Here is a 144,179-nt window from a genome sequence, read left to right on the forward strand (position 1 = left end):
TACCTCTACACTATCATGCCTTGTTATTAGGAAAATTTGAAATAATCTTGTAACTTGTAGAATATGCTACAGAAACTAAGTACAGTATTGGGGGAAAAGGTATGGGTTTTGGAACTGATTAAAAAACCTGGATCCAAATACCAGTTTTATTCCATAGTAGCTGTGTGATCTTGAGCAATCTCTTAACCTCAGTTTGGGAGATGGGGAAGCAAAGGCTGAGGATAGTAGTCTAGTAATATTGTCCCCAAGATGTGAAAGTTGTAAATGAAATATTTTATTTGAAATATCTTCACCCACTAATGGCAGGTAATGTTAAATATTCTATTAATATCAATTATTTCTTTCCCTTTCCTCTCTTCCTTCTCTTTCTTCCCTTCCTTCCCTTCTCTCTTCTCCTTTATTATTTTTCTTCATTTTTAATCTTCTAGATTTTTTTCTTTTTTATTATTTTTAAGTAGTATTGGAGAAAAGCAAAAACTTTGGGATAATTTCTCTTTACCTCAATCCTCAACCAGCAAATATTTATAGGTTTTGTGTTTCATTCATGACTTTTTCTTTTATAGCTAGGTTATTAGACACTATCGTTAAAAAGTTATTAAAACAGTTGCAAGGTTAATTCTAGCACAAGTGAAGGCAAATAAAATTTTTCAAGTAGAAAAGATAGAAAGAGATCTCTGGGTAGCATTACAGTGGCATGACAGTCTTTTCTGCCTTCTTTCTCAGAAATAAGAATTGATAAATAAAAGTGAATATGCAAGGGAAAGTTACATAATTGGAGGACTTAAAGTCATTCTTCACTCATCTCTCCATTTAAGTAATTTTCCAAGAAAAGGGAAATCACCAGCTTTTCACATTTGAAGTTTTTTCTCATTTGAATTCTTGTGGAGAAACTTTATTAAAAGGGGAGAGGCCACAGCTGAGCTGTTAGAGAGAGGAGACCAAGTACTTCCAAGTCAACTACCTCTTCCACAAAGGATCCTGCATTCCAAACTTTTCCCCCAATGTCACACTGCACACCGACCCTAGTTAATTTTCACTATATAATGAGGACTGTAAAAACAGTTTAGCAGACTCAGGCATGTGAAGACTGATCAGGTTCACTTTGATTCTGAGCAAAGGGAAACCCTCTGTATATTAGTCAGGGTTCTCTACAGAAGTAGAACCAACAGGAGTGTGCTGGTTTGAAAGGATATATGCCCCCTAAGAAAGCCATGTTTTAATATAAATCCCATTTCGTAAAGGTAGAATAATCTCTATTCAATACTGTATGTTTGACACTGTAATGAGATCATCTCCCTGGCTGATGTGATTTAGTTAAGAATGGTTGTTAAACTGGATTAGGGGATGACATGTCTCCACCCATTTGAGTGGGTCTTGATTAGTTTCTGAAGTCCTATAAAAGAGGAAATATTTTGGAGAATGAGAGATTCAAAGAGATTCAGAGAGAGCAGAGAATGCTGCAGCACCATGAAGCAGAGAGTCTACCAGCCAGTGACCTTTGGAGATGAAGAAGGAAGGTGCCTCCCGGGGAGCTTCATGAAACCGGAAGCCAGGAGAGGAAGCTAGCAGATGACGCCATATTCGCCATGGGCCCTTCCAGTCGAGAGAGGAGCCCTGACTGTGTTCACCATGTGCCCTTCCACTTGAGAGAGAAACCCTGAACTTCATCGGCCTTCTTGAACCAAGGTATCTTTCCCTGGATGCTTTAAATTGGACATTTCTATAGACTTGTTTTGATTGGGACACTTTCTCGGCCTTAGAACTGTAAACTAGCAACTCATTAAATTCCCCTTTTTAAAAGCCATTCCATTTCTGGTATGTTGCATTCCTGCAGCTAGCAAACTGGAACAGATTTTGGTACCGGGAGTGGGGTGTTGCTACTGCGGTTTGCAGATACCAAACATGTTGGAATGGCTTTTTAAATGGATAAAGGGAAGATTCTGGAAGAGTTGTGAAAAGCTTGATAGAGAAGGCCTAGAATGTTTTGAAGAGACTGTTGGTAGAAATGTGGACTCTAAAGATACCTCTGATGAGGCCTTAGACAGAAATGAGGCACGTGTTATTGCAAACTGGAAGGAAGGTGATCCTTGTTTTAAAACGGCAAATAATCTGGCAAAATTCACTAGTGGCTTTGGCTGCAAGGCAGATTCTAAAAGTCATGAACTTGGATATTTAGCAGAAGAGATCTCCAAATTAAATGTCGAAGGTGTGGCCTGGTTTCTCCTTGCAGCTTATAGTGAAATCTGACAGGAGAGAGATAAGCTGAAAACTGAACTCTTGAGTAAAAAGATACCAGAAATTGAGGTCCCAGAAAATTCTGGGCCTAGAGAAAGGGAGACCCCAGAGAATAGAGCCCTGTGTGAGAATTTAACCAAATGTGGAACCAGCACAGGAGAGATCTGTAAATATGAGATTTATAAAAATGTCTCATGCAACCATGGGAACGGAAGAGTAAAAAAATCCATAGGGCAGGCGGTGAAGCTGGCAGCTCTGTTGAAGGGTCTGGACAAACTCCACAGGAGATGCTAGCTGGCTGAAGAAGTGAAAGTTTCTCTTCTTCCTTAAATCCCTCACTGATTGGATTATCCCATTGTGAGAGACATAACTTAGATGATCGCAGATGTAATCAGCCTTCCAGATGACTGATGATTTAATACACCAGCCACAAAATATTATGGCTGTTATCAACCAGCCACAAAATATCCTTGCAGCAATGGTCAGTTGCTTGCCTAACCAGACAAGTGGGCATAATCATTTGGCCAAGTTGACATGAGAACCTAACCATCACACATGATAGATGAAAGAAAACTCTTGTAATAAATCTCATGGGCTTGGAACTGTGCAGGACTCAAAGAAAGCATGTTATAGTTCAGAAGTATAAGAGGAAGTGTACCAGGTAACTGCTTGTGGCTAAAATAGACTCACAAAGTTTCTTAGTGAGAAGGTAAATGGCCTTTATTCCAGTTAATATTGATGTAACCAGAGCAAGACTTACCCACCCACCTTAAATAGCTAAAAGAAAAGAAAAAAAAAAAAAACAGACAAAATTTATAAAATAATGGTTGTCTGACATTGGACAACAAGCATTGCAGGAATATGACCCCAAAGAGAGGGAAAGCAAGCAAAGTAAGCCCATAATTGCCCAACTTTATTGTTTGGAGAGTTTCTAGGCCACAGGGCAAAGCCAAAAGTCTTCCTAAGCATTAAAGAGACAGAGCTATGAATAGAGGTCAAATTAACTAGAAAGGTCAAATTAACTAGAAATCACTGGAAAAAAGTATCTGAGAGGAAAGGGTGCAAAGGAGAAAGGTGAAGAGAGAGAGTTCCATAGATTTGCAGAAGGTCCCCCACAATCTTCAGCTCAGTATTGACCACCATCCATGTAAGAGAATTCTCTGAGTCCAGGGAAAGAACCATGGAAAAGGAGCAGAAGGAATAACCCCTGAAACTCACATAGGGCCAGCAACATTTCAGGTTCTTCATGAAAGATAATGACTATATATGAATCAAAACATGTAAAACTCAGAGGAGAATGATACAAATTCAAGATAGCAAAAACCCATAGCCTGAAAGGGAAGCTCATTTGTCCATATGTCTCTGCAAACCTGAAGCCACCTATCATGTAATTTGGGATCTTGTATTTCCTTTTCAGGAGAACAAAGATTATTACCTGTGCCCATGAAACACGTTCTATTACTAGTACTGAGAATTTCAGGAAATTATTTATAAATGAGATCCATCAGTGGGCAATCACCAAAATTTGAGAAGTAAAAAACCAAAAAATTAGAACCATGGGAGAAAAAGCTCAAAAGACATTAAATCAATAAAGGAAACAAATGAAAACATAACTTTTTATTATGCAGCTGAGAAGAGCTTTAAAAGGAAAGTGTATCAATAAAACAAGAAAAGATTACTACAAATAGTTTCTGAAAATTAAAAGCATGATTGTTGTATTATTAGTAAGCTTCCAGAACGTGATATACCAGAAGTTGAATGGCTTTTAAAAAGGGGAATTTAATGTTATGAGTTCACAGTTCTAAGTCTAGAAAAATGTCCAAGATAAGGCATCCAGGAAAAGATACCTTAATTCAAGGAAGGCCGAAGGGTTAGGAACACCTCTGTCAGCTGGGTAGTCATGTGGCTGGTATCTGCTGGTCGTTTACTCCTCAGTCCATTGCCTTCAGCCTCTGTTCCTGTGGGGCTCGTCACTTTGCTTCTCTGGGGCTCACTTTCATTTCTTGGCTTCCCTTGGCTCTCTGCAGGTTCTGGCTTGCCATATCTCATGGCCATGTCTGTTGGGCTCCAAGCATCTCCAAACATCCATGTCTCTGTTCTCTGAAGCAAATATTCTCCAAGCATCTACATCTGCTCTGTCAGCTCTGAGGCTTCTGTTGTTTCTCCAAAATGTTTTCCCTTTTAAAGACTCTAGTAAACAAATCAAGACCCATCTGAAATGGATGGAGTCACATTTCCATCTAATCAAAATGTTATACCCGGACATCCAGGTCAAGATGGCAGCTTAACAATGTGCACATTTTAGTTCATCCTCCAGAACAAGTATTAAAAAACCAGAAACAGTACAGAACAGCTCCTGGGGCCACGTCAGTGACCAGACATACAGCGTACCCCAGTCTGGACCAGTTGGACTGGCTGTGAGCCCCCCCAGAACCATGAGTTCCCCAAGACGCAGTGGCTGGTGCTTCTCCCCCACAGGCTGCTTCCAAGAGGGGAAAGGAAAGGGACTTTACCAGCAGCAGGGACTGAGTCCAACCAAATACCAATTGTGGCATTAATTAACAAATTCTGACTACTAAAAATAGGCCCCAGCTCAGGGGAACCTGGTCAAAGCAGAGGTCGCTCATTTTTGCCCTGGTGCCAAGGGGGCAGGGCTGATGGAAAAAGTGGGGGTGGGGGGAGAAGGAAACAGAGGTTTTTGTGGCTGTGTTTCTACAAAGGCTCGACTGCCTTTGGATATAGCAGAGGACTTCTCAGGCTGCAACTGCCCCAGGCATAGGCAGAAGTGAGCTCTTTTGGGGGCTTGTCTGGAGCCATTGCCTACCCCAGGGGAGGGGTGAAGACCAACTCAGGTGGAATCCCTCCCTCAAGGAATTCAGAAACCAGGGCTTGGTAATTTGAAGCCATTAAAACCAGCCTACAACCTCTCCTGTGTCTCCGCCATGCCCCCAGCAGGGAGAGTCTGCCAAAGTTAAAGGTACCACATCATCTTATGCTGGTGGGACCTGCAGGCAGACAAGCACCACATACTGGACAGGATAAGAAAAATAGAGTCTAGAGACTTCACAAGAAAGTCTTTCAACCTGCTGGGCCTCACCCTCAGGGCAAACTAATGCTGGTGACTCTTTCCTCCTGATAGGAGGCCAGTTTGGTCTGGGAAAATCCAGCTGGGGTCTATAATATCTAAGTAGACCCTCCTTAGGGTGGTGGGGGAAAGGCACCATACAAGCAGGGCAAGAAACAAGAAAATGAGAACTGAAACATTCTCCTCTGTCAGACAAAACTTAAGCTAGAGGTTCATATAAAGCTGAACTGAATGTCAAAGAACAGATAGACAACAAATTCATCCAACAAGAAAACCCTAGGTAAAAGAAGTGAAACAATCTCCAGAATAAACTAATTAAGGTAATCAAATGCCTAGATGCCAGCAAAAAATAACAAATCACACTAGGAAAATTGAAGAGATGGCCCAGTCAAAGGAACAAACCAACAATTCAAATGACATACAGGATCTGAAACAATTAATTCAGAATATACGAACAGACATGGAAAACCTCATCAAAAAACAAATAAATGAATTGAGGGAGGATATAAAGAAGGCAAGGAATGAACAAAAAGAAGAAATTGAAAGTCTGAAAAAACAAATCACAGAACTTATGGGAATGAAAGGCAAGGTAGAAGAGATTAAAAAAGCAATGGAAACCAACAATGGTAGATTTTGAGAGACAGAACGTAGGATTAGTGAACTGGAGGACAGAACATCTGAAATCTGGCAAGAAAAAGAAAATATAGGGAAAAAATAGAAAAATATGAGCAGGGACTCAGGGAATTGGAAGACAATATGTAGCACATGAATCTATGTGTTGTGGGTATGCCAGAAGGAGAAGAGAAGGGAAAAGGAGGAGAAAAACTAATGGAGGAAATTATCACTGAAAATTTCCCAACTCTTATGAAAGACTTAAAATTACAGATCCAAGAAATGCAACATACCCCAAACAGAACAGATCCAAATAGACATACTCCAAGACATTTACTAATCAGAATGTTAGAGGTCAAAGAGAAAGAGAGAATCTTGAAAGCAGCAAGAGAAAAGCAATCCATTACATACAAGGGAAGCCAAATAAGACTATGTGCAGATCTCTCAGCAGAAACCACGGAGGCAAGAAGACAGTGGGATGATATATTTAAATTATTAAAAGAGAAAAACTGCCAACCAAGAATTCTATATCCAGCAAAATTGTCCTTCAAAAATGAGGGAGAAATTAAAACATTTTCAGACAAAAAATCACTGAGAGAATTTGTGACCAAGAGACCAGCTCTGCAAGAAATACTAAAGGGAGCACTAGAGACAGATATGAAGAAAGAAGAGAGAGGTGTGGAAAAGAGTGTAGAAAGGAAGACTATGAGTAAAGGTAAAAAGAAGGAAAATTAGATATGACATATAAAATCCAGAAGGCAAAATAGTAGAAGAAAGTACTACCCATGCAGTAATAACACTGAATGTTAATGGATTAAACTCTCCAATCAAAAGACATAGTCTGGCAGAATGGATTAGAAGACATGACCCATCTATATGCTGTCTCTACTCAAAGGACATGAGGGCAAGGACACAAATGGACATTTACACACCAATGTTTATAGCAGCATTATTTACAATTACCAAGAGATGGAAGCAGCCAAAATGTCCATCAACAGATGGTTGGCTAAGCAAACTGTGGCATTTACATAGGATGTAATGTTATGCAGCTGTAAGACAGAGTAAAGTTATGAAGTATGTAGCAACATGAATGGACCTTAAGGACATTATGCTGAGTGTGATTAGTCAGAAACAAAGGGATAAATACTGTATGGTCTCACTGACATGAACTGACATTAGTGAATAAATTTGGAATATCTCCTTGGTAACAGTGACCATCAGGAGATAGAAATAGGGTAAGATATTGGGTAATTGGAGCTGAAAGGATACAGACTGTGCAACAGGACTGAATATAAAAACTCAGAAATGGACAGCACAATATTACCTAACTGTAATAGAATTATGTTAAAACACTGAATGAAGCTGCATATGAGAATGATAGAGGGAGGATGATGGGGCATAAGTGAAATCACAAAGAAAGATAGACAATAAAGATTTAGATGGTATAATCTAGGAATGCCTAGAGTGTATAATGATAGTGACTAAATGTACAAATTTAAAAAAATGTTTTTGCATGAGGAAGAACAAAAGAATGTCATTACTGCAGTGTGCTGAAAATAGATGGTAATTAATATTTTAAAATTTCAACTTATGTGTGAGACTAAAGCAAAAAAAATGTTTATTTGGTACAAATTCATACTTTTACTAGTGCATCTCCTAATATAACTTATGTAGATAGTTGGTTGAACACCTTAAGTACATGGAACTTTGTATAGGACATGAGATTTTGTTGGTTTGTCTAGGTGATGCCCTGATGAATCCCAGAGTGATTTGATCAGTGAGTGGAAAAGTATTTGCAAAGTCCCCTTCGGGGAATGATGAGAATGGGGGAAAACTCAACTTCCTCAAGTTGAATTCTTGATATTCTCACAAGCAGTGTGGGCAACCAAAGCTATAGGCTGAGCCCCCAGTCTTGGGGTTTGTTCATAAGAAACTTAACCCCACAGGGGATAGGTCAAGCCCATTTAAAATTAGGCCTAAGAGTCACCCCCAAGAGAACCTCTTTTGTTGCTCAGATGTGGCCTCTCTCTCCAGCCAACACAGCAAGCAAACTCACCACCCTCCCCCTGTCTACCTGGGACATGACTCCCAGGGGTGTGGACCTTCCTGGCAACGTGGGATAGAAATTCCAGAATGAGCTGAGATTCAGCATCAAGGGATTGAGAAAAACTCTAGAATGAGCTGAAACCCAGCATCAAGGGATTGAGAAAACCTTTTCAACCAAAAGGGGGAAGAGTGAAGTGAGACAAAGTGTCAATGGCTGAGAGATTCCAAACAGAGTCGAGAGGTTATCCTGGAGGTTATTCTTATGCATTAAGTAGATATCACCTTGTTAACCAAGATGTAATGGAGAGGCTGGAGGGAACTGCCTGAAAATGTAGAGCTGTGTTCCAGTAGCCATGTTTCTTGATGATGATTGTATAATGATATAGCTTTCACAATGTGACTGTGTGATTGTGAAACCTTTGTGTCTGATGCTCCTTTTATCCACCTAGTCAACAGATGAGTGGAACTTATGGAATAAAAGTAAATAATAGGGGGAACAAATGTTAAAATAAATTTAGTTTGAAATGCTAGTGATCAATGAAAGAGAGGGGTAAGGGGTATGGTATGTAAAATTTTTTTCCTGTTTTTGTTTTATTTTTCTGTTGTCTTTTTATTTCTTTTTCTGAATTGATGCAAATGTTCCAAGAAATGATCATGATGATGAATATGCAACTATGTGATGATATTGCGAATTGCTGAGTGTATGTGTTGGGAGTGTTTGTGTTTCTTTCTTGTAATTTTTTTTCTAACTAATAAATTTTTTTTTAAAAAGTTATACCCACATTGAGTATTTCACATCTTCATGGAGATAATCTAATGAAAAGTTTCTGTGCTACAGTATTGGATTAGGATTAAAAGAAATGGCTTTTCCCACAAGATTGGATCAGGATTAAAACATGGCTTTTCTGGAGTACATAATACCTTTACACAGGCACAATTGTCAAATAGAATGGAGTAGCATAATGCCTGGTGTACATTAGTGAACCAAACTCAAAAGAGGAGCTATTTTCCAAGCACGGTACAAACCTAGAAAACCTGAGACTAAATAGCAAAGGAATTTATACAGTAGCATTTCTAGATGGGCCAGACAGGAATTAAATCTCTCTGAACAAAGACATATAAAAGAAACAAAAACCAAACATGAAAACAGCAACAACAACAACAACAACAACAAAATAGTCACTCTATACTTAAGAAGAATTATGGGGATTGAGTGTGGTGTCTCTTCCAAAATACACTTTGATGAAAGTTTAGAATGCCAAAAACTTAAAAAGAAAAATTCTATACACTTCCAGAAAATAAAAAGAAAGACAACCTACAAAATAAACCGGTTCAGATTTCCATTCGTCTGCACATCTGAATCAATAGAATAATGGCCAGGAACTTCTGAAAGAAAGATTTTAAAACCATATTTTAATAATCAATAGGTCTATCTTCAAATGTGAGTACAAACTTTTCAGATATTCAGGCCAGAAAATATATCATCCACATATACTCAGAAAGCAATTCTGAACAAAATAATGATACCAGTGGATGCCAACAAAGAAAAAGAAATATCAAAGCAATGAGCTGTAGAATACAAGGAAAATTGATGAACACTTATTAATAAAATTTATTGTTAATATGATGGCTGCATAATTTTAAGTGGAGATTTCTAAAATAGAAGCAGTATAAGGTAAAATATTTATCAACAATGTGTAAATAAAATTGCATAAGATGTGATATAGGTTTAATTTTTGATATAACCATTTTAAGTAAAAGAACAACCATTTTAAAATAGCCAGGCAGGAAAACAGGAGAATATAGGGGAATAAAAATAAAACAATAAGAAAATAAAAATAAGAACATGTAATATAATAGCAGAAATAAAACTAAGGATATCAGTGACCAAGCATAGTGGCAGATACTGGGCAAAACCTATCAATGAATATAATAAAAGAGGATGTTTTAAATTTCTCCCCCTAACTCCAAGACATTCCAAATGGATTTTGTTTAAAATAACAATATTTGTCTTATGTGTGGCTGGCTTTATTCATTTATGTGAAAGTTATCTCTTGGCTCTTGTAGGTCCTGCTCTTTTTAAGCACTTATGTGTGGAGGGTAACCAAAGTGCTACTAAGAAAAATATGTATATCCTTAAATTATTTAATAACTCAGAAGCATGATTTTTTTCGGGGGGTGGGCATGGGCAGGTTCTGAGAATCAAATCTGGGTCTCTGACGTGGCAGGCAAGAGTTCTGCCATTGAGCCACCATTGTACCACCTGAAGCACGATCTTTTTAAAATGAAAATTAAGAAACAAGGGAAAAATAATTAATTATTAAGCTTAAGAAGTTTGAAAAAGCAGGGGAAAACAACATGAATGAATAAGTTAAGATACGAACAGAGATTATGCAAATAAAATTTTAAAAAAAGAAAAGCTATACATAAAACCAACAGATTAGAAAAAGAAAATCTAGAGAAATTCTTTCAGAACAACAATTATTTATTGTTGATCTGGCAAGTCTGATGAAGAACATAAAGGAGAGAAAGAAATGCATTTAGAATTAAATGAAGTGTATACGGCCTTTGATATAGAGTGATTAAAATATTCTTGAAAACCACAGTAATTAATAGCATTTGGTATTGGTATCAGTGTCAAGAAAATCATCAGTGTAACAGAACAGTGTCCAGAAATGGATCCAAATATTGGAAAATTAATTTATGACAGAAATGTTATGCAAGAATGGTCTTTTCAATAAATGGTGCAGGATTAGTTGGATATCCATGTGATAAACAATGAATCTTGTCCCACAAAATTAAATACAGGAAGTATGTAAAGCTAAATATAAAAGGCAATATAGGGTGTGCAAGGGTAGTTCAGTAGTAGAATTCTTGCCTGCCATGCGGGAGACCTGGTTTGAATTCCTGGTCCATGCACTTCCCCCAAAAAACAAACAAACAAAAGTCAACAAATGGTGCTGCAATAAAGGTATACTCACATGGAAAAATAATGAAATGTGACCCCTCCATACAACATATGACAACAGCAAAAAAAAGGTAATATAATAAAGCCTCTATAAATATTAAAAGAATGTATTTACCAGTGTAAGGTAGGCAAAGATACTTCAGCCACAAATAGCCCAAACCCTGAACCAAAAGATGGATAGGTTGGACAACACCAAAATTAAAATTTCCACTTATCAAAAGACTCTATTAAGGCAGTGAAAGGAAAGCCACAGAATGGGAGAGAATATTTGTAATAAGTTTATCCAACAAAGGTCTTATATCCAAAATGTATAAAGGCATTGACTAATATTATAATTAATGAACAATTAATTAATATAATTAATGGTTGTATATGATTTTATGATTTTCATATACTGATGATTAATATAATTAATGGTTATAATACAATAACTGGTTTGGAAATACCTGGCATGAGGCGTAGCTAAAAGGTGACCATGATGGGTTCAGGGTAGGTGGATAGAACTTAGACTTCCAGCTTGAGGTGGTTTCATTCACACTAGAATGATAGAGTCTGGTACCTTTTTCAAGGGAGGAGGTTAAGTTAGATTTTACTTAACAGCTTGTTTCCCTAATATATATTTACAAATATTTAGACATATGGTGTCTAGGTCTCTATTTGTATTTCTACTCTATGCTTTGATAAAACACAGGTGGGGCTGTGTTTAAATTTGCAAAATTTTTTGACTATTTTTTGTACATCATTTCTTGTTTCATACCACTCCCTTTTTCTGGGATTGTTTCCTGTTTTGATGATACATTTAGTTAGTATTTACTTTTTGAGGGTATGCGAATCACACTTTCTCCATCTTATTCTGAGAAGGCCTTTGTTTTTTCCTCATCCATGAAACATAAGTAGAGAATTCTGGATTGAGATGTTTGCTATCAGCATTCTCAAGATATAATGATAGTATTTCTACGACTTATTTTTGTTGGTAGGAAATTTGTCAATAGTCAATCTCTCTATACAGGCTATCTTGTTTCTATTTCTTTTATGATTACTTCCTTATCTTTGATGTTTTGCAGTTCAGTGTGATGTGACTGAAATAGGTGTTATTTATTTTTATTTATTCTTCTCAGAACAAAGTACATTTCTTGAACCTGAGGATTCATGTTTTATTCTGATTCCTGATATCGAGCTTTATTCAAGCAACTCAGTTTAGCTCCCCACAAATACACCGAACCAGGGGAATTGGATCCCTCCCCCAGGGAGGCATTATAGCCCAGGCTCCCAAACACATCCAGAAGCAAGATCCCCCCAAGAGCTTTCCAGCTTTAACATTGCTCAGCTTTTCCTTCAAGGTCCCTCTTCTCTTTAGTCACCCTAGGATTTTCCTTCCTTGGATTCAAGCTCAAGTATTTGTGTGTATTTTATCCTACTTGTCCATGTATCTGAGTGGAAGGGTTTTCAGATCCATCCTTCTTAGTTTGAAACCTTTATTACTACTTTAAAAACCTTTAATCTTCTTTTTGAAATTTTCTCGCCAGAGTAATGTTTCGGAATAAAATATTTGCTGACGTAAAGAGAAACTCTGGAAATTTGTTTGCATTTCTTTACTACTTTTCAGCAAGGATTAAATGGGGGAAAGAAGTTTATTTACATCATCACCTCAAACTCCTTCCCCATTTATAATAGAAAACTAAAGAAATTTATATACTCTCCTATGAGTCACTGTAGGTACTATTACCCATTTATAGTTCCATCTAATAACATGCCCTTCTACTTTTTATAGCGCCAAAGGTACTTACCAATATCTTTGACCACAAAGGTTTTTGATGATTATCCTTAGCAATAACAACCACCATCAAAATTGATACCATTTCTCATATGAGACAGCAATGGTGAGGGAAGGGAGAGATACCCTGTACAGGAATAGGATTAGTTTGCTCCTGGACTGGGGCAGGTGTATGCTTATTTCCAGGGACAACTGATACTTGACACTGACCCTTGGCCAAATTATAAGATTGAGATGTGCTAGCTAGAGAGTTAAAATATAAAATTTAAAGTCTGAAATGCTTATGGGAGGTACTCTGTACTAGCCTTTCTATGTTCTTCAGAGATATATAGATGGTTAGGTTGCATCTGGTTAAATTGGTTACCCAGCCTGGATTTAGCTGTGTGATCAGTGGGGCATAAAAGATCCCTCTGTAATCTTGTGCTTGGGTTCTCTTGAAACTCACACTTCACAGATCTTGGTAATTCATGATCCAAATATAAAGCATGTCCTGTGTGACTGAAAAGGACCCTGAAAGGCTGCCCCTGGAAATTTGAGGACCTCTCTCTGATTGCCTGCTCTTTCTTTCTACTGTTGGGCTGCATGCTTTATTTTTATTGAAGCCTTATATGAGTACCCTGTAGAGCCATGTACGTCCTTTCAATTAACTTATGCAGTAAAATTGATGCAGAGCTAACTAAAATATGACTCCAACTCTGACTCATTTTACAGATAAGGAAACTAAACCAGAGAAGTTATATGTTTTTTTTCATTATCACACAGAAAATTATGAACAATTATATTATGAAAAATATAGAGAGGAATGGTTCTTGAGTTAAGAGTCCTAAGATATGAGTTTTCATTTTAGCTCTGCCATAAATAAACTATGGCCCCAGGGAAAAAAATGCGTAATCAAACATTCTTCACATGGTAAGCTGAAATCATTACATTGAATTTATCTACCTGGGTGCAATTATGCAGAAATAAAAACATATTCACAATAGACAGTGGTGGAGAGGTGGAAGCTGTTCAGAATTAGGTAATGAAAACTGCTTAAGACTTTACAAAATAAAGGAAATAAGTCCTTGTTCTAGTTTGCTAGCTGCTCGAATGCAATATACCAAAAACAGAATGTCTTTTAAAAAGAGGAATTTATTGTGTTGCTAGTTTAAAGTTCTAAGACTGTGAAAATGTCCAAATTAAAGCAAGGGATATAGAAATTCCAAATTAAGGCACCAACAAGAGGTCATCTTTACTGCAGAAAGGCCAGTGAAGTTTAGGGCTTATCTCTCAACTGAAAAGGCACATAGTGAACAGGGCAATGACTGCTAGCTTTCTCTCCAGGCTTCTAGTTTCATGAAACTTCCCCAGGGTGTTTTCCTTCTTCATCTCCAGAGGTCTCAGGCTGCGTGGGCTCTCGGCCTCAAGTCTCTGCTGTTCTCTCGGCTCTCTCCAAAATATTTCCTCTTTGAAAGTATTCCAGTAACGAATGAAGACCCACTTGAAATAGGCGGAGTCACACCTCTGTGGAGATAATCTAATCAAGCTTCCAACCTATAATACCGAATAGGGATTAAAAGAAACTGCTGCCTCCACTAGGAGACATAATCCTTTCAAACTAGCACACTCCTTATGAGAAGTATAGATGTGTTTGTGCGTGTATGAGAGAGACTGCAAACATATTGTGACTACCAAGGAGGAAATGAGAAAAATTTATGAATGGAATAAAAAAGAGTAAAAGGTATTTCATCTCAAAATCAAGGAAATATTTATTGATTTCTTCAATTATTACAAATAAAAAGAGAGGAGAAGGATATAATAGGCTAAAGAATTGGAGTGAAGAAATTAAGCAGATCAAATTAAGAAGTTACAAATAAACTTAAGTGTTTCCTTTTTGGGAATTTTTAACTCAAAAATCTAATTTAAAGATCATGTAAGAATGTGTCCATACAAGCAATCTAATTTAAGAACAAAGGATGTGTTGGAAACAGATATTATCACAGATTTGAGTATGATTAAGCTGTTGAAGAAAGAAATTTAGTCATTCTGAGCTAATTTGATAGTTTTCAAGAACATGAAAGAGAAGTCTGAAGTTGAACAATGTAATTGCAAGATAGAAATGAAAACACAAAACGCATTTTATTCTTGACAGGGAAAGAAAGAATTCATCATTCTCGTGAATGGACTCCTGAGACAATAAAATTCTTCTGCAGACTTTTGCTATAAACACTAGTAAGTAAGAAGCATGAACATTGCGCTGAAAACTCATTTTTAAAAGGCAACTATTTGTTACAAAAAAAGACTTAGGAAATAAATTTTCTAGTGTAAGTTATAAAAATGCTTGTAATCAAACAAATCATGGTTTTCTTTTCAAAAGTATTTAATAGGCACTTAAGTGCAAATAGATGACAGATACTAGTTTTATTCCTACATTCACTGTAACAGAGGAGGTAAGAAATAAGAGGTTACTTAGTGTTTGAAGAAGAATATCATGCCACAACTAAAACATCAGCAAAGACCTAGAACTGGAATCATCACTGCGTTGTATGAACTATTTACAATTTGAGGAACAAATAAACAGTGCATAGAATTATTTCACCCTATGCAGATAAATGCAGGTGAGGTTTATAGAAAACTATTGGAAAAGATGAACTATCATCTATCATGCATTTATGATATTTTCTATTTGTTTTTTCATAACGAATGTGACAAACAACATCTGCAAAATCATATTTGCCTACATGTCTATTATCTTAAATGAAATATGAGGAATTGCATAGCTTGGTTAAAGTATAAGCAAATTAATTTTAATACATTTTTAATCATTTAATATGTGCTACAAAAAACTTGGCAAAATATTTGTTCAAAAACATTATTTTATCTTGTTTAAAATAGAAGCGTGGTATAGAAGTATAAATCAAACACAGTTGATTTTACATTTTCTCCAAAGAAGAATTATGCTCATGTAGGTGTCAACAAGGTCAAAGAAGCTCAGCTTTTTGGGGGAGAGGTGGGGAGAAGGGGTGCAGATTCCCCACCACTATCACCATGGTCCCTGGCATGATTGGGGGTGATGACAAGTTTTTCTTGGGAAGAAGGGGGTGGGGGACAGGGAGGTTTTCATGTGTCTGAATCTCTCCAATTGGTTTGTCTCTGTGTGCCCCTTGCCTACCTTTATACCTTTGCCAAGTGCATCACTTGGCAGCAGTGATGATGCTGGTGATGGCAGCAATGAGAGGGGCTGGGCCAGCAAGAGGGAAGTGGGGAGGAAAGAAAAGAGAGGAGAGAGGGAAGAAAAGAAAAAGGCAAGAGGGAAGAAAGTCAAAGATGGGCTTACACCAGAGTGCAGGAATGGTGGAAGGCAGGGGCATGGCTCCAGTCCCTGGGTTTCCATCAAGCTATGGGGTTTTGATGACTGCAAAATGTCATGAATTCACCATTACAGTATCATACCGAGCAAGGAAACTTAGCTTTTTGAACTTAATTTGCTTTTATATGGGAAGCCCAAATTTGAAAATATTCACTAGATTTTATGACATTCTGGTCCACTGTTTCTAATTTGGTCATTTTGCCTTACATCAGCTACTACCTCCCTTGGGGAATTGTAAAATTTAAAGAGACATTAAACTCAAATAATTTCATTGCCTATCAGAGAAAATGACAGGGAAATATTGTTACACATCATGTCATTTTATGACACTTGTGATTAAGAGCACATATATACTGAATGCTAAAGAACTGGAGAAGTATACATATTCTCAAATTATTAGAGGGAGAAAGGACATTTAAAATCAATTGTATGGTAAGAGTAAAGTTATAGGTGGTATCAACTTTAAAACTTGGCTGTGCTTCAAATGTTGATGAGAACTCTACAAAACTTTAGAAAGTACTTTACATAGAATAATTGTATAATTATGGGTAAGATACAGGATATCCATAGTAAGTCATTTCAAGCAAAATGGGACTAAACCATAAATCATAACCGGTTTGGAATCTGGATATTACAAACAACATTAGACAAAAGGGGAATAAAAGAACTTTAATTGCCTGGATGCCATTATAAGAAAAAGTTTTAAATGTGTGAAACAATTTTTTGGTACATATAAATTGCCTATTCTGCACATTTTTCATTTCAAAATGTCATTGCTTTATGTTCTCGAGTATAGAGTATATTCAAGTTGCCTTAAATTGCTTTCCAACTCTGCACTCCTGTCCCATGTGACATAAAATTACCTACCTCATTCTTCCTCCAGTTCTGGAAACTTATTCTCTCCGAATAAATGGTCTCTGTTATATGTAAGAGGTAAGTTAATTTTGTCAAACTAATGAATGCTTTCCAAAATTGACTGATTTTAGGAATTACCTGGGTTGCATGTTAAATATAGAAAGTTTAGAAGGTCCCAGGCTCCATCCCAGACCATTTAATGGATCTATTTGAAATAAAACATGCCAATCAGTGTGTGCATGTGTATACATACACATGGCATATATAGATATATATGCATATATCTATATATGCAGACAGACAGAAACATATGCATGCATATAATGCATTATACATCTAATAGTAACATACATTTTATTGTACACTAGTATATTATCTAATTATATAACAATGTATTATAATATGTCATGTAAATATATATATTTTAAGACAAGGCATAAAAATGTACTTATTATTCAATGCAGGGAATTTATACTACTGCTTAATTTCTAAAAAATATAACAACACAATGATGAATGTCTGAGGGTCGCTTTGCATTTCTGACTTTTACTTTAGTATAGTTTTCTGTGTAAAACAATAAGAAAAGTATACTATTAAATACAAAAAACCTGACACTGTACCTGCTTTTCATCCTTGTAATTTATATCAAATATGTTTGGGTTTAGAGTTGGCTTTTGAGAACAAAATTGCCTAGCAGATTGTATGTTAAAAGATAGAGCTCTTGAAGGAGAAGGAAGAAAAGAAAAAAAGGAAGGCTGAATTGTTCTGCATTAAATACCGAAGGAATTAAGAGTTTGTATCCAGTAGCTTGGATATAAATGATGAAGGGAAAGTGGGAGAAAGAATGGAGGGAGAAAGAGGAAGGCAAGAGCAAAGCAACATGGTAAGGAAGAGAAGAACAATAAGAAATCCTTCAAAATGTAATTAGCAAAGGACATTTTCTATGCAGAAGTTTGTGTGTATGTAGACAATGCATGCAAATCTTCTTGATTCTTATTAACTCAAGGATGTAGTCTGGATTATTTTTCTGGGTCTGGTAGCAATATATTGTGGACATTTCCCAAGGTTTAAAAAAAATTTTTCTTAGATTACATTCAATTTTTGCATTATTTCCCATTATATAGACTTTTCATAATATATTTAACTGATATATTTTTTTGATCATAGAAATATATTTTTAACCATCATAGATTATGCTGTGGTGAGCATTTTCATACATGAATGCTTTCACACATCTTGCTCATTTCCTTAAGGATAAATTCTTACAATTGAAATTATTGTAGCATATGTTGCATTTTTTCTTCATTAAGATTGGTCAGTGAGTTAAGGGGTACTTTAAGGACTGAAGTATATACTGCTAAATTTTCTACTGCCATAGTAATGCTGTATTATTTTACACTCCATCCAGAGTGCATGGGTTGCCTAATTTACTCGACCTTCCTTGGCTGTTAGAAGCTTTTGTTTTTCTTAAACTTAGGTAATTTAAAGTGAAAAAGCACATTTAAATGTAAATTTGGGATGTATTCCTTTGAATACATTTTGTATGTTTATAATTCATCTGTATCTCTGTATTCATTCATTTATGAATTGTCTGCAAATAGAAAAACTTTTCTTTATTGGTGGCCGTATAAAAACTTTATGAACTATTAAGATTATTAATAGTTTATGTGTAAGATATGCTGCAATGCCCCCTAACATTATTGGTGTTCCATTAATTTAGGTTTGAACACATGCCCCTTTTTATGTTTATGCTATCAAATCTGTTAATATTTTTGCTTCTGCTTTCTGTCTCTGCTTACATATTTAAACACATTGTTTGTACCACTACATAGCAGTCATTTTGATCCATAATTCTTCAGAATAATGCTATGATTTAATTTTTATTTTATTAATGTATTTCAATATATCTTAGATTTATTTTAATAAAAAGTGTGGGATGAAAGCTTAATTATATGATTTTCCTAATTACTAAAGGAATTCTTCCAATAATGTCTGCTAGGAAAGCTCTTCTCACTGATTTTAAACACCTCTGGTCATACATAAAAATTTAATACATAATACCAGTATTTTGCCTATTCTTACATCAATATTAAATTGTTTAAATTGTTTTAACTCCCCTTTATACAAAGTTACAAGAGAAGATAAACCCTGTTGTCAAAATTCAGAGAATATCCAATAGCAGAGAAACCAGTGTTCTAACAAATATTAGCATATGATTAGAGATGGGAGAAGTTTCCATGATAACATGAGTTTTGTTTTGTTTTATTTAGGAATACGTAGTAAACAAACCCAAAATGCCACTTTGACACCTCTGGGGAGAATAATATGGTTTATCACCTGTAAGTAATTCATATAGCAAATTGTAACATTCTTCATGGTCCTGAAATGAACGTATTTGATCAGTTTGGATTATTTTATATAATCTGTCATACTAAATTGGCCAGTATTCTATTTAGGATTTTATATCTATTTCATAAGTGAAATTGGCATGTCGTTTTCTGAATCATCTATCTTTTAGTAGGGGAGTCCTTCCATCTGAATACAGGAAATTTGAGATTTTGTTTGTTTTGTTTACCTACCATAAGTATAAATAGCATAGAATTTAATGTATTGATATTTCAAATTTACTATATATTTGGAAATCTTTTAAAATATTCTTATTTATCTTAATGGGCTTCCTTTGAAACATCTACAATTGTATAGGTAGATAAATATATGTTCATCTTTTTGAAAATTCATCATGCTGGGGTGCAAGGGTAGTTCAGTGGAATAATTCTCACCTGCCATGCAGGAGACCTGGGTTCAATTTCTGGCCCATGAATTTTCCGAAAAAACAACCAAACAAAAATTCAAGAAATGGTGCTGCAATAACAGGATCCTCACACAGAAAAAGAGTGTGTCATACAGCATTCAAAAAAAAATTCATCATGCTTTAGAAAAATAAACAGTTCAGAAGAGTTTAAGTTAAAACAAATGTAGGTTTTCCCTCTTTAGTATATGATTTTAACAGCAATGCTTCATAATTCCATTATTAGCATAATATTAATGACTCAGTGTTCTAGTTTGCTAGCTGCCATAATGCAATGTATCAGAAACAGAATGGCTTTTAAAAGGGGGAATTTATGAGTTGCAAGTTTGTGAAAATGTGCCAATTAAAGTAAGTCTGTAAAAATGTCCAAATTAAGGCACCAACAAGAGGTTACCTTCACTCAAGAAAGGCTGATGAAGTTCAGAGTTTCTCTCTCTGCTGGAAAGGCACGTGGTGAACATGGCAACGTCTGGTAGCTTTCTCTACAGGCTTCTTGTTTCATGAAGCTCCCCCAGGGGCATTTTCCTTCTTCATCTCCAAAGGTCTCTGGCTGCGTGAGCTCTTGTGGTTCTCGTGGCTCTCCTGGCTCTTTAACATTCTCCAAAATGTCTCCTCTTTTAAAAGATTCCAGTAAACTAATCAAGAACCTGGAATGGGTGGAGTCACATCTAAACAAAGGTTAATACCCACAATTGGGGGAGTCATATCTCTGTGGAGATAATCTAATCAAGTTATCAACCTGCAGTACTGAATAGGGATTAAAAGAAATGGCTGCCTCCACAAAATGGAAAAATATTAAAACATGGCTTTTCTAGGGTGTGTAACCCTTTCAAATTGGCACACTCATGTAATATTTTATTTGCAGATTATATAATAAAACACAATAATGCATTGGATATATTTATGGATGAAAAGCTGTCATTTTAACTGTGGTTTACCAAGGTTATTTAAAGGGATTAAAACACATCAGTATCTATTAATGTTTCAATTTCTTTAACATACACTTTATGTGCATCTTCTCTGGAGCTAGAGTACCTGAGCTTAAATTTCAGCTCCATCAATTGCCAGGTATATGATCTTGAATGGGTTGCTTTACCTCTTTTAGTCTTTGTTCATTTATTTGCAAAATAAATCATAGAACCTACCCACTTCACAGGATCGTTAAGAGAAATAGATTTCTTAATAAATGTAAAGTACTCGTTACATAAAGCACATAGAAAGTGTTTAAGCCACTAAGTTTGTGGTAATTGTATGCAGTGAAAGAAATGAGAAGTGAGATGTATTAAAATGATTGATTACATTTTCTAATCCTCCTTTAATCCACTTGGTAGTGTTTGCATGTGTTTATACATCTGGATACTGTGAATTATCAGCTCCCTTACTTTGTGCAACATCAAGTTTTGACATGTTTACTACATTTGTGTATCTGTATTTCACTTCCCTGATCAAGAATTGTAGAATTGAGGTGTATTAGTTTTCTTTCACTGCATACAATTACCACAAACTTAGTGGCTTAAAAAAAACAAATGTATCATACTATTATTTTGTAGAGCAGAAGGTTCCAATGGGCTATAATCAAGGCATCAGCAGGGATGATTTCTTTATGGAGGCTCTAGGAAAGAAGGTTTCCTGGACTTTTCCAGCTTCTAGGGCCCACCCCCATTCCTTGACTTTGAACTTCCTGCTCCATCTTCAATGCTACCAATGTCATATTCTCTGACTGTTCTTTCATCACATCTCTTTCTGTGACTACAGTTGGGAAGATTCTCTGCTTGTAAGCACTCATGTGACTCGATGGGGCCCACCCAGATAAACCAGAATAATCTCCTCATTTCTCAGAGTCCATTACATTAATCATACATGCAAAGTATCTTTTGCCATGTAAACCAACAGATTGCAAGGATTAGAAGTGGGACACCTTTGGGTAAGGGGGAGAGGGGGAGTCATTGTTCTGCCTATCTTATGAAGGTGTCTGCTCCTTCATATTTTTTTTACTTTCCTCAAACATATATGGATCTGGAACAATATGTGTATATAAATCCTTCATAACTTGTGCATTCAGATTTCTTAAGCCTTCTTGCAGTAATCACAATTATTGTTTTACCATGAAATTAGCCTTTCATTATTCTTTAATTCAGAGATTTCTGTGGTACTGTCCATATTTTAAATCTCATTCTTCATAAAATTTCTTTCATAAAATTTTGTGTCTTGTTCATCAGAATACCTTTTTTTCAGGGCTGTTAATTACACTCACAATATTGTGCTGCCATCACCATCGTCCATCACCAAAACATTTCCATCATTCTAAATAGAATCTCTATACCTATTAAGCCTTAACTCTATTCGTTATCTCCACCCCATCCCCTGGTAAACTATATTCTAAATTATGACTCTTTGCATTTGCTTATTCTAATTATTTTCTATCAGTGAGATCACATAATATTTGTCTTTTTGTGTCTGGCTTATTTCAATGTGATATTTTTGAGGTTCATCCATATTGTCTCACGTATCAGAGTGTTATTCATTTTTACAGCTGAATTTCAGTTCATTGTGGGTATCTACCACATATTGGTTACCCATTCTTCTATTGATGGGCACATGGGTTACTTCTACCTTCTGGCAGTTGTGAATAATGCTGCTATAAACATCAGTGTGCAAATATGTGTTTGTATTCCTTCTTTAAATTCTATTGGTATATACCTAGATGTGGGATTGCTGGGTGATATGGTAGCTCTATACTAAATCTTTTGAGGAACTGTCAAACTGTTTTCTAACAGTGACTGCATCATTTTAGATTCCCATCAGCAATGAATGGGTGTTCCTATTTCTCCAGATCCTCCCTAAAAATTGTAGTTTTCCATATTTTTAAATAATGATAGCCACTCTAATGGGTGTAAAATGGCATCTCATTGTTTTCATTTGCATTTGCTTCACTCATTTTTATTTTCTTATGTTTGCTTTTTTCATCCTAACATCTTTAGCAGAATGTTTAGCTCTGATTATTGGTTAGAATAACCTCATTGTCATTGCTTTCTAAATAACTCATAGTTGTAGTTTAGGTTTCATTGTTAATCCTGTAGATATTTATGAGATTTTTAAAAATTCTGATTGCTTGTGTATTCATTTAAAAATGTATAATGTATAAACTCCTAAAAATATAATGAGAACAAAAATCCTTCATCTGTATTACCTTAGTATGTGTGGATGTTTTCTTGGTAGACAATCTGCAATAGATTTTTGTGCAGATGATTTTTGGAGCATCAGTAAGAGTGCATCAACTATTGTTTGTTTGTGTGTGCATTTTAGCTTTTTGGAAACAGGTACTAATGCTTAGCCAATCTTCCTTCTTCTCTACCTCAAAAGTCCTAACAAAGTTTTGTCACCAACTTCTGTAATTTTCCAGTTATCCTGTATAGATCTCCTCACATAGTTTTACCATGGCCTCTCTGTCTATAAGTGTCATGCAAATATTAAACAACTCTATATAGGTTTTTCTGGGACATGGTATGAGATGGAACGGGGGCCAGAGATAATATCTAATATGAACTCATGACTAATTTTTTAAATCATGGTTACAAAACATAAAAAAGGAAACATTTCAGTATAAGAGTGAGTAAATACAAAGAACAATAAGCACAGATTGTCCACAAGAATGTATCCAAACATATTAAAATAAAGATTAAGGATTATTTTAAGTTTTAAAATTTTATAACTTTATATTGTAATAATACATATATAAAACTCAAAATTTCCTTTGTATTACATCACCCTCTCCTCACAATTTTAGAAAACAGGGAAACAATAAATAATTTAAATATAACAAATAGTATGCTGAAATGAATAATCCATAAGAACAGGACTCTGTTTGACTCATTGCTCTGATCCATAGTTTGCACAGATTGTGAAATTAATAAAGTTTATTTAAAATGATTAAACAGCTAAACAAAGGTATAGAACTTGTGTGGAAATAAGAAGACCCCATTAATATAAGAGTGGAAAAGTTGTTTGGTAAGCATTGCATAGAATTTCTAGAAATAAAAATGTAAGGATAGGGCAGTGCAACGGTGGCTCAGTGGCAGTGTTTCCACTTGCTGTGCCAGAGACCTGGGTTCAATTTGCAGTCTGCCCATGCCAAAAAAAAAAAAAAAAAATTAAGGAGAGAAAATTAAAAATTCATTATATGAGTTAGAATCTGACACTGCTGAGGAGAGAATTTATTAGCTGGAAGATATATCTGAGTAAATTACCCAGCATAAAGAAAAAGAAATAAAGCAATTAAAATATGGATGAAAAGTGGTCAAAGAATCAGAAAAAGAAGTTCTAAAGTATGTACAACAGATATCCAATATGTTTTCAGTAATAGAGAAAATACAAAGAAAGTTGGAGAGGAACAAAGTTTAAGATAACATCTAAAATTTTCCAAAACATTTGAAAGAGTCGAATCCTTAGATTCAATGTGTTGTGAGTCCCTCTATTTCTTCTTTGCTTCCCATTGTTTATAAAGTTCAACTGAATCATGATTTTTAATTTATTTAAAATCTCCTGAGTCACTCAGAGGAGTAAGTGTAATACTTAATTTGCACTTTACTTTGTAAGTAGCAACTGAATTGTAAATCCAGTACATTCCAAACACTGACTTTTCTTAGTTAATATAGGAGCTTCTTTTCTGGCTTCCTTCAATTTTGCTTACATTTTGGTCCTAAATAAAGCTGTTTTCCCTCTTGGTGATGAGCCTGTACCATCTTTATCTGTGGTTAATAATTTGTTTTCATATTTTAATGTTTTTTATTGTGAAATATAACATTTATAAAAAAAGGAAAAAGCAATAATTTTCAAGGTAAATTTTAACAAGCAGTTACAGAAGAGATTTCAAGGTCTGGTATGGGTTACCATTAAACAATTTTAGGTTTTTCCTTCTAGCTGCTCCAAAACACTGGAGGCTAAAAGAAATATCAATATAATGGATCAGCAGCCATATTCATTTGTTAAATCTCTGTTATAACTCCTCCTTCTCCTTTGATCTTGCTCCCACTCTACAGGCCTCTTTGGGCTATTCCCATTCTAACTTTTTCATGGTGAAAAGGGGTGTCGACAATATAAGGGGATGGAATTAGTTGATATTCTTAGAGAAGCTGGCTCCTCTGGGTTTCAGGACTTATCTGGTCTAGGAAACTCTGAGGTTATAGATTTCAGGAAAGTAAATTTAGTCCATGAAACTTTTGTAATGTCCCAGAGCTGTAGGTATCCTTTAGAGTCAAAAGGGGTGATGTTGGTTGGGGACTGGCAAACTAAGAGATGGAAACAATCCAAGTGCCCATCAACAGATGAATGAATACACAAAATGTGGTATATACATACAATGGAATCTCATGTAGCAGTAAGAAGAAATGAGGTACTGAAACATATGACCGCAAGAATGAACCTTAAGGACATAATGCTGAATGAGATAAGCCAGACGCAAAGGGACAGATATTGTATGATTTCACTGTAATGACTCTGTCAAAGGTAAACTCAGAGGCTTACAAAGTAAAATACAGGGGACCTAGAGGTACACAGAAGCTAGATATTGGTGAACAGTTACCCACTGAGGTTGAATTTAAATGTAAGGGAACGAATGGAAGTGATGGTTAATAAAATTTTATTCCACAGTCTTTGTTCTCAAATCAGAAATCTTGTTTAATATGTATCTAATAACCCAGAGTGAAATTGAAAACATAGATTGGGGCCTAAGAAAGACTGAAGACTAACCGGACAGAAACGCTGAAGAAAAACTTTGACTCCTGGTGTAGCTCAAAATAAGATAAAGTGAAATAGAATTTAAAGTTGTCCATCTAGTACTCAAGACAGAATCCCACGATCATCAGGTCAAATTCCACACTTTCAGCAGTGGTAATTTAAGGTGTGCTCCCCTAGAAAGTAAAGAAAAGACTTTGGCTTCTAAGACTTTATTTAGTTTATAATATCTTTCCATATTTTTACACATGATGATTAACTTAATTAGATGCAAGAATCCTATACATTTCCCCACAAGTAGGGCATTTATATTATTGTTTAAATAAATTTAGTTACCAAGGAAAAAATTGATGGAATCCTAATTTTTTAAGGTTCCCCTTTTTCTCCTTTCAAAATAAACACATGGAAAAATTATATAAATATAAAATTTAAATATAAATATAAATATAATTTATATAAATTAATTTTCCATTTAAATATACAATATTAAAAGGATATGTCTTTGTAGAGTATGTTTATATTGATTTTCATGGAATCATATCAGCTTTTCCCATCTTCAGATTAAAGTCTTTATTCACACTCATAAGTGTTTTTTGGTTATTTTGTTTTTAAAAATACTTGCTCTGCATAAATCACGCATAACAACATGTACACAGTGTTTATATGAAATGTAGGAAGGTTATTTAACGGAAAGTTCACGTAACAACCACCTGGTTTGGGAAGTATAACATTAACAGTATATTGGAAGACCACTGTATATACTTCATCAAGTGCATTCTCCTGCTACCTCTCACTAAGATAATCACTAGTCTGAATTTAGTGTTTACAATTCACTTGCTTTCTTTATATTTTAACCACATATGCATGCATCCACAAATAAAAATGGTTTATTTTTGCATAGCTTTGAACTTTATACAAGCGGAATCATTATGAATACAATCTGCTGAGTTCTGCTGTTTTTACCAAATCTTATCTTTGCAGAAGCCATCCATAAAGAGGCACATGATTCTACCAGTATGGTATCCTTCTACTATATGAATATATTTCAATTTATTTCTGCATTCTAGTGTTGATGGACATTTGTATTTTGCAGTTGTAAACAATACTGCTATGAACATTCTTCTCTTTATATGTCCTAGTGCACTGTACAAGAATTCTCTAGGATATGTGCCTAGAATGTGAGTATTTTTCATACATTTATAAGCTTTTCATGCTTCATCTTTTGTGAAATGCCTGTTCATGTCTTTTCCCTCTATAATTGGTTGTTTTCTTTTCCTGATTCTTAAAGATACTGCCTGATACTTTCGCCTGAGTCTATTTGGACTAATATCAATACAAAACTACAAAGTAGTTTTATTTTATGTGTTGTGGTGATATCTACTTAGCTCCATATTTTTACGTATGATGTGTATATCAATATACACTTATGAAACTCTTATGTATTTTTAGTTATTCTATTGTTTTCAGTGGTCTATATAGATAATACTATCTACAAATATTGACAACTTTATATTTTTCAATATAAAATTATACCATTTATTTTTTCCTGATTTACTCTGCTGATGTTGAAATGCAAAAAATAGAGAGAGACTAGATATGGGTGAAAAAAATCCTTTTTGTCTCATTCCTGATTTTAAAGGGAATGAGTTTAACATTTCACTTTTTGTATGCCAATCGATACAGGATATTGGTAGATGCACTTATTAGATCAAGGAATTTCTCTACTTTGCCTAGTTTCCTAAATAGGTGATTTGTTTTGTTTTTTTTTTCATTTATTTATCATACACTTATGCTCATTATTGCAAATATTGTTCCTGCATCTTTTCTAGTGGTTTTCTATTTTATTTCCTTTAAATGGTTAAAATGCAGAAGGTGGTGCAAGGGGAGCTCAATGGTAGAATTCTAGCCCACAATGCAGGAGACTTGAGTTGGATCCCCGGACCCTGCACTTCCCAAAAAAAAAAAGCAGCATTAAATAAATAATTTTTCTAACGTTGTATCCAACTTGCATTCCAAGGCTAAACCCAGCTTAGTTTATATATACTCAGTTATATTTTATATGTTGATGGCTTTCATTTTACTTTATGATTTCTGCATCTATGATTATGATGTAATTTCCTTTATAATGCTCCTTGTTTGATTTTGGTTTCAACACTAAACTAGATGCAAACATTTTTATTTGCTTATTTGTCTTCTCTTTTATTGTCCTTGGAAAACATTGTTTAAATTTGCATTGCTTGCTTACTTAGTATTTGGAGGACTCATCCTTTCATGTATTCCGGTTTTGTTATTCCTTTATGAGTTGATTTTAGTAATGAGGGAACTATTCCAATTTTCTATTCATTCTTGAGTTTTTCAGCAGGTGACATTTTGTTGGGATTTTGACAACTTAGCCTGAATTTTCAAATTTCTAACATTGGTATAAATAGTGTTCTTAATATTTTCTAATTATTTTCTTACTCTTTATTTGTTCCTACTTTCTTATTCTGAATTTTGTTTACTTGGGTCTTCTTTCTGTTTATTTCTATCAGTCTTGCTGGAGATTTGATGATTTTATTAGTCTATCACAATAACACATTTCTGGCTTCTTTGATGATCCTGGTTGTGATTTTCTTTTGTACAGAATTTCTATTTTATTATTTTTGATTTTCATTTCTTTCATCCTTCTAGTTACTGGGGATATTCATCTATTTCTTTTCTATTATCTGAATGCAATTGCTGAACTCACTTTGTTTATTCTTCTAGAGGCTGAAAATTTTCTTTCCACTGTGAACAACTTTAGCCAAGTCCTGTAAGTGTTGATATATAGCTTTTTTTATTCATTGTAATTATTGTGTAATTTCTTTTTAGACATTATGTATTTTAGATACTTATTTTGAGATCATTTTTAGTTTTTCTGAATTATGTTTTAGATTGTTTAACTGGGTTTGAAAACCATTAGAATATGTTTTAGACAGGAAGAAGAGGGAATGCACAATCCTGGCAGAGATTAAGAGCAGTATACTTGGAAGGGATAGCACACTTGGAAGAGCACAAGTTTTCATAATCAGATATGGTTACTTTGAATGATCTACAAGTGGAAATGTAAAGTAAGCAGATGGAACTCTGAGGGAACTACAGACCAGAGATGTAAATGTAAGAGCTGCTGGCATAAAGATGTACTTGAAAGTCATTGGACTCAAAGTGATTCCCAGGGACAGGGTGAAGAATTAGACCATAAGAGGTTCTACGACCAAGAGCTAAGGAACCCCAACATCTAAAAATCAGTAAATTGGAAGTAATAAAGGGGAGGAAGCTTAGTTAGTAAAGTGGATAAACAGTTGTTAAGGACAGCAGAGAAATCGTTTGGTAGCTGAAGGGGGACATTTGCTCAAACACCTCATTTTGTTTCACTTTGTTTCACAAGGAGCAACTCACTAGAGCATGTTTGAAAGCTGATAAAAAAGGTTCCTGGAGAAAGAAATGATTGATGACCCCAGAGAGATAAGGAAGAGAAAAATCAAAAAGTAAAAAATGCAAAACTGGCTAAAATAAAAAGACTGACAACACCAGATGTTGTCAAGGACATGAAACAACCAGAATTTTTATTTGTCGGTGGTGAGAATATAAAACGGCACAATGATTCTTTTAAAGTTCAGTTTCTAACAGCCACCATACACCCACCTACTCTATGGCACAGCAGTTCTACTCATAGGTATTTATCCTAAGACATAAAAACATATGACCATAAAAAGAATGTTCTTAGCAGCTTTATTCATAATACCTAGAAATAGTCCAACCGTCCTTCAATTGGAGAATGTACACACAAAGTGCAGTGTGTTCAAACAATGCGATACTACTCAGCAATGGAAAGAAACAAACCACTGATACATATAACAACATGGATGAATCTCAAAATATGTTTTGCTGAGTGAAAGAAGCCAGACACAAAATAGAACTTACCATATGATATCATTTTATATGAAATTCTAAAACAGCCAAAACTAATCTATGTTAGAGAAAAAAAATTAGAAATGTTTTCCTGCATCGGGCATAGAGGTAGGATATCAATTAAGAAGGGGATGAGTGAATTTTCTGGGGAGATGGTAATGTTCTAATAGCTCTTGATAGGAGTCTAGGTTATGCAGATATATGCATTTATCAAAAAAGCAAATATATATTTCTTTGTATAAAAAATTTACTGGAAGAGGAAAAAAATATTAACCTCCAGTTAATGATAGGCAGATTGATGTTATTGAGGGAAAGTACATTGATGTCTGCAATTTACTTGGAAACACATTAAAAGTTATAAGATGGATGAAGGTTAGTTTTCTGATAAAATTAGGGTATTATAAAATATTAATGGTGTGATCTAGGTAATGTCTGCTTGGGTGTTCACTAGCTATGTGTTTGGAATTTTTCACAATAAAATATTGAGAAAATAGGCAGTGGGGTGATAATGTTCGGGGCTACATGGCCAGATTGACTTTTTTTTTTTCATGGGCAAGCACCAGGAATCGAACCCAGGTCTCCGGCATGGCAGGTAAGAACTCTGCCTGCTGAGCCACCGTGGCCCACCCCAGATTGACTTTTAATGGGAGGAATATCACTGTAAGGATTTGGAAGGAAAAAGTGCTGCTCCTGGAATGAACCAACCCTGATATAACGAGAAGAAACGTATAAACGATACATAAATAGAAAAAACTTAAGTCATTACAGTCTGATAAAATTCTTCATAAATCTCATTTTGGAGAAATATAAGACATGCCTGTACATTTTATGTGGCACAACTTCTCATCAACATGGTTTTTTACCTCAATATGCTTGGCATATAGTGACACCCATGGATACTGCAGGTAATCACCTGTTCCTCCTCTTCCTCCACTGTATACCTGAATCACACAAAGGGCCCCAAAAATACCATCTTGTAAATGCTTAGAGCATCTTCTTTCCCATGCTTGTATGTAAATTTAATATCTATTCTCCTTAGGAATCTTTTCTCTCGCTCTCTCAATGCTTTGGAGTTAAATGCATCTTCATTTCATTTTTGCAACTCCATCTGACAGCTGGTACAAACCTGACGGGAATGAAAAGTATTTAAAGTGTGGCAGCAGGACTCAGTCCACATAGAGCCGTCATTTTCTCTTCTGATATGCTCTTGATCACTCTGAACTGCGCTGGGTTAAACAAGTCCAATCTTTCCATCACACCTCATGCACGACTTGAATTTTCCGTGGAGGGCATGCCCTCATTCGTTTGTATGTTTGTATTTTCTGTGGCAAGCAAGAATAAGAAAAGTGAAAGGTGAGGGTCGACTCTAATGGAGAAATGCTGGAGTGGAATGACCTGAAAGCGCTGTGATGGGCACTAGGGAAAACCTAAGTGTCCTTCATGAAAAAGGACAGCACACCTGAAGACGCAGCGCCGTTTCAACGTCTCCTAAACTCAGCATGCCGTAGGGAGTCTAGACCCTGAAATAAAAGCCAAAGTAATTTAAAAGCCAAAGTAATCATTTTTCTTCTTCTTTCTTTGATGACTGAAAGATCAGTAAAGTTTTATCACCCAGGTGGAGGTAAAAAAATTTTTTAAAAAGTAGTGAAAAAGTAGTATATACATTCAAAATTCAAATTTCTTGCCAGTTCAGCAATGTAAGATGCCACGGGTAACACAGGGAATACTTATTTAAATTTTTCATGTACTCTCAGCATGAATCAAGATGAAAATGATATAACAGTGAAAAACGAACAAGATCCCAAGCTTTCTCTTCTAGGCAATAGATCAGTCATCTCGGGCTTTCCTGTCTAAAAAAGCAAACAGCAATTGGTATTTGCTTGCTTTGGAAACAAGCTGGTTAAAAATAGTTCTCTGGACATTTCTACTTTGTTAATATCTAGCATATACTACTTTAAAAACAAACCCTGGTTCTAATTCTTATTCTTTCCTTAAAAGTGGGGGGGGGGGGGACTTTGTAATAGCAAGTACGTTTGATCTAGGTGGTTTCTACCTGATCAAACAAGATTAGACATAAAAACTCGGGATTAAGTAGCCTGACACATACAGACATTTAAAAATATGTTTAGATTTTTCAGGGCACCTCGTGTTGTGTTGTGTTTTGTTTTGTTTCTCTTCAGCATTGTTAGTGTTGTGCTTTAATTATCAAAATGTAAAAATAAATTTGAGAAAACGTCTGTATTTCAAATTCTGACTTTTCTTTCACAATCCAGTTGCTGGTATTAGACTCGGTGACATATAAACAGAGAAGGGATGTGACATAGATAGAGCAGACAAAAATTGAACAAAACACAGGAAGACGACATTTGCTATCCAGCTGACAAAGCCAGTCACTTCACTTTAAATAATGTGGCAGACTGCAAAACTATAGTAATTACTAGAATTTCATTTTCATTAACTAATAAACCAAGGAAAACAATTTAAGTATCTGAATGTCATTTTTCAAATGAAAATAAACTGTAAACATTTGAATAACATCACAGCAGGGATAATATACCTAAGGAAATCTATTGAAACATGCCAGTGGATTCAACCTCTTCTATCACATTAAAACTGCAATTGGCTGTAAACCTCCTACCACTCTCCGCTGAGACCGTAATTGTAAAGATTCCTGTTACATATCATATTAGAATTTAGTTAAAATTGTAGAACACATTATTTCCAATCAGACAGCCAACCATCACTCACAAAGATTTTTAAAAAGGTGATTAATAATTCATCTCAGATAAGGAAAAGATCTATATTTATACCATCTTCTCAGCCACCATAAACTACCTGACAATTGTTCAGTAATGATGCCCAGTAAATTCTTTAAAATGGTAATTTGTCATTCTGTCACTTCATTTGTGACCTAAAATTCCTCACTTGAGGCATCATCAAATAAATTAATCACTTTCCAGGATCCATTTCTCTGTTCTGCACGTTATTATGCCCGGGCTCTCTTGTGTTTCTCTTCATTTACATATATTTAATGGCTGAGCCGTGGTTCACGATGGCACATAACGCACACATCTCATTACAGGTGAAATATTCTAACTGCCACTATCTCTGGGAAAGAAAATAACTCTCCCAATTTAATTTTCCTGATGTAACAAAACCATGATTCTTCACTATGAAATGTTGATGCTATCCATCAGTCACAATCAATAAAATCATCATAGAAGTACGCCTTCTTCAGCAGCTTTCCTTCATACCGGTGTTATTTGAGGAAGGTAATTAAACTCATAATATGTAATGAATGTAAATGAAGTAAAAATCCTCATGTTAGCTCTCTAACTATGCTTACTTTGTGGCTTGGATTTAAAATATTTTCCCCACAACTTGCAACTATGTAAGGCCTGAATAGAGAGATATCAGCTAAAAACACGATTTTGGGTGATATTGATCAAGAAATATAACTAACTGTTTAAATAGCACTTTTAAATGTAAAAGTGTCAAATGTTATTATTTATAGGTTTTTCACTTAGAAAGTTATAGTCCCTTTGAATTCATATATTTTCAGGCTTTCTGAAAATATAGCTAATTTGGGGATGGAGATGTTCACAAATAAAGTGAATTCTTCACCAACCTGGTCTCCTTGGTTTGTGCCATTTAAGGACTGCACAAATAAGAAATTGCTCTCAAATAAAAAATTGTCTTGTGGAACTTGCAATCTTGCCCACGTCTGCCTGAAGATGTCTATGAAAATGTAGATCAAAGAAGCAGAGACATTTTGCAAACAGTGGTTTGGGAATTAGCACTTCAGAACTATTTCCACCTACTGTAAATATTCACCTCAAATTGCTATCATATTATTTTTGTAAAGGTCAATAGGGAGTGTTTTAAAGTAAACTAGTGTCACATAAACATCACCCGTGTCTCTAAGTATGTTACAACTTAATTTAACATTCATTAGCTGGTTCTCCCCACATACTTAGGAACATTAGTTTCAGGGGAATGATGCCTTACAGAAGTTCATTTGGAATGAGGATTCCCTTCATTATGAATTCATCAGCAAAGAATGGTGACTTCTTTTTTTAATCTTGGAAGTGGTCCCTGTGTTGCCTGTTTAAAATAATGCTTGAGAGAGTGTCTAAAATAAGAAGTGAAATATTAACTCTACTGCTTTGAAACAAAGGAGAAAGTAGGTGAATATCACTGCTCCACAGATGAATGACCTAACTACAATATTGACAAACCATCTACACTGCACTACCTTCCTTCCTCATTAATTATCATATAGTTATTTTTAATGGGCAGTTATTTAAGAGAAAAAAAGACTGTGTGTGCAATTTTGCATGTGTTTTCATTAGCACTGAAGCAGTCTGTTAACCTAAAGTAAATCCTCCAGTACACAAACCTCAGTAGACTGAGCTGCAAAATAATGACTGACTGCTTTTTGGAGCTCACTGGAGATGGCTTGAGGTGCATTTGGATTTTCAGAGTGTCATCAGCTCAAACAGAAGCAAGGATTTGGACCCATGATGGGTCTTCCAGTGTCAGACTAAATTGGAACCTAAAAAATGTTCTGATATGGGATACAGCTTATTGCATCTTCAAGCAGGCACTGAGGTGATTTGGACTGGCTCATTGTGGTGATCATGGCAGGGAAGAATAAAGGAACATTCACCACAATTAAACAAAACAGGCACAATTCAGGTCCTATAGAAAATAAAGGTGGGATTCACCTATGTGGATTTTCGATGAGTTAGTGCTGGAAGGCAACCAGAAAATCTCACAAAGACCAGAGTCAAGTAGCACTAAATATTTTTATCAAAACAAAAACATTAAGGTAAAATAAATTAAACTGTTTTGTATAAAAGGATAAAGAAATAGAGAAAAATTATTTTTTCTGATGTATGAATGAGCTCCACATATTTTAGCAAATTCTATGTTTTGAATATTCAATGAGCTAAAGTGTATTGTGGGGTAGATGCTTTTCTTTTCAGGAGCACAGAGGTTTGAAGGTAAGTAAGGTTCCTGGCATGAACAAAGAGGAAAGAGAAAAGAACTTTGCAAATACAAATGCTTATATTAATTACGTTAAATTTACTGCAGAAACGAATGATTGTCAACATTGTGAAGACTGCACTTAACAAGAACAAGCCTTTCACTGGGGAAGGGAGGATTTCTTTATTATGGAAACTATCTCCTCTTTTGCAATAAAAGATCCATCCCTCCAGTCGTATTTACAATTCTTCTAACTAAACCTACCCAGACTGAGATCCATGGATATTCTGCTCTGGTCATTAAGATGTGTAACAGACTATCACTAGAAAATATCATTGCTATAAGAGGTTGTCTCTAGTTTTATTTTCCAAGACCTCAGGAATTTTGTTGCCGATATATATGCTGAATGGAAATCTCCAAATAAATTCAAGTTTCCATGGGGTAAGTCATAGTAAACCCAAGGCAGAAAGTCAAGTTCAAAGACATCCTTTGATTACCAAATGCCAATGTTTAGGGGCATCTTCCCTGAGACAACTTCCGGATTACCCTAGAAGTCAAAGTAAACACTATACTAAATCTCAGGTAGACTGGGTTTGATCCACTAGTTAATTAGATAACTTTGCCTCAGTTATTTTTCCTCTTGAGAGTCTCCTTCTGATCTGTAGAATTAAAAAACAAAAATGAAAAAAATAATTTACAGTGTGGCTTTCAAAACCAATAATGGTGGAATTTGTTAAACTTTAAATATTAGGCTAATTACATTTATTTTTTCTAGTGTGCAAATAATTCATCAAGAAACTTAAGGAACGTTTCTTAGGATAGCTGTTGAGAGGTGAAGACAGCTCACTCATGTCTAGTTCTCTTTCCTTTCAAGTATTTGAGATAATTAGCTTTGCCCCATCCCCTTTCAGTTGAAGGGGGAGGGGGACTTGTGACTGGTAGGAGCCAATTGGGTGTGAATGAGTGGCAATTTTAATTGTTGATGGTAAACACTGCTCTCCCTTGCCACAATGATCATGATCTGTGGTTGAGATGAAAATATTACAAGACTTAGGCAGCCTGGATGGCTGAGTCTCCACGTGGGAGGAAAGCTGCCATGCAAAGTTACCCTCAACTGCAGCAGACTTTATATGCCTAAGAAATAAATTCTTATTTTGTTAAACAGCTGTAGCAGATATATCCTAAAGTGACCCTCAATGGATCACACCCTTGTATCATCCTTCCCTCTTGAGTTTGGGCAGAACCTGTGGCTTGCTTTTTACCAATACATTATGGCAAAGGTGATAGAATACTCAATCCTTTGAACAGATTATGTTATATGGGGAAGGCAATGGAATGTCAACCCATGGCAACATTACATTATATAATAATACTATCTTAGACATAAAGGAACAGATTCTCTTGCTGGCCTTGAAGAAGCAAGCTGCTATGATATGAACCGTCTATGGGAAGGACCATGTGATAAGAAAATGTACATGGTTTCTCAAACCTGAGTGCAGCCCCTAGTCAACAATCAGGAAAAAAGCTAGTCTTCAGTCCTACAAGCTCAAGGAATTGAATTGTGCCAACAACCACGTGGGCTTGAAAGAGGACCCGAAGCTCCCGAAAGGAACACAGCCTGGTAAAACCCTTGTTTGCAGCTTTATAAGACCCAGAACAGGGGCCCTTGTTAAAATGTGCCCAGATTTCTGATTCATAGAAACTGTGAAATAAGGAATGCATGTTGCTTTAAGCCACTAAATTGGTAATAAGTTGTTAGGCTGCAGTAGAAAATGATACAACCACTAAGGTTTTGGAATTTATTATCATAGCATAAACCTAGCTATCCTCATTGATAGTATGGCTATTGCCCAAGATGAAAAAAAGGGGCTGATTGTCAAACCAAGTTGGTGGATAATTAGTTGAATAATCATAACGAATGTGAGAACAGAAGAATGGATAGATATCACTCAGAGGGGTGCTGAAAATATCTGGAGGAGGGTGTGATACTGTACTGATCTCTCACTCACACTTTTCTGTCCAGTGGGTCATGAGAAGGAGACATCTTCATTTTAAGATTTCACAAAATTTAGTGTTGTTAATACTACATTTCAGAAATAAGATCTCAGGTTACCTGGAAAGGGTGAATCTAACACACGTTTATTAATCAGAAATAAAATGTAGAATATTTTTTACTATTGCAGTCCTAACCTATACCAACTATAGCTACTTCTATGCCATGATAACAACTATTACTTCCCTCACCTGACATAAGAGGAGTGTTAGTTGATGCAAGCATTTTTAATTCTGAAAATATTTGATGTCACTTAATCTGATATCCCCTCCTTCTTCAGCAGCAGTATAGAAAACTATTTATGAGACTGTGGTGATTTCCATACAGAATAAATAACAGATAATCCCTACATTTGGGAAGCTTCACATCAAAGATACTTACGTGTACTCATTAAAAATTATGACATAGACACAGTTGAAATAGTTAAATATCCAATGCTTATACATGCAAAGTGCTCTATCATTTCGAAAAGGTTTGGTTAATGAACCACAGAATGGAATCTTAAAGCTTGGGAAATTCAAAAGGTAATTCTCCAGTAAGAGTTTTTGTTTGAATACTGAATAACATATCAAAGATATTCCTGGTTATTTATAAAAGGCATCACCCCACCAGAAATTATAAAAGTAACATACCCTCTCTACAGTTTGTGGAACTCTAGAAACACCAAGAAATACATTAAGTAAATAATATCCCTCTTATAGTTTGCCATTGGAATTCATGATAATAAGGCTTATAGGATCTTGTGGGGATATAGGTCCAATAATTGGGCATTTTGTTTCTTGTCTAGTGGAATATAAACACAGACCTGACAGAAAACATGTGAATATCTCTTGCCTTTGTTTCTATTGGAGAAATTTTATTTCGCTTTCTGAGAGATCTTTTTTTAGTGCCTGGAGTGTCTTTTTTAAATGTTATTTTATTAAGATATCTTCACATACCATATAATCCATCCAAATTATACAATCAGTGGTTCACTATATCATCACACAGTTGTGTATTCATCACCATGATCATTTTTAGAACATTTGCATCAGTCCAGAAAGAAATAAAAACAAAGCCCCCCATATATCTCATACCCCTTACCCATCCCTCTTACTGATCACAGGTATTACAATCTACCCAATTTTAAGACTTACAATAGAGGTCAGTTAATTAAGACAGCATAGTATGGACAGATCTATATCTATATCTATATTTATATGTCTATATCATATCTATATCTATATCTGTCTATATATCAATGGAAACAAATCAAAACATCCAGATCTAGATCCATACAAACATGGGCAACTGATTCTTTTTGTTGTTGTTGTTGCAATGTAATTATACAATCAAAGATCAGGGCTACTCGATTACAGGTCAACAACTTCAGGAATTTCTTTCTGGCTACTCTAAAACACTGGACTCTAAAAAGAAATATCTATATAATGAGTCAGTAGTTACAGTCATTTGTTAAATCTGAATTTCTCAGTTATACCTCCTTCCTCTCATTTTATCTTTCTCAATCTTCAGGGATATCTGGGCAATGACAATTCTAACTTCTTCATGCTGGAAAAGGGTGTTGACCTTCTATGGTAGAGGAATGAACCTGGTGGTTGTTCTTGGAGAGACTAGTCCTTCCAGGTTTCAAGACTTATCTGGCCCAGGATTTATCTGGAGGCTTTAAGAGTCTGAAAAAAATTAACTTACTAAAAAAGCCTTTTATAGAGACTTAGACAAAGGCACTCCCTAGGGTTTTCAGCAATACCGTTGGGTGGGGCATGGCATATTATGGTAGTTTGAAATATCTAGTTAAAAATTGTATGAGAGTAACCTCCAGAATGACTTCTCGACTCTATCTAAAATCTCTTAGCCACTGAAACTTTATTTCATTCCATATCCTTTCCCTCTTTTGGTTATTCTCAATCTCATGATATGAGGGCCAGGCTCATCCCTGGGAGTCACGTCCCTTATTTCCAGAAAGACTTACGTCCCTGGGAGTCATGTCCGCATAAGAGGCCATATCTGATCTCTTTCATCAAGCCAAATCTGCAAACAAATCAAAGAGGGACTCTTTTAGGCGTAATTATAGGCAGGCCTAGATTTGGCATTGAAGAAATGTTTCGTAAGGGCAAGCCTCAAGTTTGAGTGCTTGTCTTAATAAATTGGGAATCCCCAGTGTTTGAGAGAATATCAGGAATTCTCCAGGTGGGTTCAATAGTTCCACTTTTTTCCCTAGACCCTCAAGGTGACTTTGCAAATATATTTTTATTTGCTGCCCAAAATACTCTGGAATGTATCTGGGTATTACATTAACCGCTACAGAATAATACAATCTCATTCTCTATTCTAAATCCCATGTAATTAAGTTGTTTAAGTAAATTGATCCTACAGGTTAAATTAGATAGTGTGCTACAGAAAATTTAAATTTTGGACCAAATATATATCTCTTCCTTTGGTTTCCCATAGAAGTTGAAGTTTTAAAATATAGACAATATCACCTATAACCCTGTATTCTGATTTAACATAGTCCTAAACAGGTCCATTTCATTCATATCTGATGGATTTTTTAACACCTTATAAGTGGCCTTCTTTTTTTCTCCTTTGATATCTGGCTTCAATGGGTACACTGAATTCTATATTACAGGTTGTGTTATGCAGTATGAAAATGTTCAAAAAGGAGGAGTTATCTATTGAGAATAATGCTGTGCAATTCAGATGAACGTTTAGTATGTGAACTTCAGCATTTTCAGTAAAACATGTCCAGTAAATATATGAACCTTGCACCACTTCTGAAATTGAATGGAACTGGTGAGAGTAACTAACTCATTCCAAAGTTTCTCCTCATTTAGTAGTCCCAGTTTGGGGGGAGAAAACTTAAACTCTAAAACATGTTCCCTCTGTTTTTCTCTGTGCACACAAGTGAGGTTTGTTTTGTTTGTTTTTTAATTTTTTAAATTATTATTTGCTTTTCCATGGTACTCAGTTTCGATAACAACATTTAATAATAGATTTGCATTTGCTCCTCAACGCTGTGGATTAGATTTTTTTTTTTCCTTAGCCACATCCTGTTTTCAGTAATTGGATGTACCACCAAGGAGTAAAACAAAAGATGACTCATCCTTCAAAGGAAGACAAGTTAAATTAATATTCCAATTGGGTAATTGCCATCCACAAGCCTAAAAATGCTCTTCTTCTTTCCTTTTCCGTCTTAGATTATTATATAACATGTTTCTGTTAAGCTTAAAGCCTATTTTCTTACATCACAAACAAGACTGCTTTTCAAGTTTAGGTTAAAATAATTTCTTCAAGTGCTCGCTTTGGCAGCACATATGCTAAAATTGGAACAATACAGAGAAGATTAGCATGGCCCCTGCGCAAGGATGACACGCAAATGCGTGAAGCGTTCCATATTTTTTGATTCTTGTATAAAGAGTGTCTAAGTCCAGGGTACAAGGGGAAAACTGGTTTAGCATGCTATGAACTTTGTTCAAAAGGAAGCCATAAGCACTACCACAGCAACAAGCAGAGGTAAATAATAGGGTGAGGGACAAGAGTTAAGAGGAGGCTTAGATTTCCTATTTGGTGAGGGTGTGTTTATTGGTTTTCTGTCTCTTGGGAACAATGAAATTGTCTGAAATTGAGAATGTTGATGGACTGTGGACTTTGGGCTCTCTACATGATGTCCGATGAATGCAGGTGGTTGGAGGATGCACTGACAGAGAAGTAGAATGGCCAACAATGGTGTATACTTATGAATGAAGGCTGTGCAGCTACAAAAAAAAGAGCAATGTCATGAGGCATGCAACGATGTGAATGAACATGTGGGACATTTGGAGAGAAAAATAAGCCAAAAATAAAAAAAACAACAAAGGTATGGTCACCTTTAGAAAATGCTTATAAGAAAACAGGGGCCTAGATTGTAAGCTTTTAGAGCAGACACATTAAGTCTGGAGTGGTCATTATTATTTCTGAATTCTGAGGAGCTGTTTTATATATATAATCTGATATTTAGAGATAAGAATGAAGCCGAACAGCTGAATTATGCAAGTAATTCAGAACATAGAGGTAAGGAAGACAGTGTCTATACACATACTCTTTGAGGTCAATGGAAGAAAAGTTTATTTGATCTGGAACTGAAATTTTCTGTAGCACATAAACTAATTCAATCTATTTATATAGCTCAATTGAACAACTGAAACACAGAAAGCACAGAATGGGAAAGAGGTCCTTTAATCCTGTATAGATTATTGTAATGCCTAGAAACATCCCAGAGTATATTAACAAGATAATCAAAAAGCATTAGCAAAGTCTCCTGAGGGAGGGGAGAAAGACTATGGAACTATTATACCTTATGATCAGGGAATCCCCTGATACTGTGTCAAACTTAAGGGACACCCGAATCAATAGGCCATGCCCTTGATCATGAGGCTTACTCTTGTGAATCTTATGTAGGTAGCATAGAAGCTTAGACTACCTATAGGCATGCCTAAGAGTTACTTCTGGAGGACCTCTGTTGCGGCCTTAGTCTCTCTAAGCCCAACTCTGCAAGTGAAATCATTGCCCTCCCCCCTACATGGGACATGACATCCAGAGGTGAAAGTCTCCCTGGCAACATGGGAGAGGACTCCCAGGGATGAATCCAGACCTGGCACTGTGGGATCAACGATTCCATCCTGACCAAAAAGGGGAAAAGAAGTGTAATTAATAAAGTATCAGTGGCAGAGTGAGTTCTAATGGAGTTGAGAGGCTATTCTGGAGGTTGCTCTTACACAAGCTTAAGGTAGACCTTGCTATCTATCATAACCTGCCAACCCCCAACCAGGACCATTCCAGCCAATCCTAAAGTACATCTAGGGCAATATATAAGACTCCACAAGGGTTCCATGCACTAGAGTAACTTTCCAGAAACCTACAACCTCCAGATGGGTCCTTGGTCTTGGTAAGTCCTAACACCTAGTCCAGCCTCTCCAGAATATCAGAGAGTTCCATCTCCCTACCCCATATCAGTGACAGACCCAATATCAAAAATTTAGAAATGCCATAGTCCAAACAATCCCAATGAGTGGTATGGAAAAAATCAAAGGTGATGATGAAATTATACACATATATAGGACTTAACAAATGAATATGAATGCTGGATCATCAAATTGATATCTCTTTCAGTCTCCAGTATTTTAGAGCAGTTAGAAGTTAAAAACCTAAAATTGTGAAATTGTAACCCACGTCAAAGTCTGAAATATGTTCTACAACTAATTGTGGTGCTGTGCTTGGAAATTTATAGCTTTTTTTTTTGTATACATGTTCTTGTTCACAAAAAAGAAAGGAAAAAAAAGTCGATTTCAATGATAAAAAAAGTATTTAAGCCCCCTAGCCTCCTATATTCTGGAACAGCTAGAAGGAAAAATACAAGAGGATCGTATGGTAGCCCATGACAAACTCTGGGATCTAACCTGTAACTACTTTTTGAAGAGTGCTTTGAAAACTATTGCTTTTTTATTTCTTTGCTTTGTATATATGTTATATTATACAATAAAAAAGTTTAATAAATAAATAAATAAATGAAAATGCTGAGTGAAAAAAATAATAATTTCTTCTAATGTTTAGAGTGGATAGTTGTGTGACTTCTTTGGAATTTCATGACACAATAGAGCAATTAAACTGATTTTTCTCTGCTTTTTCTTCCCTTATTCAATTAAAGTTCCAGATAATAGGAGCCATTTGCAATACACCAGTACTAGAAGTTGGATTTCTTTTACTGAAAAAAATGTATAGAATTAATGTTGAGAATATGGACTCAGGAGTAAGACCACCTTATACAAATCTTGGAAAGGCCATTTATTGCTTGCATGTCCTTGAGAAAGTTTACTTAAACTTTCAAAGCCTCAATTTACTCCTCTGTACAATAGAAATAGCATCGATCTTATTGTACATAGTAACAGTAGTTGATATGAGCATTTAGTATGGTTCAAGCACACTTCTAAATACTTTACCCATATATAGAATGAACATAAGTCTGAGGCATGTGGAATGATTTCTGGCATAAACTGAACACTCAGTGCTAGCAATATTAGTGATAGTAGTAATAGCAAAAATGGAAACAGAGGTTCTAGTATTTTTACCCACTTATTTATTCAAAACTCCATTTCTTCTTATCTATCTCAAATTAAGCTCTTCACATAAAGTGCATTTCAAAAGTCCTGTTTCAATTAAAATAAGAAATTATAAGATTAAGGAAGAAATTGTAAGAGAAATCAGTAAATATCTCAAGGCAAATTAAAATGGAACACAACATACCAAAACTTATGGGATGCAGCAAAGGCAGTGCTGAGAGGGAAATTTATTGCTCAACACACCTATATTAAAAAAGAATGAAAGCATAAAAATTGAGGAATTAACTTCACCTGAAGGAACTAGAGAAAGGACAGAAAACTAACCCCAAAGAAAACGGAAGGAAAATATATTAGTTGGGTTCTCTAGAGAAACAGAATCAATTAGAGATATATGTAAATATGAGATTTATAAACTCTCTCATCCAACCATGGGGACACAAGAGTCCAAAATCTGTGGGGCAGGCTGCAAGTTGGCAGCGCCAAAGAAGGTCATCAACAAACTCCCCAGGAGAGGTCTGGTGGCTGAAGTGGAAAGAGAAGATACTCTCTTCTCAATTGTCCTAAAAGCCTTTGGGTGATTAGATTAAACATCACTCATTGCAGAAGACACACCCCTTAGCTGACTATAGATGTAATCAGCCATGGATACAACCAATGTTCTTATGATTTAAGTCCATGAAATGTCCTCAAAGTAACAGAGAGTGCAGTGCTTGCTTGATCAAATAACTGGGACCATCAAATGGCCAAGCTGATACATGAACAATCACAATCACAATCATGGAAAGAAATAACAAAAATTAGAGCAGAAACAGATGAAATTGAGAATACAAAAACAATGGAGAGAAGAAATGAAACCAGAAGTTGGTTCTTTGAGAAAATTAATAAAATCAATGGACATGACACCTAGCTAGGATAACAAAGAAAAAAGAAAGAGAGTGCAAATAATAAAATCAGAAATGGGAGTGGGGAGAACTTAACTACAGTCCCTGAAGAAATAAATAAGATAATTAGAGGATACTATGAACAACCATAAGCTAATAAACTAGACAAGGTAGACGAAATGGGCATTTCCTAGAAAAGCATAAACAATCAGCACTGAATCAAGAAGTAGAAGACCCCAACAAACCTATCACAAGAGATTGAATCAGTTATCAAAAACATCCCAAAAAAGAAAAGTTCAGGACCAGATGGCTTCATGTGTGAATTCTACCAAATATCAAAAAAAAAAAAAAAAAGAAAATTAGTACCAATCCTGGTAAAACTCTTAAAAGAAAAAAAAAATGAAGAGGAGGGAAAGCTGCCCAACTCATTCTATGAAGCCACCATCATCCTAATACCAAAGTCAAGTAAAGATACTATAAGAAAAGAGAACTACATACAAATCCCTTAAATGAATATAGATGCAAAAATGTTCAACAAAATATTTGGAAATCAAACCCAGCAGCACATAAAAGTCTTGTATATTATGACCAAGTGGATTTTATCCCTGGTATGCAAAGGTGGTTCTACCCAAGAAAATCAATTAATGTAATACATCACATTAATAAATTAGAGGAAAAACAACATAATCATCTTGATTGATGCAGAAAAGGCATTTGACAAAATTCAACATCCTTTCTTGATAAAAACACTTCAAAAGATAGAAATAGAAGGCATTTCATCAACTGGATAAAGGAAATATACGAAAAACCCACAGCTAACATTATTCTCAATGGGGAAAGACTGAAAGCTCTCCCATCAAGGTCAGGAACAAGACAAGGATGCCCACTGCCACCATTGTTATTCAACATTGTGCTAGAAGTTTAAGCCAAAGTACTTAGCTAAGAAAAAGAAATAAAAGGCATCCAAATTGAAAAGAAAAGTAAATGTTCACCATTTGCAGATGATATGATACTATATGTTGAAAATTCTGAAAAATCTACAGTAAAGCTACTAGAGTTAATAAACAAGCACAGCAAAATTGCAGGATACAAATTCAATATACAAAAATAGGTTGCATTTCTTTTTTTCCCAATTTTTTTCAAGTTAGCTTCAGTCTCTTTCTAATATGTCCCCAAACTTCTGCTTTTTGATCACCCACTTAATTCTACCTCTGTAAGATCCTCCAGGCTTGTCTAACACTTTCCCTGACCCTGCATTAGACTCAGCCAGTTCTCCAAGGGGGCTTTCATTAGAGAATGGTATTAGCAAACAAGATCTGAGTACTGGGTGTGTCCTGTGCTGCTGGCATGGTGCTGTTCTTAGGCCTCTAAGCACACAGAATTAGTAAATTATGTTTACACATATCTTTAGTTATTTTTCTACATCGACATAGGCAAATAGGATTTCATACTGATGTCTTTACCCGTATGACAAGATTTATCCAAGGCTTCTCCCTTGCTTATGTTTAGTCCTCTGTCTTTATCCATTTTTTATGATTTTGCAGGTCTTTGGAGGATCCTACATTTGGTTAATGGCTTGTTTTGTTTTTCTCATCAAGTTTTAGAAAGATTGTCAAATATTGCACTTTCTTAATTACTAAACACCAGTGTCGTTTATGCTGGACAAGGAGAATTTTTCGGTACTTTGAGAAGACATTAATTTTCTCATTTTCCCTTTTGATTCTACTTTCTGGAATAAAAATCCGCAAATGGCATCATCAATTCCCTGGTTTCTTTGACAATTCAAGCCGTGACTGATATGAGCATGCCATATTTGCATTACCCTCATCACCAATCTGAGAATTACCTCTGCAGCTCACAAGGGCCATTCTCTATTCTTCTTCTTTTTAATCCAAAATTTCTATCCTTGCCCAGATCACTGTCCCAGGAGTGAGGACAGGAAAGGGGTCCAGAAAGTTCATAAGGAACTACTTCAATATTGTCACTAGTGCCTAGTCATGGGAGAGGTTTAAAGGTTTAAAGTTCTCTCGAGAGAATTATTGGGTATTGGGTGGCATATCAGTGGCCACCTAATGCCTTATTTTATATACCTTTTAAAGAGTTTTGTAAAACTCTGTGACCTCATTTTAGATGGTATCTAAAATTTAAAAATTTAATTATTTCAAAACAACAATTTTCAGAATATCTCAAATACATAAAACATTAAAATAAGTACTTTACATCAAAGTAAGAACTGTATGGATTTTTGAAGGGCATTACACTACAATCTCCAAAACTAAATAATACAAATGTCTAACAGCTAATGGATGGTTAAACAAACTATGCTACAACATTCGATGGTTACCACTAAGTGTTAAAAAATGAACCAGTGATGTACCAAACAGCATGAATACATATCAGAGGCATTATTTTGAGTGAAAGAAGTCACGTTCAGTAGTTCTGTGCTGTACAATTCCACTTTATGACATTCTGCTCTTATACAGAATCTTTATTATGAATGGTCAATGTTAAAAATGTGAGACATATGGAAGCCATTGCTTGTTAAATCATTTGCTTACTCTAGCTGCAGAGATGCAACATCTAATTCATTGCTATATATGAATATAGATTTTCTTCCTGGGCTGTACAATTTGGTGTTTGGCCTCTTTATCAAAGTCATAATTGTGAAATCATACTATATCTGTCCTTTTCTGTCTGACCTATTTCACTCAGCCTAGAGTCCTCTAGGTTCATCCATGTTGTATTATGCTTCAGGACCTCATTTTGTCTTACTGCTGCATAATATTCCATCATGTGTAAATACCACATTTTGCTTATCCACTCATTGGTTAATGGGCACTTGGATTATTTACATGTTATGCCAATTATAAATAGTGTTGCTGCAAAAATCAGTGTACAAATATCTCCTATGTAAGATAGGAGTCCTCTTTCATTCTTTTGGCTATTGATATTCAGTTTTCCCAAATCCATTATTGAAAAAACTACTCTGTCACAATTCAGTGGATTTGGGGGCCTTTTTGAAAATTAATTGATCATGGATTTGAGGGCCAGTCTCCATGCTCTTGTCCTCATTCCATTGGTCAATACTTCTATCTTTGTACCAGGACCATGCTGTTTTGACTACTGTGGTTTTATAGTAAGTTTTAAAGTAAGGAAGTGTTAGTTCTCCCATTTCACTCTTCTTTTTAAAGATATCTTTAGCTATTTGAGGTTTCTTTCCCTTCCGAATAAATTTGATAACTAGCTTTTCCAAGTCTTCAAAATAGGTAGTTAGAATTTAATTGTTACTGTGCTGAATCTCTAATTCAATTTCAGTAGATTTACATCTTTTCAACATTCAACCTTCCTATCCAGGAGCATGGGATATCTTTCCATCTATTGTGATCTTCTTAGATTTCTTTAAGCAATATTTTGCAGCAAGATTTTACAAGAGACTTATCTTAGACCCAAGCATGCACATAGATTGACAGTGAAAAAATGGAAAAAGATGGTCTATGAAAGTTATAACCAAAAGAAAGCAGAAGTAGCCACTCAACTAGCAGATAAAGTAGACTTTAAATGTAAAGCTGCCATAAGAGACAAAGAAGGACATTATATATTAATAAAAGGGACAATTCATCAAGAAGAAATACCAATTATAATTATTTATACTCCCAGTCAAGGACCTCCAAAGTACGTGAGGCAAACCATGGCAAAACTGAAGGGGGGTGGGGGGGGAGAAATAAAAAAAGAAAGAAAGAAAAGTGAAGGGAGTAAGAATGCTTCAATAATAATAGTGGGAGACTTCAATACACCCCTCTCCTCTATGCATAGAACTAGAGAGGATAATAAGGATATATAGCTTAAATAATGTGAAAAGTGAATTAGACATAACTGATACATATATTATTGCACTCCAAAATATCAGGATATACATTCTTCTTAGTGCTCATGGAACTTTCTCCGGGTTAATTTGCTGGGAAATAAATCAGATGTTTATAAATTTGACAATATTGAAATTATTCAAAGCACTTTCTCTGATCGATGGAATCAAGCAGGAAATTAGTAATTACCAGAACTTTCACAAATACATGGAGATTAAAGAATACATTCTTAAACAATCAGTGGGTCAAAGAAGAAATTGTTAGAGAAACTGGTAAATAGCTGGAGATGAATGAAAATGAAAATGCAACATATCAGAACTTATGAGATGCAGCAAAGGCAGTGCTGAGAGGGAAATTTATCACCCTAAATGCCTATATTAAAAAAGAATGTGGGCGGGCCACAGTGGCTCAGTGGTAACATTCTCGCCTGCCGTGCTGAAAATCCAGGTTCATTTGCAGGTGCCTGCCCATGTAATAATAAAAAAAATTTAAAAAAAAGAAAAAAATGTGCAAAAATTGATTACCTTAATGCTCACCTGGAGGAACTAAAGAAAGAACAGCAACCTCACCACAAAGCAAATAATAGAAGAGAAATAGCTAAGGTTAAACAGAAATAAATGAACATTGGAGAACAACAACAACAAATAATAGAAAGAATCAACAAAACTAAAAGTTGGTTCTTTGAGAAAATCAATCAAATTGATGGACCTTTAGCTAGACTAACAAAGTAAAAAAAAAAGAGAGAAGAAAGTTGCAAATAAACAAAATCAGAAATGAGAGGAGGGTCAGTACCATGGGTCCTGAAGCAATTTTAAAAATCTTAAGAGGATGTTATGGACAACTATATGCTAATAAACTAGATAACTTAGATGAAATGGAGAAATTTCTGACACTAACTCAAGAAGAAATAGAAAATCTTAAACCAATCACAAGTAAAGAGATTCAATTATTTATCAAAAATCTTTCTACAAAAAAAGCCCAGGGCCAGATGGCTTCACAGGAGAATTTTAGCAAACATTTCAAAAAGAATTAACACTAGTTCTGTTCAAACTCTTCAAAAAAATTGAGGAAATAGGAATGTTACCTAACTCATTTTATGAAGCTAACATCACTCTAAAACCAAAATCAGGTAAAGATAGTACAAGAAAGGAAAATTACACCACTACCCCTAATGAACATAGACGCAAAAATTTGCAACAAAATCTTAGTAAATCAAATCCAGTGATACATAAAAAGAAGTATACATCATGACCAAGTGGGGTTTATACCAGGAATGCAAGAGTGCTTCAACATAAGAAAATCAAACAATGAAATACAGCACATTAACAAACTGAAAGAGAAAAATCATGTGATTACCTCGATTGATGCTGAAAAAGCATTGAATGAAATTCAGCATCCTCTTCCGATAAAATGAAGGAATGATTCCTCAATATCATAAAAGACATATGAAAAATCCACAGCCAGCATTATTCTTAATGGTGAGAAATTGAAAGCACTCCTCCTAGGATGGGGAATGAGACAAGGATACCATTGTCAACACTACTATTTAACACTGAATTAGAAATTCTAGCTAGAGCAATAAGGCAGTTTGGTGGTTCCTCAGAAAGCTTAGTATAGAATTGCCATATGATCCAGCAATCCCATTACAAGGAACAGAAGAACTGAAAGAATGGACATACAGGGACATTTGTACACAAATGTTTATAGCGGCATTATTCACAATCGCCAAGAGATGGAAACAGCCTAAATGTCCATCAACCGAGGAGTGGATAAACAAACTGTGGTATATACATGCAATGAATTTTTTTGCAGATCTAAGACAATAAACTTACGATGCATGTAACAATGTGGACGAACATCAAGGACATTACGCTGAATGATATTAGTCAGAAACAAAAGGACAAATGATGTATGGTCTCACTCCAACGAGCAAACTCGGAGAGTTAAAGTTAAACACACAGGTTATCAGGATATTAAAGTATGGTCATTTGATGCTGAAGGAACACAGAATGTTCAACAGGATTGATTGCAAGAATCCAGAAATGGATAGCACGATACTATCTGATGGTAGCACAAGATTGTAAGTATAATGAACAATGGTGAGTGCAATTATGTTTGAAAGAGGAAGGCTAGAGTCATGTATGATACTAGAAAAATAGAGGATAAAAACTGGAATGGGTAACATAGCAAAAGATTAGTGGACAATGATATTGATTAAATGTACAAATACAAGAATTTTTTTATGAGGGAGATCAAGTGAATGTCACTATTGCAAGGTATTGAAAATGGGATGGCATATGGAAAATAATACAATCAATGCAAACTAGGGTCTATATTTAATAAGATTGTAATATTCGTCTATTAATTGTAATAAAGGTAATATACTACAGCTAAATGTCAATAAGAGGGAGAGATAAAGGAGGGGTATGGATTCTTGCTGCTGTTGTTGCTTCTCCCATTTATTCATTATTTATTTATTTTGTGTTTATTGTTTTCTTTTTGCTTTTAATTTTTTTAATTATTTTTTATTTTTTCCTCTTCTTTCTCTGTGGAAGAAATAGAAATGTTCTCTCACAGATTGTGGTGATGAATGCATAACTATGTGATTATACTGAGAGCCATTTATTGTTTAAGTGGATTGTATAGTGTGTGAATAAAACTGAGTAAGTCTAAACAGAAAGATACAAGTGCTGGAGAAGAAGTGGAGAGAGAGAGAGATATAGCTTTTCACTGTTGGGAGAGAAGTAGAATGGCACAGTCTGTCTGGAGGGCAGTGTGCTTGCTTCACAAGAAGCTAAGTATAGGGTTGCCAAATAATCCTGCAACCCCATTATTTGGTATATACTTGGAAGACCTGAAAGCAGGGACATCTAGACGTTTGCACACTGGTGTTTAGGATGACATTATTCACAATTTGCAATGGATATAGGTGGCCTAGCAGTGGATGAATGGAAGGACAAACTGGTGTACACATGCAATGGAATGCTGAGCAGCTGCAAGAAGGAATACAGTTTTGAGGCATGCAACTAGGTAAATGAACTTTGAGGATATTACGTTGAATGAAATAAGCCAGAAACAAAAGGACAAATATTGTAAGGTCTCACTAATACGAACTAACTGTAAGTGAGCAAGCACTGAGAATATTTTTTTTTAACACTGAGAATTTAATTCAAGAACGTAGGTTATTAGGGGCTAGAACATTGGCAGAGATTGGGCAATAGATGTTTAAGTAGTAAAGAATGATCATTAAGCCTTATTGTAAAGGTTCTTAGATTGTAAGCTCTTACAGCAGTCACATCTACTCCTGAGTTTTAAATGTTATGTCTTAATTCTGAGATGCTGAGCTCTTGCTGTATAACCTGGTAAGTTCTTTTGGAGTTTTGGGAATCTGTGTGACACCTGAGACTCAGAGTTAGAGTTCCACAGCCCTGAAAGTCAGCATTAACCCATACAGCAAATGTTAAAGAAGCTGAGAAAGAGTTCAGACTTTAGAGATATGAACGAAATGGACATAATTAGGACTAAGGTAAATCAGAATACAGGGTAATGGATGATAGTGACTGTAGTTTAAAATTTCAACTTCTGTGGGAGACAAAAGGAAGAGAGGTGTAATTGGTACAAAATTTAAATTCTCTGTAGCACACCATTTAATTTAACCTGTATGGTCAGTTTATTTAAACAACATAATCATATGGAGTCTAGAATGGGGAATGAGATCTTGTCATCTGTGGGTTAATGTAATACCCCAATACAACCCAGAGTATTTTGAACAGAAAATAAAAATGTATTTGCAAATTCCCTTTGAGGGATTGGGAAAATGTGGAAATATTAAGCCTCCCCACCTTGGGAATCCATGATATTCTCTCTAACATTAGAGACTTCCAACAACAAGTCACACCCTTGATCTTTGGGCCTATTCTTATAAAATTTATTCCTGAGAAAGGAGAAGCTAAGCCTACTTACAATTATGCCGAAAACTACTCACATGTGACCTCTCTCTTTAAGTCAATTCTGCAAAAAAAACTCATGACTCTCCCCCCTATGTGGGACATAATGTCCAGGGGTGTAAGGTCTCCCTGCCAACAGGGACTCCCAGAGATGAACCTGGCCCAGCATTATGGGTTTGAGAGTGACAAAAAGGGGGAAAAGAAATGGAACCAAATAAAGTTTCAGTGGCTAAGAGATTTCAAATACAGTTGAGAGGTAATTCTGGAGGTAACTCTTATGCAAGCTTTAACCAGATATTTCAAAATACCACAGTATGCCATGCCCCAACCAACAGTATTCCTGAAAACCCTAGGGAGTGCTTCTATCTAAGTCTCTATAAAGGTTTTCGTTAGCTAATTTATTTTTTCAGAAACTTAAGGCCTCCAGATTGATCCTAGGCCAGAGAAGTCCTGCAAGCCAGAGGTACCCCTCTCTCCAAGAACAACCGGGTTCATTCCTCTACTCCAGAATGTCAACACTCCTTTTCAGTGCAAAGAAATTTAAACGGCCATTACACAGATGTCCCTGAAGAGTGAGAGAAAGATTAAATGAGAAGAAAGAGATGTAACTGTGAAATTAGTATTTAACTAATGACTCTGTCTACTGACTCATTATATAGACATTTTATTTTTAGGGTCTAGTGTTTTCGAATAGCCAGAAGGAATTACCTGAAGTTGTTGAAATGCAATTGAGAACTCCTGATCTTTAATTGTATAACTATTTTGCAAAAAAAAGAAAAAATCAGTTGCTCATGTTTGTATGGATCTACATTGGGATGTTTTGGGGTTTTTTTTTTTTTATCATATCTATAGCTGTATCTACATCATTTATAGGTGTATCTATGTACATATTCTACATCATTTATAGATGTATCTAAGTACATATCCATATACATGAATACCACACTATCTTGGTTAACCTACCTCTGCTGTCAGTCCTAAAATTGGGTCAACTGTAATACTAGTGGTCAGTAAGAGGGAGGGGTAAGGGGGGATGGGATGTATGGGGTTTTTCTTTTTATTTCTTTTTCTGGAGTGATGAAAATATTCTAAAAATGATCATGGTGATACACACACAACTAAGTGATGATAATATGAACCACTTATTGTATACTTTGGATGAATTTTATGGTGTGTGAAGATACCTAAATTAAAATACATTAAAAAAGAAGTTACAAGAATCTAATGTATTCTGAGCATCGATCAACATCAACAAAAAGTTCATATTAAATTAGTACTGTTTTAAAACCATCTTAAAAAACACTAGGTATTGGCATATAATAAGTTCATTTGAATAATAATAATAAAATAATAATATGGAAAAAATTGATTATAACCCAGTTCCCTATATTATGTAAAGCCTTCCTAAAATAATGAAGATCACTTTCTCAATTTAAAATACTGTCATTGGTGTCATGGGAGAGTTATTTTAGGAGTTAAAAATAAGTATTTTAGGTGCTCCTTTCCCCTATGTATAGCAACACTTCTCTATCTTTGTCTACAAAATGTCCAACACTTCTCCAGCGACAAAAGAGTGAGAAGTTCCTACACATATACAGCCTTGTGCATGCACACATGTGCCCTCACTGCACCACATGTTTGTGTTCTCTCTCCTTCACTTATTCTCTGGAGTGGGATTTTAGTGGGATAAAATTATCATCCTGCAGAAGAATTTATAACAAATCCAATTTGAAATTATTAAAGTAAGTCACTAATTAAAGTTTTGCCATCTATTTTAATGTATTTCAACTCATTGTTGCCCTTGGATTTTTTTGTGTGTCAAATAAACGCATGGTCCTTGTTAAAAGAAAAAACATGCAGACAGTTCAGTGTGATAATAAGTAAAAGGGCTAAAGTCCCCCGTTCCACTCCTCTGAATGAACCATTATTAATAGATTGGTTTATATTCCTGAAGTTATCTTCTGCACAAAACCAAAAATAACTTGCTCTATTGCAGTGGTCTGGAACTGAACCTGAAATATCTCCGTGTATGCCTGTACGCTTGTGTGAGATTTTCACTTGCAGAGATTTCTAAAATTACAACAGACACACATTTAAAATGTTGATAAACGTTTTCAAATTATCCTCCAATCTAGTTTTATCAGTTTACTCAGACATCAAGAAAGTATGAGTGTCCCTATTCTCCCAACCATGCCCACCAACGACTATCAAACATTTTTTTTAATGTTTCCTAATCTCACTGAGTAAGAAATGACATTTCTTTCTACTTCAGTCTCTATCTCTGATTACCTGTGTGTAAATACATATGTATATTTAACTACTATCATTGCCTTTTCTCTAGCTACCCATTTATATATATATATATTATTGATCTTCTCCTAAGGGATGTATGGGAGCACTTGGTGTAGTAAATTACCTTTTACTGCCATGGAAATTGAAGAAATTCTCCCAGTTTAATGTTGGTCTTTTGACTTCAATTGTGTAGCTTTGCTTAAATTTCTAAAAACTGTATATAGACAAAAATTAGCATTTTCTATTATTTATTCATCACTGAGTACTCATCATTGTGCATCTTAGTTACCCAGCTGCTATAACAAATACCACCCAAAGGGTTGGCTTAAACAGTAGAAAATGATTATCTCATGGTTTCAAAAGCTAGAAGGCTTATCCACTTGTGTATCTTCTTTGAAGAAATGTGCATTAACTTTTTGCCCATTTTTTAACTGGGTTATTTGTCTTTTTATTTTGAGTTGTAAGAGTTCTTTACAGATTATAGATAGAAGTCCTTTAGAAGATACATGATTTGCAGGTTTTCTCTTTCTTGATAGTATCCTTTGAAGTTGTTACTTTCAATGAAGTCCAATTTATCTATTTTTGCTGTTGCTGTTGTTGCTGGTGTTTGTGTGTGTGTGTATCATAGCTAAGAATCTGTGGCCAAATTCACGGTCATGATTATTTAACCCTTGTTTTCTTCTGTGGGACTTGTAGTGTTTGAGTTAATTTTGTATATGGTATATGGTGATTCAATCTCACTCTTTCACATGTAGCTATCCATTTGTTCCACCACCATCTGTGCAAACATCTATTCTTTCCCCCTCACCGAATGTCTCACGTCCTTCTCAGAATCAGTCGACCATAGACACATGGGTTTATTTCTTTACTCTTAATTCTATCCCATTGATCTATATGTCTACCCTTTGTCACTATCTTACTTTATTGGTCATGATTATTTTAAAGGAGGCTTGAAATTGTGAAGTGTGAGTCCACCAATTTCATTCTTCTTTTTCAACACTGTTTTGGCTATTCTAAGTCCATTGAACTCCATATGAATTTTAAGATCTGTTTGTAAATTTCTAAAGAGCAACTAGCTGGGGTTCTGATAGAGATTACATTTATTTGTAGCTCTATTTTGGAAGTATTGTCATCTTAATAATAGTAGATATTCTGATCCATGAACATGAGGTGTTTTCCATTTATTTAGATTTCTTTTGTTTCTTTCAACAATATTTTGTATATTGATCTTGCATCTTGCAAATTTGCTGAACTTGTTTATTAGTTCTATTAATTTCTTAGGGTTTTCTATATGCAAGATCAGGTAATCGTTGGATAGAGATAATTTTACCTCTTCTTTTCCAATCTTGATATCTTTTATCTCTTTTTCTTGCTTATTTGCCCTGACTAGCACCCATAGTACAATGTTGAATAGAAGTCCCCAGTGGGGGCTTCTGATCTTAGAGGCAAAAGATCTAGTCTTTCATTATGAAGTATAATATTAACTGTGGGTTTTTTTATTCATCATATATCTTATTAGGATGAGGAAGTTCCCTTCTTTGCTAGTTTGTTGAGTGTATTCATCATAAAAATTTGTTGGATATTATCAAACACATTTTCTTTATCTAGTGAGATGATCATGGCTTTTTTTAATTCTCTTGATATGGTGTTTTACATTAGATGATTTTCAGACATTTATCCTTGAGATCAATCCTAATTAGTAATAATGTATAATTTTTTTATGTGTTTTCAGATTTGGTTTGTTAAGGAATTTTATGGCCATAATCATGAGAATTAATTGGCTGTAATTTTCTTTATATGTATTTGTCTTGTTTTGGTAATAAGATTCTACTGGCCACATGGAATGAGTGGGGAATGAATGCTCTTACTTCTAATTTGAAAAGAGTTTGTGAAAAAAAAATGGTATTAATTTTTATTTAAATGTTTGGTAGAATTCTCCAGTGAGGCCGTTTCTTAAATTTAACCTAGGTGTGGAAACCCATTGTAAATAAGACTTTTTGGTGAACCTTCTTCAGTTAAGCCATGACCCATCTTTTCAGGATAGGTCCTAGTCCTCTTACTGAAGTCCTTGTAAATGGAATGAACGCAGAAAGAGAGAGAGGCATGGAAGCAAGAAGATGAAATTAATTAAACCTAGGAGAGACCAGCAGATGCTGGTCTTGTGACAGAGGCTTGCCATGTGTCAGAGGACCCAAGGATCACTGGCAGCCAGTATTCAGGAAGAAAAGATTGCTTTGATGAAGCCTTAATTTGGACAGTTTCATGGCCTCAAACTGTAAACTGGTAAATTCCCACTGTTTAAATCAACACATTAATAGTATTTGCTTTGAGCAGCCAAGGAAACTAAACCAGATTTTCTTACCAGAGGAATGGTGTTCTGCTATTGCAGATAACAAAAATGTGGAAATAGCTTTGTAATTGGGTAATTGATAGAGGCTAAAAACAATGTGAGTTGGTTGATAGAAAAGGCCTAAATTGCTCTGAAGAGACTATTGGTAGAAATATGGATACTAAAGTTAAATCCTATGAAGCCTTAGACAGAAATGATGAGGGTATCATTGAAAACTGGAAGAAAGGCGATCTTTGTTTTAAAGCGGCAGAGAATTTGGCAAAATTGAGTTCTGACATCAGATGGAAGGCAGAATTTGAGAGTGATGAAGCTATGTATTTAGCCGAGAAGATTTTGAAGCTAAATGTGGGACATGAAGCCTGGTTTCTCCTTGGAGCTTATAGCAAAATGAGAGAAGGAAATGGATAAGTTGAGAATTGAACTCCTGGGCACAAAGAAAGCAGACATTGATGGTTTGTAAAATTCTCAATTTCTGGAAAGCGAGTCCCCAGAGAATAATGCTCCATGTGAAGGTTTAATGGACATGGACCCAGACAGCCATTTCAGCGTGAGTCAGGATTGGAGATACAGTTATCCAGAAAGGATCTGAGGAAAGTTCTTTTGTCTGATTGTTTGAACCCCTGTATACTAATGCTTAACTGACAGATTTTTTTGTTGGATCTATATGAAGAGAACCACTGTCAGCCTGGACTAAAAGGGGCAGAAAGGGGACAGATTGGAGGAAAAATATTCCAAGGGCAGAACTATGTTTACTAAAGCCTGGACTGAAGACATCTTCCTGGGCCAAGAGAATGGGCCTACCCTGTGTATGGAAAGAGGGAGTCTGCCCTGGTGCTTGGAGAAGGTGGGCCTTCTATCCCATTGTTAGGAAAAGTGCTACCACCCCAGTGTTCTCAGAAGTTGGAGCCTATTCCCTGAGGATTGCAGAAAGACTTGCTGTCACGCCAATGCTTGAAGAATGTGGAGACTCTACTGTAGTGTTTGGGGAGAGCATGGGAAAGGGTGGGACTGCAGAACCATTTGGAAAGGGTGGGGTTGCTGTTCCATGAGGCCCAGAGAACAAACCATCATTCCATAGATGAGTCACAGATATTGAAATCTAAGGGATTATGGCCTGCAGGTTTCAGAGATGTTTGGTACCCATGACCCCTGTTTTCCTTCTTATTTTTCCCTATGGGAATGGAAATGTTTATTATGTACCTGTCCCTCCTTTGTATATTGGAAGCAGATAATGTGATCTCTACGTTTCACAGGTCTATAGATAGCTAGGAATTGTGCCCAAGGGAAGACCACATCCATAACTGATTTTACTGAGACTTTATACCTAGCATTGTTGCTGAAATGATGTAAGGCTTCTTGGATATTGTGATGGAATGAATGTGTTTTACAAGTAGAAAGAACATGTCTTTTGGCATCCAGAGGGTGGAGTGTGGTGGTTTGAAGCTGTATGTACCCCATAAAGACATGTTTTTAAATATAATTCATTCCTGTGGGTGGGGACCCATTGTAAATAGGACTTTTTGATGAGGTTACTTCAGTTGTGAGTGTAACTCTTGAATGAGGTATAACCCACCACATTTAGGATGGGTCTTAATCATTTTACTGGAGTCTTTTATAAATGGAATGAAGAGAGAGAATGAGTGAGAGAGAGAGACAGAGAGACAGAGAGAAAAAAAGCTCAGAAACAGGAAGCCGAAATCGACAAATTCTGGAAGAGAAAGGAAGACCAGCAGACACCACCATGTGCCTTACCATGTGGCAGAGGAACCAAGGATTGCCAGAAGCCAATCTCTGGGCAGAAAACATCACTTTGATGATGTCTTGATTTGGACATTTCACAGCCTCAAACAGTAGCCTAATAAATTCCCATTTATTTAAGCAACCACATTTCATGGTATCTGCTTTGAGCAGCCTAGGAAACTGAAACAGTATGGTAGAAGATAGAGATCAAAGTTCATTTTATTTATAAGTATGTGCAATTGATCCAGTATCTACTTAAAAGACCATCTTGTCCTCACCAAGTTAATATGGCATAAGTGGATCTTCTTCATTCTTTACTTAGTATCTTGATTTATTTATCTGATACTTATGTCAATACCTCACTCTCTTCATTGCTGAAGCTTTAAAATACCTCTTGATATCTGGTAGTATAAGTCCCTCAGTTTTGTTCCTACTTAAGATTGCCTTAGCTGTTCTTTTCTGTTTCCATCTAAATTTTAAATCTGTTCTCAATTTTCACAAATACACATACAATCACAGATACACACATGCATGCACACACAACTAGGACCCATAGCCCAATTATTGGCACAAAATTATTAAATCTGATATTAACTGTTGACCTATAAGTAAAGTGACCCAAGGAATTCTATAGATGACTTATACGGTGATAGGAATATGCTAAAGGAAAAGAAGAGATATTTTAATATGCTATTCTTATCTGTAGAATAATGTAGATTTTTGGAAACGCTAATCAAGCAACTTCTGCTTAATACCTATATAGTCAAACCATATTACAGGGGTAAACAACTCCAGTTCAACTCTAAACTCTATCACCAATCATCCCCTACAATATTTTTAATGAAAGCCTAAAAACCAGTATATGTTATTGACTTTAGCATGTATCTGTTCCACAATGATGTTGTATTTGTGAGTCTTATTTTTCCAATAGGAACATAAGTTCCTTAAGATCAAAGGTTTTCAAGATTTCTTTCTGCCCATTATAGGTAGGAGCAACCTAGCCCCTAGTGCTTGGTAAAATCTTCAGCCTATTCAAATATTATATGCCACCTATTTGAGTGACAATTGACTGAGGGTGTATCTGTTATTTTCTGCTTAGGATTTTCTACATATTTCCCAGCTTAGCTTTGGTGTTAGCACTCCAGAGAGAAAGTTTCTTTACAAGTAACTGTAGATTTCTTTCTGAAGTGACAGCGGTCATTTGTGTCAGGCACCTAGCATTAACCCAAGAACAATGGGTTGCATTAAAAAAAGTTTCCTAAAGGTAAAATACATTCTTGAAAGGCAGAGCAGTAAAATAAGAATGAAGAAAGCAGTTCACAAGCAAGGACACCTTTGGATCTCCTCATACCTATTCAATCTTCTATTCATACGCTGTGGAATGCTTACCACAAAATAGACATATTGTGATTATCTGTAAACATTAGAGGATATAGCATCGAGCTGTATTGCCTCCACCAGGACCCTAAGCAGTAAACTTGTAAGTACATTAGAAGCCGACACTCTTAGCAGACTTTGCTGAATTGCTGGCAGCAGCAACATCTGATCGATATGCATGTTCACCAGCCAAGCTGACTAGTACATCTGTTCTGTGAAGAAACATACATTCTGCCTCTAGTACAATCAGTGTAATTAAAAATTAACATGCATTAATTGTTAGAGCTGATGTAAACAGCTGATGTTCCACTTAGCACTGTCTTCTGTACATATCATTAGGCAAAGCCAAATATTGTTGAGTAAACAGGCAGCGCTTACAAAAAGGAGAGAAATAGAAAACTAATTCCAACTAAATAAACTGACACTGTATTATAAGTCAAATTAAAACGATTAACCAGAGACAGATTAAGCTCCAGATCTTGAGAGGAAAACAATTATAAAAGACACATTTAATTATTTGAACATTATTTTGGTAAATGTATTGAGGCTCAGTCTGAAATAGAAGTGGTGTTTGTGTGTGTTACACTAGGATTCAGAAGGGTAGAAAAAGAACTGTAGAAGTATGATTTGGGACTGATTTATGGCTGCCACATTTTGCCAGGATCATCATTCATAGCCACTCCAGTAGCCGCCTTCTCTGGGGAGACCCAAATCTGATGTTCAATGTTAAAAAGGGTCTATTTCCCTTGACATACATCTGCATAGCTACCATCAGTGTCAGTGGAGTTACAGGCACATACTGAGATGAAAATATACACCTCATGACTTAAGTCTTCCAGGATTTTTTTTTTCATAATGTCATAGCAAAATGGTTTCTCTATCTTGATTCAAAACCAGAAGAAGGAAAAAAACCTCTAACAAGTAAATCTGTCCAACAAGATGCATTCCCATCACCAGTTCAGAGAACAATTCCGGAGGCACAGATCGCCTGAGGCGCGTCAGCTGCTTAGGGCCCCAGGCGCTTCCTCGGCTGAGGTAGTCCCTAGGAGTGACTCGCCTGTCACTCTCAAGTCCCATTTAAGCATAGTGGAAATCTGAACTTTGAGAATGACTTCTAAGGCGATTTCGTCATGAAGTCTGCCTGAGTTTCAGAAAACAAAAATCCCAGTGAGTGGCGTTCCAAAGGAAATAAAAATCACAGGGCACTAGAGTCGAAGGAAGAAACGAACATATCTGGAAATCACAGCAAGAAACATTGCTATACACTCAGGGCCAACCCCTTTTAATTTTTGCCATAGCGGCAAAATCATTATAAAGAGCATGAAGGTAGAAAAGTACCACAGCATGTAGGAAAGAAATGATGAGACCTCCATTGTAACTACATAGCAATGTGTTTGAGAGAGTTGCCTACCACATTTATTCATAACTGTCAAATTTGGCTGCAAACTGAACTAGTTGATATGGTAAAGGAAGAAATACAAACGTTAAATCCACTCATAACAAAAAGCATTATAAGTGTCAAGGGTCACAGGACTCAAAATGAAGCCTATACAACCATGAATAAATGTAGGGCATGAATATAAAAGCTATTTTTTGAGCATCTAAAATTTCTGTTTATCATTCAATACCATCAAGTTTTGCATGCTCTAAATGTAAAATTTACAAACTGATAGTTACAAATGATTTTGAGAATGTAAACTAAATACCGAAAAGACATTATGATGATGATGATGATGGTATGATGAAATGTCTTATATTTACAAAATATTAATGCTTTGACCTTATCTATTTACATCTGAAAATGCAGCTTGCAAAAATATTTTTTCTCATTAGCAGAATAAAATAAAAATCCGTAATGGGAAACTGCCACTTCAGCAAAAAAAAATTTAAATGATAGTCTAGTTAATTAAAAGTTAACATATATCAAATACACGGACTGTTGATTAACATAAAAGCAAAATATTTTTCCTACATAACCTATACTGAACATTAAGCATTTCTCTGATCTTTCCAAATCACTTAGAAAATCCTGATGATCTTTCAGTACCACAAATTCATGATTATATCTAGTTCTTGATTATTTATATAGTTAGAATGAACTTGTTCTTTGCTGTGAGAATTGTTTTTAAAATAACTCTAAATTTATTTTCTTGATGTTAAAACATATATAACTACACATATTTCTAGGAAATTCTAATTGTTGCTCCATGTGTTTGTCAATGATTAGAATAGATTTTGCTAGTTTAAAAATATGAAAAATGTGTACCTCATTTGTTAAAAATAGAAGATTATAAAGGTGTCTTCACTTCCAAGGAAAGGCAGGCTGAAAATAAATATGTTGCTCATGAAAAGAATGATAATATATTTTTCTATAGCACTTTTCTGAAGCTCTCAAAACATAAATAGTAATCCTTAAATCATCACTGTACTCATAAAATAGATTTTCCCAAAAAAGAAAGGTAGAATTTGAGTTATCTTAATTCCCCTAGTTTGTAGGAGACTTTCTTAAATGTAGTAGCAACCAAATAAATATTTGTCATGTAAAAAAAGAAAGGATGGAAAAAATATAAAGATATTTTTGTTTGAGGTTATTAAAGCTTCATTAATACAGGAGAGTTATCTAACTAGTGCCTCTTAGAATGTAATAAATATGTTTAGGCTATATTTATCTCTTAATCAGTATCATTCATTAGGAATACCTTTTATTCTTCTGTTTTCTATTTCATTGCAAGAATGGTCTTTGTTTTCCATATTTGATTGTGCTTCCAGGTGACAGGATTTTCATCAATGTGCATGTATAATTAACAATAAGAAATATAACTGTACTCCTAAATTCTGCTTATATCCCAATTTTGCCAATGGGATTTGAAAAATACAATGAAGAAATTGGTATTCATCTTTTTGTGTGTGTGCAATATCCAATGTCAATATCACAGCCAATCGTACCGTATTTTACTTACTTCCCAAGAAATAAAACTCGCGTTTATATTTGATTCTTGTCATCATCAGTTCATTGCCAATGATTGCTTTTCTTTCCTATAGGATACTTCAGACATTCACTTCTCTTCTCCATCCCTTTGACCAAAACCGAATTGTAGCTTACTACAAAACTATAATTAAAAGCATGACAATATATTTTCAGGCTACCAGTATGGTGGAATACCATCTCTCATGGGTTCTTTTTGAATTTTTTATCATTTGTGAGTGGTGGGTCGACATGATGGGTGCAATATGAGGAATGGGTTCATAAGGAGGATATGGTGCCTCAGGAAAGATATATAAGGGAGAGGTGAGAAGAGATCAAGGACATTTTTGTAGCATTTTTTAAATTTAGAATTTTTACTTATATTAGTCAAAAACTAGAATCCAAGCAGCACTGTTCATATTAAATGCAGAACGTCTCTAGTATAAAGGGAGGGACTCTTTCTCAGGGTTCTTAGAGGAACCAGGGATCTTGAAATGCCTGCCACTCTAGCTCAAAATCACAGAGAAATACTTTCACTCCAGTTGTGCAACTAGCAGAGAAGAGTGATAGGAATGTGGCCAGAAACCTGTCTGAAAATAAGGAGATTAAAATAAAGCAATCAACTCTCAGCCTTCTCTCATCCTGTAACAAAATTTCTGAGCTCATCTAAAAAGATAGAAGCAATCAACCAAATTTACCTTTCCCTTTTCCTGCTGAGTTTCTTTAGTGTGTTCTCTCTCTAATGCTCTAAATTGTAGGGACCCTGGTGTCTATTTCAGACTTCCTAGCTCCAACCCATAATCTTCCCCTTCACTCTCAAGGAATAGCTCACCTCCTAATTCACCAAATAAAAAGAAGCCATTAGGTGGAAATTGCCTTAAGGTCTTGCCACTAAACCTACAGCTCTGTGATTTTAGTTATCCAGCTTTCTTTGCCCCTTGGTGTTAGAATGGAAGGACACCCCTTTGACTAAGGCTAAGCTTTCTGCACATTTTCAAATTCCACCCTTTCTGAATTTTCAGAAAAACCACTCTCCCCATTTAATGATCTCTACCTCCTTCACAGCCAACCTTCTGGAAAATGTCATTGTTCATTACATCATAGTTTCTCTAGTTTTTGACCTCTTCTTGATTGCTCAGTGTCAGTTTGCATTCTCCAAGGAGCGGACACCAAACAAGATTAGCTGTGCAATAAGGGGGGAAAGTCTGTAAAGGAGAAGGGAGAAGGCATATGAGAAGGTGAGGTGAGCTTTCAGACTGTGCTGCTGATCTGATGCCGTGGAAGGAGAGAGGAAAAGGAGAAGGATTGGTCAGGAAGAGTCAGTTCTTAGAACTGCAGCACAGATATATGATTGTTTTAGTTGGGACAATGAGGAATCCTCAAACCTAAGCTACCCAGGTGAATAGTGCTAGGTCTCTCAAGAATGGGTTTACATTGTATCCTCCTGTGTTCAGTCATTGGTTGGCAGCACAAGGGGGAGCTATAGACTCTGCTCCACTGATGATGAATCCTGGAGGGCAATACCCAGGGGCCATAATTCAGGTATGCTCCTGCAACAGGATATCAGAGTAATGCAGTCTCAGGGCCACATATTCAGTCTTCTACAATTTATCAACAGGTATCACCCTACAATTAAAACCACTCTCACCAAGCTTCTAATAAAGCCAACGAACACTTTTTAGCCTTCAATTTTCTTGACCTGTTGGCTACATTTGAGACTGTTGACTACTCCCTCCTTGAAACTCTCTTCTCTTGACTTCTATAATACCACACTTTCAGGACATTTCTCCTAAATCTCTATTTTTTGGCAGTTTTCTTCTTTGAGAATCACAGCTCAAGTGCATCTTCCCACTGTTTCCAAAATAGGCAAACATTACTATTTTGCACTGTATGGATAAAACTATGAAGCTTAACATTTGTCTTTGATTTCTATAACCTGCTGCCTCACTCTGTATACTTAATCAGCACAGCCCTTACTATTGCGCCCCTTAAACATCTCAAAACTATTGATTTCTCCCCAACAACATGGGATTTCCACAAATACAAGTCACGGTCCTTCCCACATGGATCATTTCGCTTGGACATCTCTCTGTCGTGGTTTGCCAGGTTGTTATGACAAAATATCACAAACTAGGTTGCCTTCAACAATGGCAATTTAATGGCTCATGGCTTTGAAGCTAGAAGTCCAAACTCAAGATTTTGGCAAAGCTTGCTTTCTTGTGCAGACTGTAGCATTCGGGTGCTGGCCATTGGCAATTCATTGGCTTGGAACTCTGCCTCCCATTACATGGTTAGATCCTGTCCTTTCTTGGCCTCTTCCATTTTTTACCTATCTTTCAGCTTCTCCCTGTGGCCTTCTCCAAATTCTGGCTTCAGGTTTTTGTCTCTTTATAAGGCCTCTAGTAATATTGATTAATGCCCACTCTCATTCAGTTGGGCCACACCTTTACTAAAAATAACATCTTCAAGATTGAGGATAAAAATTAAGAATATGTTTTTGCTAAGGTATATAACTCAACCTACCCCACACTTTAAACTGGTTTCTTTGTCATGAATGAATTCACAATGCAGTCTGGACAATTTTGCTATCATTTAAATCTGATGACTATAACGTCCTTGCATAGACACTTTCAGAGTCCTTTGCTGAAACTCCTTGATATAGCATAGAAGGCTCTTTAACACCTGGCTTCTGCCTACCCCTTTAGCCTCAACTTTGCCGCTTCTCATCAAGCTCTCTGAATTCAAGTCAAGTAGCACTTCACTGCAATCCTACACAATGTTCTTTCTTCTTCAGGTCTGCTAGATGCATCTTCTTCCAATTGTCCTTTGACTCACTCTTAACCACTTTTCAGAGACCAGCTGGAAAACCTTCTCAGTGTTTCCGAGTCCAGATTTCGTTCCTATTCTCCATGGTCTAAGAGTACCGCATTCTATTACAACTGTATTACAACTGCCCATCTTCTCTCCTTCCCTAAGCATAGCGTCTATGAAGACTAGAATTACATCTGTTCTGTGCATAATAACATCTATTGAGACAATATAGATGCTCAATTGATATATTCCCAGTATCCATTTTACCATGTCTTGGAAGCATTTCTCCTCCTTCCTGCCTATCATTGCACACATTTTCAGTCATTTCTACTGAGGATCAGACCAGCTGAATCCAAGCCCTCACTCTGCTAATTATGTGAAAAGACTTGATCTAACCTCTTTAGCCCTAGGTTTCTCCAGCTCAGAATGTGTCCTACATGTGAACTTTGTCCTTCAAGTGAGTCTCTACAGATAAAGATTTAAATCCACTGTGCAAGATGACTTTTAAGATCCTTCTCAGTGCTAAAAATATGTAGTTTTGTGGCTGCAAATTATTTAGAGATGAGGCAAATGACAAGTGTATGGAGAGACATCACTTAAACCATTTTTATTACAATTCCTTTCTAAAATAGCCTTCTTTCAGTTTCCTAACACCTAGTAATCTTTTTTTTACTTTAATTTATATTTATAGGTTATGTCCCCAGACCTTCCACCTCAGTTCCCAGCTATTTTCACAGTCATCTATTTTGCCAACTTGCTAGTGGTCTAGAGGCCTGTCCTGGGTATTTTAACCTCTTTCTTCACCAGTTTCCTCATATGTAAGAAGAGTGTAGTAATAATATCCATAGGGTTTTTTTGTAAAGAATTAATTTGTTAATAATCTTTAAGTGACTGACACAAAGTAAGTTGTATATAAGTGCTGTCAAGTATTGCTAAAGTAAAGAATTAGACCTTTTTTTTTATATTTACCCAAGCTTGATCTCTGGATTGATCATCCATCCTAGCAAGTTTCATGACCTCTCAACTAACTCTTTTGTCTGTAGGCAAATGCTTTCTAGCTTGCTAGATATGACAAACCCTCCATTTAATTTAATAACTTTAGGCCTTCCTTTTTCTCTTTGAGTAAGCCAAATTTTGTTACCAACACAAAATAAAAATACTTTAATTCCTTTCCTTTTTTCACTTCCAGTATTTGCTCCCTGATGATTTCTCCTTATACCTCCTCATTCTTCTCCCCCAAGCAGCCTGAGGGTGGAGCATGTTATCATTTAAAACAAACCATAATGAGTATTATGAAGAAACTCATTTATGTTCCTGGATTTACATTGCAATGGCCATGGCCTCAGACCAACTGAACCTTCTCACATTCAATACACTTTCAAGGACAGAGAGTTTTACTGCCATAAATATTTGCTAGTGATATATGAGAACTGTAATACTGAGGGACAGAAAATAAACTCCCCTTTGAAAACCTGTCCTCCACCACCAAGCAGAAGCCACACAAGGCTCTGTTCTTCTGAGATTAAGACAACAGTATTTAACATTTCCGTGAAGAACGAAAAGAAGAGGGGAGACTTGTTTGTAACCATACTTAGTTTGGAGAATTGTAGGAATTTAGCATAAAAGACCAGATATCCTAAATACTCCCTCCTACTCTAACTTCAGCCTGTCTTTACTCCTTTTGCTGCCCCAGGCAATATGGCATAAAAAGGCTCAGCAAGAAAAATTCATTCGTAAAAGAAAAACAAATCATTATAGCAACACTCACTGGTCATTCTGTAGCAAATGTGCAATGCTCAGATTTTGTATTTTCCTGAAATAACATGCACATTTTAGGCATGAAATTATGATTGTTTGACTGTGAAATGCTGCACCCAAACACCATGTGGCTTTTAGCAGCATATCATCATATCAAGAACTATTTTTACCCTTTGGCGATTTTTCCTGCTTTGGCTCAGAGAGCTAGTCCATACGGTATTTGTATGTGGCATCAGTGGCAATGAATTTTAGAAGAGTAGGTTTCTTCATTTAAACCACATCACTATGTAGTATCATATACCAATGATAGCACAGAATCTAAACTAGAAATTTAAATAGTCTGCTTACAGGTTCAACTGGCAAGAAATAGTCATAGTGAGTAAGAAAGAAGGAGAAGTAAGATGAGAGAGAAGTTAAAGCACACTTTATTCCTTTTTGGTATCCTTAAAAATGGTTTAATTACCTATTAAGATTTAAAATATCAGAAACATGGTAGCACATTTAAAATGCATATTCTATATTTTCCCCCCAATGGCTCTGAATCTTAGTGGCAATGAACTTTGTTCAGCATCTCATTTGGTAAACGAAGACAGAAAACCTTACAACTTCCAAGTATCTGCTGCCTTTCCAAAGCCTGGGCAGAAGAAAAGAACTTCTTAAAAGATTTAAGCACATTTTGGTTCGCTTCCAGGATGCAGACATGAAGCCATATAAGAAATATTTTGAAACGACAACCAAAATTAGCCAAACTCTTTAAACTTTCAAAATGCTTGGAGCAAAAGTCTGTTTTACTTTAATCCAAATTAGTTTGCAGACTTAACTGGAGAGAGAAACTATAGGAAAATATGAGCTGGCTTAACGTTTGTGTCTTTTCTATAACTACAAAGTTGGCTTTCATCTCTTGAAGAGATGGCTCTGGGTATGGGGTTTTCTAAACATGTGATAACATAAAGGTGTAGGGCATTTGATCCTGAATGTGGAATCGAAAACTGAAAACATCAATTTATACTGAAAGTAAATACAAAACTGTCAGTTAATATAAAATTTCCACTCTCCTGCCCTCTGTACAGAAATAGCAATGTTAGAAAGATTAGGTAAATCAGCTTTATTTTATACTCGCTCAATCTATATTGCTGTCTGACTTGATAAGTAGGCATTTTCAAGGTTACAGAAATCACTTTTCAAAATCTATATTTAATTATATTATTTTTTTCCCGAAGTTACTCTGTCACTTCTTTAAGTAGCTTCCAAACACTATTCCTTTATAATAAAGTGTTCCACAGTTTCTATATATATAAACTGAAACAAAACTTGTCTATGCAACCTAACTTGTTGCATATGTATTGCAAAGAAATTCCATTTTTTCAGTTGACTTTTTGTGGTATCGGAAGAACTAAACACTTGAACCTCAGGGGGTACAATTATGCCATTCCATTCCACTTGTGGCATTTCAAGATAGGCCAAAAAAATACCTAAGACTATTTTCTCAAGTTGAGCAAACAAAAAGGTACAATTTTTGTCAAAATTCTATGTTTTCATATATTTTCACTGTAAGAATTTTTCTTCTTTCTGATAATGCTCAAGCCTCATTTTATACAACAATCTTTACTAGAAAATATCACTACTCTAGTTCTTGGAAGTTTTTCATAAAATTAAGAAGGAGGATAAGGTCTGAGAGAATGGCTAACATCAAAAAACAGCAGTGGGCAATAAATGCCTAGAAGGCAGGGAAAAAATATTAAACAAATAAATGACATAATACATTTCTTTCTATCTATTGTTTTTAGTGAAATACCTACGTGGTAGTTGGACCTGGTGGCAGCAGTGTAGCTGTCCTTATAGTTTTTGATACTATTGGTTTTAAGTTCATCAGGCACAGTAACTCAAACAGGCTTTTGTTAGCCTGTTAGGGTAACATCGTGGGATGCCTACAAAAAATAGGAACAACACGAAAAAGTAGCCATTATGAAGTGTTGCTAGGCTTGTGCAAGTGCTAAAATAAAGTGCAATAACATTTAGACTTCTCAACCTTGAAACAAACGGATGATTATTATCCCACTTGAGAGAGGGTGAATCTGAGGCTTGGAGAAGTGTTGGGGCACGCTCACGATCACCATTTGGTACATGGTAGTCAGGACACTTGAGCAATCTGTCTGACTTTGTGGTCTGTACTGTAAGTATGGTACATTACTGTGCTTCTTTCCTCTTGCGCCAGAAGCCAGCCAGCTGGGTACCTCACGAGCTCAATTACCAAAACTGGTTTCTTTATGATTTTCTTTCAAGTTGTCATTCTTCTCCACTCTTCTTCTTCACTCCCACCACCACATGGGAGAAAAGGTGCCTTTAAAAATGCAGGGTGGCTTTAACCAAGTATATTTGCATGATTAGCAAGGCTAATAGAAGTCTGTTTGAGTTACTGTAGCTGATTAACTCAACTATGGTTGTCAAACAAAAGAAAGGGGCAAGGAATATCAAATGAAATAAAATGCCTAAATTAAGATTCTTGGTATCCCAAAATGTGTCACCTCAAGGAGAGTTTTCTGATGAAAAAAAAAAACACATCAGTTCTCTAAAGAGAACTGTGGTACTTGAAGTTGTTTCAATGTGTTATTCAGCTTTATCCTCTGAAGCAACTTACAGTACTCCAATTGTTTACTCACTCAGCTACATTTAAAATGTGTACTTAGGAATGCTTTATAATAAGATACCCAACAAAGTCTGTCTTATTTAAACTGCACTGATTAGAAGAGGCAAGCATTTCATTTTGGCACAGTGTGGCCCCACTACCTCATTTCATCCTGTTTGAAATATTACTCAGAGTTCAGAATGCCAAGCCTTGAGCAGAAGAAAGCAATGTGTGGTTCTAAAAAAAAAAAATGAAATAAAATAATAGTGATGATGAGAAGAGAAAAATAATGCACTTCTTGATTCTGTCAGATGGCAACTACTTCTGGAGGAAAAAAAAAGAATGGAGTCCCATGATGTTACCATAACAGAATCTAAAAACAAAACAAAACAAAAACAAAAAAGAGACTGGCATTACAAAAGAAGCAAAGTTTAAAGCTACCCGTGGGAGTGAGGGGTCATTAAGGTACTGGATGACAAAATAAGAAAATGCTTATGAGAAGAGCTACTGGTAAGGGTTGTAGAAAAATTACCAGGCAGCCTAAAAACAAACTTGACCTTAATGGTGGTCATATTTAAAGTAGCAGCAAACCTTGTTGAGCAAAGCCATGGCTGCTAAGATAAGAAGTAAATGATATATAGCCACTTGAACTGTTTTCATTAGCCAACAGAAGTAAATTATTTGGATGGTGGTCCCTGAGATTTGTGGCTATCCACCTATCAGTGTTCCAGATTTTGCTCCAAAAAGAAAGAAAATCAACTCTTTCATGTAGACAGGAGAGAGCCATAAGCAAACACTAACATTCTATGATTTGGAAGCATTTATATAAAATGTTGGGTTTCAGTTTGTTTTTATTCTTAGAACTGTCACTCTTTCAAGTAAGACCATTTATCTGGAGCAAAAAGTCACATTGGAAAATATGTAGTCTGTCAGTCCACCCCTCTTTTTTCATGTGAGGAAACTGAAGTCCAAACAAATAAATGACCTCAGTGCCAATCCTGTAGCCACTGGCCAATGGTTGTTGCAGTGTATGAGAGAGACAAAGTGTGTGCGTGTGCACGTGTGTATGTGTATGTTGTAGCAAAAGAAATCATTTTAATCCCTTCCTGCTAAATCATATATATTTTACAATTCTGAAATATGAATGCATCAAAATAAATGTGTATGTTTTAAGAAGCCATGTTTCTTTCCTTTTCTTTTAGTATTTCTTTTCTTTTGTTCTCTTTCTTTCCTTTCTTCCTTTACCTATTCCTCCATCCCTTTCTTCTTTTTTCCTTCCTTCTTCTGTTCTTACATTCTTTTCTTTCTTCTTTCTTCCCTTCCTTCCTCACTTGCTTTTATTTTTTCCCCTTTGTTATTAAATCTATGATCCATCTTATGTTCTGTCTCCGTTGGTCAAATAAATTCCAAATTGAGGCCTCAGCCAATAGCAAAGGCTTCTCAATGAGAATACGACAAAAATTTTGGGGAATACCACTATAAGTATAGTAAAAAAGGTTTTCCTTGTTTATTTCAAACTCATAGAAGCATCAGCTATGTAAGACTAGAAGACAGCTTTCCTAGCTATGACTTCCCACACGTAAGGCCATGCTTTCTCCATTCTATTACATTGATGTTAATTATTATTTTTGCCCATTGCCAATTATTCAAATTACAAAAAGAGATTATGGTGCTCCATTCACCATTAAGTTTCTGGTCATACAAGGGAGAACTGAAACTTGGCCAATACTTCATGAATTTCCTTAGTACAGAACACTTCATATTTTCTGAAAATTAGGATTATGTAGAATTGTTGCTCTAAAATTATTACACTGAATTAGCTGATAAAACTCCTCTTTGATTGGTATTGTGTAGAGTAAGCTTCAAAATGTTTTCACTCACAACGAAATAGATCCAGAAAGTGTAGATAAGAGATTATTTCTGTGGGCTAAATTTAAAAGGCAATGAACTAAGGTTAAGTCCACAAAGAAATTCTGTGTACATGTATGGTCATAAAAATTTTAGATTATCTATTAGTGGGTTCCTATAATACAAATCCTTTCTAAGAATCATCTCAATATGAAGATTCAAAAAAGTACCTCACTGCATGTAAGGGAGGAAGTGGATAGAAGAAAGCAGCATTGACCTTTTTTTTTTTTTTCTCTTCCTTCTGTATTATCATTCATCTTTCCTGAGTGTACATGTCCTTCGAAAACTGCTACTGTTTGCAACCACTTGAAAGATCAGCACCATATCTTAGTCATGGCTTTTATACCCATTAAGACAAGACTTGTTTTTGAGAAGTTTTAGGGGAAAATAATCATCCCCTCATTTTTCCTAGTATTAATAGTCAATGATACTATTTGTTTATCAACAAATAAGTTCTAATTGACAATTATTAGCATCATTGGTCCAAAACAGAAGTGAGATATTAACTGAAAAATTAATATTAATTTTAAAGATTAATCTCTACCCAAGAATTTCATCACATTGGGAATACAATGTGACATTTATAGCAAAAAGTTATCTTTTTGCTATTTGCAACCACTCTTTGTACATGCCAGACAACTCATTTCTTCGAACAGTCTACTCCAAATGAAATAATATGGATCTATTAGCGTAATTATCACATAAGGTCATTTACCACTTTGTAATTGCTGCAGGTCGTGAATGATGTATGAAATGGAAGCATCTGCAGTGCAAATAGAACATAGGCACAAATGCGCCATGTGCTAATTAGGTAACTATCTAATGATAAGACCCTAGGGAAACACAGTAGAGCAAAATCCCACAATGCTGTTCCATTGCAAGGCAACAAAACATTCCTAGGGAGTTCAAAAACCCATCACAAAGTATAATCCTTTCTTCTCAGAATCTCTGAACTCTGTTCCATGCATGCATAGATTCTTTCTATCTTCTTCCCATGCAAAGCTAATCAGGCCCTGGAAATCATGAACCATCTGATTGCTATGAATAAATACTGTTCTATTTGTTCACATTAAAGACGAAGGATTCAATCTTTTATGTGAAGATCGCTGAAGAGTTTTGGTGTTCTCTTATGTTTTCCTTGCCTTTTTAGTGGTCTTTTTCTTTCGAGAGTGTGGCACATTGCTGAGGAATGGAGTCAAGGCTCACTTATCACAGTCTCAAGTCAATGCTATGGAATGAATGTGATCCATGTTACTTGAAGCAAAACCCTATTTTCTCTATACAACAATCCCACAGCTTTACAGCAAACAGAATGTGCAGACAGAACTTGCTTTTAAAGCTGAGTTCTTAACTGATTCTTAAATTCTCATGTGAGTATTTTATTTAGATGAACTGCAAACTTCAGAAGTCTGGCTAAAACTGAATGCCTGACACCCAAATATAAATTAACTTGGAGTATATTTCTAGTTGTTTACAAGAAAAGAAAAAAAAAACCCTTGGTGTGTGATTAAGAGTGCGTTTAATTCCCTTTTTGTATAGTGACATTCATTATCATTTGATAATCTGAACATGGTTTAGCATCTGTCACTGAAAGGGACAAGTGTGTGCTTAATATGGATACTCTGAAAACCTTCGGTAATGGCAGTCCTGGTCCATTGCTACTTGTGAAATTTTAATTTCAGAGAAACACAAACTCACATTGTCCCCATTTTACAGGTAAAGCAGATCAGGCCCAGTAAGCCTCTTGCTAAGAGCCAAACACTAATACATGGTAGACATTCAGAATATAATATGGTGTATTATCAAGAAGTGGTACTGCTAGGACCTGACCCTGATTTGGTCTGCGATGGGGCATTGTCAAAAGAGTCCAGCATAACTCACAGATGCCTGCTGGAGAAGTAAAACTAACTGTGAGTATTACATAAGATTATAAATAAGAATATTGGCAAATAGTAAGCATCCAAAATTGTAGCTTATTACTATACCTATTATTCTTAAATCTATCATCTATTTCACATGATCCTTCCTTCAATCCCTTTTGCTTATGTTCAGGTAATAACAATTTATTAACTGAAAATAGTATAATAGAATACTAGCTAGTAATTTTGCCTCTAGTCTTGCTAGAGTGAAGTCCATCATCCACACTGTGCTTAAGTGAATATTTTTAAATGAAAATATGATCATTTCACTTTCCTGATAAAAAAATAACTGCATTACCCACTATGACAGTTGGAAGAATGGTGAAAAAAGCAGAGCCAACCTTGATCTTACTTCTCCACATGAGATTATAGAATATCGTGTTCAAAATTGTAGGCTCTGACATCAGACTGCTCAGCTTTCAAATCAAGCTTTACTTCTTACTAGCAGAGTGAACTTAAGTTACTATAAAATCAAGATAATAGTGGTACCCATAGTATAGATTTTGTTGTTGTTGAAGATCAAGTATGATATTGCAAAATGACACAATTATCGCATGGCCTAGCACACAGCAAATGATCAGTAAGAGTTAGCTATAAAACTAAATTATTTATATTGGATTTTCGGTCACACCTACAACTTCTTTTCTCTATTGAACCTTCACTCTAGCCAGAGAAGAAATCTCGCTTGCATATAACTCATTTACTCATTCCACCCCATCTATAAATGCTCTTTCTTCAACCTAGACTGCTCATAATTGCAAACACATTTTGGTAAGATACTAACACACGGTAAAAGTAGCAAAATGAATGAAGGAAACCACATACTGAGTGCTGAAATCATAACTGTTGCAGGTATACAGCGAAATTACAGATTACTGTAGGCTACAATGGCTGGTTGGGGTGGCCTATACTCCTTCTCACATACATTCATGCTGGGCTGTACTGATTACTAGAAGATGGACAAGATTTTATTAAAGTTTCTATCTAGTAGTCTCAGTACTGAAGGATTTGGCCCAGGCAACCAATTATATGCTCCTTCTTCTCAGGTCCCAAAATGCATTACTTTAAATATTCATTTAATTGCCTGCCCCCTTATAGGTAAAGAGGACTTAATTCCAGAATGTTGTATACCAAAACACATAATCGAATCATCAGGAATACTAGCAATGGCAATTAATTCCCCCTGCTGTGATCTGTTTGCTACTTCTATAATGTTTTCTATTCCTCTTGTTCCCTTCTTAAGCTCAACACTATGTACCGTTCATGGTGTCACCCTGTCACTTTCCATTGCTGCTCTAGCACAAGAAGGTTACTATGAGCTTGTTTTCAGGGATAGCATTTGACCTTGTGGTTAGTTGTGTGCCTATTTATCTACTGCTATTAGTGACTCATAAGTGTTGCTAATAAAATTCGTCTACTGGCTTCACATGACAGGTCGTATCTTTGCTAAATGCTCGTTTAGTTTGAAGATTTAGCCCACATTGATTTTTTTCTGCCAGTCATCTGATGTACTCCTGCTCCTAATGCATTTTCTCTCATTTCTTGCTACTTCAAAGCTAGTTAAACAGAACTTTTCATTCTTTGCCATCTGTTTTTAGATTGTGAATATGGGTTCCTAAATTTGGGTGGCTAATGCTGATAAGGGAGAATTATTCTCAATTTATTTTATGGTCTTTATATGTTTAAAAGTTCTGATCTTTTTCTTTTTTTATTAAATAGCATGCATTGAGTGCCTACTATGTGACAGGAATAGATACAAATTCTCAGGTATAGAGGAAAACAAGCAGACAACTTGGATGCTGTAATAGAGCTTGTACTGAGGGTTGCAGAAAACAGACAAATAAGCAAGAAAACTCTCAGGTAGTTATAAGTATTGTACAGAAAATTAAGGATGCATTGTGATAGTGAATGCAAATTTAGATTAGGGATTTAAGAAGTTATTTCTGAGGTTATGATATTTATGTAAATATCTGAATGGCAAAATAGAGCTGCTAACCATGAGAAAATCTAAGGAAAGAACATTTCAGGTGAAAGGGAGGAGTTAGTGAAAAGACCAAAAAGCAGGAATAAGGTTAGTGCTATTAGAATTTCCTGAACTGTCTTAAGCCTTGAAATACATTGATAAGGTAGGTTTCAAATGCTCTCCCCCAAAAGATGTGGAGAGATAGGTATACTTATTAACTGTTGGTGGAAATGTAGAATGGTGCAGCTGCTTTTGAAGGTGGTTTGGTGGTTCCTCAGGAAGCTAAGAATAGAATTGCCATACGGGTCCGGCAATCCTATTACTAGGTATATACTCCAAAGAACTGAAAGCAGGGATACAAATAGACATTTTCACATCGATGTTTATAGCACATTATTCATAATTGCCAGTAATGGAAACAGCCTAAATGTCCATCAACTGATGAGTAGATAAACAAACTGTAGTAGATGCACAAAATGAAATATTATGCAGCTGTAAGATGGAATAAATTCATGATGCATGCAACAACATGAATGACACTAGAGGATATTATGTTGAGCGAACTAAGCCATAAATAAAAAGGCAAATACTGTATGGTCTCACTAATATGAGCTAACCATAATGAGCAAACTCTGAGAATTAAATTTGAAAATGCAGTTTATTACGAGATAGAAAGAGGGTAAAGATTGGGCAATTGATGCCTAAGGAGTGTAGAATGTTTAATAAGGTTGATTCTAAAAGTTCAGAATTGGATAGCACAATACTGGCATGCTGGTAGCACCACACTGTAAGCATAACGAACAAAGCTGAGTGTGAACATGGTTGACAGAGGAAGGCTAGGAGCACTTACAGCACCAGAAGGAAAGCAAAAGGGTAGAAACTGAGACCACAAACCTTCACAAAACCTAGAGTAAATGATGACAGTGGCTAATTGTACAAATATAACAAAATTATTATATGAACTAGAAGAAATGCTTGTCACTATTACAAGGTGTTAAAAACGGGATGGTATACAGAAAAAATGCAATTAATGCAAACTAAGGTCTGTAGTTGACAATAACATTGTAACGTTCTTTCATTAATTGTAACAAAGGCACTAGACCAAAGATAGATGTCAGTAATCGGGAATATAGGAAGTAGGGGATTTTTTTTTTGGAAGAAATGAGAACGTTCTCATATTGACTAATGTTCTCACATTGACTGTGGTGATGAATGCGTAAATCTGTGATTATATCAAGAGCCATTTATGCACATTTTGGATGGATTGTATGGTGTATGAATAAAAAATTCTTCCTAACTGTCGTGGGGAAATCTGGAGATTTTGCAGACCCCCAAGCAGGAGAAGATGGTGGCTTGACTTGGTGAAGAAGTGGTGGGATTGGAAAGAACAGGGTGGATTTGGAGTAGATTTTGAAAGCAGATTTTTAGGACTTACCTATAAATGAGATTGGATCCGAACTGAGGGAAAGAGTGGAATAAAGGATAATTCCAAGATTCTTTGTAATTAACAAAAGTAGATGTGGAGCCACTTGCTCAGATATGGAAGAATAGGGGAGGGACATGTTCTCTGGGAAGAGAAGTACAAAAGTTTTGCTCTAGCCATATTTTTATTTATAGAGTCTTAGAGTCACACCTATAAGGATACTAAGTTAGATGTACAGATACATTTGAGATCCACCTGAGCCCTGAGACCTGAAGAGCTCAACTAAGGAGTTTGGGCAGCTAGACAAGATAAAAGGGAGCAGACCCAAACCCCAAGACCCTCCAGTGTTAGAAGTGAAGCAGAGGAAGCAAACAGAAGACAGGGGAGGAAAAGTCCGGTGAAGTAAGAAAGTTTAACATTATGATATCCCTGAAGCAAAGTAAAAAAGAAAGTAGAGTTCTATTACATTCAATGCTTGTGAGTAGTTAAGAAAATAACAGAAGTGTGGCAACTTGATTGGAAACATGGAGTCATTTGTGATCTTGATAAGGCATTCTCAGTGGAGTGACAGATACCAAAGGCCCTCTGTGGTGTGCTGGGAAGAGAATGTGCTGAAAGGAATTGATTTTAGTCAATCATTTTAATTAAAAAAAATTTGTGAAGAAGGATATGGAGATGGAATATTTACTGAGGGTCAACACAGGACAAAGGGGATGTTTTGTTTTTTAAGATAGTACATATGTGTGTGATGATGGGAATGATTCACAAGGGGAGACACTAACGAGGCTGGGGAGAGGGAGGACAATTACAGCTGCAGAGTCCTTGAGTATGCAGGAGAAGGTAGCACCTGGAACTTGAGGTTCACCTGATCAAAATAGGAATGCTTTGTCCATAGCACCAGGAGAGAAGGCAGAAATAAAGGCAACAGCTGCTGATAAGCTAGTAGATTTGGAGAGAGGAGGAAGTGACTGTTTGACTTCATATTCTTCTCAATATATTTTGCAACAATCTTAAGCTAGGAGTCAGGTGGTGAGAAGAACAAGTGTCGGGGATTAGAGAAGAGAGCAGAGAGAGTTAAATGCTCATTTTGGAAAGCAAGAACACAAAAATACCAGGGAAAATATGAGGACTGCTGGGCACTGTTGAGTCTGTCAGTGTTTTTGTGCACTTTTCATCAGCAAGATTCAGCTGCTCTGGTGCAGAAAGGGTGGAGGCAAATCATTGGATTTATCCAGTGGCCAGTTTTGTTGGGTGAACACTTTGAATCTAGAAAGTTTTTGTAGTTATGTGTGCAGATGAAGGAGTGAATGTTATAACAGACTTTAAATCTAAGCTGGGTGAAAACAGGAAAGGTGATTAATTGTGAAGTAGTCATTGTTATTTGAGAATTACTCAATGGCTATCTCAAAGATTTTCCTAATCACTTACCTCTAAACAGTGATAGAACTGACCAGAATATGAAAATTAAATTCCAATTCCAAATGCTCAAGAATATTGAAACTGAATGTTCAAAAGTATAATTCATAACAATAATCTAGATTTTTAATGTCTAGGTCTATTGAAAGTTGATAAACTCAATCTGGAAGTCTTCACTTGAGTTTCATGCATTACATCTAATATTCTGTAAATATTCATGAATCAGCTAGGATCTAAAGCCGCACCACCATTCCAAGAGAACACAAACATTCCAAAAACTTGGAAAAGCAGTCTTTCTATGAGGACTCATGGGAAAACTTCTCCCTGATACCAATAACAGTAAGGAAAATACATCTCCAAGTAATTTTTCGTTTTCATTTTACAGACACAGTGAACTTTGCAACAAATCTTATCTTCTTACTCTTTACTGAAAAAGTATTCATTAAAGCCTCAAATTGTATAAAGTACTATTGTAGGCTCAGATGCAAGAATGAACAAGAAAGATTCAGTACCTTGCCTTCTTGGTGCTTACTTTCTAGGAAGTAAGACAGATATTAAACAACTAATTAAATAATTAATCTTATTTAATTTTAACTTTGGTACATGCAGCAAAAGAGAAGTTCTGGGTGCTGGGGGAGTGTAATTAGAGGAATGTGAGCCAAGAGAGGGGTGTCAAAATAGATGTCTTTGAGAGTGGTGTTTAAAGTATTCAAAACCGGTCTTAGATTTAAGAATTTGATATTAGTAATCTCAATTTCTAACACCTAGGCTAGACAAGAATTCCTCTTTTTCACTGGCTGACAGAATGTTTAAAATAAATGTGTTATCCTGAATCTAGCAGGTATATAAACTTTTATGCAAAAATAATTTGTACCAGTTTCACTCTTAACTGCATCTTGCTTTCTTCTCTTTGTCTTATTTTCACTATTTATTTGTAATTTATTAAAATTGGCAAGACATTAAATATTATAGATAATGAAATATCTATTTCTTATGTAATTGGTTATTAAAAAGTCTCAATTTTGAAGGTTAGAAATATAAACAAGTTATTTATTTATGGTAGCTTTTTTTAATCAATACTTGCCTCAACATCTCGCTTTGCTGACCCTTTGTACCATCTTTGCAGTTTCCAAAACATTTACTCACTGTATTAGCCAGGGTTTTCTAGGGAATCCAAACCGACAGAAGATATATATATAAACATTATGAGTTTTTATAAAGAGTTTCTCACACAAATGTAGAGATGCACAAGTACAAATTCCATAGAGTAGGCTGCAAGCCAGAAACTTCGATGAAGGCCCTTGTTCTAGTTTGCTAGCTGCCGGAATGCAACACACCAGAGACGGATTGGCTTTTAATAAAAGGGGATTTATTTTGTTGGTTCTTCAGAGGAAAGGCAGCTAACTTTCCACTGAGTACTTTCTTACGTGGAAGGCACAGGATGGTCTCTGCTAGTCTTCTCTCCAGGCCCCTGGGTTCCAACAACTTTCCCCGGGGTGACTTCTTTCTGCATCTCCAAAGGCCGGGGCTGAGCTGCTAGTGCCGAGATGAGGAATGCTGAGCTGCTAGGCTGTGCTACATTGCATTCTCTCATTGAAGCACCAGCCAATTAAGTCAAACGTCACTCATTGCAGCAGACACGCCTCCTAGCCGACTGCAGATGTAATTGGCAACAGATGAGGTTCATGTACCATCGGCTTATGTCCGCAGCAACAAGATTAGGTATGCTCATCTGGCCAAGCTGACAACTGAATCTAACTAACACAGCCCTCGATGTGTTCTCCTGAAGAAAATGGCTGGCTGAAGTAGAGAGGGAAATTCTCTCTTCTGACTGCTGAAATCAATTCTTCTCCTTTTAAAGTCTTCAGCTGAAAGGATGAGACACCTCTCATTGTAGAAGGCAATCTCCTCAGTTGATTATAGACGTAATCAGCCAGAGATGCAATCCACTTACAATGACTTGAGTCCATGAAATGTCCCCACAGGAGCAATCAGGCCAATGCTTGCCTGACCCAACAGCTGACATCATCACCAGGTCAAGTTGACACGTAAACCTAACCATCTCAGTTCACTAAGTTTGAAAAAAATGTTCCAATTTTCTCTGTCCTTCCTCCTACTTTTCCTTTTTGGTCTGGTACTTAGAAGCTTGGAGACAGGAAGGGAGGGAGGTGAAAAGGTGGCTACATGTCAGTCATAGGAGGTTTCCCAGGGTAAATTTTGTTTCTTTATGAAGCTTGTGGCCTCTCTTAATTCACAGACAGTTTTCTTGAGGATTTTGTCAAGCTTTACCTTTTCTGAGAGGGGCAATCCTGGATCCCTTCAGCCTCAGCAACTTTCCATAACTCACAGTTTCTCTTGAGAAAGGCTTCATGTCATCTGGGAAGCCCTGCATTGATCTTCATCTCCTCTCACTTTTCACATCTCCATCTCCTTAATAGTTAGGGAGCCATAAAAACTGACAAGTCCCTCTTCTGCACACTCCAGGAACTGAGGAGAAATGGGATGCGTTACATTTGCTCCCATCTTGTTCCCAGGCACATTACATTACAGACTTTCCAAAGTTTGCCTTCAGAAATATCCAGATATGAGGCAGACATCAGTTCTAAGTACAAATTCTCCATTGACACCAGGGGACCTACGTCTGTCTCTCCACCACCACCACCCACCTCCCACAAGAACACTGTCATAATTTCTGCTTGATGGATACAAGAGAATGAACTGTAAGTCATATAGCTCAGCAATCAGCCAGGAAAGCTGTTAGTTTCCTCTTCTCATAGGCACCTCTAATTAATATGAATGATTCTTTGTGATTACCTTCCCTCGGCTTGGGTAGAGAGATCGACTTGACTGCACAAGCACTGTACTTTTTCTAGAAGTCCTTCTTCCCCACTTCCCAGTCATCTTACAAAGATTAGATAGGATTGTGGGGTAGTGTCTTGTGGATGAAGGAAGAATGATAATATGGGCAGTAAACAACTAACTCTTTTTAATCTAATCATATGGAAACTTGTTTTAGAAGGTGGGTTTCTTCTGTGAACAGTGGTACACAAGGATACCTGACAAAGGGAACAAATGGGATGCTGAAATCTAAAAAATACTGTGTAGCACTCACCAACCTTAGGGCTAGGAGGAAGAGCTGCATTCACCCAAAGGAAGCTTTCTCTAACTCTCTATATGTGAGTATAAATTAGCACTGTCATGGTAATAGGATACTTTTATTTTCATTCATGGTCCAGTCTCAGATTTCAGAGCACAGGAAACATCCCAGGTAAAATCCTCTTACCCTATGAATATGTGTACTCATATGACTTACAAGGTTAGGAAGCCATTCGGAAGAGTCTACTTTAAATATCATTCAGTATTGGGGTAGAATAAGCATAAAAATAAATAAACATTCCCTGTTCAAATAAAGTTCTATTATGGAAAAACAGCAACAAAAATACATGCAATCTCATGGGGCACTAACCCCAGCTCTGTCACTTGCTTGCTAAGTTATGTTGGACACTTTACTTAACTTCTCTGAATTTCAGTGTGTTCAAGTGCAAAGTGAGGCTCATAATGCTTATTCATGGGATTCTTTCCAGGTTTAGTTTAACAATTAGGTAAAACATCCAGCATAGCATCTGGCAATATGGTACATATATAATAAAGAGTGGATATTTTTATTAAGACACACCCTATTTAAAGGAGCCTTAAAAATCCTACCCCTTAAAAATATTCAATTTTATTAAAATGCAAGTTCGTGATTGCAGAAATCATGATTTACTCACTTTTGAGGAACTAGATCTCTTTCAAATCAGGCACATAGTTGGAAATTTATAAATATGTGCTGAAGGAAAATGAACTGAATTCCTGGATGTACTTAAAAGCATCATGGTTAAAACACAGTCAAATAATCATTTTCTCATTGTTCCATTTACCAGTGGCTCTGTATCAACCCCCCTCAAAACTTAGTTGTCTGAAACAACCCAAAATTTATCTTGCTCACAGATCTTAATTTAGGCAGGGCTTGGTGAGGACTACACACTCTGCTGTACCTGTGGTGGCTCCAAGACAGAGGTATTTATCATTTAAGCCCACAGATTCACAGGTCATGGCCTGGACTAAAAAGACAATAGCTGGGAGCTGGAACAGCTGCGACAATCTGTGCATGTCTCTCAATCTCCATGGGATCACTCCAGCTTGGTGATGTCACAGTAGACAGACTTCTTAAATGCCAGCTCAGAGCACCCAGCACATAAATTCTGACACAGAGAGAAATCCAGACAAAGGATGTATCATCTTCCAGGGCTAGATTAAAAGAAAAAAGTCATTTCTGCCACATTCTCTTCATCAAGATACAGAACAGAACATGCTGCTGTGGCCATTTTTGAAAATACAGTCCCTAACAATATCATTGACAACACTGTCTGGTAACTGATCCAGCACAATCAGACCAGAATTTTGTAAATGAGAGAAATAAAATGCTTTAAGAGTCAAATCTCAAAGCATGTTTTCTTCTGCACATCACAAGCAGAGACCAAACCCATGGGTCTTGCTCTTCCATTTGTATCAGAAACCTTCTGAAAACTGTCCATAAACTCCTCAGTCCGTTTAGATGTTCCCACTGCCTCTTCCTTGAGACCTTCTGCTAAAATACAGGCAGGATTAGATTTTCTGAAGTTAAAGTTTCTTCACTTCCAGCAATAAAAACAACATTGCAAAGTAAAATAAATTAGGAAGGGAGGAAGAACTTAGTCTTAAAAGGTGCTGAAGACATATCAACTATTTGCAAAAATAGACCTGACTTGAATCTTGATTTGAGTAAACTGTAAAAATTAAGGTAATTGTGAAATTTGAACTCTGACTCAGTATTAACGATAAGGAATTACCATTAACTTTTAAATATGACAATAGGATTGTATGTTTAAAATACACCTTATGCTTTAGAGATACATACTACAATATTTGATGATGAATGAGCCAGTATCTGGTACTTTCCTCAAAATATACTAAGGGAAGGAAGTGGGGTGATACAGATGCCAGACTTAAATTATTGACTATGGGTGATGGCTATATGAAGAAGTCATTGTTATTCTTTCCATTTTTAAATATGTCTGGAATTTTTTAATAAAAAAATTATTTTTTTCAAGTTTTCACTATTAGATAGAAATCTATCTCAGAATTTCTGGTCTCGATCCTCTCAATATATACCCAGTGCCTTAGGTTTGTTTCTTTTTTTCAGTCCTACTCCCATGAATTTCCTGCTTTCTGATTTCAGTGTGAAATAGAGATTACACTCTCAGAGAGACTCCTGATTTGATTTTCATCATTCCTTCACAACTGTCCAATTTTCTATAGGCATTGCCACACTGATCATGTGCTCTTGGAAATGCCAATGCATTTACTCTTCTGATACTGCCCTTTATCCTCTTTAAGTTCCTGCTTAATCTAGAGTTAGATTGTATTATTGTTCAAAATATTTGTTGCACCTTCTTGTGAGAGAATTGTCTATCCCTGCCCCATTGACAACAGATTTGGCCATATAACTTATTCTTTCCAGTGAAATGTGACAAAAGAGATGTGTGACACTTCTAAGTAGGGGTTAAAGAGTCTTCATGTGACTCCAACATTTTCTTTTCTCCCTGCCCCAAGACTGGCAATGTCCCAGGTAGCGGTTCCTCCTTCAGCCTGGGTCCCAGAGTGAAGATGACTCAGAGTAGAGCCATAACCAACCCAAACTGAATCTGAAATAAAGTGCGTGATAAAGCAGTTGTAAGCCATTTGTTTTAAGTTGTTTGTTATTGCCACAACTCAGTCTAAATCTGCCTGACCCAATACTGTCCAATCAGCATTTGTTGTGTCTCATTCATTCCCAGATAAAGAGTTCTCCACTCACAACAATCTACCATTCACATACAGACCTGGTAATTTTGATGTTAGATATAAAATGAGGTCCCATTCTCATGAGTAACAGCAAGATCGTCATCATCTAGATGATTTTATTGGTGATGTCAAAAGGATTCTTTAGAACCGAAAATAGTCCCTGCAGGAATTTGTTAGGTGATAAGCAGTATTTTGTGTTAAAGTGGCAAAATGATGAGATCTTTTTATTACATGTACTTAAATATCCAGAACAACAATTAGAATACTGAATATAAACAAGTGAACTCCAACAGCAATAAATATTTATCTCCCAAGTTTTCATCCTTTTAGCACAAGCACAGTGCTGGTACATTAAAATGAGTAATGTGCTCTTTTTCTTTCAGGCAAGAATGCCAGTATTAGTTGTGCATGAAAAATAAAGTGGTGTTCTGCATTAGCCAAGATAGACTGGGTAACAAACAACCTCAAAATCTCTGTGGCTTAGCCCATATCATTTATTTCTGGTTCATGTAAAGTTTGTTATAGGTCAGGTCACCCTCCTGGGCAGCTGTCCTCTCTATGGCAATTCAATGACCTAAGATGTTTCAATTTTGCTGCTCCACCCTCTAAACAAATAATCTCCATGATTACTACAGAAGGAACAGAGACTGGAGAATAATGCAGGGGCTTTTCATTGCCTCCACCCAAAATTGACATATTCTGTGTGCCAGGATTAATCACATGGTCCCACCTGAAGCTACGCCAAGGCTGGTGGAGTAGGCTCAGGAAAAAAAAGAAATATTGATGAATAGGAGTAATGCCTGCTGTGTGTTCTTTTCATGTTGTAAATAATATTAAAAATGTGATCTAATAAGGAAAACTACTGATGCAACTGGAAAGAGAAAAAAGTTGCATAGAAATTTAATTCTAGGGCCACTGACTTCACACCTGTATGCGAACTATCAAAATCTTGAATGAAGAGTTTTAATATGAATATAGCAAGATTTCCTTAAATTATATAGTAACATCTCCCACACTGGATTTCTTTCAATAGAATAGTAGGATAACACTGTAGGGACTGAAGTGGCAATAATAATAATAATAACTGTGACATTAACAGCAACCACAACATTATAAGCTGACATTTGTTGGGTACTTATTCTATGCTAGGCACTATTTAAAGGGCTTTTTAGAAACTATTTTATGTAAAACGTTCTTTTCTCAAAAAAGACACTCTGAAATAGTTACTATTGACCTTCGAAGTTGTGTTTAGAATCTTTGAGAAGAAATATGGTCAAAATTGTTTCAAAGAATATATGAATGAATGGCTCAAAAAATATATGATATTAATGAAATATCCCATTCTATACAGCAGTTTACACATTTTTTTTACATTCTCTTATGATTTGGCAGCATTTCAAAGATAACATATGTGTGTTCCAGTGCTTCAAGTATTTTTGAAAGTCTGTGCTAACATAAAATGTGCTTTCACCTCACCAACTCTGTGCTATTATACCAACTGGGGAATATTCTCATATATGTCAATCAGATATAGGGTAGACATCAGAAATCTTAATCTTGCCTTTGTTGGTGGGAGATGGGGAGGAGGGAATAGCTTAAACAAAGAAATTATAAGAATATCAAAGCTCTTATGGAAAGTGAAGGGAAAAAAGCATGTAAAATTCAGGACATGGGGAGAGGATTGGGGTGGGAAGACTGTGAAAGAGGAAGGATGCAAGGGAACAGGGTTTGGGCACATTACTTCATTATTTTTAAATGCATATATTGCATATATGAAATACTCTTGTATAAATTATAGATATCACAACAGAAAAAAAAAGTTTGGTGAGAAAGACTTAAATACCCACAAAATCACAACTATATCTGACTCCTCAAAAAAAAACAGATTTTTATTTTTGCTGTGCAGGGCAAAAGTCTTTGGGGGAAGATGGAATTTTTTAAAAATAAACATTTTTGAAACAACAGCAATGGGAAACAATTGCCCATTGATGGGCAATTATTTACAGTGGTAAGGCATAAAAGTTAATAAGGTTGGATTAACAATTGTATTACTAAATTATCTGGAATAGATTTTATGAGTGGCCCCACTGGTCCCCCTGCATCTACTTCAAATCCACAGGATTAACTGATGCTAGTTAATCTTTTTAAATTAATGCAAATCTTATTTCTGAATCCTGCTTAACATCATCCAAGGTCACTTCAATCTCCATGGAATGATATCAGGGTCTGTAGCTACTTTTTAAACCTCATGTTCTACTGCTCTCACTAAGTGATAAAAACTGCAGTCAACCACATGTGGTCCCTCTCATATGCTATGCTTTTTCTCAACTTCCTGCCTTTGAATATGCTGGATTTCCTTTCAGGTCTGTCCTTCTCAACTTGTATCTATAGGGAAAATTGCTATTCATGTTTTGAAATTCAGCTGAACTCTTACCTCTTGTTAGAAACTTCCCCTGACTCTTCTAAGAGGATTTCAATACCTCCTTTTTGGACTCTATACCTTGTCTGTACCTCCACTGAACTATGAACACCTGGAGAGTCGGGTTGAATTCTAATCTAGTTGTCTTTGTATATAAGGTTTAGAACAGTGCCTGAAACATAGTGCTTATTTGTGAATGACTGAAAAATGAATGAAGAATATTTGGAGTCAGGAATCCAAAAGTCCCCAAAATAACTGAATCTATTAGCTCCCAAGTTTGATCAAATAACCGACAAATCATTCATAGTCTTTCCTTCAAAACATGATGATGGCCTTCTATTTATATCTCAATAATAAATATAATAGTTCACATTTATTCTACTTGTTATGAACTTGACACTGCAGTAAGAGTGCAGATTAGATTAGATTAAATTCTCTAATCTTCACATCAATCCTTAACGTCAATATCAATATCCCCATTTCATGGTGAAAAAGCGCAAAGCTCAGAATAGTTAAGTAACTTTCCTAACTTAACACAAATAAAAGAGGTAAATTCAACCTCCAATTCTAGCTCCAAAATTGTGTTATATTCCTAGACATAAAACATCACCAAGAGACTGTTCTTGAATGAAAACTCTGCCATCCACAATAGAGGTAGGCAAAGAACTTCAGTACAGAAAAAGGAAGACCCTACCCTTTAAAACCTGCATTTCTGAGTTATTCAAAACAGATAAATGTTCCAGAAACTTCATTCTGAGTTACTTCATTGACACCTACAATTTGGGCAAATATTTATATTCCAGTTATGAATATTTGTTATCAGTTTCTTCAAGAAGGAAAATAGTCTAAAACTTTTGGCTTTCTGACTACATTGTTTCTATCTCAATAAGAAAACCAAAGTAGCCTAGATTTCGTCTGGGTTAATCAATAGTTTGAAGATTCAGAACCATTTTTTGCAGGTATATTTTTATCCTTTTTTTTAGTAAGACTGATACAATTTGTGTGATTAGTTTTCTAAAACCATATCTACTTCTTTCTATTTTGAATAAAATATTTTAACAGTACTGTCAATTCTAGAGGATACATGAAATTTTGCTTTTTATCTAGGTTTGATACCATAGAAGTAATTTATTTAACCATTACTTCATTCCCCTTTGTTAAAGTAATGAGGAATAACTTATCTTTGTTTGTGTGTTTGTTTTTAACAAGCAGTCTGTTGTATGTTGACTTGGAAGATGTACCAAATCAATTGACTGCTTGGTTTATTGAATGTTTGCGATTTGTAAAATATTGTATTTTAAATACGTAATTAAAAGATGTGCACAAGATGGCCAGAGACAAATCTCCTTAACTTAAATAGCAGATTTCTCTGTATGTTTGAGGGTATAAAGCCAACAAAGGCAATGTGCCCCAATGTGGCTATATTCATGCATGAAATGCTTAATGAAATATGCTATTTCTAGTACAAATAATTGCCTTTGTTTTCATCATCTTGCCTGGTGCATCGTAGCGGTCTACAGAATAGTGTATGTTTTATCTACTGTCAGACAGTTCATAAAACTCTAATGGAAATGAAGATTTTGCTATTTGAAGTGGTCAAATTTCCATTTTCAAACACATCACAGCTTATAACCACTGATAGCATTTGGGTTTGCTTTTGCGTTTTAGGATAATAGCAAATTATAGAGAAAATCTACCAATCCTTTGTCAGCTGAACTATAAGAAAAGGCCCATTACCCTCCTGAAAGAAAAGCAAACCCACATGGTGTTTTGAAAATGAAAAATGTATATTTGTTTGTAGATGCGTTATTTGTAAATTTTGGCTCATTAGTCCCGCTTAAGAGACTACGGAGTTGTGAAAGAAGATGAAAATCTTTTTTCTCTTACTTTTAAATCCATTTTAGGAATAAAGAGAAGAATAAGGGACACAATGCAAGTAAACACGCTTTTTCTACTGATTTCAGTGGTCTGTGATCCATCAATAAAACCTAAGTGATTATTTACAGCAATCCTACCTGAGGGAAAATGTGTTGTTGCATACCCTCGCCTTTCTGACACTTTTGTTTGTTTGTTTTTCTGAATATTCCCTCTACCTACCTCTTTCTGTTCCTGGTTGAAATCTCCAAAGCCTCCCTACTTTCATTCAAGTCCTCTTTCTCCTCTGGGCACCTCAGTAAATGAGTTTCCTACCCCAAAGTGATCTCACTCAACAGATATTTTACAAGAACCAGGTTAGAGATCTCCTCCCTAACCAACACCGAATTTCGGAAAATTTATTATGAAATTCATGACACATAATTATTCAACTGCTGGTTAAATATTTGCAGCTATGGGGATTACATTACTTTGTGAGGCACCAATTCCTAAATTGTCTTCCCCAAAGTTAAGCTAAAATCTATCTGCTTGTAATCACAGATTGGCTCTTCTCCTGCTCTTTTAGTACATATTGAATTCATTTAATCCCTTTTACAAATGATAGTCCTTCAGATATTTGAAGAAATAGTTATCATGTTTCCCTCTTGCATTGTTTTTATTTTCAGTCAAAAACAACCCAGTTCCTTCTACCAGCTTCCATTATGCATTAGTTCCAAGCACTCTATAATCTGGGTCTTCTTCCACCTCTACTTCAAGTGATTGTCGTTCCTTTTTAAAATGTCACTTTGATAACTGTTCTATATGTTGATTGTCGCAGTGTTTATATGATTTTATACAATTTCAAAATTTATCAAACTGTAATGAAAATGGGTGAATTGCATTGACTATAAATGATAAATGTGAAGGAGAGAAAAACACGGAGATAAGGCAATATATATTTATATTCTCACCTGACTGGAACAGTGTCCCTCAGGAATTGCCTGATTAGAGTATAATGTGGTAAAGGCATCATCTCCTGGTTCTGGACACTATTCTCTCACTTTTATTTTTAGCCTTGACGGCACTGGTTCACAACAGTAAATATACAGTCAAGAAAAACTGCAAGGACCTTGTGTGGTTTTTGGGAAATTATGCGCAATTGATATTTAAAGTCAAATAGAGGTCTAAACAAACATCCTAGTTTTGTTTTTTCTCTTTAATGTTCATTCGTTCTCTCAGCACTGAATTATTAAGCCCTATTACATGCCAGGCAAAGGTGAGCAGGTAAAGTAAAAACCCCACCCTCTTGTAGCTTATATTTCATTTCTCTTATGGGAGATAAACACAAAAGAGCAAGCAAGCAAAATAATTACAAATTGTGTTCAATGGAATGGGGGCTAGGTGAATAAAAGATAAAGAATAACAAGGATGAGAGATAGAACGGTAGACAAACCCTACTTCAACCTGAGGGTTGAGGAAGGTGGCATAAAGGACATCACATTTAATATAAAATCTTCTGCTCAATTTATAAGAAACAAAGAAAGTAAGGCCTGAAAAAATCACCATGCAAGCCAAGACAAGAGAGCTGAATGTGTTTGAGAAACAGACTGAAGGTGAGAACATGGAGACACCAGCAAGAAATAAGGGAGGAGAAGTGAGCTGGACTAGACCATGCTGGCTGTCATAAAGGGTTTGGATATTTTTTTTCTATGTGCTATAGGGAGCCACAGTAGGATTTTAAATAGGACAGCTATGTGGTCCAGCTTACATTTTACAAAGACCACTTTGCCTGTAGTGTACAAAACAGATTGGAGGGTGACAAGAAGAAGAGGTTAAAACACATTAATAAACATTTTGAATATGGTCAAGCATGACTGAAATCCTTAGATAAAGGTGTGTTTCTTATTAACCACACTTTAACACAGGTTGTTTAACCTGTGGTCTCAAAAGTGTAATGCACATACTTCTGGGAGTATACCAAATGATCATTTGTGATAAAAGAAGAGCAATATGGAATTTCTATTCATATCTTTTATCTCATGTGCTAAAATGTTCTGAGAATTTTTGTGTCTGTTTCATAATATATGCATTGTAATAACACTATTCACATGCATATACACATATGTAATGACTGGGATGCTTAAAAAGTTATACTGATATAAATGTACCATCTCAAAATTTGAGACGATAGTTTCAACCAGTGGATATTCCACTTAAACTGTCATCTAGTCTAAGTCTCTGTTTTGTCCGAAAGTTTGTGTTATATATTTACCCTTGAGCCTCGCTTTCAAGTAATGTGCCAAAATATGGGTTTTAGAGAACATCATACATTTCTGTTAGTTATAGTAACTCTAGACCCTGTGTTCTGTTTTTTTATAAACTCTTAAGAATAAGGAAGGGATGATTCTAGAAGTATACACATTGCCTAAATGTGAAAGGTCATACAGTCTTCTTCAGAATTAGAGACAGAGAAAGAAGACAAACATTGAACAATTGGGGAACTTTAAACAATATTGATGCAAATTAAATAACAGTGCCATTTACAATCATTCCAAAGAAAATTAACTACTTGAATGTAAACTTAATAAAATATGTACAGAAGATATATATACTGCAGATTACGTAATGCCAATGCAAGAATGATCTAAGCAAATGGGCAGACATTCTGTGTTTATGGACTGGGAGGCTCAACATAATAAAGATGTTAATTCTCCCTAAACTGATGTATACATTTTATGCAGTTCTTATAAAAAGCTCAGCAAGGTTTTCTATAGAGATAGACAAGCTTACTCTAAAATTTATATGACAGAGGTACAGGACCTAGGAGAGCTGAAAATAAACATAAAAAGGAAGAATAAAATGGGAAAAATCACTCTACCTAAGCCTATATAACTTCAATAATCAAGAGTTTATGGAATTAAAAAAAAATTTTTTAATTAAAAAATGGGTAGGCCTCAGTGACTCAGCAGGCAGAGTTCTTTCCTGCCATGCCGGAGACTCGGGTTCTATTGTCAGTGCCTGCCCATGCAAAAAAATAAATTAAAAAAAGAGTCTATGGAATTGACAGAATGACAGATAAATAGATCAACAGAACAAAATAGAGAATCAAAAAACAGAAGCACACAAGTATGCCCAACTGATTTTGTCAAAGTTATAAAAGCAACTCAATGGAGAAAAAGACAGTGCTTTCAACAAATGAAGTTAGAATAATGGGATATTTATAGTTAACAAAATGAATATCAATCCAAACCTCATACTTTATATACAAACATTGACACATCAACATAAATTTAAACATAAAACATAAAACTATGCTTCTTTTAGAAAAAGCATAGGAGAAGCTTGACCCATAAAAGGGAAAGTTGAAAAACTGGATCTCATCAAAACTAAAAATCTTGTTCCATGAAAATCCATGCAATGAGGGGGAAAGACAAGCCACAGACTGGGAGAAAATATTTGCAAACCACGCATACAACAAAGTGCTAGTTTTTAGAATACATATATTTTAAAAAATATTCTCAAATCCTGAGCAAATAAAAAAAAGCAATAAAACTAGAAAATGAGCAAAAGACATGAAGAGACATTTCACTGAAAGGACTCACAGATGGCAAATAAGCCCATGAAAAATGTTCAATATCATTAGCCATCAGGGAAATGCAATTTAAAACCACAATTAGATCTCATTACACACCTATCAGAATGATAGGGGGGAGAAAAAGCTATAATACCAAATGCTGACAAGGATGTAGAGAAGCTGGATCATTCAAATATTGTGATGAGAATGTAAAATGGTACAGCCATTTTGTAAGACTGTATATACAGTTTCTTATATATCAAAATATGTAACTACCATAGAATTCAGCAAATGCACTCTTGGATATCTATCCCAGAGAGATGAAAACTTAGTTTCACACAAAAAATCCTGAACACAAATGTTCATAATAGTTTGTTATAGCTCCCATAGTGGAAAAAGCCAAACATCCTTTAACTGGTAAATAACTAAACAAATTGTGGTCCAGCCATATGATGGAATACTGTACTACTTAATAAAAAAAAAAAAAACTATTGATATACATACAAGTTGAATGAATATCCAGGTACTATGCTGAGTGAAAAAAGTCAATACCAAAAGGTTACAAACTGTATGATTCCATTCATATAGCATTCTTGAAATTTCAAAATTATAACAATGGGAAAGGAATTGGGAGGGAGCTGGTGTGGCTATAAAAGAGCAATAGTATAATGTTTTGCTGCAATTTTGCTGTATCTTAACTCTATCATAGTAGATGATGATATGATACTACTATGGTTTTCAAGATGTAATCAACAGGGAAAACTATTTAAAGAGTACAGGAGATCTCTCTGTATTATTTCTCACAAATGCCTGTGGATCTATATATTTTTTCAAAATTAAAAATTTAATAAACATATATGAATACAAGTTACAATTAAGATTGTCTTTAAAAGTTACAACCTTCATCCCAATCCTTAGGAAACATATACAGTAATTTCTGAAAAGGACATTACCAATCAAAATGAGCGGTTCAAATTATATATATATATATACAAGGATGCTTAATTTTAATGTATCAACTTGGCTAGGCTATGGTGCCTGGTTACTTGGTCAAACACTAGTCTACATGTTGCTATGAAAATATTTTATAAATGTTATTTCTATCTAAAATCAGTTGATGTTAAAGGAGAGTGTCCTCAATAATGTAAGCGGGGCTCATTCAATCAGCTGGAGACCTTAAGAACAAAAACTGAGGTTTCCCAGAAAAGAAGCTCTTCCTCAAGACCGCTATGTCATCTCCTGCCAGTGTCCAGCCTGTAGGCCCACCCTACAGATTTCAGACTTGCCAGGCCTCACAACCATGTGAGCCAATTCCTTTAAATGAAAAAATAAATATAAATATACATACATACATATATACATACACATACATACATAGAAATAAACATATATCCTATGGATTCTGTTTCTCTGGAGAAAGAGAACTGATTCATTCATTCACTCATTCATTCATTTTTACTAAACACCAATAAACCCCATCTACTCACCTTCCCCCAAGCTGCATCTAAGCTTAGTTTCAAATGCAGAAAATATGACAAGAGAAATTATTCTCTCCAGAAGTTTATACAAATTTCTTCCATCTTAGCAACAAGAAAGGGTTTTTAATCCAAAATTAAGTTAACATTTGATTGCACCATGTTAAATCAGATAAATTAATGAAATATTTGTATTCAACCAAATAAAGTTAGTTCATTTTTAAGCTACTATAAATAGCCCTCTTGCCTATGTGTACTTTTTCCTCCTGGAAAATTCAACATCTTTTCTTGAAGAAAACCCTTCAGAGGATCAGAATAGAAGGGAACTTCTTCAACATGATAAAGGGCATATATGAAAAAACCCACAGCTAACACCATACTCAATGGGGAAAGACTGAAAGCTTTCCCTCTAAGATCAAGAACAAGACATGGATGTCTACTGTCACTATTGTTATTCAATATTGTATTGGACATTCTAGCTAGAGCAATTAGGCAAGAAAAAGAAATAAAAAGCATACAAATTGGAAAGGAAGAAATGAAACTTTCACTGTTTGCAGATGACATGATACTATATGTAAAAAAATCCCAAAACATCTACAGCAAAATGACTAGAACTAATAAATGCATGCATCAAACTGGCAGGGTACAAGATCAACATGCCAAAATCAGAGATGCTTCTATACACTAGTAATAAGCAGTCTGAAGAAATCAAGAAAAAAAATTCCATTTACAATAGAACTGAAAGAATCAAATATTTGGGGAACAAATTTAACCAAGTCCACAAAAGACCTATACACAGACAACTACGAAAATTGCTAAAAGAAATCAAAGAATACCTAAATTAATGGAAGGACTTATAGTGCTCATGGATTGGAAGTCTAAATATAGTTTAGATGTCAATTCTACCCAAATTGATTTATAGATTCAATGCAATACCAATTACAATCTTTACATTTACTTCACAGAAATAGAAAAAACAATGACAAAATTTATTTGGGGGTGGGCCACAATGGCTCAGCAGACAGAGTTCTCATCTGCCATGCCCGAGATCTGGGTTTGATTCCCAGTATCTGCCCATACAAAAATATATATATATATATTTATTTGGAAGAGCAGAGTGTCCTGCAGATAGCTAAAAATACTTTGAGAAAGAGACTGAAGTGGGAGATCTCACACTACCTGACTAAAGCATATTATAAAGCTATAGTAGTCAAAACAGCATGGTATTGATATAAAGAGAGAGATACTGACCAATGGAATAGAATTGAGTGTTCAAAAACAGACCTTCTCATCTATGGACAACTGATCTTTGATAAGGTGGTCAAGCCAACTCAACTGAGACAAAACAGCCTTTCAATATATGGTGTTTGGAGAACTGGATATCTATGTCCAAAACAATGAAAGAGAATGCCTAGCTTACAAAGTTGTACAAAAATTAATTTAAAATGGATCAAAGACCTATAGAGCTAAGAATATTAAACTTTTAGAAGAAACTGTAGGGCAATAGCTTAGAGATCTTGTGATAAGAGGTGATATCTTAGACCTTATACCCAAAGCACAAGCAATGAAAGAAGAAATAGATAAATGGAATCGCCTCAAAATTAAACACTTTTGAACATCAAAGGATGTTGTCAGAAAAGTAAAAAGGCATCCTATACAATGGGAAACAATATGAGGAAACCACATATCAAATAAGGGTTTAACATCCAAAGATTCTACAACTCAAAATAACAAAAAGACAAACAACCCAATTAAAAATTGAGCAGATGACATGGACAGATACTTTTCCAAAGAGGAAATACAAATGGCTCAAAAACATATGAAAAGAGGGCAGTGCAATGGTGGCTCAGTGTAAATAATGTTTATAGCAGCATTATTCCAAATTGCCAAGAGATGGCTCAGTGACAGAATTCTCACCTACTATGCCAGAGACCCGGGTTCAATTCTTGGTGACTGCCCATGCAGAAAAAAAAAAGAAACATATGAGAAGATACTCAACATCACTGGGTATTAGGGAAATGCAAATCAAAATCACAATGACTACATTTGAGCAACAGCAGAGATTTACTGGAGATGACTCTAGGCACTAACTTGATCCCTTCACAGGACATAATTTCCAGTGGTGCAAGCCTGGCCCTTGCATCATGGAAATATAGCTGGCTCTGGCATCGTGCATATGCTCAATAATTAAATCACCTCTAATTACATCATCTTGGACCACTGTGCTAATTAGCCTAAACCCTGCCCATCTTTTAATTCTATAAAACTGTCAGAATTGCTGTAGTCTTGGAAGACAGATTTTGGGCCACTAGGCCATCTGCGCTTCTATTAAGCACCTAGTAATAAACTCTCTCCCTCTTAAAAAAAAAATAGCATCTCACACCTACTAGAATGGCCATTATTAAAAAAAAAAGAAAGAAATTACAAACTGGAGAGTTTGTGGAGAAAGAGGCACACTTATTCAGTGTTGGTGGGAATGTAGAATGGTGCAACTGCTCTGGAAGGCAGTTTGGCAGTTCCTCAGAAAAGCTAAGTATAGAACTGCCATATGATCCAGCAATGCCATTACTAGGTATATATTCAGAGGAACTGAAGACAGGGACTCGAACAAACATTTGCACATGGATGTTTATAGCAACATTATTCACAATTGCCAAGAGATGGAAGCAGCCCAAACGTCCATCAACAGACAAATAGATAAGCATATATACATATGATGGAATATTATGCAGCGGTAAGACAGAATAAAGTTATGAAGTATACAACAAGATGAATGAGCCGTAAGGTAATTAAGCTGAGTGAAATTAGCCAGAAACAAAGGGCAAATATTGTATGATCCCACTCATATGAATTAATGTTAATGAGAAACTGAAACTGAAAGTTTGGGATCACAGATTTTCAGGAGATAGAAAGCAGATAGAGATCGGGCACAAGATACTGAAGGAGTATAGAATGTTCAACAGGATTGATTGTATAGATCCAGAAATGGACAGCACAATACTATCTGATAGTAGCACACCAGAAGGAAAGCTAGAAGATAAAAACTGGGAATGTATCATGATACAGCTAGTTAGAGAATGTGACTGTTATGATACAGAATGTAACTGTATCATTAATTAGCAAAGCCTAGTCAATGATGGTGACTAAATATACAAATATAACAGTTTTTTAAGTGAGAGAGAATAAATGAATGTCAACATGGCAAGGTGTTGAAAATGGGATGGTATACCGAAAAAATGCAATCAAAGCAAACTAAGGTCTATAGTTAATAGCAACATTGTAACACTTCCAGTAAATGAAGCAAGGCAATACACCAAAGTTCCTGTCACTAAGAGGGGTTATAAGGGAGGGTTTTGGGATTCTTGGTGGTAGTGATGTTTCTCCTTGTTATTATATTATTTTTTATTTGTATTTATTTTCATTTTTCATTTTTTTCCTTCTTTCTTTGTGAAAAAAGTGGAAATATCCTCATATAAACTGTGATGATGAATACATAACTGATTATACCAGGAACCACTGATTGTTTACTTGGGATACATTATATGGTATGTGAATAAAACTGTTTAAAAAATAAACAGAAAGATACAAGCGCTGGAGAAAATGTGGGAAGAGGGATGTACCATTCCTGATTCACTGTTGGTAGAGAAGTAGATTGGAGCAGCCTATCTGGAGTGCACTGTAGTAGCTCCACAGGAAGCTAAATATAGGATTGCTATATGATTCTACAGCCCAGTTTATCAGGTATATACTTGGAAGAACTGAGAGCAGGGACATGAATGGACATTTGCACATTGGTGATTATGGCTGCAGTGTTCACCACTGCAATGGATGGAAGTGACCTAAGGGTACATCGACTGATGAACAGAAAAACAAACTGTGGTGTATACATACAATGGAATACTGAGCAGCTGCAAGAAGGAATGAAGTTGGGGTGCATGCAACTAGATGAATAGACCTTGAGGACAGTATGTTGAGAAATATACCAGAAACAAAAAGATAAACATTAAAACACCTCATTAATGTGGACTAACTATAATTTGCAAACTCTAAGAACTGAACCCAAGAGCAAAAGTTAACAGAGGAAGCCTTGCTATAATGGTTCCTAAATTGTAAGCTCTTACAGCAGTTACATCTATTCCTAGATTATAATAGTTATTTCTAAATTCCAAGATGCTGAGCTCTTTGTATATAACCTGGTAGGTCCTTGGAACTTTGGAAGTCTTTGTGACACTGGAGACTCAGAGGTAGAGTTCTGCATCTCTGAAAGTCATCATTATTTCATACAGCAACTGTTTAAAAAGTTGAAAAAGAGATCAGACTTCAATTGGAGATATGAATGAAGCAGATCTTTTTAGGGGGGTTTTAAAACTTCAATTTCTGCATGAGACCAAAGGAAGAAGATGTTTATATGGTGCAAAACTTATATTTTGTGTGGTACACCATCTAATTTAACTTGTATGATCAGTTTATTCAAACACTGTAATTACATAGAACCTTGAATAGGAAGTGAGATCTTATTGATTTTACAAGTTAAGTGATGCCCCAATATGTCCCAGACTAATCTGGGCAGAGGATAAAAATTATTTGTTAAACCTCCATGAGAGACTGGGGGGAAAGTGAAAATATTAACCTTCCCCACCTGGGGAATTCCTGATATTCTCACAAGCATTGGGAACTACAAATTTGTTAGGCCAAGTCTTAGATCTTGAGGCTTGCCCTTCTGAAACTTATTCATGCAAAAGAGAAGCTAAGCTTCTGGCTAAGACTCTTATGCCTAAGAGTCACTACCAGAGAACCTATTTTGTTGCTCAGATGTGTCCTCTCTCTTGAAGCCAGCTCAGCAGGTAAACCCACTGCCTTCTCCTCTGCATGGGACATGAGTTCTAGGGGTATAAATCTCCTTGGCAACATGGGTTATGCCTCCCAGGGACAAGCCTCCCCTGGCATTGTGGGATTGAGAAAGATTTCTTGGCCAAAAGGGGAAAATGAAATTAAACTAAATAATTAACTAATTATTAAATATTAAGCTAATAATTCAGTGGCTGAGTGATTTCAAATAGTCTAGAAATCATTCTGGAGGTTATTCTATGCATTATATAGATTTCTCTCTTTAATTTTTAGTGGATTAGAATATTTAGATGGAAATACTTAAAACTGTTTAACTATATTCCAGTAGCATTGATTCTACAATTGTATAACTATATAGTAAAGTGTTGAACATGTAATTGTGAAAACCTTGTGGCTGACACTCCCTTTAACCGATTTATGGGGAAATGAATTTAAAAAAAAAAAGGACAAAAAATAAATAAATAAATAATAGGGGGTATGAGGGGAACGGGATTTGGGTGTTCTTTTTTCATTTTTAGTTTTAGTTTCATTCTTATACGTATTTTTTGAAGTAATGAAAATGTTCAAAAATCAACTGTGGTGATGAATCCACACCATTGATTGTACACTTTGCATGATTACAGGGTATATGAATATATCTCAATAAAATTGCACTTAAAAAGATATCCTGCTCATCTTGCATACTAATGAATAATTCCTAAAGATTTGGTCATCTCAAACTCAGAAGCAAAAATGAGTCTAGCAGGAGATGTGGTATTAAAATTGCAGAATGTTTATACTTTACACCAGCAACACACATGTACTTCAGAATTGTGGCTTCAGAACTTTAACTACTATGGTATAAATAACACATGTAGGGAAAAATGACTGGAAAGAAATTCTTATCATGTGATTAGTGGTTACGTTAGGATGATGGCATATACATGGTTCTCCCATCTTCACCATGCAGAATTTATTCATCAGTTACAGCTACTGTGGCCAAATGTGGTGGTCAAAGAATCTTTTCTCAACCTATCATATTGGTAGTCATCTCAAATTGTCAGATTTAGCAATCAAGTTATTTTTCTTTCATTCTTTTTTGAGAAATTACATTATGAATGATTTTATGTGCTTTTCTAATTTTCTAAATGCTACTGTATCTTTTGTACCTAATGTGATCCCATATTAATTCTTAAGTTGTTTGGCTAGTAACAAATCTATCCAAAAGGAAATAAAGTCTTTATCCCGAGAAGACTTGCCTAATGGGAAACTGACATATCAAAAGAAGGAGGATGAAATATTGAAGTTTTCCATGAAAGAATAATTCAAAATATTAGGAGGGTGCCAGAATGGTTTCATAAATACCAAAATGTTACACACAAAGAATTATATACTGAGAGTTAGAACAATGAAGGTCAAGTGGTTTCTAAGTATGATGTTTTACTTTACCAAACAGTAAATATCAAGCCAGTTTGTTTAAGTTATATTGAAATATTCAACTTAGCTATTTTTAAATGTCCTTGTTTTTGCCAGAAGCTGTGCTATGGTCTGGATAGAAAAAAAAAAATGAGCAAGCTGTATATGGAGTGTTTCCTTCATGTGGCTCACAGTCTATGGAGTGAAACAGACCTATAAATAATTACTTGTGATGCCAAGTGATATGTGTCCTAATAGAAAAATATACAAAATGCGAGGAGAACAAAAGATGGACAGTTAATTTTGACTGGAGACATCAAGGAAGGCTTAAGAGGGGCATATGAAATAGTTACTTCTTTAAAAAACAAGATGAAGTTCTTCAAGCATACAAATGGGCATATTCCACATGAGTAGACAGGTGTCACATTTTCTGATCTCTTTTCCTCTCCTCCTACCCTTCACTGTCTGACCCTGCCAGGACCTCAGCCTGGGAGATGGGGTGGCATGTAGCGAGCTACTTGGTGCAGGAAAAGGGGACTGAGCCTCCCTTCCCACTCTTAGTTCCAGCCCTTGCCAGTGTCGTGAAACAGATGTTTGAAGATTTGAAATTAAATTGTTTAAAATTGTACTATTTTTGGTACTAGATCTTTTCAATTAATGAATTGAGACTGGTTTGAACAATAGATCACCTGATTTTAACACTTAAAGAGAAGCAAGCAGGTCATGGAGCCTATCTGAGCTTTTATCAAGGGCAAGGTAAGAATTAGCCCCTCAAGGGATTTACAGAAGCAACGCGAAAATGAAATAAAGTGAATTTATGATTGCTTTCATTGTGTCCTATTTTGTTCAATATGCTAATAACCTGATCAACTTGTAAAGCTACTTAGAACAATCTACAAAGCCAGTTCTGCCCAAAAATTAACCTTCAAAATAGTTCATTGAACGGAGACTGCATTTTCTGCCTAAATCTTTTAACTCTGTGATCCCGCTTAGTTCTCAACAAGCCGAGGACGCACAGTCAGGTCTGTAAGCAGTGGATTCTAGATTTTAACTCAAATGATCTTGAAACTAAAACTCAATAATCTGACATCTGAAAGAAAGAATTCAAGTATGAGATCCCTTATTTTAATGACCTAATTCTATTAAGCTCCATATCTGGCCATTATATTCATTGTTTCAATGAAATATAAATATGATTTGTCCGTTTATATACATGCACGTAGAGAAAAGGAGCTCATTTCGATGAGGCCACATCACGGACACTGGCAATCAAGGAAATATCTAAACAATAACAAACACTCTTTTATTTGGAGTTCTGTGGGAAGTTGGGTTAATATCTCATATTGATCAACTTTATGGACATGTGAGGATTTTTACCTGGTGGACACAAGAAAGGGCTTTGGGAATAAATCACATAGCTCTGGACTTTCAAGAACCAGCAGCAGTTCTTGAAAGCCTCTAACGATATGCAGGCTAGAACCACTTAATGATACCTGACACAGAATCATTAGAGCCCTGGGGCCACTCATGTCCCAGGCCTAAAGTCAGATTCATACGAACCTGTTATTAATCTCCTTACTTATTTAGTCTGTCTGAAAAGTGATAGTTGCATAAAATATTTAACAGCTAAATCCTTTTTTTCCCCATTAAAGACCTTTAATGTGAAATCACAAACAGAAAAAAAAAGCAAAAAATATATATATTCTAAAGGTTACAGAAATTGATGCATGTAAAAATGTCCATCTAAAAATGACACAACCTCAAAAGTTTTCTATTTTTTTTAACAAGTATGTTCCGAAAGAATATGGCCACATTTCAGAGAGACATTTCTTCTCCCAACACCATGACAAGTGTTGATATCACTAAAATGATTCTGAAAATGAATTCAAAACAACATCATTTTTTTTTAATGTTGTAGAAAGTAAAATGACTGGTATGGTGTGTCTTGTGAAGACCTTAGTTATAAGGCTTTCGAGTAAGTCTCCTTGTATTCAAAGGACACTTTCCGGACGGTTACATGCATCTTTCTCAAAAACTTTATTTTCAGCACTCATGAACACACACGTGTACACACGCTTTATATAGTTTTTAAGGGTGCAAGCCATTTTATTCACGGTTTCACAAATCTTCTTTGCCTCGCTATATTTTGATCCCTGCTTAATAATATTAACACGATTATCTGAAGCTAACACTCCTCTAAGGAAAGTTAGTGTAATTTTCTGAAGTAGCGCTCTCCAAGCACAGGGAGAGTTTTCCAAATGGTCTGTAAATTCTCTGGAAATTAAGCACTGGCATTTCACTTCCCTTCTGCTAATCATGCCAAGCTACCTAATTTCTAATTGTAAAATCAAATGTCTTACTGACTTTCTCTTGGCTGAGTCTTCACAAATAGCCTCTCATATTAAGGATTCAATGGCTGTGTTTTAAATGAACTCGTTTCACTGGCAGGTGCCTGCTGGTTTTTAGGTTTTAAACGGTACCATTACTATCATTTATAAGGATAACATCACAATTAAGAATGTATGAATAATTTAAAATTGAGTAGCATTCAGTTTCACAGTCCGTCTGCCACAAAGGTTTGAAAGTGCAAGGTCTTTATTTTATTACAAAACACTGGCTGTCTGGGTAAAAGGAGATGAAAAATTCCTAATTTCAGGCTTTACTTCAAACCCTTTAATCTTGCAAATAAGTGCCTTCAGTGACAATTTTGTTATCTCCTAAAGCCTACCCAGAATTGTTCACTTTCTTTATCTTTTCCCAAGGTCCTTACCTTATCCTAGGTGAGCCAAATGAGACAAAAGAGAATCCACTGAAGGAAGTGATTATTTAATAGAGCTTTTCTTTTTAAATCCTAACTTGGGCTGTTGGCAAACATTATGAAACACGATCATTTCATTGCCATAAATAATGTTATATCATTAAAATTCCATTCTATGGTAGGGAACAGTGTGATAAACTGCTTGTGAATTGGCAATTCTATTTATTAAAAACAGAGGTATTAATTTTGACCCTTTGAGTTATAACACAGACAAACAGATCTTGTGTTTTAATTAAGTGATCTATTTGATGAGCTTTTTTAGTCAAAGATTTAATACCAGATCCTACAACTCATATGGTATAGAGCAAGGGACAGTCTCATCAGCGAGCACAGTGGCCCAGGAGGAAAACCTCTGTTGGGATTCAAAAAGGACAGAGCAGAGCTCCTTGGACCTCTGCCTACAAGATGCCTTCCTTATGCCAGGCCCAGTACGTTTAGCTGGCTAATCAAGGCCTTTCCAAGCTCCCCTACTCTTTCAAACACTCCAGCAAGACCAGCAGTCTGATAATGTGTTACCGATTTCTTAATGATAAAGCACGGCTGAATATTTTTTAAAGAAATAAATAACGACCAAACCGCTTTGAGCTTTCTTTCACATTCAGCTACATTTAATATTCATTTCACATTTCTTTTCTATTAATTAAAAGTAAACCGTGTATTGTATGGTACATTATCCCTCTAACAGCCCCATGTGGAGATCATGAAGTGGAAGACTAATGGTGTAGACTTTAGCATTTAGTTTTAACCAGAATAATTTACATATCTGTGAGAAGAGTCCAAGGCATGTGTAAATAAGCAGAACTCTAAGATATCAAGACCCTTGCTCGGTTTACGATGGACTGCAGAGCTATGGGCAGTGTATTTTTACCATCAGTCAGGTAATTTAATGAGACTTACACAGCATCTATTTCTGCAGAAGAGACAAAAGTTATTATTAAGGAGAGGCATGTGGCAGTAAGAAAAATGTGTTTGCCTGTTTTATTTTATTCTATTACCCCAAGTAGCAAAGGTGATCCTATTCAATGTTCATTAAAGTTTACCTTTATAATTTATCACAGGAGACCCACATCAACAGCTTTATGCTGAGATTTCAAAATTGGAAACATTAAAATTTGATACAAAATGCCAGATATTTATATAGAAAAATAAGTATGTGGCTTTACTCTATAGATTTTTATTAATGCACAACTCCAACAAGTGAACAGGAGAAAGTACATTAAAGAAAAGTCATCAACTCCGAAAGGGCATTTTAGCTTCAAATTACCAGACTTTGGACCAGTTGCAAGGGAGGAGAGATATTTCTTAAAGAACTACTAGGAGGTTTAAATAAATGATTATAGAAAACATAATTCCAGTGAATTTGTCTGGGAAAAGTTACACTGAATTATGAAAAATGCTAGGCAGTTACTAGAAGACCAAGATTATTTTTAGCAATCACTGTATTCATTTCTTTGGTAAAATTTAAATCAATTGACATCAGGATTTAGTGTTCAAACTGATGTGAGTAGTATGGTTTTAAAATATGCTTTGCATAAAATAGCTTTCTCTGTTAGGAAATCGTTGTAAAGGGTACAAAATTCAATGAGGGTTATGACTACACGATGCCAAACATCCCGAAGAAAGTGAAAATCTCAATTGCCAAGGATGTTTCCAAATATTCGTAATTTTTGGCATCGACATAAAAAGAACAGAAGCAAGTCTTGCCCTAATATTTCTTTTTGTCCGAGAGATTCAGATAATTGAGGCAAAGTCAGCTAATATATGGTTTAGATTAGCTAGATATTTATCTTAAAATTTCATTCCGCTTTACGAAAAGTGAAATTAATTTTGATATATTTAGAGTTGATCAAACTGATGCTGTTCCTTTAAAAAACATCATCTTTTCTAACCCAAACCAACAGTATGAGAGCACAAATGTTCAAACACAGACACTGCATTTTTACATGGCCTCTTGAGTGTTCACACTCCTACAAAGGCTGTCAGACCTGCTAAATGGCAAAGCCAAATTTTTCTTGAATCTTTTTATAATACAATGATGCATAACTGTAAGTCAACGTAGCATTTGACTCTTCAAATACCACACCAAAAAGTCCTTTAAATACACCACTCAATCCATGGAAGAATTTGAGCCAGCTCTACAAAAATATCTGTAACTTTACATACCCTTTGCATGTCATAACCTAGCCTCAAACATTCACAATTTTTCCCGCAGGAAAATTCGTTCTAAAATTCTCTACCTTGGTTTAGAACGGCTCTACCTCATCCAGATCATGAACTTTACCCTGAGTAAACTAAAATAAGCCTATAGAATGTGTCTCCTTGCAAATGCTAATAACAAAGTTTCTCTGGTTTCATTCCAAAATAGTTTTTAATTCAAAGAATATGGGAAATAACTTATTGGCAAGACACTTGTCATATAATGAGAAATGAATCTGACAACAGAAAACTGAAAGTCTAAAAAAAAATAATTTCCTCATTTTTCTAAAGATTTTGCCTTACAACATCTTATTCTTTTTTTTTTCTGCATGGGCAGGCACCGGGAATCGAACCTGGGTCGCCGGCATGGCAGGCGAGAACTCTGCCTGCTGAGCCACCGTGGCCTACCCATCTTATTCCTTTTTGTTTCATTTTGTTTTGTTGTCATTCTCTCTGGAGATTGTTAGTTATTTCAAGACACACAGCATAACCTAGCTACTTTTCTCTCCTTAACATGTTTTCTCCAGCCTAGTGCACAGGCCATATATTTAAAAACATCTATATTGAATGCTGAATGAGTACAACTGCCCAGGAATCCCTGAACGGATTTGAAATATTTTAGCTGCAACTTGGATTTTGAGACTAATAAGCAGAATGCAAATGCTTTGAATAGGAAAATTATGCATAAACAATTGACAAGCTTTTTCTGTTTTTAAACAGAGAGGTGTTCTTTCCATGAGATTATTATTTAATTTTCTTCTCTTCAAATTGTAGTAATCATGACAGGTGTGCCACACATTTTCACACTTATAGAAAAAAGGTAATAATTCTTTTATTTCTATCACATATTTACAAACTTATAGAAAAAAGTTAATAATTCTTTTATTTCCACTTAGGTTTTATAAATTACTCTGGTCCTTTTGATTTAAACTGTCCATTTTATGCTTGTACAGAATAATTTAGCATTTAAAAATATATAGCTTCCTCTCTCTTCCAGAAAAATGTGATAACACAGTAACCTGTATAAATTCAAAGATTGCACGTTTCATTATTAGTTGGGAAAGATTCAATGAAGGTTCCTAACAGAGTGACTCTTAAAGCATTTTCCATCCTTTATCATAGAGTCTCTTCTGTATTTTGCCATTAAACTACTCTGGACAGAGATCAAAGCAAAATTGTTTTCTGTTAAATTCCTCAGCTAACTCTCAGTGCGTCTTAATTTTCAGTATCTTTTTTCAGGGTACACACATGCCTGTGCCCCTCCTTTAGAAGCTGTGATTTTAAATTTCTGGCACTGATCCTGGATATCTATATGTGACAGTCATTCAAATAATTCAGATTCTCAGTAATACTGACAAACCAGGGCTAGATCCCACAGCATCAAGGTTCAGTATCAGATCAGATGTGCACTCCCATTTCTGTTTTCAACTTCAGTAACACACGATATACTAATACCACATAATTAAAACCCTAAAATGTGTGAACAAAAACTAAATTAATTTTCTGATCTTTCAGGACTAGAAAGTTATAATAAACTAATACAGGAAAGTTCTCAATCTTAGGAGATTCTTCAGTTGGGATGGGATTGCTTTTACATTTTTTTACTTTTGCTTTCTGCTCATTGGTTCTTGAAAACATCCATAAATCTACAGGAAAATCTCATTTAATTCTTCTTTAAATTACAACGATTTAAATAAATGACTCCGGACATATACATAAACTGATGATGATAAAATCATTAAAATTTAAAGAAGGGGGCAAAAGCCCTTTCTTGTAACATGAATTTTATAAAGGAAGCACTTGATTATTTAGATAATGCTAGCGTGAGACAATAGGAAATAGAACGCTGCGGCATGTAGTCTCTTTCCTTACATATTAATAACAGCCTTCTGAGCACACATATTCACTTTCAGATTTTTAAGCAATTAGTTTGCAGATGTCACTAAATAAATGGCATTCATTCCTTAAGCAGGAACCATACCTGTTAACCATTTCAGCCTATTCTAGCTTTAAAGCCGGGTTTGATGTGCACAGCATGCTCGAAAACTGTACTCCCGGTTCAAACGAGCTGGATTAAACCATGACCACCGAGACCCTCCCATGACAAAGCCTCTGTGTAATTAATATGCAGGGTAAAATGCTCCCTGGACTGCTGCGAAAGCGATTTAAATCATGCACATAAAAAATGTAATCACAAATTTAGCATGGTGGACAGAGTAGTCACACTGGGCTTGATTGCATAGAAGGTTCCAAGTGTGTTTTAAATGTCCTTTAAGATTGAGATTAGGACTTGTACTTACAAGATGCATATTAATCTAAAACTCAACATTTTTCAGTGTGGGATCACAGTAGGAGAACATTATGGGCAATAGAGGTTCATTCTAATCCCAGTAGGTAATTACACTTTGAAATAATATTCTTTAATTAAATCTTGTTTGCAGTTGATTGATTTAAACACTAAATCTAAAAACCTAAATTTGAGTTTTTATCAATTTTTGATGCTTATTGCACACAACTTGGGCTTTAATTGATGTTTCTGAAGTTTTAAAGCCCTTGTCCACTGTATCCTGGTTGAATTTACTGTAATTATCAACATTATTCTTTAATACTCTTGATGACTTCGTCTGGACGCTCAATAAGTTTGAGCACTTCCACAATTTTAATATATATCTGAAATATTTTTAACATGTCACAGTGCCAATACTGACAGGGAGGGTTCTTCTATCATACTTTTGGTAGACACATATTCTAATCCCTTCTCTGAAACACTGACAGCCATTTATTTTTGCTACAATATCTATCATTTACAAGATTACAGCATAAATATCTGGTCTTAGCTCTAATAATGGGCAAAATACAAAGACAAAAAGTTACTAAATCTAAAGTTATTTGATCTTTTCAAATTTGGACTAATATGGCTTTAAATTAAAAAAAAAAAGATATTCCTCCAGTATATTCAGAAAGGGAGACTGTCTACAAACGCTTCTCACCTTTTTTGTTTCTATCTTTTTGCCCACCATTTGACAAAGCTTACCAAATCGAAAGACACAGTTAAAAGACTAATTGTGGCCATTTTAAGATGAATTCCTCTTATAGTCAATAATCCATATGACAACAAATCTGTGTTTTAACTCCTGTAAGCAATATGTTTCACTGTCACCATTGTGAAGGAAGATAATTCTGGCAGGTAGCACATCTAATGTTAATCTGGTAGATTTTGGAATTCTTACAACTCCTCACTCTTCTGACATAAGTCCTTTTTCTGAGGGAAAGCTTTCAAAAATTTCATGCTTTCATGACCCACAGAAAGGATCTTTGAAGTATGTCCTAATTTGGCACATATTATCTGTCAGGGAGGATCAAAGATCTTCATAATTTGTTGAAAATTTGCAAGCTACAACCATTTTAATAGGTATCCATATAACCAACTAGTTCTACAGTTTACAGATTTATATCTGGAAACACAAAATTAGGTCTGCTGGCCTAAGCATTGTGATTTAAAAATGCCGTTCACAGTGTCTTTGTTTAAATTCACATAAACAAGGACGGTCTTGGTTTCAGCGTCAGCAGGGCCATATAGCAGCATCTTGCACATGTAGCCCAGTAAATTACATTCATGATGCTATATTTAATAACTGAAAATTCACATTTTACAATTGCATTTGTCATTGCTAAAAAACAAGCTAGAATGTGGAATGTTTTATTAAACTGAGTATATTCTTGTGAGAAATGATTAAGTCACTATAAGAGAAAAGTAAGGCCAAAAGACCTCATTCACCATAACGCAAATATTAATCACACATAAATAATACAGGTGTCTTACAGTATGGCATATTCCCCTAAAATATAGATTATACATCCTAGGGGCAAACAGCAGCACAACAGACTTGAAATAAATCCTTCAAACCATGGTGGCCAAAAGGAAATCATTTATGTTTTGACAGTTTAATATACTTTTTGGTTATGCATAACAAATGAAAATATTTACACCAATATAAGAGAGTGAAAGAAAAATTAAATCTGACTAAGCGACCTGTTCAAAGTATGATTTTTAATTTCAAGGATTTTTTTTATAACTGCTCCAAACAATAAATATGCTTCCCACAATTCAACCGTATCCATTCATTTTTAATTATTTCACAACAGCTAAAAAACCAGTTTCTTAACTCAAAAAGAACTTTTCCTGGCACACACACATATTCCCCATCTGGAGGAAAATGGGGCAGACTGCCAACCCATGACTGCAGAGTGAGAGGGATATCACCAAGAGAGCTGCACAAGAAATGGTACCAGGAATGTCTCTGGAGAGAGGACCTGGGCTACCAGAAGTTAATGGGGGAAGGGAAACCTATTTTTTATCACTTTCACTTTTGTACTGTTTGAATTTTTAACATAAGTTACTTTTTCCAAAAAAAATCTAAAACCTGTATAAGTCAACACAATAAGAGTTGGTGAGCCTTAAAAATATACCTTGCTCCTGCTTTTCTAGAAGCATTTATTAGGTATGTGTATACTTTCAGCCTGGGGTTAGGCACTAAAGGGGATGGGTGGGCAGGATTAGCAATAAGCTAGATCCTTGATCTTTAAAGGGCTTAAAATTCATTGAGAAATTCAACTGAATTAGCATCAGGGAAGACAATATATAATCAATCATAGCATTATCACACTCATACTAAAGCCATTGGGGGAAAAAAACTTCAATAGATTTGGGATACTCGAGAAGGTGAGACTGAGAGAGGAGCTGGGAATGAGTGCTTGGCCTTTAACAGAAACACAGACACCCCAATAACCTGAGGAATGGCCAGAGTGAATTCTAGAACTCTGAGATCGGCAAATGTATGAAGAAATGATTTGTAACACCTGTTTAAAGATGTTGAGTCTATTTCAAGGCTTTAGATAGGACACATTTATATGTGACATTCGTACCTACAAAGCTGATGTACCATGATCCCAAAGCAAGATGGGGTGCTTTGCTGCACAGCTATCACTATTCAAATGAATGATCTCTGAGGAAATTTACATTTTAAGACCCCAAAAGGCCTTGTGAGAAATGGTCAAGTGAAAACAGATTCTATTCCTTCTTCCATGATTTGCTTCTAGTCCTCATTTCTGCCATTCCTTACAAACTGGTTAGGGATCCTTTTCTTCACATAAAATAACTGTCTTTCACAAAGACAGTTTCACAAAGACCTTCATCATTCTACCACCAAAATAACCAAACCATTAACATCCCCAACTCTACTGTCCCTCCTGTACTATGGATGAAGTACCCTAGTTTCTGTCAATGACAAATTCCTCCACTCGTAATATCCTGGACCCTTCCTTCTTCCCACCCTCTGCTTTGATGAGAACCTTGTTCCTTAATCTATCCCTTCTTTCTTCTACGTCTCCAGTTTCTCCCTCTTTACCACACTGCTCTTTCAGTGCACAAAGATGTTTTCAAATCATGTATCTTTTAAAAGAAAGGAAGGAAGGGAGGGAGGGTGGAAGGGAGGCTCTCCTTCTAGTCTATTTCCCTTTTCCATGCTTCCTTCACAACACTTCTTGAAAGGATGGTCTTATATTCACCTTCTCCACATCCTCACCTACCACTCTTGTCTCAACCTAATCTAATCAGACTTCCATTCTTACAGTATTACTAAGACTGCTCTTATTAAGGTCACCACTTGGCTTTTGTATGTTCAAATCATAAGACCCCTATTTTTACCTTGTTTAAAGACTCAGCAATATACTTGACAGAACTGGTCTCTCCGTCTTTCTGAAAATAGCTTCCTTTATTGGCCTCAGTAATCTCATACATTCTTGGTTTTCCTTCTATTCCACTGATGGTCACTTCACGATAACATTTGCTAAATTTTTCTACACAGTTCAACTCTAAATTTCGAAGACTCCCCAAACTCTGTCTTATAACTCTTTCTCATTTCTATCTAAATCTTCCACCTAAGTGATATCATTCATTCCCACTGCTGTAAATTCTAAGTCTGAATATGTCAGAACAAAATTTACATAGTAGAATAAAATTTTAGTTTTTCTTTCCAAAACTGTTTCTTCCTGAGCTTTCTTCATCTCAGTGTAGATCACCACCATTCACCCAGCTCTTCAAGCCAAAAATAGAGGGTCATGTCTTTCTTTTGCTTGAATGCTTCCAATAAATTCCCTCAGACGAAAAGTGGAATCATGTTCTTCATCTTTTTTAGTGTCTGTTTCGCACACTTTTGCCCCCTACCTTCTCCTTCACTGCGCTCTAGCCACATCAGTTGTTCTCAAGATTTGAACATTACATCTTAAATTAAACGCTAGTTAGTGTTAGCCACCAGTATTATTCTTTTACAATTCTCTGCATTGTAATTATCACCATCTGGTTTATCTTGTTGGTTGGTTTGTTTCCTATCATATTAGAAGATTAGCTCTAAGAGAGTAGAAACCTTGCCCCTCTTATTTTCCACTATCTCCCCAAAGTCTAGAACAGAGCCAAAAACAGAGCCCAATAAAGTTCAAAATCTTTCATAGATTTGTAGTGAAAATTCAAGGATAATAGATTTGAAGACTATTGTTATTTTAAATTATTTTTCCACTAGTATTAATATTTGTATTAATGGTGTTATAAATAATTATATATAAAATATACATCAGTTAGGAAGATTATAGCTTCCTGTTAGAGTGCTGACATAATTGGCATTTACCTGTAGCCTTATTCTTCGTGTGTGATGTGAACCTTCACTAACTACTTATAAGGACTTGGATATGGGAAGGAGGATCAATCTCATTTACCTCCCACAGCCATGAACAGACTGCTATTGCATCACAGCCACCCAGGGCTGGTCCCAAATGACATGGAGGTGGGCCACGTAAAGCTGGATTAATACCTAGTTCCGTTTCAGACCTGAACTGCCGCCACAGATCCCTGTGCTTCCAGCTGAAAGGCTTGCCCAATGTTTCCAGGCCCAAGTATCTCTTCAACCTTTCCACAGGGAAATATCCTCCATAGCACCCATGATGGTCTTTGCTGCTACTGACTGAGAGACCGAGAAGTGATAGTAGCTCTTCCCCTCAAAACAGAGGATGCTTGAGAAAAGAGAATAATCTTTTATTCTTTTAACTAGTCTCTAAAGACTGTTCAACTCCAAAAGAAAATGTGTTACTTTGGTCCAGATACTTAAATCATAATGAAATCTTTGTCAAGACTAAAAATTATTATTTCAGCAGTATACTTCTTAAAAGATTGTTTCTTTAAGAAATAGATATTTTCTTCAGTTGACTTGATCTTAATTGCAGGACTGCATTATGACTTCTGTAGGTCTTAAACACATTTTCTTGCTAAAAATTATTAAAAATTCTATTTTTGACTGCTCTGATATAAAAACAAATATATTATTGTTATAAATTAAAAACTTTTCTTGACATAAAAGTTCATTGTTTTTTCTTCAGATTTTGGGAGAAATTAAAACATTTTTGTGAGTCCCTAATACCATAAGTCCCGGATGCTACACCTTAATGGATAAGTAAGCCCTGCTTAAACTAAAGAGAAATAATTTGCATGCAGTTTGGTACAAAAGAGCTAAATGATTCTTCAAACAAAATACTTCATTTGCATCTCAGAGTTTTTACAGTATTCCATACCACTAAATGATTATTCAACATATATTTTAGACAATTACCACACATAAGGCATTAAAGACAAGGCTTGTCATTAGAAGACATAAGTTAAATGTATGTTTTTAATTGTATGAAAGAAAAACCTTCTAAGTCATCACAAATATTCTATTTAATATCTGTGAACATATGGAGTCACAAGCACACATCACTGCTTCCTAGAAAATGTTTAAACTAGAAAGATCTTTACCAGAAAAAAAATTATGTTTTATTCTGTTAAAATCTTTGTAAGGAATTGTTAAAGCAATGATTTTGTTGAAATTGTTAGTTGTCTCTTCTTTTTGCCCTTCTCTTCCTAAAGATATGCAGAAAGGTTTTCATACATTATTTCATACCTCCTTTCTCCAACTTCACCAGAGATGACTATACATCCCAGGTTGCCCTGGAGATTTCTTATTTATGCCTATTGCCCCAGCACCCATTTTCACTCCTAAAAGTGTCCCATTTGGAAAGTAAATTATAGTCACCCTATCTGTAGTCATTCTGAAATTGACTGTGCATTCAATTCTACTTATAGTCTTATCAATTAATTCAACCATTTTAATAGCAGATAAAGGAAAGGAAGACATGTATGTACCAAATTAAATCCCTTGAAGCACAGGCCTGAATTTACAAATTTCAAGTTCAAAAATCATTAGCTTTCCATTGTCTATATAATAAAGTTCAGGCTCATTACTTGGATATGACTCCCCATAACTGATCTCAATCCAACTTTGTCAATGAATATTCTATGATCTCTTCCATCTAATCTCTGCTCCGCACTTGACCTTCCATCACATTCTAACTCTCCTTCTTCATCACTGCTTTAGGTGAATTATTTTGCCATCCAAAGCCAGACAAATCTTAAGACCTGGCTTATCATGCCAGCATCCCAGACAGACCTTTTGCTCCTTCTCTGCCTATCATTAAGGAATATCAGCTGGTAATAGTTTTTTCTAAACATGATGTGCCTGTTTGAAGCTGTTATATACCCTAGAAAAGCCATGTCCTTTAATCCAGAATCAACATTGTAGGGTGGAAACCCTTTTGATTAGATTATCTCCACAGAGATATGGCATAGCCAATTGTGGGTGTGGCATGCCCAACTGTGGGACTGGCTTTTGGATTAGATGGAGAGGTGACTCTGCCCATTCAAGGTAGGTCTTGATTAGTTTATTAGAGTCTTTTAAAAGGGGAAACATTCTGAAGAAACCTCAGATGCAGATGTTTGGAGAACAGATGCTTCAGAGCTCACAGAGACATGGACATTTGGAAATGCTTGGAGAGCAGATGCCTAGACATAGGCAGAGCCCAGCAGATGTCCCCATGTGCCTACTCATGAGATGCTAAGCAAGCCAGAATCCTGAATTGTGTCCCAGAGGAGTTAAGTGAAGGTCCACAGAGGCTTAGAGAAAAAACTACTGGCATCAAAAGTGTAAGCAATTAATTGGAAACAAGGGCCAGCAGATACCAGCCACATGCCTTCTCAGATCAGCATTCCTCGAGCCAAGGTACATTTCTCTGAATGCTTTAGTTTGGACATATCTATGCCTTAGAACTTAAAACTTGTAACTTATTAACTTCCCTTCATAAAAGCTGTTCCAATTCAGGTATATTGCATTCCAGCAGTCTTAACAAACAAATGCACATGGTAACCTACCTTAAAAGGCATACAGCATAGCATAGCTGTCTGTCTAAGTAGTTATTTTAGAAATTCACTTACATACAAAGTATGTCTTCTTTCACCTCCCAAAATATTTCTGGAGTTTCATCAAATAATTTTTTTAATTAAAATGCAAATTCCTCTGGGAGAGGCAATTTTAAAAGTCAGCAATTTATACCCTCATGTAAGTTAATACTTTAAAGACAGATTTTAATAAGGAGAATTGGAAGGTGGAGGGTGGGATAGAGATTCTCAGGGAAAGACATGGCAAAATGGTACCTTGCCAGGAGAAAATTATTTTGATTCCTAGGTCAGTGAATCCTAGAGACAGTGAAATAAATATTTTCCTGCAAAACATACATATACATATATATATATATATATATTGGCATGGGCAGACACCAGGAGCCAAGAAATAGTTTTAAAGAGGCATTATAGTATATCATTAAAAAAACTGTCTACCAAAGTCTATGAGACTTGGGCACCAATACTACTTCTGCCATTTTCTTGTTGTGAAAGTTCATGCAACTTAGGAAGCATCTTAAGCCTTAATCACTTTGTCGGTAAAGAGGAGAGAATAATTCTTTCCTAATATCACTGTTGTAAAGATTTAGGAAAATAAACATCACCATAGTGATGCTTACCCTTCCCTTTACTTTTCAAATAAAATGAGCAGCACTAATATATCAATATCACAGAAAAATGAAAAGCAGTCTAAATGAGACTTTTATTTTGCAAGGTGACTGGCAAAAAACAGAGGATCTCAGTGAAAGAAATAAAAGAAAAAGTTAGGTGCTCCATCCCTACCTGTGCAGCCAGGCACTGCATTTCCCCTCCCTGAAGCTGTGGGAATTTTACTCTCTGGAGGAAAGACAGAAACAAAATCCCTAAACAAACAAAAGCAAAATAGAGAAATCTTTAATTCAGGAACACCAGACACAGAAGACGATGGGGGAAATGCATCACACTATAAACATGGGGGTCACCTAAAAGTTTATATACTGAAGAGTGAGATCTCTGACGCTCTTACTCCATCCTCAGCACCTGCAACGCACCACAGGTCCCGCAAACAAGCGGCTGGCTAGCAGCCTGGACACCGCCGAGTAAAGGGAATCATTGAACAGTCCTTCCTGGGCACACTCAGCTTCCCATCCGGACGGCTAACAATTGCCAGGTATTTGAGAGAAGACCTGAAAGAAGGACCTTGAAGGAAACGGGCTATTAAAAACAAATAAGAAAAAAATGAGAAACTAACAAAAATAGAGATAATGATGAATGCAAATGAAAATGGTGGGAAAACACAGGATCTTTAGAGAAATAATAGATGATACTGCGTTCATAAATACAGCAAAAAGATGTTATGAAAAACAATCAGGTAATAAGAAATGGGCCATGGAAATTATAAAATATTAAATTTTTTTCAATTCTCTATAAGATTTGGAAGATAAATTCAAGGAAATTTCTTATATAGTTAAAAAAAGCATGGAAAATTGACTGAGAAAAGAAAATTGAGGGTCAATTCAGCAGCTCTTTCTATCTGACTAATAAAAAATACAGATACTAACAGAAGAAAATTTATTTTAAAAATAAATAAAACATACAGGAAAATTCTCCAGAACCAAAAGATAGATCCCTAGTCATGTGCTCAGTATAAAAAATGAAAAAGACTCACATCAAAGCATATAATTATGAAATCTTAAAACATTACATATTAAAATTAGATTCCAATTGCTTCCAGAAAGTAAAACAAACAAACCATACCTTTCCCCTCTTTCAAAAAAGATCATATACAAGAGACCAAGAATCAGAGGGGTATCAGACTTCTCAGAAGAAACACCGGACTTCAGAAAACAATGGGATAAGGGAGGCAGGGTACAGGCATTGTCAGATATATAGAGAGCCTGAAATAACTTATCTCCCTAAAACTCTCTCTCAGAAAGTTTATTAAAGGATTTACTCCATGAAACTAAAGTAGTATATGTTAGTAGGCTTAGCTTAAAAACAATCAAACCAGATTTGAGACAAGGATGGAACATTCTGAGAGTGAAGGCACCACAAAGTAAAACTGACAGATTCAAAAAATTTGCAAGCATAGAAAATGATACTGAGTTTGAAGGAAGAATTGGGTACAAAGAAAATTAAGCAAGTCAAAATAACAAGTTATTATCTCAAGGGAAACCATAAAAAGCTATACAAGGAAAGAAATCCTGCAGCTGTGTTGGCCTGTATCATTGTGGCTTAGCAGAGTCCTCCACTCTGAGTGGGAAGATGGTGAGAACTCCAGGCTACTGCCCAGAGGGAAGTTCTAAGTTACAGGTCGGCCTTCTTCCAGTTGTACCATCTTCTGTACTCTTAGTCTTTCTCTAGTCTTTGACTTCCAGTGATGGGTAGGGTCTGTTAAGGAACACAAGCAATCTACTAAAGCTTGTCTGTGTTTTCAGCTAGTTGGTTTTCTCTTCCATGCATGCCATTTCATCTTCACTATAACTGATTACATTTGGCTGACTGTGTGCCTTTTAGTTGTAGGAAAGCAGGTCCATTTTGTTTTTCTTTTTGTAATTTCCCTTTTTCCCTGATCTATTCTTCAATAAATGTGAAAAAGAGGGAGTAGAATGGAGAATTCTGTGACTACCTGTGTCTTCATCATCCGAGACCTTTAAGGGCAAACTTGGAAGAACAAACTGCTTCACAAACGGATGCCTGGGTTTGGAATACCTGGGGAAGTAGACATCATTTCCAGATACTTTCCTTATTTAGCATGTCCTTTCTTCCTCACTTTATGTTTGGTCTCATGGAAAGAGTAACAAATAGTTAATGAAGTTCTGACTTCCTCTAACATTAAGTCATAACGTAAATACTTTGGAGGACTAGCAGCACAGTATTTCCAGATTCAGCTGAGATTAGATGGGACTGAAATGAAAAGCAGGCATGCATGATGTGAAGGGAACTTTGGGGAAAAACCCAACCTTATCCTTGACTTTCTCCTAGCAGTGTAAGACAAAAGCATGTGATATATATTTCTTTTGTAGTCTACTATGGAAAATTATCAGTGATTTCCATAAGACATCAGTGATTTCCATATCCAAAGATAACATCTTGCCTTAGATCAACCTGAACATTGTCATGAGTGGGAGGAATGAGTCCTGTTCTCTTTCTTTCAGTTCGCTTGTCCCATTCCTTGCCTTGATGATGAAACCCCTCCCCCATTGAACTGCTCTCCAAACAGACTAGTAAGTCAACTTAAACCATTTCCTCAAGACCTAGTCTCAAAACACTGAGTGTTTAGCTTAGTGAACTTGCTAAATTCCACTGTTTGTCTTGTTGGATGTTTCTGGGAAGAATATTATAGGCTACAGCTAGATTTTACAGCTATTTAATTTGCAGTGAAGTGACAAAGACACATAGAAGTGGATATAGGTTCCCAAGCACTAGAGCCGTAATGCTATGCTACAGGTAAGTGTGCAGTATGAATCCATTGCATCCCCATAGTGGGTGACTTGCTGAATGGGCTCTACCATCTGCACATCGAGACAGTTAGTTGATACATCTTGCCCTCAAATTCCTATGAAGTTGACTATGGCACAGCAGGTGCCGTGGAATAGCTTATGCTCCTTAAATTCATAGCGTGTTCAATGTTCAAGGAGTTAATTAAAAAATACTCTCCAGATTTACACATTTTCTCAGAGTAGATCAAAAGAGGGTTTGGAAATACAGGGCTAAAGTAAATAAGACCAACTGCTGATTTTTCAATTAGGTTATGTTTCAGGGATACAAAATTACATATTCCTTTCCTATGCACGTCCCCTGCACTTTTTAAACACAGAGCAACCCATTATTAAGCTATTAATCACCTCTTCCAATTAATTGCTGGAAAATGACCCAGGTTTTAGTAGTAGTGTGCAATTCAAAAGCTCTTTGATATTTGGCAAGGTAAAGTTATAGGCAGTAGTAATTTGAGATAGGAAGGCTATTAGCTGCTGTTTAGAATCTCAATTACTCTAAAGATAGATAATTACAAATAAAACAAACTTGTTCTCTTACATTAGTAAGTGCTTTTTTTGCTCTACAAAATTTATGAGTGATTATTTTCAACTGTTAAATATAATTTCCAAGTGAAAAATTGATCTTAAAATATGAAGCACAGTTACAAGTAAATTCTGTGCTTTCATCTAAGAAGATAAATGCATTTTCTGAACTCTGGCTGTTAAAGTTAATTGATTTATTGGCTCTCTATATAGCATACTATTGTCTTTATGCTCTTGGGATACAGAAGCTCTTCAGAAAAGAGCTAAATTCTGCCACTTCAATACGACAGTTGAAGAACCTCCCCACCCCCATTTTCTTCAAGTGTTAGGTTTCTTAAACATAAGAAAGAAAAAGAAAAATCTCTTTCCAGGATTCATTGGCATTAACTGAATGCGGCTGCATCCCTTGGCTTATGGAATGTGTACTTTTACTGCTTTAATGTTCCTGAGAAGTTAATAGTGTGGGGGTTCTTTTCTTTTTAATCATATTCCTTTCATAGTAAAATATTTATTCAAGCAAATGTAAAGTACTTGTCAAAATATGAGAATATGAAATTCCCATTTTTAGGTTTTTAAACACAGCAGTGATACAAAATATAAAGTGATGCATTTTCCCCCAGGGCTAGTTTTGAAATTCATGAAATTACCAAATATGTTTTTGTTTTATTTCCCGTCTACCTTTTGGTTGCTATACAAATTAGTAAATATAATGAGAGAAGTTTCTCAGCTGCAGTTGATCTCAATACTGCACAATCATCTCCATAAAAAGCTATGAAGAAAAACAAATAAAGTGAAAAACCCAAATACTGAAATGGTTCTATCTAGATTTTCCATTAACATGAGGGTTAGTTAACAGATTCAATGATGTCTTTGAGGAGAAACTCAGTTCAGAAAGTAAAACTAGGATCAACATTTTATAGTGTGCTTGCATATATCAGACTGGCATCAGGGCTAGGGAATGCAGATGTTTAAGCTATCCTACGCAAGCTGCAGTTCTCCGGGCCTTCAATGAAAAATTCTAATCTTTCTTTGCTCCAAACCTAGCTTATATATAGCTGTTGATTTGGATTGGCTAGAAAGGCAGTGTGGTTTATTTTAATTTTTTTCTTAAAAGTTTCCTTACCCCAAGAATATACACATAATAGTATTCTGCTTAAGGATGGAAAGCATAAAGAACATTTTTCCCTCAAAGTAAAAGTTTCAATACATATGACTTGCCAATGCCACCAACATGTTTGGTCCAACTACTAACTCCAAATGCTGACTGCAGTCAAGAACGGAATGCAATAGAGGGTCTTGGATGCTTTCAAAAGAAAAGTAATAAAACAAATTCCTCTTGTATGTCAAAAAGATCTGAACAGATACCTGGAAAAGTGGTCTGGCTGATTTAATTGTAAGAAAACAAGATTTCTCCTCTTCTAGACACCCATGTCCTTTGAGTTATTTCCCTATTCTCTCACACCAGAATTTATGACCTCACCAATTTTCCTCACCAATTTGAGGATAAGTTCTTTTCCTCAAATGTAATTGTTGTCTTTTTTCATGGCAGTACACCTTAGAAGTAAAAGAGCAGGTGCTTCTATGTTTAAAGGGTGGAAATATTACTAAGTGATTCACAAATTGAAAGTCTTTCTGAATACAGAAAAAGGAACAGGGGTATGATAAATTAGGTTAAACTTGAAAGAAATTAGTTTTAGTATTTGGACAAAGTCAGGACAAAGGTTCATTCCAAAATATTTTCTGAATGATAAATGGGAACAGTGGGTATAAGTATGCTCCCTATAGTCAAAGAATATATAATACAATAATTAATACTAGATAGAGCAATGGACAAACTATGCTAGTATATACATAGCAATACAATAATTTATAAAGAGAATGGCAAAAGGTGTGATCAGAATTTTGCAGAGTGGCTATTAAAGATCGCTTACGAGCAGACATTCTGTCCTCACACTGACAGATATTTCCATCTCTTAGTAACCATCATAACTCTGGCCAAAAAAGTCAAAGATTAAGTGAAATATCTGTAAGTAATGAGTAATACCCAAATCCAACTTCTCATTTCTTCCATATTTGCTGATCCTACAGTTTTATTGGATCCTATTCATCTTTGCATCCATGATAAATTGTGCAGGGCCCAAGACATTTCTGTAGCTAAGTAAACTTTCACTGACTGAGTGAATGGATGGATGAATGATCAATCTCTGAATTTTCTTGTGATGAGATGAAGGACTGAGCCCAAGCTGGGACAGATTATAGATATCCCTAAGCCCATTACTTGTTACCTATAAGGAAACCTTCAGCATCACACCCTAGGAGAAGAAATACCTACAGAGGCTCTGCCACTCTCTAACTGCACACACATATTTACCTGTGAGTATACAACTAAAAGCATCAAAGTTCAAAGAGAAAAATCAGCCCATATCCTGGGATAAGAATTCTTTTCTGGATTTCGTGAGCTCATATCATTCATGGTTATTATCTGACTTTGGCTGTTTGTACGTTATATCTGCCAGATCCTTCCCTGCCTAGCAATGGACTCAAGCTCTGGCATGAAACCCTGTATCTGAGTGTCTGTGAGATCCTTTCTTCCTGGTTCAACCCCTACTTCTGATCTTTCTTAGTCAGCTATACAATCTCCCCCACTTATCTTGCAGTTGGATGTTAATTTGTTCAATGGAATAAGGTAAACTGATCATAATTTAGCATTCTTTGAGGTCTTTATCAATGGCAGTGACCATACTGAAAAAAAAATACTTCTCTCTGTTTAAACAAGCATTAACAGTCTTGCAGGTAAAAATAAAAAACTAATCTGAACCCCAAAATTCTATAACTGGATGCCTTCATTCCTTCATGGAAAATAAGAGAAATAAAAACAACTTTTTTTCTGAATTACCATAAAGCACATAAACTATTGGCCTCCACTGGCAATGAATGAAGAGGGTAGAACAAAGGGTATACGGTGTCTCTAGCAACCCAAACTAAAGCAATTCCACTTCCAGCATTTTTTTTCTTTATCAGTAACTGCTAGATGGGACCAACCAATTCAGGTATCAAAGTGATCACAGAAACTAAGCACAAAGAAGCTTGACAATGAAGGTGGGGAAATGGTAAGGAAAAGCAGAACACTTCAGATCTCCTAAAATAATATTTAAGTTCTTACCTAATCATACATGACCAAGACTTATGTTTACCTTACAATCCATACTATATACAAGTTCTTAATCATTTGTGGTCAAAGCCTTCCTCGGTATCAAAAGTGATTACTCAGGATATGCACGAGTAAATATATACAATCTTTAGGGCAATATTGACCAAGGGAAAAGAACATCAGTTATACTGTTTTTAATAGTGATGACTCTTTACTGGCCATTCTGGTTAGAACTGTCAAATCTGAATACTGTCCTATTGTATAGATGCTGTTTCCCACTTGCTTCTCCTACCCCTGCCCCATCAATCAGGTAATAAGGCCTCCGGTCATCTGTATATAGAGAATGAATTGCTTACCAAGGGACCCTGAGTGAGATGTCCCAGGAGCCTGAGAAGCTTTAGGATACTGTTTCAAAGAAATGATCATCCTCCTATCAGTTATCTAGATTTCATCTTTGTTTTGCTAGTGAGATGGAACAGGTATTAGAACCCACTTACTGTAAAGAGGAAGAGGAAGGCACAAAGTGTCAATTACCTTTCATAGAGAAAGACCACACAGATCAATTCCGCTTGTAAATCAAATCTATGCCCAGTCCATTGTCCTAGCCACTCTTCTACTCCACCATTTTAGAACTCAACCCCATAACAGGTTGATAAGAATTACAAAATTAGAAGTGTCAGAAAAGCCAACTGTTTTTTTTTTTAAGTTTCACTTGATTTACTTATTTCCTTTCAATGTAGAGGATGAATAAAAGGGGTTTGGAAAATCCTGTTTCATTTACCTGTTTCTTCAGTGCAGAGGAGAAATCGCAATCTCCTGCATAAATGGCTACACCTGCCTTTCCACATTCTTCTGTGTCATAAAGCCCTTTATAATAGCTGATGCCCGACCCAGTACTTCTTCTTACCATTAGCTACTTAAACCATGAATATTTAACGCAAACAAAGTTTAAACCCCTGACTCTTTCCACAATTAGTATTTATAATCCTTTTTTCCAGACTAGGTATTTCTAAATCATGTTAAATCTTTCATCTTCCTTCTGGTCAATTTCAAGGTTTTTATTGAATCAAATGCAATTTTTTTTTCATATCAGCATTTCTTTTGCATTTAGATGCTTCTACTGGCTTAGCAAGTGCTGGTAAAATTAGGTGATTATCCTATGTGACTACATTGATTTATGCATTCCTTGTTTTAGGCGACAACCTCAAGGTGAATCATTTATTTATTTATTTATTTTAATACATGGAATAATTCAACTAAGTCCTGAAAAACAGAGGGCATTGTTTTTTGTGGCCATTGAAAAAAGTTTGATTTTTCCATTTTAGCAGACAATTCAAATTCAACCTTTAATAATTCTAAAAGATAAAATATTAATAAACAGATCTACTATCAGGTATTACATTTTCTCCTGATAAATTGCTAGAGAAATACACTAAAAACGATATAGTTGAGCTCTAAATGCAATGATTCTGTAACAGGGTTTTTTTTTTTTCCCCTGACCTTAAATGATTTTATTTCCTATGAAGTTATAAAAGATAGTGTAGCAGCCTTCGTTATTTATCTCCCTTAAATGGTAAAACCGAAGAAAAGGTAAAGAGGAAGAGCAGTTAACCTCTGGTGACCAAAGGTGCACTTGATCTGTTATTTTGTATTCTATACTCTTCAAAAGAGCAATATAAACAGAATTATTTATGCCCAGCAAAATGTTGCTTAATTACTTATGCACCACTGTTTGCTTGTATTTTAAGCTCTCTCTACCACCCACAGGCAGACGTTAAACAGCTGCTAAAAGCTAGCTTTAGTCTTGCCTGTTTGAAATTAGCATACTTGAGCTTTGAAAAAACTTTGTTACCAATTTACATATGCATAGAGACTGATATTTAGACTCACCATATGATATGTCCCTCAAGAGCTTTTCTTATTGCCTCCATCCTCAGGTCTCAACCTAGAGACTGTAAATCTAGCAGGTGATTAATTCTATACCCCTGAGAAACTAGCAATTAGCACTTGCAACCAGTAAAAAATTGTCATTTCAAAACCCTGTTTACTATGCCCATGTATTTTCTACGAACTCACAGTTAACTCCAAATAGATGTGTGTGGCAATAGATCTGCAGACATTTCTGTCTCTTTATGTAAAATATAATATTGCTACCGGCTAATCAACCTATTAAATATATATATAATTGGCATTCCTTTTTTTAAAAAATATAAAATAGCAAGTTGTAGCAAGCATGGCAACACCATACATGATGTTTTATGTTACTAAACCTTAATCAGTTCATTTCAACATGATGACTTTGTAGGGTTTACCTGTTCTGTGTCAATTCTTATCTCTGATAGCTGAAATTACCGTACTTCCAGATGTTCTTATGCATTATTGAGGTCTTCTGCAGTAGATGCTGGAAAAGGTAAGATAAGGTTTTATTTCTTTGTAGTAGTCACAACACTGAGATCAAAGACGGTAAAGTGCAGTGCCTAGTATTGAAAACTATGATGAACCTAACATTTATTTTCAAGTCGCAAACCTATCATAAAAACTGCTCATCAATTCTTGGTTAACCATTTCATGTAGCATCTGTGAGTCAGACAAGGAAATGTTTTAAAAGGTTTAAGAATGCATATTTGACCACACAATAAATTATCCACGTGCATAACACAAGTTTTAAATTGAGAATATATATATCAGAATATCTATCTAAGACACAAGTGAAAATAAAAAGAAAGACACACATTAAAACTATTTCAGAGAACAACTTGCTTGAACAGTTCACTTTTGTCAGGTTTAAGAATCTGTTAACGAAAATTCACTCTATAAATATATACACACACACACAAACACATATTTCCAATGGTTTCCGATAAAAATCCGCCAGTACTTTGAAGAGTGCTAACTGAAGTGAAAACAGGACAATTTCATTTTTTGAAATGTTTTCAGCTCAGTTCAAGGGAGAAAAGGTAGGTGAAAATAGCTAATATGCATGCTACACACATTATGCTAACTTACTAGAACAAAAACATTTCCTTTCTAATTATATGTTACACATTTTTATGATTACAAGAATAAAAAGAAAAAAAGTCACATAGATAACATGATCTCTACTCGAATAATCTTCAGTTAACAGACAGCATTCCTTTAAAAATAGATGCTAAAAATCCAGAAAACACATGCAGGAGCAATTCAGAACTCAGTATTAGAATGCCAAGGGCAGCAATCTCCTTTATCCACAAGCACAAAGTTAGGAGCAAATGCAGAAATGATCTCATAAAAAAAAAAAAGTGGACCTTATTTTCTCCACTTGCAGAGTCATTAGACCGTCTGCTTAAAAAGCCTGCTAGACTTTCGACTAATTACATCATCGGATCATCATACTGTTAAAATCAGTTGCAGGGCACTTGTACACAACTAAATCCCTGCTTCTAATTACTATTTTAGTCTCTTTTTCCTTGTGACATGCTGGTGATAGATCATTATTTTTTCAGCAATTTGTTCGCATTTATATGCAATATAATTGGATCTGATTAATTATTATGATTAATGACTGCAGAATTTCCTTGCAAAGCTATTAATACTGGTAGTATCAAATGAAAGACATGGACAAATTAAAGCCAATGGATTCCTGTTGCTCGTACTTGCAACGCCTGAGCTTGAGGTAACCCTTTGCTGTTCCCTGTTTCGCAGCAAACATATAGTGACTGCAAACATGAGCTCTTTGAATGGCTATCAAAAGCTCATAAAGAATGAAGTGTTTAGAATGTTTTTAGGCTTATTTAGGTACATTGTGAATGAGAAATCTAGCAGGTCTATGCTCAAAGGCGCTCGTAATGTTATTGATTTAAAGTAGTAAGGAAATGCACAGCATTAAATACATGTGGAAAGCTATTAAGAAATAATTGTCTCGAAGGATATTTATAATTTCTCCATTTTCCTCAACAAACATGATATAAGGCACTTAGTTAACGTCTATTAAATGTCAGATTACAAAATTTCTAAAGGACATATTTATGTAGAGTGTGTTTTGTATTTTAAATTATACTCTGGCTTAGAAGTAGGATATTACATGTAAAAAAAGCAAACAACGACTGAGTAGCTTAGGGGATCGACTTTCCTGTTACCTCTGGGACCTGACTTTAAATCTGGCTTTGAGCAAACTGAAGAAAAATCATTTCAATCTAATGGCAGCGGCAAATAAAAAAATCAGATAGTTTGAGTTCCTTGAAGGTGGCAGCAAGCATTTTGCTTTATGAAGTGTCGAGGATTCTGGGCTTTAAAGGAAAGGATTGAATTTGAAGGATGTGTGCCTGATTATAAATTGTAAAATACAAAAGATGTTGAGTATAATTTGCATCTGTCATAAACAGTGCCGGTCCTGCTCATAGCATGAGTCTTAACAGGGGGGCCCGAAGTCTTGAGTCTTGCTGAGAAAATGGATTCATTCCGTTTGACCCAGAATTGGTAGTGGCACCTATATTAAAGTCAAGATTCTCAAAAGATTGTAAAAATAGCTTTTTTAGTTAGAAGCGGATTAACGTATCTAAAAATGTTCAGGATGAAAATGCTGGACAATTATTATTTTTTAAATTTAAACAATGCCTCATAGCTAACCCAATATACAAATGCAAAGAGAAGAATTTCCCTTATCAAGAGCTGCGGCTTTTCTTTGATGATTCATACTAAGTTCAGCTCACCAAAAGGGGAAAGAACATTGACTAAAGAAATCATTGTGTTCAGGTGAATAATGAAACAGTTTAAACATATACGACTCCTAGTTTTATCAAAGAGAGTAGATTCCTGTGCCACTTTTACATGATTATTGATATTGAAATGTAAACTTCCTCCTTCAACTTCACACATTTTTAAAAGAAATTTGACCTCGGGTCTTTATTTATTATGGAAATGATTAAAACAAATACAGGAACACCATTCAAAAATTTGCTACCCCCTACCAGAAGAAGTAATTTGGACCATCGGAGTTTTAAACAAGCCTCCCCCATTCACAATCCCCCTCCAGTGGATTTGTATAAATTATTTATATAAGGATAAGGCTAGTTTTTCTTCAGAGAGTAGAAAAAGGGATTTATGTGAAGATCAACGCTGAAGCCGCTTTCATGGGCTCCTTGAATATCTAAAGTATATTCTTGGCAATTATTTCAGAAATTAGGGCTGGTCTTCACCCCAGGTGAGAGTAGAGAGCTGTGGTGAAAGACAGGAATCCTGTCTTTCCTAAAGGATTCCATTTCTTTTTCCCAGCTAAGCCTCACCACCCAGGAGACAGAGGGCACTCATATACCTGATAAATAATGTTGGGTGTTCCCATTTGCTAATGTGAGAAAGGTAATGAAATAATTAGTAATAGAGTGGTTAATGACATTTTAAAATACACCATGCATGAATTACCATTAAGAAAATTGGTTTTAAATTTATTTGGTTGGGAAAAGCCACATAAGGTGAATAAAATCACCCACCCTCCAGGAAATAAATACAAATGGTCCTGGACGCTGGCTGCTTACAATGAGAGTAGATGACCTATCTGTCACAGCAAGAGAATCTCCTTAAATTTACAACTTAGCTTGATTTCAAGTGGTCACTTTGGATTTAATCTCTGAAAAAAAAATCATAATATGTTAATAACTGTACTGCCTTTTAGCAACATGCATCCAAGTGTTTTACACAGCTTTGCGAGAGGGTCTTCATACTTCACATTTTTATTGTTATCATTACAGACTGAAAGGCTATGTCTGATAAGTATGAGCAAAGGATATCAAAAAATAAGCTCATTTTTTATTTTTAGATCAAACTAGATAATAGAATGATCAGAATCAGCTCTCCCATTTTGCTCTTTTAGATTACAAGCTTTTTTATCTGCTCTTTATCTAACTATTCAGAGCCAATAAATCATCCAGCAAACTAGAAGAATCAGAGTAAAGACTATGTTTTGAATCAGTTCGAAGCCATTCACAGACAGCAAACAATTAAGCATTTTACATTAACTTGGTATACATTGGAAGGAAATAATTTTTGGAAGCTTGTTCTTAGTATTGAGGGTCTGTCCTAACTCCCATTCTAACACTAAGAATCTATCCAGACAAAGAAGATCACTCCAAGACTGACAAAGGATTAAAAACTCTTCCACCCAAAACTGAATTAAACTGCTCTGTCAAGAGTATAGGACACCCCTTCTAGGAACATTAAGTCTGGGTTCTCCCTCATATAATCTGTAGAGCATAATTAAGAATGGCTAAAATATGGGAACGCCATGGAGGATACATTCTAGCTATTTCTCAAAACCCATTTTATGCCAAGGATTTCCATCAAGCCTTTGCTGCTACAAAATAGACAACCTAAGATGATAGGTGATTGCTTGTTTTTCTGACATCCTCACCTCTTGAGCCAATGACCAGTGCATAGTTTTGTACACTAGTAGTATGCAATCTTGCATTTAGAGCTTTTAGATTCTCTAAAGACCACCTAGTTCGCACCTATCGTTTTGTAAATAAGAAAACAAGATTCCAAGATATTAGATCGTTTGCCAATGTCATATTATTATATGACAAGGTTCAAAAGAGATCCAAGTCCTTTGGCTCTAAATTAATATCCCTTTCCAATATAATTCACTATTACTAACTGATATGTAAAAGAATAATATAGCATTTAGGTCTCTTTTCTCCCTGATGTTAGCCAGTTAGAACATATTCAGACATTAATGTTTTCATCTGAATAACCAATACTCTGGGTCATCCTAAAGCACATATTTTGCAAACATTCTTCTAGAAATGGTATTAAAATTGGAAACAATCCAAACACCTACCTGTAGGGAACTTGTTTAGTATGTTTAGTAAACATACTTGTTTAGTATGTTTAAATGATGACATACTAGTGCAATAAAACATGGTGAACCCATTTGATGGAATGAAGTAACTCTTCTTTTCATGTACTGGTATGAAATATATTTACTATATATTGCTCAGTGGTTAAAAAACAAGCAATAGAATGTCAGGCATTGTATGACCCCATTGTTTAATTTGAAACCTGGCTATACAAGAAAATATGTCTGGCATAATACATACCTAATATTTAATATTGGTTATAACTGGGGTTAGAAATAGAAAAGACAGGACCAAGAATTTCATGATTTACTATGCATATTTCTTATTTGATTTGATTTTTAACTGCCAGGATATATTTGCTTTTGTAATTCAAAATTAAAAGGTGAAACTAAAGAAATTGCATAAAAGAAAATCCTACATTTTATAGGCTTATTTAGTTGATACAAAGACTAATTCTACATTGGTGGTTGTTTTCTTTCAAATTTTTTATTCCCCTTTCTTCTAAAATGAACAGTTTTTGGTATGTGAAGAGTTTAGTGATTTTTGTAATACTTCCTTAATAATTTGCTATTTTTTCAGTAGAAATTTGATATGTAATAATATGTTTATAAAATGAGTTTTGGAGTCTTACATTTTTATCAATTGACAATAGAAAACTGTTCTATTTTGTTATAATTAATACAGTATTTCTTTATGCAGGTGTATGTAAACATGAAGGAAACAAAGTAAGGTTTTTGGCCATTCTGTAATATCATTACCAAGGATGTTAGTGCACATCCTTTAGTTGAATTCCTCAAAAAGCAAAGCAAGTTAGTGTTTGGCAACTGCCAATGACTCCACTATGAAAACTTCAACATATAATATTTCAGATCCTCAGTTTTCCACACATGCAATATATTCTTGGAATGAAAAGATGTAACCTCACATGAGATTTAGTAAAATCATATTTGTCAGGAATTTGGAAGCCCTCAAAAGAAGACATTCTATAAATATTACATTTGAGGGGCACCAGACTTGTCTATTTAGTGTACAAAACAGAGTTTATCAGAATATCAGTTTTTTAAAATACATTCTTACATAAATGTCTGTTTCAGCCAAAATATTTTTTATGGAAAATCTGAATGTCTTAGCATTTTTGCCAAAATTTCTACTTACCAACCAAATATGGTTCTAATTGTTACAACTCAAAATACACATTACATTTAAAAAATAAAAATTTCTGAAGTAAAATGCATACCTGATAATAAAAGAAAACTACTAAAGAGAAGAGATATTGATTTCTAAGTTTTGAATAGATGTGTTCTTTTCTTGATGATGAGAAATAAGAGAAAGTGTTTTGATTCTTTTTTTTAGGAAGAAGGGCAATCATTTTAAATTTAGTAATTTCATAATAGTAGCATATTTCTGCTTGAGAATTATTTAGTAGAAAAGATAGCTCCATTTTATTTCTGTTAAAACAAAATCTAGAGAGGTTTGGTTGTTCTCCCAAATATAAAGCAAGAAAATCAAGTCACGAACCAAACTAAAGCAGATGCGTTGCTGATATCCAATACTCCTTTAGTTTGAAATACCATGTATTTTGGTGTTTTAAATTCCAGCATTTTAGATAAATGCTCACCAGGGAGGGCATCTGTCTTCTGATAAAATTTTTCACAGTGATTATCAGTTTCATAGAAATGATGACCCTAAATGTAGTTGTTTTTCTAAGTCATTATTATGGTGCATTACAAAATATGAATCAGATTAACAGCAATATTAATGCCAGAAATGTGTTCTCAGATATTGTTTCTTTAAATATTTTTAATCCCAGAAGTAAACATGTTCAGAATGGTCAACATGCATTAGAGATTGGAGTTTGTACATTGAATGATTGGGATGCAGGAATCTAAGTGTCAAAGAAGGTCAAAAGACATATACACTATGGTTAGAGCCCTAAATATGGGAAAAATCACACATTAAGATATGATAAAAGTGATTCAATAATGATCATCTCCTGTGATGTTATGGCATGGCAAGTATACTGCTGATATTCACATTCAGGGAAATAATAGTGGTTTGCCATTTTACTGCCAACAGTTGCCCTGGAATTGTTGTGGAAATATTTCTTAAAGCTGCTTTAATGTGAGAGGAAGGCGGTTTGTCCTCTACTATTGAGCCGAGACATACAAGTATGTTCTATCAGATCAAAAACAGCAGAAGTCAGCTTATTCACTACTCTCAGAAAATATCATTGCAGAGAAATCAGAAAAAAAAAAAAAAGGTTAAGAGGAGGAGGCCATAAACCACATGGTGGGAGTGTGGGGAGAGTGAGAAGAATAGGTAAATAGCTTCTAGAAGTGGATAAGAAGAAAAATATTTATTAAAGGCAGCCTCAAGTATGAGAATGTCATGACGGCACAATGCAGGGCAATACTATGTGAAGTGTCAGGTGAAATCTTATATGATCAGGGAGAATATTAACACACCACTTTTTTTTTTTCAGGGTTGCACATGGAATCTAAGCAATTAGAGGATGAGAATCTCTCAAACATGTGCATGTTTTTCTGATGATTGATTTGCCTATTTTCTAAATCTATTTACTCTACTCTGGAATCACAGCAAAAACAGGTCCCCCAAGTCACTGCATGAAGCCAGGCGCTAAGAAATGCTTGCTACATTTTGAAAAAAGTAAAAGAATTAAGGATCAATCTTAGTTTCTAAGAGGGCAGAGCCTAAATTCAGTAGACTTAGTATTTGGACATACGCATGTGTGAAAACAAGACTCCTACAATTTAGAGACATTAGTGAAACAATGACCAGAAACACACTTGGGATGTCATACTATGGTCTTCCATGCTTACTATGCTCTTCTTTTCTGTGCCAGACTTTTCTGGGATAATTATCCTAAAGAACTTATAGCTATGCTACACGTACTTTGTAATCTATCACAGTTTGTTAATCTGCAGAGAATTCTATATCATCCCTCTGAGCCTCTCCAGCATAACATGAAGAGATTACACTAGACCAACGTTTACTCAGTCTTGTTCCTCAGAGCCCTTGCATTCCATAATCAGTGGATTATGGAATGCAAAGCTTTCCTGGGGGAAAAAAAGAGAAAAAAAAAAAAAAAAAAGCCCAGACTTCTAGTCTTTGCCAATTGCAACAGTGTAAATACTCCCACCATGACCAAATACCATCTGTCAATTGAAAAGTCTCTGAATGCAAAGTATGAAAGAGATGCCCATGACGGGACTCATGAGCTGGGACTCACCACCATTAGGTGCTTTAGTGTCTGTGGGGGTGTGGGGAGGTTACTGCCTTTTATTTATTTTATATTCTTGATATCTATTTTTAAATAGTAGTTTGATATACCCCACAAAAAAAGTCCCTAATTACTTAATGTCCAAGTCTTGCAACACTACAAAAAATTTCCCCTTGATTTTGGTAGCATTCAGTTTCCACTATATTTTTGACAGCCTCTAAAATATTTTTAGAATAACATGTATTTTTGTCTTTTTAAGAGTCTCCTTGATTTGACAGGAGAGGTATAGCTTTTAAAATCCATCTTAAAGTTTTTGGAAAAATATGTGAAGTATCCTTTATCTACCTAATGTGCCAAAGCAATTAGTCAATATCCCAACATTAGTCCATATTGTCATTCTTCGTTAATCCCTGTAAAAGTGCAATGATCATTTCTCACCAGCTACTTAGGTGTTCTTGTAAACATGCATAAAATACAAAACAGTTTGAGAAGTCATGTAAATATCCACAAAATTATAAAAATTTGAATGAATTTTTCCATTCTAACTTTGTTGATCTTTTCCTATGCCTCTACTGCTCTCTGAAGTACTCTCATTAAAGAAATAATCTTTTTCATCATTAAATATGTATTTTATTTCTGTTTTCACTAACATTTAGAGGAAGTATCATATTTTTGTCTTTGTATCTGCAATGCCTAGAACTTATTATATACATAACAAACTTAATGGAAGGAACACTTTTTAATTAGTAGAAAAATAGTAAAATAATTACTAGTTCATAGATGAAAATTATTAAAATAATAGTAAATACATGGGATGATATATTCAGGTAAATTAAATGGTCAAATAATCGTTTATATTCCTACAGTATTTTCAGATTGGAGGACCTTCCATATTTATATAAATCTGTTATTTTTAAATTGTGAAGAAATTTTTAGCAAATCTTCCTTAAATATAAAGGTAACAAGTTTATTGTTTAATTAAGACTTTACTAAATTTAATAAATAATTATTTTAATAAATAATATTTAATACACAATTTCAAGAAAGCCATGTAATAACTGATTGTGCTGGTTTGAAACTATTATGTACCACAGGAAAGCCATGTTTTTTTAATCGATCTTGTGGGGAAGACTTATTGTTGGGTGGGACCTTTTGATTAGGTTGTTTCCATGGAGATGTAACCATGCCATTCAAGGTGGGTCTTAATTCTTTTACTGGAGTCCTCTATGAAGAGAACGAAAGGCAGAAAACATAAAGACAGCTCAGAGCTAACACAGAGAGCAGAGAGAAGAAACCAATACATAGACATTCGGAGATGCAGAAAAAATGTGACCCAGGGGTTGCCAGAAAGACCCACAGCAGCTGAGAGAGCCAGTTTTGACACCAACCCAGGGTCAGCAGACATCACCATGTACCTTCCCATATGACAGAGAAATCCTGGATGCCATAGGTCTTTCTTCAGAGTCAAGATATCTTTTTATCTTTTTCTGGATGCCTTAGTTTGGACATTTTAATGGCTTTATGGAACTGTAAGCTCGTAACTTAATAAATCCTCTTTATAAAAAAAGCCACTCCATTTCTGGTGTATTGCATTCTGGCAGCTTTAGCAAACTGAGACCTCATGAACAAACTCTAATTCTATGAGAGGATAATTCGCTTTATTAGATATGGGGAAATTTAAATATCAATAAAAACAGGAATTTCAATGCTTGTGATAATTTTCTAATATTATCTTTATCATTATTAAAATTTGAAGTCATTGTAATTATAATGAATGACTATCATAATCTTTCCTTTGTCAATTAATCATCTAATTTTGAAGTCACCAAATGTATACCCGATATAGCTCAGAAGCCCTACACAATAATTTACTGTCAAAAATGGGCCACCTGATTTAAATCTCAAATGCAAGAGTCAAACTACACTTATGACAGATTTCGTGGTCTCTATGCATCTCACTGACTCCAATGTATAAGTACAGTACAAGGATCATAAACAAATTCACACACACACTAGCCCATTTACATAATTTCATATGGAAGACACAGTTTGGGTAGCCACTATTCTCTATAGTATAAATGGCCTGATTTAACTTTCACACCCTAAAAATAATCATTAAAATTGAAAATAAAAAAGATTATGAATAACTATTAGTTGACCCAATCTGAATTTTTCATTTGTGTTAAAAACTCAAGGCTATAATAGCATCTTCTAAAGAATAAAGGTACCTAAGAAAATGTAGCCAGGCAAGCCTACTATACGTAAAGAGCAGAGGTTTGAAATTCCCATCATCACACTGTATATTCTTAAAAAGAATTCCAGGGAAAGTAAGCAAACCAACTAAACAACCTTAACAAAACTATCCAAAGCAATCTTCTTTGTTTTTTAAAGAGATAGCAAGCTTTTACATTTTTAATGTGGTACCCTCCTTCAGCTGTAACACCTCATCCATAACTTTTCTTGTGGAACTTCCTCAGGGTTTCATCATCCAATCAAGTGTACAATAAGTGTGTGGGAAATTAGATCTGAAATGGCCAAATAGGGAAAAAAAAAAAGACTCCTCGCTGAAAATCAAAGTGATATTTTATATGGCATAAAGAGGCAGTCAGATCACTTCCAACATGTAAAGCAGTATTTATTTCTTCCCATTTTTGAATCAGCACACTGGGACACTGTATATTTCTATCAATGGGATGTCATATTTCTTTAGGGTAAAAAACACAAAAGCACTTATTTTACACTTTAAAATCAAATGGGGTTCCATGAATAAAGAAAAATAGAATCTAGACAGCCTAAATTTGAACTGGCCCAAGAAGGTGATCATTAAACATGGCACTAGAATAAATAAAGAATTTGGACATATGATTCAATAGAAATTTGTTTATCTGTTTAATTGTATTCCCCATAAATGCTCAGATACTTAGGAATAAAAAAATGTTTAGCAACCTGTTAGAAACCTAAGACAATCCACTATATTATTCTTTTTAAAACAATAGGATGTGAGAATTGTAACTTAAAATTGTCAGTTGGAAAATGAATAGCACTCTCCAAAAAGTTTCTAACTCCCTTTGACCTGAGTTTGTATAGAATGACAGTGCATTATCTTGGCCTGATAAACCATTTTTCCTTCCTCAGCAAGCAACGATAAAGTTAGAAGAGAGAAAAATATTTGATACATACTCATATGTATCCCAAATCTAATAAATGAATATGTGTGACATGCTAGGGGAAGTTCTCTTATCCTTTCACCAAAGAAGTATGAATTATAATAGTGAAAAATATGATTTTTTTAATCTCTTTTCAAGAGGGCATCTTTATAATGAAGGTAGCTTCGGTAAATGAAAGATCATTGAAGACATCAGTTTGAAAATGCAAGAATAAGGTTCATGATCTATTAGTGCCTTTTGCATTGTATTAGCAAAATACCATATCATCAATCTCCTTTCTTTTTCTGCGTCTGACTCTGGCACCTTCTTGGCTTGCACACCCGGAGGAGCATAATTACAGGCATGTAACATATGCATTGTGACTTTGAAAGTATGGGATTTAAATTACTTCAGCACATAAATCACCCTTAGCCTATAAGTCCATTTTACTGTGCAAATGAGGAAAACCTAGTGCTAGTTTACCATACTTCAGAAAGCTTAAAAAAACAAAACAGTACATTGCATAATTATTGGATTTATAAAAACATGCTTGGATCAAATGATATGAGCATTTAGTTTGTTCAAAGCTACTTTCCATAATTCATTACACAGCATAAATTTCATGTAACTGCTCACATAGCAACTTGTAAATGCACCCGTATATTTTCTTTCGTTTTAGCATTAAAAAAAAGTGATTAAATGTAGCACAAAATCTCTTTCATTTACAGCTTTTAGCTTGAGTTAAAAATCTCAAACTTCAAAAATTACCCAATAAGATTCAGCAAATATATAAATCTGACAATATTTCTCTTCCTTTTCTACACCTTTAATAATAGACAATATTGTTGGTTGGCTGGTAAAAGCTACAAACTCAACAAGGCATAAATATGTTAGCATCTTTCCAAAACTTTAAGTAGACATCCATTATTTTCCAAAAACCTTACACAAACAGAAGCCCAGACTTTAATCTTACCCCAAACTAAGATAAGGGAAGCTTGCAGAACATCATTTTGGCTTTAATTATTATCTTCTGAAAAGCAGTGCTGTGTTCTCTGAGGCATAAGCGACTAAGGAAGATTAGAGTTCAGTGAGAGGTTCCATTTATTTCCTTCTACCGATTTAAGTAAGGGAGATGTATAATGATTTTGAGAAAGGGGAAATAACCAAAACCAATTAATATATGCCCTTGTTTTTTATACAGTTATGATGGTGCTAGTCTTTCTCAGTCATTCATTAAATACCAGGTTCTGAAGCACTTTTATTTTCAATCTCAAGATGTCTGTGTAAACACTTAGTAACTGATGTTAATTTCTCTATTGAAATTCACATAACACCTGAGATGAAACACCACTTTTCCCACCCAAAAAATAGTTCCACGGTTGAAATGTAAATTCTACTTCTATAAAATTATTCCCAAAATCTCCAATTTCATCTATTTTAAAAATCCCCACCTATTTCCCAAGAATATTAAAATAAGAATTTAATAATAAGATTAAAAGATTAAGACCATATAGAGCAGCATTGTCCAATGGAAATGTAATGAAAGCTACACGTGTAATTATAAATTTTCTGCTAGCCACATAAAAAAAGTTAAAAGACATGGGTGAAATTAATTAAAATATTTTTTAACCCAGTATATCCAAACTATTATCATTTCACTATACAATGTATATAAACATTATTAATGAGATTTTTATATTTAATTTTGGTAATCTGGTGTGTATTTTACAGTTATCCACATCTTAACTTGGACCTTAAATTCTTATTGGAAATACTTGATTTGTATTTACAGTTGAAAAAGTAGACTGTACCCAAATTATCCAAACTTACTTAAAAGTTTTCCAGTAACTGAATTAAATCGAAGTTAATTTAAACTAGATAAAATAAAAAATATTTCCATAGTCACATTAAGCACATTTCAAGAGTTTGATACCCACATATGGCTAGTGGCTGCCATAATGACAGAGCATAATAAAGAAAAAGTAGCTAAAAACTAAATTGCTCTATATATAAGATAAATACTTTGTGAACTCATTCGCAATTGAAGTTTCCCATTGGCTGGCAGAGTAATTTCCACCCTACATTTAGCTGCATGCAAATTAAATTTTGTGAAAGTATTTGAAACCATTGCATTTAAAACATCTGATTTTAAGGGATTTTGGAACCCAACCTAAAAGAAATTAACATCGAGACCAATCTTCTTCATAGAAATGTAGATGTTCAGAGAAATGTTCAACTGTTTGATTTATTTGTTAAGTAACATTTATTGTATCAGTGTGCAATATTGATATGAAAGTAGGGGTTTTTAACTCTTTCATTTTGTCAAAGTCAACAATAGAAACTAATATTTTATCCAGATTAGATAAAGCAGTTCATAGTGACTAACAAAACTGTGACAAGAGGAAAATAATTCTGTTGCTTGTTGAAAATTTATTTTCCAAGTATTGTACTAGGCTACTTTACAATAACTACATCATTTAACCTTAAAAAAAATACTTTTTCTCCTTCATTTTGCTGATGAAAACATCAAGCATTTAGACCTGGAGAGGTTAAAGAAAAGGCTGGAATCATGTTTTTACTAAGTGCCTAAATCAACATCTGCAGGATTTCACACATAGGTTTGTCACCATCACACCATATTATCTTCCATAACATCCAACTTTATCACTGGTCACACAATACTTTGTTTTATAATGTTTAATTCATTCTGCATTAGTCTTCTCATTTATGGTACATATGATCTACTGACAGTATTATAAACTCTAGTCATGCATTTGTCCCCTTAGTATTCTGCTATCCACATGGAAAACTTTTGATAAATTCTTATTTTGCTGTATTCCACGACAACTGTGCACAAGTTCCCTATTCTGTAGTAATCCTGTGATACGGGTGAGGGCCTTACTCTCAAGATTTCCATTTTCCGATTTATATATATATAAAAATAGGAGTGAATTACAGTCATGGTTTTCAATATTTTATTTTTTAGCAACAAAACCCTTTCTTTCAAGTGATTATTATGTGGAACCACAATATACAAAATAGATGAAAGCAGATTTGTGTGGTTATTTAACTCCCTTCCTCCATGGTAGCCACAGAAGAAAATATATAAAGCTAGACAAAGTCAAATTTAAATGATAAAGACAGGTTTTTAAATTTTCTCAGCCATGGGCACAGAATAGTATTTTTAGAAGCATAAATTAAAATATACAGACATGAAAAATAAAAAACAGCTGCATTGAAATACAGTTTTATCCAGAAAGAGTTTAGAGTTCCACGTAACTAGCAGTTGACTAGATAGTAGAAACCCTGCCGCCATAGACCCTACCCTCTATTTAGAGGTAGGTGATCAATAAAGCTGCATAAGAGATTGCAATGGATGAGGTGGTAAAAGAAAGAGAGAAATTAGGTATATGGGGTGATCAGATATGGGGGTCATTAACTGTAATGGAGAAGATTGGGGGAGAAGTAAATAGAGAAAAATATTTTTTGATTTATTAAAATAAAAAAAATCCTAGTATTTCTCTAAATAGAATGCTGAGTTAGCAGTTGGTTATAGAGCCTATAGAACAAGGGAGTGGTAAAAGCTGGAGATACAAATTTGGAGGGCATCACTGGGAGTGACTAACATATATATTTATTTAAAGCTCTTGCCCTGGGTGAGATCTACCTATGAAGAATGCCTAGATAGTCATAAGAAGTGGGCTCAGGAAAGCCTTCAGGGGCTTTTGCCTTAAAAGTTGGACTGAGATCAAGGAACAGGTTTACAGGACTAAAAAGAAGTGAGCAATTAGTGAGGTAGGAAGGAAACCATAGTATAGGGACATGAAATCCAAGCAAAGGTGTTCTTCATTTAAGAGGCTTATTTTTATGAATTCAATGAATCAGCCAACGCATCTTGTAAGAGATGTCACTATTTAACCTTGGTAAGTTTCAGAGAAGTGTTGTAGACTGAAATGATTTCAAAAGAAAATGGCAAGTAAGAACATCAAGACAACTATCACAGACTAGTTTTTACAAGTTTCATTATGAAGAGGAGAGGCAAATGGTATGGTGAGTACCACGAAGGGAATAATGGGTGGGGTCAAGGAAGAACTTTTAGCATGGGTAATAATTAAAGCATAGTTGCATGATACCAGCATCTTTCAGTCACCTTTTTATCTACATACTATTTTCTTTTTCATACAGAAAACCTTCAAATATATCATTTTACTCAATTAAACTGAAGTCTGTGTTAATTTCCTTATCTATGAGAGAGAAAGAGGAAAAGAAAGAGAGAGACAGAAATGCAAAAGCAGTACATGACTAGACAAGAGAATGAAAATAGAAAACACAATGACACAAGGAGATTAGGATTTGGTTGGTGTTAGGAAGATGAAATGTCCATGTCCCATTGCTTCACTGTAGATGAAGACCTGAACTCACAGAGATAACATATTAAAGACACTGTGGAAATGTTAAATAGTCTTAAACCACATGCAGCTTTGACAAACACGTCATTCTGAAATATCTTCTAACATCTTTTCCAATTTTACATCTGAGAGATTAGAACCTTTGCTCATTTTAATTCCAAATTTGGAAATAACTTACACTAACCAAACCCAGCGGGAGGGAGTATAAGGTTATTATGATTGAGCTTAGTCTAGAAGTTTCTCCAGGCTAGTCTGGAACTGTGAGACTTTGGGCATGTTATTCATTCCTTCTCAGCTTTAGTTCCCTGTCTTTAAAGTGCATACAATAACACTAAACCACCTTGTAGTCTACTAGTAGTCTTACCAAGGTAATACACAGAAAATGCTGTGAATATGCCTAGCATTTAGCAGTATACAAATATTAGTTATCCAACAGCAAGTGCTGTGAACTTTTTTACAAAGAATAGTATTATATTATCTGATATTTGCTGTTTCCAGGTGTTTTATTTTGTGTAAAATCGTTAGGAGTATTTCAAATTTTTTTTACTTAAATTTTGTTAATGTCAAATGAACGTTAATGTCAATCAGATTTGTGTCGTGCACACTCACATTTGCTTATCTACTAAACCTGATTGTCCAGGGAGATCATGCATTTCTTTTGTTTTAGAATGTGATATCTTTCCCTGTCCCCTAGTTCATAAATTATTTTCTACTACTGAAATATCAGAGTATCTCATATTTCCCTTCAGCTCTAATCTCTACCCCAAATTATTGAGTCATATCATCTCAGCTACTTTAAATTCATGGGTTACATTTATTTCTTGAAGGGACTTTTGCATCTATTTGTATTTTTATATTCAATAAGTATGATCAAGATCAATGTAGCCATAGTATGAAGTAGCTTTAACTGATTGTGAATATAAACTCTTCATACTTCTGCAATTATCCCCCAAATTTTAGGGATTCCTTACCTCTACAACTGCAGAATCATGATACCCTAGAAATCCCCATACTGAAAAATTTAACAGTAAAAGTTTGTGTTAAATACATTACACAAAAATATCTGTAATTTTATATATCAGCTGTATGAAAGAATTTGGGAATTTGAAAAGATGGAAAAATTTATCCATACATTTGTTTTTAATTACTTACCAGCCCCTATTAAGATGGCACAAAACATTAAAAAATATATGTACCAGCAATATAAATGTGATTAAAACTAAAAGTTAACTTAGAATGAATTTAAATGCTAAATTTCAAAAATTTCTAAGCTGAAAAGAAGGAATCAAAATCATTCAATTCAGTGAAGGAAACATGAAAATATAAACAAAAACACAAATTATGATAACTGTCATATTACTAAATATATAAGAATAATAAATATAGATGAGTTAAATTATCATATTTAAAGACAAAAGTTTATAAAGAATTTCAGATAATGTAGTAAATGAAAAACCCAATATGTCTTTAGTAACAAGTAAATCAGAATAAACCAGAAAATCTAAATCATATATTCATTTTCTATTGTACAACAGCAAATTAGCACAAACATTACAGCTTAAAACAATACATATTTATCATTACAAATTAGCAAAAGACAAGTTAAGGAAATTTTTTTTTTAATTTTTGAGGACAAAACTAATAAATATTAAAGCAGAAATTCAAATATATAAATCTATCTCCCACACTCCCTCCCCCACATTTAAAATTGATCAATCAAGCCAGAAGCCAGGGCTACTAAGGCAAATAAAGTGGGGAAACACTGACCACCCCAACCCAGAAAGAATACTTGATAAAGAATGGGAAGGAACATAGAATCACAAATATAGATATTTTCAACAATTTAACAGACAATTTGGCATCCAATTTTATGCTAACATGAAAATCTAACTGAAAGAGGTGATATAGTCTAGAAAACTTTAAGCAGGCAAAATTAACCTTAGTATTAATAGAAATTTGAAAAAAAAATACTTTGAAAGGGAAAAATTATATTGACTTTCAGGCCTTTTGCAGACCCAAAATGTTCAAGATTGGAAAAAGCATGAAATTCACATATGTGGATTCCGATTGCTCCAAGTTTCAAGAGCACTTTTCCCTTTGATCTCTGTCTGCCTTTTTAGTGTGCTGCCTGGGCTCTCTTTTGCCATGCATAATTTAATTTTCAGCTAATTTGTGTGCTAAGGGATCTTACTCTTTCCTTGCTCTTTCACTGTCAGGATTTCTCCTTTAAATTTCCATTTGTTTCCCAGATCTGAACTCTACTCTCCAGCACCTTGAGTTGATAAATCTGTGGTTTCTCACTACTTTCTTATTTCCTCAAAGCTGCTTCTCTCAACCATAGTCTTAGATGTTGAGTAACACCCTTGAGCCAGGAAGCTGAAATCTATTCTCCAGTGTCTGCCTTCTTTTAGACATTTCCTATTGTCTTTAGACATCTTTACACATTTTATCCTGTTTATAATAATAATAATAATTATTATTATTATTATTATTATTATTATTATATGTTGGAGGTTTGTTGGGTCACTTCGTCCCTCTTCCTTTATCAGGAACTGAGTAGCTGTTACAACTATTTTGTTTCAATTCGTGGAGCTAGATGTAGGGGTTCTATTAATCTGCTCAGTGATTATTAAGCTATGGTCTAAAAGTCAAAAGGCTTCCATGTGTGATAGTAATATATTTTTTTCTTTCATAGACTAAATAATAGTATATTCACAACTTTTTAAACTAGCCAGTCTTTTTGATGTTCCCTTCAAACAGCCCTTTTATTTTTGTGAGTTTGTTTGTTATCATAGTAGTGAGGTTTGTGAGGTTTATGAAATCCTACAAAGAAAACTGAAAAAACTTAAATCAATTTGAGATTTAGACACTAATCTACACACTCATACATCAACATCTTTAAAATGTTTATTTCTTGATAGAATACCTGTGGAATCAAAACTATCAGGGTAGGAAATCACTGGAAAACTCAACATTTCGAGAAAAAGCTTCAATATTTTTATGGGACTTTATATTGAAAGTCAGTACAAAACTATAAAAGATTTGTTAACGAGGAATAATGAAAAAAAATAAGGGACTAATCTATTTTTCGTACCATGAACATGAATGAAGTGGTGCCATCCCTATTCACCCAAAACTTAAACCACTTTACCCTGAACACAGGTCCCGCTGGGAACATAAAAAAGTCACATTCAAAGAGCATTTGTAATACCGTATGATGGAACTCAGTACAGAGATTTAAAATATATGAATTGGTTATGTGTTTTAAGTCCAAGGGAAAAATAATATAAAATGCCTTGCATAAATATAAATGGAAAGGATTTATTTTCATCTTCTTTTAAAATAAAAAAAACATGTTTTAAAACCTCTAAAATGTATTTTTTCTAGTTGTCGTACTCAGCCAAATTGCTTTAACCTTGATCACTTATCTCCATAGGCCTGAGATGTGACCTATTTTTTCAGCTATAGATAATTTCTTAAGAAGTTTGTTTGAGATTCAACACTTCTGATATTTTCAGATCATTTTAGCTCCAAGTTGGTATGCATAGACATGCTCTCATACCATTCTATCTTAGAACTAGAATTTCATAAAAGAAGAAAATACGCAAACTTCCTATTTCTCTAAGAAGTAAGACAGAAGAACTGGTGATATGGGAAGCAGATGTTAACACTATGGGAAGCCCCCTTAGTGAGGCATGTCTATATATGAATACATAGGGGAAATGTATTCATATATAGACATGCCTCAGACACATTCTGGGTTCAGGTCCAGACTAAGACAATAAAACAAGTATCATAATAAAGGTAGTCACATGAATTTTAGGGCTTCCCAGTGCATACAAAAGTTATGTTTACACTATGCTGTGGTCCATTAAGTGTGCAATAGCATTATATCTTAAAAAATGAACATACCTTAATTAAAATGTGACAAACAGACATGGAGTGAGCACATGCTGCTGGAAAAATGGCACCGATAGATTAGCTCACCGCAAGGTTGACACAAAACTTCAATTTGTAAAACACATGACACTGCAAAGTACAATAAAGCAAGACACAACAAAACAAGTTATGCCTGTATTAATAATCCATCAATTTAGACAAGTTGTTAATTTCTCCATGGACATGATAATCTCAGTGGCATTTACTTCTATAATAAAGCCCAGTGTATCAAGAGGGCAGAGGATAATTGAGAGAGTAGATGGACAGAACGTGTTATCAATGCTGGCAAACTCACCGTCATGTTGTTATTGCATTAAGTTTGGGAAGAATCCCAGAACCAGTTGAAGAAAAGTATTGTAGTTATAAGTAGGGTAACAATCAAATTTATCATCAAAATCTAAGCACTTTTAAAAGAGAAACATTATTAATTACACTGGCTATGTACAAGTAAAATCCGCCGCTCTGCAGAGCCAACTGTTTTGTCATCTTAGCTATAGCAATCCAAGAGAGGAAGGGTGAAGGCTGATGTAAAGGAGTCAGAATCCTCAATTCACCAAGTAAGAGTTCTCAAGAAGAGCTGATCACAGCATCAGAGAGTTCTCTGAAAGCCATTGCTCTATTTAGATACCTGACTGAAATCTCAAATGCTCCATAACTCACACTTGCATGTCAACCAGCTAGGTACTTACTAAAATTTAAGGAGCCCAGACCAAATGGTATATTTTCCTGGAAGAAATGGATGAAGTTGTTCAATCTGAATTCTGTTTTTTTCTAGGTGTTAATAGAGGATTACATGCTCTAAGTCAGTGTTTTATCAATTATATTCCGAAATCTAATAAACCTGGGAGGTATAAACATGTTACCATAAGGAAAAAGTATTCCATTACCAAATATATATGGAAAATTATGGACTAAGCAACATTAATAATATTTATGATTCTAGAGCATCACAGTTCAAATATGGTAAACTCACTGACTCTTGAAGAATGGATAATAATAGGCAGTATTCCTCAAATATATTTGTCCTAAGATATCCCAGAAGCAGACTCAAGACAGAGGTTCTAGTATAAGTGTTTTATTGAGAAAATGCTCTCAGGAGCAAGATACAGTCTCAAATAAAGATTAATTTCAGTTTGATCCCCCTAGAGACATAACTTGTATCAAAGTCAGTCCTATTTTGTTTCAAGAGGTTAGTCTCCTATACCACTTTATCAGTCAATGATTGTCTAAGGTTGACTAGGCTGGGGTATAGGGGAGACAGCACCTCCTATATCAGGAGGCTCCTGTTTAAAACAGTCCAAGTCTCCAGAAAAAAAAAATGGGCCTTTTGATTTGGGCTTTTTAAATTTAGCATAATGCATTGAAGATTCATCCACATAGTTGAGTATATCAGTAGCTCTTCTTTTTTAGTGCTGTATAATATTCCATTGCATGGACTACCACAGTGTATTTACCCATCCCCCAATTGAAAGACCTTTGAATTTTTTCCCAGTTTTTGGTGATTATGAAGAAAGTTGCCATAAATATTTGCATTCAAGTTTGTGTACGCATAAGTTTTCATTTCACTTGGTTAGTTCCTCAGAGTAGGATTGCTGGGCTATGTGGTAACTCTAAATATAAGTATATAATAAAGTTTTCAAAGCTGCTGTAACATTTTTCATTCCCACCAGTAATATATGAGAGTTCCAGATACTCCATATCTACACCAGCAATGGTATTGTCATTATTATCAATATTATTTTAAGTATTTGAGGCTTTCTACTAAGTGAATAATGGGGGGAACAGTTGATTAGAAAAGGCATGGGAGAAGTTTATAGAATGATAAAACTTCTATATCTTGATGTATTTGTGTTTGCAAAACTGCATGTGTTTGTCTAAACTCACAGAACTCACTGAAAGAAGGTGAAATTTACTGTATGTAAATTATGCCATT

At 35.2% G+C, this 144,179-nt stretch overlaps 1 long non-coding RNA gene and 1 other non-coding gene across 3 annotated transcripts; one reads left to right on the forward strand and one right to left on the reverse strand.

Annotated features, from left to right (window-relative positions):
• Positions 1-25,364: 25,364 nt before the first annotated feature.
• LOC143676337 (uncharacterized) lies at positions 25,365-81,934 on the reverse strand. Of its 2 annotated transcripts, none has more exons than XR_013172014.1 (4): positions 81,807-81,934; positions 38,408-38,466; positions 30,260-30,718; positions 25,365-25,642 (listed from the first exon to the last, which is right to left on the reverse strand). It is a non-coding gene; the product is annotated as an uncharacterized LOC143676337 (long non-coding RNA). The 2 variants fall into 2 exon arrangements; XR_013172013.1 differs by having other exon boundaries at positions 30,260-31,246.
• LOC143678355 (U6 spliceosomal RNA) lies at positions 39,729-39,835 on the forward strand. Its single transcript, XR_013173169.1, has one exon. It is a non-coding gene; the product is annotated as a U6 spliceosomal RNA (small nuclear RNA).
• Positions 81,935-144,179: the final 62,245 nt, after the last annotated feature.

Source organism: Tamandua tetradactyla, chromosome 3 (assembly GCF_023851605.1).
Source record: "Tamandua tetradactyla isolate mTamTet1 chromosome 3, mTamTet1.pri, whole genome shotgun sequence".
Lineage (NCBI taxonomy): Eukaryota > Metazoa > Chordata > Mammalia > Pilosa > Myrmecophagidae > Tamandua > Tamandua tetradactyla.